Source organism: Buteo buteo, chromosome 9 (genome assembly GCF_964188355.1).
Source record: "Buteo buteo chromosome 9, bButBut1.hap1.1, whole genome shotgun sequence".
NCBI lineage: Eukaryota > Metazoa > Chordata > Aves > Accipitriformes > Accipitridae > Buteo > Buteo buteo.
In genome coordinates this window covers 10,169,907-10,314,085 of record NC_134179.1, presented here as the reverse complement: position 1 = coordinate 10,314,085, position 144,179 = coordinate 10,169,907, and the positions used below count along the sequence as shown (strand labels likewise).

The window sequence follows — 144,179 nt, the reverse complement described above, 5'->3', positions numbered from 1 at the left end:
TCTGCAAACTGTCTCCTTTAGACCACTTGAAAACCTTACCCTACAGGCTTGCTACAGAGCAAAACAATGTATCCAGGCTTTTCCCCAGGACCAAACATGAGTTGGATTTCTAGGCTATTTGCTTCAAGGCAAGTGTGTATTAAGCATATCAAACCATGTTAATTAACACAGCCATGTCATATCCACTACAGCTTTTAGTGTCTCCATTCCCCCCGAGACAGTTTTTTAAAAATGCAAAATAAGTCCTGGCCATGGCTTTTAGAAAAAAGGAAAGAGGACATTAAACAAGTACCTCAGCTTTCCCATGTGATTTCATTCCCTACACATCATGAATACTAAACTAAAAAGTTAAAAAAGCAACCAGTGAGTGAAGAGTGCTACCCGGAGGTAAACAGCTGCTGGTCAGCAGAGCTGCCAGATAGGAAGCTGATTTGCTACTGGGCTTTATGTTTTCCCCTTCTCACTAATTTCTTGCTAAGAGGGTAAAAAAAGGATAGTATGTGCATGACTCAGAGGAAACTGGCTGGGCCTGGCGGGGAGGGAAAGTACATCACCTAGAAACAGAAGGTGAAATTTTGCACCACTGACGTAAGAGGAGTTCATTAGGTGTACAATAGAATTCTTGCCATTCTCTTTAACCCAACACTATATTTGAAGATGCAGTACTAAAGTGATTAACTAGCCTTTGTATCAGACACTAAAATAGCTCCTACCATTCAGTTGTATCACAAGCCATCTGAAAGGTTAAAAGCAGTCACTGCAACCCATCCTGCATGTGTACATAAAACACTCTGCTGACTTACTTCAATATTAGATAGTGTAAGAAGCAAAATAAGCACTGCAGGCCTTATTCATTAGGATCTGTCCTTTTTGCCTCGCTGAAAACCTGTAAGCATGTCCCATAAGCAGAACTGCCATCTCAGTATTTTCAGAACAATTAAGTTACTTCATTCAGAACATGTGTGCACTTTGAACATATCTTGACTAAGCCAAAAATTTCAGAAGTTGTGGCTATTTCTGTTCCTTCTTTTTCTTTTCTTCTCAAAATATTACAGAATTTCCACTGAAGAAAAGGGCAGCTCAGGAGTGCAAGGTTTCCTACCACCTAACGAGTAAGTTCTATGGCTAAGTCAGAACAAAATTGTTATTTCATAAGTGATAATTTCTACAAATAACTGTGTGCAGAGCTGTAACAGTCTGATGACAAGAATCTCAGCAGTGAGTATTAACACCATAAAAATGAACTACTGTTTATTCCATAGGACAAAGGCTGGTCACATAAATACAAGCTAGAAGTGCACCCATGCGCTGCCAGCTATTTAAACAGAGATGATGCAAGCATCTCCAACATGTCTTACATGTACACATTGACATACCTCTGTATCCATTAAGTACAAATATGGTTTGCTCAAGTTCCTGCATGTGAAGGTACTATGCTCTATTCCTAACCTGCACCTTGGTGCTGAGTGAGCTTTACAATCCCAAAGTGTGAGAGTTCCAAAGGTGTAAATATCCCTTTTTACAGCTGAAATTACTATCTAAACCAGAAAAACTTTTAACCTTTCTGTGCCTTAGTTTCCAAATGTCTGGCAAATCACACTTCCTACCTTTGATAAAGTAGTTGTGTGACTGGAAGTTGAAAGGCACTAAGTATTCTTATTCATCTGGCGGTTCTAGGCAGGAAAGCTTCGGGAAGGCATTTATCACAAAACACTGCATGCTTATCTGAATCCAGCAAACTTGGAGAGCTAAGAGTCTAGAGGAATCAAAAAATGCATTTCTCAGTTTGAGAAACATCAGCTTCAGACTAGGTTAAATGTCATGATATTACTGAAAGACCAAAGGTAGAAAATGGGTCCTTCATCAGCAGTGGTGAATTTCACAGTTGTGAATACTTTAAACAGTAGAATGTAAGAATTCAGTGGGTTTAATGGACTTTGTTTCAGATCAAAGTGTTGTTGCGAATGTTAGTACCGTATCTTAGAAATAAGAGAAAGCCCAATCTTGTCAATCACTGTGTGCCTACAATTCAGTTTAAAATGACAGAAATAGTATCTTCCTTCTCGCAGGCACATTACTGACTGCTAGATTATACTGTCTGCATAATGAATTTAAGTAATCAGCATTATGGTATTCAGGCTATGGCTTAACTGTGATAAATAGTGCCTAAATCCTATTCATCTTGGTATATCACTCATTCTTTGGAGTACACATTACTATTTAGTCATCATTTTGTTTTGAAAGTGTCAGCAAACTTAGAAAACTGAACAGGTTTTTTTTCTCCCTGAGTTATATAGTGGGTCATTGATTAGTTTTAACTTGGTCTGCAAATTTTTTGTCTGCCTATTTCCTGACTGCAGACATGGTTATTTCTGATACGAGATGTTACTATTATAACCTCTCCCTTATCTGGAGATACACATCAATTCACACGTATTGTCCTAGCTGGTGCTAAGATTTCTCCTCCCAAGTCAACTAAGCTGCTCAGCAGTACTCTAGTCATATAGTTCAGTAGTAGTATATGTCATAGGAATATTATGAGGGTAGTTGTTTTTAAACAGGGAAAAAATACAAAACATCAGCAACAGTTGTAGAAGACTCACAGTAAGTCTCAAATGTCCCCAACTGTGTAATCTGCCTGGAGCACCAAGATGCTGCCATGTCAACAGATGATTCTCTTAGCAGTTGATATATTATTTTGACCTTGCTTTTCATGCTCCAAACATATCTCCTGAGCTTTTGCTCCTGAATGCCTTCTCAAGCTCAAGAATTCCTTCCAAGATAGAACCTCTTCTGCTGAGACCCTCTTCCCCACCTAGCCATTTTCTGTTTATGCTGCTCACCAAGAACTAAATCTCCAGTGATGCCATTGACTGCAGCTCCAAATAAACAACTTCAGGTAAATTTCTCCACATAGAGCTTTTTAAAAGTCCAGTTCCCACACCCTTCCTGCTCTATTTACCATCCCTATGCCTCAGCTGAAATTTTAGTTATTACTATTAATGCTTCTCAGGGTTGTATGTATCCACTTATCTCTGCTCCTGCTCTTTGCAGAACTTCTTAACTACAAATTAGTAATTGCTTGTTTGCTTGGGATAGCACAGCATCTGGCATGTTTTCAAGTGGTGAACTTCATGCAAGAAAGTTCAGGCTTTTATAGTGTTCCTGAAGCCACAGTGATGGTTCTTTAAGTAGGAGAAAACCAAAGCCAGCACCAAGAAAGTGACTTAGTATCTTTATCTTATCTACCACTTCTCAAACACTGTCCCATTAACAATGCGTTTCCTTGCTTGGTAGTGTTCCTCCAGTTGCATGACCAATTATTGTTCTCACTGAAGGCCATGGCAGCATTCCAATAGAACATAACTTACTGCCTCCGAGGTCAGAGCCTGTGTCTCTCCATTGTTCATTTTGTTATCTCCCTGCCAAATACAACTGAATGCCAGGTTACCTTTCAGCTAACGGAGAAACCTAAGGATTCTGGGTATACCTCCAATTCAGCCTGGTTTTAGTGTGCTACGTATAGCAGATCTGGAAAAGAATTGGTCTCAAAGAGCCTAAAGGGTATTGTTCCTTTTTCTGGAGTAGACACTAGTGCATGGTTATGCTGGACAAAATTTACTTCTTGATGCTGATCAAATGTCTGTGAACCAAAAACATGGCTTAAAATCTATTGTCCACATTCAGGAACAACTCAAATGCAGAAAGAAATGTTACAAAACTATCCTATTTCTAAAATAGAGGAATCATGGGCATTAGTTAACACCAAGAAGTTATTTGCACAGCTACAAGAGAACCCACACTGACTTTTCAAACAGCAGATCTCCCCTCTGATGATATTGGGCCAAACTTCTCATACTCCTCCATTAATGCTTGTTTAGAGTGTAATTCTTCATGCTGCTACCTTCTCATATAAAGGTGATTACATCTGACAACTGATTTAAGTGATTCATCAGAAAAGATTTTTATATATTTATATTTGTATTTATGTAAATTAACTATTATAATAAGATCACCTAATTGTGAAAGACAACTAATAACCTCATCATTACTTAAACCATTCTTGAATTTTGACTAGTAAAACCTTTCAATCCATTTCTGCAGCCCTTTTAATCAGAACTGAGGTTGCTCCTCCTTTGATCTTCCATTTCAGTATTTCTTGTTCAGTTATGTCAGTATTAATATCAAATGAACTGGGGCAAGAGTAGTTATTTTAAGTCTGTGCAATGTTTTTTGGGTTTGATGCAGAAATAACTTCTGACTCTTTAATACTAGTACTTATACCCACTACATAAGATACTGTGAGGAGCCTTGAAGAATGAACAATACTACAGAAATTCCAATTTACAGTATTGCCACTGTATAAACAAACTTTTGAAAAACATTATAGCATACACCAATTTTTGCCCTCATCTTTCATTACAGTGTTCCCTTCAAATTAGAGTACTTTCAGTGGGTAGTAGGACGTAGCTATGCATTAATCAGTAAGCTCTCTTGACTAATCCAGTTCATTCTGTCTAGTAAGAGGATTCCAGCAGCAAACATACATTCAGTTTTCTAAGAAGAAAGCAAGCCAAGAAAGGCAGCTCCAGAGGATACCAAGAAAATAGGAAGTGACAGATTGGTGTCATGTAAGAGAAAGTATGGTAGGAGATACCATCATGCTTTTTTCTGTACGAAGGCTTAAGAATGAGTAGGTATAGCAGAACATTCCTATTCTGCGTTACAACATTATAAGTATTGAGAATAGATAGCATAATACATGATTCCGGCACTCCTGATGAGGCAGAATGCTCTCATTTCTGTACACTGCTTAGGGAAGATTATTTTTTTTATTCTTTAATCAAATATAAACCAACCCATAAATTTTTTAAATTGCCTGGCCATTTAGGAGTTAATCTCCAATTTTAATTAAAATGTCTGGTCTTAATGTTAAATTATGGTAGAATACAACTCAGACACAAAATTTTCCTTCAAGAAAGTCAGCATTGTCCAGAATTCACAAATAACCTGGAAATAATGGGAACAGACTTTCAGAAGTCTCAATCCTCTTTAGGTAGGTGGAAACTATTTCCACTTATAGCAAGAATGGAGCTGGCCTACACATAATTTGTTCTTCCTACATTGCATTTTTAAAGAATAAGTCAAAATAAAATTAAAGGATATCTACAGTTATAACTAAGTGATATTAGTATGTAGTACAAAAGGAAAAAGGTGTCAACTTAGTTTTGACATCTAATTAGCCAACTGTTCTTGCCTTTTTTTCTATCTTACCATTGGAATTCTTTGGCTCCTCAAAATCAATGCTGTTTTCATTAAATCTAGAGATACTGCTCTGATGTTCTGCACACACTGTATTTCCACAAATTGGATGACTTTGGACTCATGATACTTTAACAGAATCTGAGGATTAAATAAAATGAGAAGATTAATGCATGAAGTGCAAGGCAACACTTCATTAGTTGCAGTAACACAGCAACATGTGACTTGCAGCATGGAAAAATACTTCCAAGTAACCAAGTTCTACAGATGGCTCAGGTCTCCCCAAATGCAAAGGTGTCTTGCCCAGACTCATCCAATCCCTCTGATGAGCTCTTCATCCAACTTCAGAACCCCTGAATTCACTAGCACATAGGCCAGCCTCACTAGCCTACCCAGGAAGCTGACAAATGGAAGTTACCACTATCTCCTGCCACACCACAGGCTCACCATTAAGCCTTGACCTGCTTGGACTGCAGGAACTGCATCCTGCCTCCATCTGAGGGATCTTTCAGACAGAGAACAGAAGTTACTTTGAACAGTCTTTGAATATCTGTCTTGGAAAAAGTCACCCAAGTTATAAAAAACAAACTGGTATCTGTTCACTTATAATAGCCTTTTCAGGAGAGCAACAATGACACACTGTCTTCTAGACTACTTCGTTTCAACATGCTTTTGACAACACCATCTCAAGTAAGCTACTTAGAAACTTCAATCTATTCTCTTTCTCGCAGTCAGTACAAGCCTCCATTTTGTGCGCAGCATATCCCCAAGGAGATGCAGGATCATTTGCTTATTGCTGATGATCACCTGGGCAAAAGTCCTACAAGTTTGATATCTACCCGTAAGTAAGGCAGGTGCCACTTTGTGCAAAGCAAACATTGCCCTGTGCGTAAAGCAAGTTACTTCTCAAGCTGGCTATATGCCTTGACAAATACAGGATCCTAACTGTACTGCAGGCATTTGCATGAATAAAACATGGCTGTGCAACAACAGTTAAGAACAGGTATGATGCATTAAATTTTGATTTCAATGCAATGTAAAAAGAGCCTAAAATGTCTGTGAAGGCATTTCCCCATGGCCATGCATCAGGATGCCAGCAGCACTCTGTAAGTCAAGTATTAATTCCTCAGCTTGATAACAGATGGGCTTTGGCCTCAGTAATGCCTAAATTCACAGGGACATACGTTTTTTCTATGTTATATATTATTATTACCCTTACCACCACCTTGGGCCACCATCTTCAACTAGAATGAGGAAGCATAATGGAAGAGATCCCTTTGTCCCCGGTACTTCAGAAAACTCTACATGAGTATATTCCAGAAGTACAACTGGCTATAAGACTTCCCACAACTTTGAAGGTATGGAATGTGATATTTATTCCCTTTTTCTCTTCCTCTGAAAACCCTGCCCAGGGTTTCTGGGAAACAGACACACCTGTAATGCTTATTTGCTCAGCAAAATCTTAACCTCTCTAAGAATGAAACACATACTATGTGCTATTTATTTAGCACTGTTAGAAAACTGTTAAATATATTATGGCACAACACAAAGTACATCTATTTTAGTTTTGAATAATGTCAGAAACTAAGAGCTAAACTCACTAAAGAACTTGCATGTATTTTTTGCTTCTTGTCATATCACTGAGGTGAGGGAAGTGGATGCTGAAAATAGAAAACATCAGTATTGCTGACTCGCAAACAAAGAGGAAGGTTATAGATGGATTCCAGAATCAACCTTTTCTCATATAGGCTCAAAACGAGCGCAAAAGCAGAGGCTGAGTGTTGTCACACAGATAGAGAAAAACACCCTTGTAACAGGCTTAACAAGAGACCTGACCTACAGTATATAGGCCACAGATTACAGGAATTATATTTGCTTAATACCATATTAGAAATAACTTCTGCTGAAAAACTTCTTGGTGAGGAAAAGAAAAGCACCCTAAAATTCTTGGTGTAGTGCTCTTATCAAGACTTCAAGTATTTTTTTGGTTTTGAATATGTGAGAAAGTTACATACAGATTTCTTCATCTTTCAACTTTGAGAAAATTCTCTACCTGCACATTTTCTCCCCCCAAAAGTGAGCACGTTAAACAGCTGCTTCCCCCTCCTCAAGCCTTGAATTTCTAGTGGAGTCAGGTTAAAATAACTGAGTCCTTATGAGCATCCAGCTCCAGCCATACCAACACATCAAAACAACAATTTCATCTTTGACTCCTCTTCCTGTGTATCTGATGTCCCATTTGTTTCCTGCCTTCCTCTATCATTGTTGCTCAAAATATAAGCAAAGCAACTTGGCTGGAAATGCCTTTGAGGGGGTATTTTTTGCCAGGTAGCTTCAAGGAAAATGTAAACTACTTCTGTTCTGCAGGACACAATTTTCAGAGAGGATGTAACAGCTATTGAGCTACCACTACACGTGAACTTTGCCATTTACCATTTGAGTTGAACAAGAGTTATTGACAATGACTTCAACAAAGGATGCTTGTGTATAATCATAGAAGACAAGTGCAGTTTGAACTATAACAATTTATAAATAACTCCTCCAAATTCTAGAAAGGAGATTTTACTGCTTAATGCACAAAGGCCCAGTGAAAATAAATCTAGTAGTCAGTAGAAATACCTTTCTATGCACACCTTGCTCTGCACAGATGAAAAAGCACAATGCTTAAGTTATGAAATGTCCTCTCCTGAAATAAAAAAAAAAATAAACCGCAAATTTGATGATTAGCCTAAATTGACACTACCTACCCTTAGAAGAGATACAGACCAGGCAGTGGAAATACCAGCTTAATTATCCCCATGAAGGGCATCTTAGATAGACCGCAGACAGACAACAGCAGGCTCTGCCCATGCTCGGAGCCAAGTCGAGGCTGCATGATCACGTTACTGCAGTATTACTGCACTTTATGTACTACACACTTCTCACAGGGACTTACAGCCTGAGCCTCCAGCATAGCATGATCACACCAATCTTGATTAACTGAGAATACTGCCGATCATGCAGGTCCCTGCTTGGATATATGAGAGATCTAACCAAAGTCTTCCAGTATGTACTAATCCTGACACAGAAGTCCTTGAGAAGTGAGGATATAGGTCTGCTCCAGCCCTGATAGACTCCTTGGTGCCTGTGAAAAAAAGCACTACATATGAGAATTAGATCCAATACTGCAAAGACTTATCCAGTATTTATTGCAAGCACATAACTCAAGTTTCTCAGGACCTTTCATGTACTTGATATGATGTGTGTGGATGCATCATGTTAAATCAGGTTCCAACATACATTGTTAACTAAGGAGCAAATACACATCAATAAATTGAAGATTTCAGTTATTTTCCTTTAGTAAGAACATCAAAAAAGCAAAAAGATCAAAACATCCTTAATAGTCAGTATGGATGTAAGCTGTAGGTAGACAAGGAAAAAGGGATGAGAGGCCACACATTTCATCATCTTGTTCCAAGACTTATCTGCATAATTACAGAGAATTTTAAACCAGAGCTGGTTAGATAAACTTAGTTTGAGGCAACATACATTTAATTTAAAGTACCGCTATATCTTAACTAATTATCACAAATAACATGATCTATAATACAGAGCTGTTACAATAGAACTCTTAGTGTTCCAGCTCTATAGTTAAGTATTTTTGGTGAGATTACGAACAGTAGAACATACATTAATTATTTTGCATGTAAAACATGAATCACAGTGTAAAGATTACGTGCCATATGGTTATATATAACAAGTCTCATTGTGCACAAATGATCACTGGCACTTTTAACTATTTATCCAGCTTTCAAGATGCAATAAATTAGATATTAGCATTTTAGATATTAGATATTGACAGTCATGGTGTAAAATGTCTAATACAGCAACTAAGAATTCTTACTTCATCTGAACAGGGACCATTTATGTTTATCTCTAGTACAGAAATCATCCAAATACTCTTGTGACATTTTATGGAGGCACAAAAAATATCATGCAGCCGAAATGTCATGGTTTTGTGCTTAGTGATGTTTTCTTCTATTAGTATCTAGTGCTAAATCCTGAGAAGTCAAGCTTGGAAATCTCCTTTTCATTGGAAAAATTTGTTCTATCTATGCGAGAACTTGGGCTTCCAACTTTACTCAGCCAGGATTTCCTGCAAGAAAAGTGAGAAGGTTAGCATATAAAAAAGTAAGAAGGTTAGCATATAAAGAATATGTTTAGTTCTTCTCTGTTTTCTCTCCTTTTCTCATTTAAAAGGAAAAAACCTATTTAAGTTGTGTCAATATGTCAAGAAGTTATTACAGAATATTACATAAAAACACATATGACTAAAGGCTAAAGCAGATTTACTTCAATAATCCTTTTTAAGTGCTTATTAATAGCATTAAAATAGATATGTATTAGCTTTACAGATTCAAGACTATACTTTTAGCAAGCACCTAAAAACCCTTCTAATTGAAAAATATTATGAAGAAAGAATTCTAATAGCCAGTTTACCCTTTTCTGACAACTAAAAGAAATGGAAACTGAAACAAAAACGAGTAAGTTCAAAACCAGCAAAAAGACATAAAGCAAACAAAATCAAAATGATGTCACAAAGCAATACTACATTGTAATAATACTGAATTTTATGCAGGCATTCTTCATTCTTATGTGGTGATTTTGCAGGTATTTGCATTACAATCCAATCTTTAATTATGCTGGTGCTTGCCTTCTTCCACAGCACACTAGAAAACAGTACTGAACACAGATTACCATAAGGTAATCAAGGCTGGAAGCTGACAGCGCAATGGCTGCTCCTACACACACACCCACTATATTTGTATCCTGCAGTAATTTGTGAATTCACAGTAGTGAAAACTATTGTATGATAAAAGGAGGTGCACAAACACTTGAAGTGCAGCAGACGACACCGCTTCCAGAGAGGTTTATTTACAGAAAATACTTTTATCAGTATCTTCTGTTGTACTAAAGTCTCAGAACTAGGAAAGAGAATGTATTTTAGTGTACCATATTTAAGGAGAAATATTTCCACACAATTACTTTTTATAATTTTAATGATGCATAAACTGGTATAGATACCTAACTGTGATTAGTATTAAAAAATATATCATTATTCATTTAAATTTCAATTTGAAGACCATAAAAGTTATGTCTTAACAGCTATGTTAATTAATCCATTGAAAAAAATCACACCGAGCATTGTAAAATGCAATGTTCTTGCAGCGAGACTTAATTTTGATGACTTTATAATGAAAATTGTGCCTAGAGATTGCTTGTTGTAAGCCAGTAAATAAAACACACCCGAGATACAGAGATGTATCTTGTTAGAGACCTTATGCGGCAAGAGGGTTTTTTTGGTTGGTTGGGGTTTTTTTGTTGTTGTGTTGGGTTTTTTTAAGCCAATTTCTGACACAATGTACCACTGCAAAACATTTCAAATGTCTTTAGCTGGTTATCAGAGACAAGTAATTTTCTCCAAACTGTGCTAGTCCTTCATAAGATTGGTCTCATCACTAGCACGGACAGTTCCAAACCTGTATTCAGGACCTATGCAACTAACCTTGGTCTTGAAACTCCACGCACAGTCTCTTGATTATGAAGAAGTATATATCCTTAATACTTTTTTAAGAAAGCAGGTATGTCCTAGTACTCATGTATTTTGAAATATAACCCTAGGAGTATGCTTGGTGGATTATAGACTTGCAGTGCCAAAGAGCTATGGGAGCCCCTTCCTACTTGATTGCTAAAATAGAGGCTCTGTATTGAAAGACTGCCTAGCAAACACAAACCAGGTATGGGTATCTCATGTTCAAAGTGTGACAAGCCTTAATTTAGTATACAGCAATTAAAATAATAAATATTTGTCAGACGTTTACACATCTTCACACCTCTTGTTCTTTGCTTCAGGTTGTGAACAACCTCCCTTCTCGCCTGTTTTAGGAGATGAAGCCTTTCCAGTAAGGAGTATAACACAGGAATAGGAGTACATGAGTGAAACAGGAGAACCCAACTTTCCACTCTGCACTGGAACCTTAAAGGCAGACCAGATATTTCAACAGAAGGAAAGAAGCCTAGTAATAGACCAGTCCATTTTGCTCCATATTATGAAAAATCTGAAAAGCCCCTTGTTTATTTAGCAGAAAAGTACTTAAGTGAGAAAAAAGAACATGTATTTGAAATACTGAATTACTTAAAACAAATCTGTATTATTTTTAGAAGACTAATATGATATCCACAAGTGAACAGATTTTGCTTCTTCTCATTTTAAAGGTGAGCTTGTCCTAGACAAAACCAAGAGACATATATTCCTTGCCCAGCCTTCACAACTGTACATAAGACCAAAATTCATCCATGGCTGCTTCCAATTCCCAAGTTCCACTGCATGAAGAAAGTAACTCTGCAAACTTTGCACAGAGCAAACTTTATTTGTTGTCAGCCCTGTATACTCACATGAATAAGGATAAAGCACAAATTATGAAAATCCAATTAAACAATCCAGCTCCATAGAAACTCTTTATAGGATACATGCATTTTACTCCTTATTTAATGCAGGAGGTAGGGAAGGAAGTGTTACAGAACTGCTCCCTACCTGTGATTTATATGACTACAGGGGCTCAGTTCTTCACTAAGATGCTAATACTTTGCAATAGGACTTCATTGATCTTCCCTCACTTTGCTCAAGTGACAGACCATTCACTGAACACTATGAAGCAACATGTTTTTTGCAAGCTAAGAAAGCAGGAAATCAGTATTTGCTAAAAGCAGTAGACAGTTAATAGTTGTTTCCTCATTTATCTACAGAGCAGAAAATGTAATCTCTAATATCTTTGGTAAGGGTAATATTTTTAAAATGGTTTTAACTTTCACTAGTATTCAGATCAATAGACCTGAGTTAAGAAAAGGTTCTGTATGCTTCTCTTGCTTCACTCAGCCTTCTTCATTTTCTTTCACATGCCATGAATTTCAGATAACCCAATGTGTGCAAGAGATTAGCTGCAATTACTAGCACTTGGAGTTTTAGCTTGCCATTTATAGCATCCATTTTAAAATTCACTGCTGCTACCCACTTCTCTTCAGAAGTGAGAAAGCCTCCACCTCGCTTGTCACATGGGGTATGTCTGAATCAAACAAGGACATTCCTTTAGTTTGTGACAGGACAGTATATAGCTTACTCTTCAATTTTAAAGGATGTATTTCTAAAGCTACACTGCTTCAATGAGTCTGGAACAAGAGCTAATCTCCAAACAGCCATTTCCTACCATGTTTTATTTCTCCAGTACTGCATGGCCATGCAACCGCTCTTGGCCATGCTCCAATCGCACTGTTCTAAACCAAACTGGCAGTGTGGGGACTAGATCGACTCAGACACACTTTAATCACAGATTTACAAGTTATACAACCTCCCTGTCCAGGGGAGAACCCAGGCAGGCCAGCGCCCTAGGGTCTCTCCTCGGGGTGTGCAGCACTCCTAACACACTCCTCCCACCCTCTGCTACAGGGCTAAGAACACCCAGCTGATTGGTTCATTCAGACAGGTGGCACCTGACAATTGGCTGTTGCTGGTGTGTGCTGCCCACCTCCTTCTGGAAGCTTCTCCACAGCCTCACAGCCAGTAACCACCCCTCACCCCTCAGATGTCCCCCACAACTAGGCCCCATCCTCCCCAACTGCCACATCTGGGCAGGGCTGCTCACAAAAATACCCCAAAACAAACCTAAACAGCATTCCCAAGCACATCTGACACTCCAGGCATTGTCAGTGGAGCCACTCAGAGCACACTGATTTTCTCACCGTTCTGGGTTTTACTTCCTCGGCCCAGTTAGGACAGCCTGCCTGAAACAGCTTCCCTGCTGACCTTAAACACACACTTTTTTCTCTATCCCCATATTCATGGTAGCAGTTTAGAACAACTGGATCCATCATTCTTTTCCTTTTATCATTTCATTAACTAAAATGAACCTTGCTCAGTGACTCTGGCTTGTTACCTAGGCAACTGGGCTCTTTCTGTTCAACATATTATTGGAAAACAACATCTAAAGAGCTGGGTTTGCACCATCCTGATTTAGATCCTCACAGAAATTGCCTGGCTGTGTACAGTATTCCAAGCAGGCATCTGTCTTGCAAAATGAGGCACACATGCCTACCTGTTAACTAATCGGAATGAAACCCCGACCAGGTCAAATCTGAAGAGTTCTCTGGAAATGTTATTTAAGGAGCCTTGCCTCCTCTGTAATACAAGATAACACTAGCACAGCCCTAAAAAGCACCACACTTTGAATACTACAGGCAGAACAGTAACTTTGATTTCCCTGAATAACTTTTTTTTTTTTTTTTTTTTTAACTGAAGCCTATGTTATAAAACAGATTTCTCTAAAATAAATGGCTCGGTTGGCACTATTCTCTGACTGAAATATCTTCGTACTTTGATAAGGAAAAAGTAACTCTGATACAGGAAGAAACAGGCCTTTCTGCACCTTTACACAGCAGGCATGCCAAACAACCATATAAACGAACAATGCATTTTTCCTGTGCTAGACTCTGTATTGAATCATTGATACACATGGGATGCTTCCGCAATAGTTCATTTACTGTATACAAAAAGCCGAAATATTTTATCCTGAGATTGGAGTAATTTACAGTTTATAGTGCTAGAAATGGACCTGAAAATTACCTACAGCATTAATACTTGGTGAGCTAGGCACAGTTTAGGCATGTGTTTGTTTCTCCTCACCTTAACCACAGCGTCACTTACAGTGGAACAAAAGAAATGTGTGCTTTTATTCAGAGGGAGAGAAAATAAAGGCACTGGCTTATTTACACTTTATTTCCCTTTGTTTAAGATAAAATACTGAAGAGAATGTTGCTTTTTGAAGATTGTATTTACATCTGTGACAGCATATAGACTAGAATTGCAAATATTTATAAAACACCTCCAAAATGTTGCTGTATTTTGAAACAATACTGTCAAGTTTTCATAAATCCTGATATTTAAATGTTTGCAGAAGAAATGTGGAATTCTTTTTCATTGGTGTCTGGCTTCTGAGCTTTTGGGAAGAACTTTAGCCATGGTTTTCAAGCTTTTCTCTAGAATCATAAGGGCTAGCAATATTTTACCTAAAACCTTTGTTTTTATAAACCTGAAATTCATATCTAGGTAAAGTGTCTAGTAGCCCGTATAGTAAAAACATCTCTCAGCTTACTGTAGAGCCATTCTGTTGCCCCTACAGCTCTGCTCCTGCTGCAGAAGCCTAATAGTAAAATAGGAAACTGGAAATAAAACATATAAGGTTCCATGTTGTGAAAAAACTAGCAGGAAGGATAAAAAACTTAGTAACAGAAGTGTTCGAAAATACTTTTGTTTGACATGATTTGAATCATAGTGTGGCCTGAAAAAAACACATTTAGCATTTTAACTTTAGCAAAAGCAATCAACGCCTTAGTAAGGTGGAGAAAACAGGTTCTGAAGACAATACATGAGGGATCCTGGGGACAATCCTGGGAAGAATAACTAATATTTTCGTGCAGGATAAGGTCAAGAGGACTCAAGCAATATGTACAGTCAACTTGCTCCTACTGGCCTTCATCCTCTCTTCATTGTAATTTTTTAGCTCTCAAAACTAGTCTGTAGCTTGGAGTAAAAACCTGAAGCCACCTGACCCAAAAAGCTGCTGCCTGTAGAGAGCTCTGTGCTCAAGGGGCTTCCAAGCTTCCACGGAAACTGTTGCAATTGCCCCTGGCAAAGGGTGGTTTTTAGACTGTTGTGCCTGCTGCCTGATAAACCACCAAAATCACTGCTGGCAGCAGTCCACACTAGGTCAGGATCAAACGTCTGCACTTAATTACATGTCCATGCCATCTGCATATACAAACCTGCAAAAGGAAGGAGGGAAGCAGTAGAGGGAAAACAATGCAAAGTGCAAGGGAGGGGAATTTTAGCACATTTATTAGGATGACCCCACCACAGTCCACCAAATCAAAGCCAAGTGACAGGCTACTTCAGAGGATTAAAGCAAAAAAAAAAAAAAAAAAAAAAAAAGAGAAAGCCACCAGTAGTCTAAGGATACAGGCCAACAAGTGGGTGGGCTAGAAATGAAGCAACCTGCTCAGGCGTAGGCACAGTGCCCCAGAATAGAGCTGGAGCCTGGAGGTGCAGGGAGGACTGCACCACGACAACAGGAATTTCTTGGCCTATTGGATATTTAGCAGAAGTTCTGTAACTGTTTTAGAAAGGAAGAAAGATATTTAAGCAAAACTAGTGTTTGGCTTTGTATTTTTAAACACAGCTGTCAGACAAATGTTGTTAATTTGTTTATATTTCTTCCTTTTCTGTCAAACCCTGCTGCACTCAAGGCCAGCGTTTCTCTAGAGAATACATGATGAGCTTTTCTTTGAGGTACTATTTGAAAGTAACATCAACAGCAAGGGCACATTAGCAGAATCTGATACATTAAAGGTATTGTGTGACACAAGACGGAATAAGCTTCAAATACGTATTTTGGTGTCACATTTCTATTTATAAACCTGAGAAAAATTACTTGTATGTTAATCTTCATGACATTGTGTATGTTATCAGCAAGATTTTTTATTGTAAAAATGATCATTAGTAGTTTGTATTAGCACAGAATTTGACTCTATGTACCTCAAATTTATTTTGTTATTCATATCTGATCTATGTTAAATGCCTTCACACCTTAAAGAGGAGGAATTATCCCAGAATGAATGAAACCAAGTATGAAATTGTTTTGTTCTTGTATACAATGCAAAGATCTGTTGTGCATTTTCCTATTAATTTTGGTCAACTTCAAGTAGAATTTAATAATTTACTTAAACATGGGATCATAAGAAGTATATTTTTATTAAAAAGTTATCAGAATATGTCTCTTTAAACCATGTTAGGCAAGTCACATTTGGCTTCTTTCATAGATCTTATCAGAAAAAACTAAGCAATGTTGCAGAAATTTGTTCCAACAGAGTAAAGAAGTAAATCAAAAGTAAAACCAAATTCAGCCATTTCAGTAACTCAAAACAGCTTTTATGTCCACACTGACCTACAGAAAGTACAAGACAAAAGAGAATTTCCTATTAAGCTTGTGTCCTATCTTCTCAAAGCAATAAACATACCAGAGAGCCAGAAGCAGCAAAAGGCCTATTGTATTTTTTCCTCGTAATACATCTGCCTCTACAGGGTACAATTTGGCTCACAAGGCAGACTAGGAATTTTGGCTATCCCTACTCCACTGCACAGAATGCAATTGAAAGTTATTTCTCATTCCACATCTATTAAATCTAAGGAAACAGGAAGCTTAGATGAGGAGGAACTGTTGCTGTTAGTGTAACAACTCAGGCTTCTGGAAAAGAAAAGCTAGTTCTAATGCTTAGAAACTGGTTAGCACCCATCACCCACATAAACTATATTTAAAACAAATGGCTGTATTAGAGTTGAACAAAGAGAAAAATACTATTGCCTCTGACCATCAATTTTGTACCTGAGAATATTAATTAAACCCTTAACCTTGGCTATTTCAAAGCAACCCTATTGGAAGACCATAATGAATCATGACACTTTGGCCAATTCAGTTTTACTTAAAGTCCATTTCATTATAGAGCCTCGTAAAACAGCCACTACAGTAAAGGGACCCGAGTTACAGCCATCCAGTTGGAGAATTCATATCAAACCAACATGCATCCACAGTCCAAGAAAGCATTCAAATAAGATAGAAAACCGTATATGACAAATGCAGTCAAGAATTTGAAAGACAACACTTTTCTGTTCTCTGGTAATGAGGCTCAGCAAGGGAGAAAGACATAAAACCATATGAGGACCAATCCCCATAACTACCATGCTTCCTGTATCCTCTATGTGATTCTCAGAAGACAGATTTACACAAAAAAATACCGATTAATTTATTATGCAATAACTAAAAACAATGCCACACCAAAACACAGTGAATTCCTTCAAGCATCACTGGGATTCTTACTATTTTCCTCAAAAGTGTCCTTTACTTTGCAAGTACTTGGGATAGCTAAAAGACTGAAAACCAGGAAGACTCACTGAGAAGTTGCAAACTGGCCCTTTCCAATTTAAAAAAAGAAAGAGATCTTAAAAGGGAAGCATCGCCATTTTTAAAGCATTATGTTATAGAGCACTGTGCAAGTCTGAGTGAGAATATTTAATATTTCCAGCATTGCAGTGACTGTACATGAATTTACCTTTTCCTAGAATACCATTGTTTGAATACTGCAGGTTGGCTCACTTCAAAACGTGCATGAGTGACTTGCTTCTATCAAAGTACCTTATATAAGCATCCACATGTGAGCACAGATTAGGTAGTTAGTCATCCAGCTGTTCCTCATGCTGAAGTGCATGTACAATTGCTTTTGTACGCACAGAATATCTGCCTGCCCATTTTTATAGTGAAAACAAAACCCACTTCTCAGAGTATCACAAAAATCTCAGCCAAAACAATTTTAAGCTGAAATACTTACTTCGATATGTTGGCATTTCACATATATTTTCTTCTTGCTATTAGGCCAACTGATTAATATATGTTGGGACTTAAAAAATTACCTTTAAAGAAAGGATAACAGCAACACATATGGTGTCTAGCCTCTATAGAAGTAGATGCTGTTGACAGAAAAATATGCAACAACAGAGAATTTTATTTTTATCAATAGCTTGCAAAAGTGTTTTTAAATTTTCTTATTAAGCATTCAGCTAGTGGAGCTCCATTTTTTCAACTGACTTTACACTACATGATTTAATATGGTAATTTAAATTGCACACTTTCAAAGGAAGCAGCTACACCCATCTTTTTAACCTGCAATCTCAAGGAGGTTTTTTTAAAGCAACTGTGATATGAAATAGTAGACGTTTTAGTATATGAATTAAAAGATCAGGAAAATGTTTTAATAATGTTATACTAGAGAGCACAACTGTTCAGAAAAACACTAAGTAGATGATACTAGCTAATAGTCTACTTAAATTTTACACAATGAGAAAATTTGGACTTTGTCAAGACTTACTGTCATAATGCTGTATTTTTTTTTCCATTATAAATATAGCTACAATAAGGAGGAAGCAAAAGATTAACATAAGGATATGTTACAACTATTACATTCTTTATTCAACAAGAGCTATTTATGGTTTCCAGCACACCAGAACACGCTTGAGGTGAACCCAGCATGGTATGTTTACAAGGAAGGTAACATTGTACCCATGGTACACAAGATGTATATACAATATTCCCCAGAAATAAAATCCCTTTTGCAATTGATTAGATTTGTTACCAAGAACTAGGATTTGTTGTTACATATTTATTGTTTCCATAAACAACAGAAACAGATCTTGTATTTAAAAGCAGTCATATACTTCCCAAAGTCTAGCCTGTCTCATCTGCCTTGAGGCAAGTCTCCAGACACAGCAAACAGCCTCAGGCAGCAGAGGCACAAAAGTGAGATGTGCGAAGCTTCTGGCATGCTGTCCCTTACAGAAGGGCAGGCAGACTTTATGGAATTGACGTCTTCCATATTGCCACATACCAAAGAGTTGTATTTCACTGAAAGTAAGAAAATTATTTTCATTCTTTTTAACATATTACTTCTTTATGATGTTTTTCTTACAACTTCATATATTCTTCAAAGACCTAATATAAAGATTGTTTTTCTCTACTGGCTTTATAAGTTCCATAAATTTATCATTTCACTTGTGGGCACTTTGGTTTTAAGTCCATAAATGCCACAGGCCATCTTTGCAGGTGGGTATTAAATATATCATCTAAAGAAGCCTTTCAAGTCATGATCCCAAACTACTCCCATAGGAGGTGTCTTAGATATATCAGCTGAGATCTTGAATAAGAGAACCAAAAATAATTCTCAGCCATAGGCTACTTGATTTCCTATATGTCTACATTATTCAAATCAGCTTTGTAACATCTCTAATTGTTAGGATTTATACTTTCTATTAATATCACGAAAAGCTCGATAGGAAAAAAAAAAGACCAATTCATGTGAGCTGCAACAGTGCTGTAAGCACACCTATGGTAAAGTCCATTTCTGTGGTGTATAAGCTGTCACGAATATACTCACTTAGTAGAAATAAACACACTTAACATCAAAGCTCCAAGCTACTTAAGGAAGCTATCAGAGCATGAACATGTATTTTGGTTCAATGCTTCTTTGTATAAAAAAATTTGTTCTTTTAAACAAGGCTTTTAATATTTATTGAAATAAGATCTGATACATGTTGTTTGCTATTCAGTGGTTCCTGTGCTGTACATATTTTTACTAAACCTGATTTTCAGACTATTTCTGTAAAAACTTTTTCCTGTTTATTTGCGTCAGTGATAAAATGAATCAAGAAATAGAGATTTCTTTCTGGAAAAAAACCCATCTTTTTCCTACAAAAATAAGCCCAGACTGGAAATCCTAAACTATTACCTTCTCTAGTCAACTATGGTACATCCTGCTTAAAATTACCACTTAGAGAAAGCAAACCAGCAGATTTACTGATTTTTTTTTTTTTTTAATTATTATTATGAGGATAATGGACTTGATCTTTCCTCCTAAACTTTCCATTAGTTTTGGACATCTTCCTGCTGACTCATTAGAATCTGCCCTTTAGCAGTACATTTTTTTGTTATTGAGAGCTTCAAACTTCAAAAACTAGAAAAAAAGCAGAATTCTACTGAAGACAGCATCTTATTTCTACTGAAGTCAACAGTAACACTTCTAATGAGCACAGTGAGAGACTTGACCTCTGATTTTATGAAATTTAAACAAAGATCTACGACTACTTACAAGAAACAAACACCTGAAAAAGGCCTAAACCAAGGAAACCATCTTTGGAAGATGATTGGCCCATACTATTTTCAAGTATTCCTTCCAAAGAGGCATTGTTAACTATTAATGAGCATCTTGTCTTGCACAATGGAAAATTTTTGTCACTTATGCTTCATGTGATATAAGCTGCCAGAGCAGAAATGTGCATCAGGAGGCAAGTCTGGAAAGAAGGTGTTTTGGGTCAACATGTTAACAGGCCCACTTCTCTAAATGTGCAGTGAGCTGGGCAGTATTCTCCACTGCAAAGAACTTCCATTTTAGAAAACATATTTATCTCTTTTTTAGGATAACTTCATATTCCTTTGACATGGGTAACACCTAGCTAAATCTGAGTTTCTCTTTAATATTTTCTAGTCCAAATAAACTTGTTTGGTTTTCACTTAATTGTTTAAAAACACATTTTCAGAAGGACTATGGGCAATGAGCTAAGAATGCATGCTTTAATAATGAAACACTAAGACATTTTAAAAATAAGCAGTAAGAGTTAGATGAAATCAGCTTTCTGCATTTTTTATGTATATAATTGAGCATATAAACTATTAGATTTTCAAAAGCATTGCTCAGGCAATGCCACCTAACTACTGTCTCTCACAAAGGTAGATTATAACAGCAGAGTAAGTGTAATATGTTGTAATTTCTTAATATACAAAGGGTTTTGATATTGTGTGAAATGCTTGGTAAGAAGAGGATTACTGGCAAAGTATAAATGTATTCCTAAACTCATAATTCTTCCCATTTTTTCATCTTTCCCTCAAGCTTCAGGCACTGTCAAAAAGTATCAAACATCTCATTTGTTTTCTGTAATTTATTCCATTTCTTTCTTTCCCTTCCCCCTTTTTGAAATTTTATTCTGCCTGGACAGTTAAAGCAGACAGATCTGTTTCTGATCACTTTCACGCTGTAGACTGCTGCTAGGGACTATGTAGGTTTTGTAATGTGAATTAAGAACTATAGAAAAATCCCAGAAACGCACTAATTTCACTAGCAGCTAATTTTACTGAAATTTGTTATGTACAAATACTTCATTAATATATGCTTGACAAACCTGGGTTTTATAGCTAATTACCAGTGCCTCATTATTGCACAAAAAGATAAGTAGTGAATGCTACCAGGCTAGTCATGACTCACCACTTTGAAACAAATTTTGTTTTCCACTACAAAGCTTGCATGCACCCCACAGAAAGGGCTTTCCAACAGAATTCATGGAAATGGGATAATTCACTGATATAGTCACAGATGCTCAGCTGCATTATGTCTTTCCTGACTCAGCATTTCCTGTGATGGTCATGGTGTGATGGTGATCACCTGTGGGCAGGTTTTGGCCCTTTCCTTGTTAACCGTAACATTCCTGACTCAACTGTGCTAAAATGCACTAAATTAAGAAGGGATTCAGGAATACAGTCCGAAGTTAATACTTTCTTAAAGTGAAGAAGTAACTAAAGTATTTAAAATAACTAATTTCAAAATAAACTTTGAGTTACTTGGTACTTCAAGTGACAAAGATTTCCAAGGGCAGAGAGCTGAAATGCTGGCATTAATGACTGGCAGGTTTCCTAGAATAAAACCTCTCAAAAAGCATGCACTGATGCTCTTTGAATTTGCTCACAAAGGTTTGTTTGGCGATTTACAAGTGCACAGAGAATAAAAGATGTTTTCCATTTTTGCAACACCACGACCTTAGAAGCAAAACAAAACTATTAATTTAGGACAAAGAGTTATGCAAGCTTACAAACATAAGCAGTATATGATTAGGGGGAGCTGTTCTAAAATAATAACTTTGCAGAATTGTCAGAACAGTTCATGTCATCATGCACTTTATAAAAAACAAGAGTATGCTCCAGCTTCCCTGTTGTCCAGAAAAAATACTCCAAACACTATATAAATCACATCAGTTAAATATGAACTTCACATTACAACAGCTGCAATGAAACTCAGGATGAAAAGGGTGGCTAGACCACAGATTTGGCTGCAGATAAAGACACTAAAAGCCTTCAGGAATTCGAATGCCCATTCTGAGATAAGCAAGGCCTGATTTTTAAGAATATTTATGATTATATGACAAATTTCATGACCAAACAAATATAACTGAGATCAGGAAGGAGTTCAGTGCACATCACTTCTGCAAGTTACATTCCAGGGTCTCAAACTGTGTACCAGTAAAAGGAGAAAAACAGAGAAACACTTAATTTCACCATTTCTCCTAACCCTACAGGTTGCATCCCCACTACCAATACCCCCCTTTCTTCCCTCAGTACATAACTTGGGAATAACTTCACCCCTGTAGAAGTCCTCTGCTACGCCACCTGTACTAGGTAAGATAATGCACTCTTATTTGTCTTTTTACTACTTGCCACTCCTTTGGGGAACAATGCTGCTTCCAGTGAAGGGAGATGACCATACCAGAGCACTCTCTGTAGGAAAAGAGCCCAGTTGTGTGAATTTCTCACCCTGCTGAAATCCCTGAAGTCTTTCCAATGGCACAGAATCAGAATTTCATCCTTTATACCTCTAACAAGCAGATGTGATCACCATTTCGTTCAACATATTATGGAAATACAAGAAATGCAAAGTAAAATTTTCATTTCTGACATCATACTGAATCATTCTCCTGTATTTGGAGAAATTATTAACTTAGTATTCTATGAGAATTTTCATTAAAAAACACACATGCAAATATGTCTGAGTAACACAACTGCTAGTACTCTGTAAATAGAGGTAGATACAGCCTACATGGGGCAAAACCTGCATTATACATAGTATAGACAAGAATATATAAAGAGCTAGATCCTTACTATAACACTTCTAGATAGAACATATTCTCAGATATATGTAGGTTTCCAATTCAAAAGACCTGCATTTTCAAAGATTATGGTCAGTCAAAACATACTTCAAACTCTTGAATACCAATGCTATCTTAACCACCAGAGGACATTTTGCTTTTGGACACACATACCAAACTACACACTAAAGTATTTAGGAGCACCAAACAACTCCAGGAGACTGGAAATCCTGGTACTCGGACGTCAATAGATGTCAAAACCCAGTAATCAAGGACTTCTGCTAGAAATTCATTAGACAGTGAATACTTGTAATGCTGATTCTAAGAATTAAACATATATAATGTCATAAACAATCCAGTACACAGTTGTCGACTCAGGGAATTTAGCCACAGAACTTTCATTAAAGTAAAACATATGTCTAACTCTCCTGCACTTCTATGAAATTCTCAGTGTATATTGTGTAGCATCAATAAAGCAACAACACTGTGTTGCAAGTTAAAAGTTCCCACATTTAACTCGACTCTCCTGTTCCTTCATTACAGGACACAAATATAGCATTTCAAGTAGAAAAGCTGTAAGAGTTATTATGAAGGTGCCTGCAAGTAGAAAATGTATCTCTACTCTTATTAGAGAACAACTTTGTTGTTACAATATAAAGCAGCAAAAAGGATTTTTATTGAATTAAACCAGTACATCCGTTTTGGCTTTAAACTTAATACAGGATGTTACAGTCTTGCCTACATATTTTTTGGTTTACTTAAACAATGGAAACAAGAGTACATAATGTTCATAATTCAAGTATTGACAGATTTTTTTACTGCTATGGTAGAAATAATTCTATTCTTTCATTCTCCTTTGCTTTAATGACAGAAACCACCTTTATTCCTTCTTGCAAGTTTGCTTATTTATCCATATATTCTGATACAGTATGTAGAAAAATACTACCACATTTTCTTAATTTTTTATCCCCCAAAATAGATAACACTCCACATTTCAGCTTTAAAGTAATTATTTCCACCCCATTTTTGTCTGAATTGTTGGACCTTTTTCATGACTCAGCTTTCCAAAACTGGAAGGCAAAGCCCCAAAATTCATAAAGAGTGAAGGGTCCGTTTCTTATATCAGCTGTCAACAGTGTTTCATTTCCAAGACATGTTAAAAATCAGTTCAGTGAAGGTCTATAAAAGCTAACCACCCACTTAAATAGCTTCCTATTCAGGATATTCACTTATAAGAATTTAACCCCAAAGCCCGATCCATTACAAATATACCCAAACAACTGGTAAGCATATCTCAATATAACTAACTCAAGTATTAAATATAATAGCTTATGAAATCTGGATTTAGCTTCTCGGGCAAAGGAATCCAGTATGAACTTGAAGAGGCAACACCCTTCTTAATCCAGACAAAAAGCAACATGATTACGGTTGATATTCAGGATATTTAATTAAATATTACTATCTACTGCTTTGCCTTGCTCTTACAGCAGCAGTAAAATGATAAAAACAAAGCCAGAAAAACCCTGCCCAACTAATCAAATTGTAATTAGTGGTAGAGAAAAAAACCCTAAGACGCCTCTCCATACATTCAAACCTGAGCTACAGTGCTGGGCCTATCTGCTGCTCCTTCACTGTGTCTGGAGACAGAGAAAGTTCACTCCAAATTGCTAGAGCAGATTCTCTCCAAAACCACAGCACTGATGTATCCAAAAGGCTGGACGGCATCCAAGAACTGGATGAAGGGATGACAGTTTCTTACCTTTCACAAAATGCAAAACAGTGATTTTATTAGGATAAAAAGTAATGCGGTTTTCCCAGATATACAATTGATACACCACTGGTATGACCAGCAAATACCAACTAGGAAGCAGAGAAAACCCTGAAGCAACCGGACACTTGGTGGAAAATAGTAACTTTTTCTTTTCCTTAAACATGTACACAACACTTACCAAGAAGATTAAGAAAAAACACAGTGGAAAAAAAAAACGTAACAGGGAGAATGCTAAGAAGAACAAATTATCGGAACAGAAAACTATGCATAAACAATTCAGGCCTTGATCTCTATGTATAGTTTTAATACAATTACATTTACTATGAGCATATGGGACAAAAATGGTTACATGACTGTAGTTTTAACAAAACATAAACAGTTCAAAGTTGCTACGTTTAAACAGAACAGCCACACAATTCTGATAGAAACCTGGCTGGGCACCAGCCCCAAACATAGACATAGATGCTAAAGGGGATGCAAAAAGCACTTAATTCAGAATAATGGGTAGCTTTCCAATTCATTTATATGTGGAAAAATCTTTTTGTCCCTCCAGTTCTTCCTGCATCTCTATTACTGTTACTCTCACAAATCAAGGCTACCTTGCCACATATACACTTCATCATGCAGCTTGAGCACTGTGAACACAGCTTTTAACTTATGTTGCTTGCCATTAGCTCCACAAGAAAGTTCTGACAGTCAAAAATCCCAGGTCCTTGCTAGTGCATCAAAGATGCAGCTGGCACAATGTTTCCTTATGAACTATTGGTACTTCGGACAGAATAGAGAACTACTTATCAACAAAAAGCACAGAGGAAAAAAAAGAAGTTGTTTTAAGCAGAATTAAATGCGGCAAAGATAGAGCAAGTTAAGTATGAACAATAATTGTGTGCCTAAATATGCACAATTAAAGACAGAACATCAGCATTCATATCCTCTGATCTTCACCATTATGCTCAAAAGGACCACAGTCTGCATGAACATTGGCAGAAAAGTCTATGGAGAATGAGGACACCACTTTAAACCTCCTGATGAGGTTACTCAGTTGCTGGGTACTTTGTAGATGGCAGGAATAAAGGGTGCGCAGTCAAGTCTCACATCAGCGTAAAACCTGACACAGAACATCTCCAGTGTATGATGGAAGATCAAGTGACAGGTGAAGATGAACAAGCCTTCACTTTGATCCATACGCTCACAGGTGGAAGTAAGAGAAACAAAGAACTATGTACACTTCCAAATGACACAAACAGAATCACTCATGTGCTTCTACAGAAATCACTTTGAAGGTTGCTCCAAAGTAACATGCTCTAAAACCTGAGGATTTTTGTATAAAATGTGATAAAGAACACCTAAATCTCTGTTTTATGTTACTACGTAACATTCAAATTGCACTCTTTCCTGATACTTTTTTAAAGTAAAATCAGTTTTAAAGACAATTCCAAGACCCAAGCAATTACTTATTATTTACTGCTCTTCAGCACACCTCAGTGAATTCTGGAAGAGACTGTGTTTGCTAAGGCATGCAAAACATTTCCCTTACAGCTAAATTCTTTCAGATAATGAAACTGTTCCATGATAGATGCTGGCTAAAGGATACAAATCATTCCACCTGATCAAAAGAATTTTTTTCAAAGCAAATTATTTTTCATTAATTATTACTTTATGTACATTCACCACTTTTAATAGGTATTTGAGACAAATTTATGTTAAAATAATATACATTCAATAACTATTTTAGCAGCAGAATCCAGGCAATATGGTCCATGTGACTCTACACTCACCCCATAGGTTAGAAAGAGCTCTCAGACCAGCGGTGGTTAGCAAAGTTTTTAAATAGGGTTGGTATCGGTCAGCTACAAAGTAAGAGTAATGGCCCTGTTCAGTTCATTGCCTGGGAGTGGTACTCAGTGTGTAAAGTTGTCTCTTCAACTGATATTAAGCCCTATGAAATAACAACACAAAATAAATGAAGCATAACTATGAAGACTACATTCTACCACACACCTTCCAGGAATCTCTAGTCAAAAAAAGAGGACTTAAGTAAACCACCAAAAAATCCCAAAGCAAGCCTATTTTATAGAAGTTCAAAAGTATTTTCAGCTACTAAGTGGAATTAGGCACCAAAAAGGCCTTTTAATATTTTAGAACAGAAATGCTAAAATACTTCCTTTTAAAGAAAATATTTCTGCGCGATAATTCCAATCAGAGTTTCAGTTGTACCTGGAAGTACCAGGTATTGCTAGAAATACCTTCTTTAGCTTAAAATTGCCATGATGAAGTTCTCGCTTCTCTTCCCAGCTAGCCTGCATTCGCATCTAGTTTCAATTACGTCCTCGTATGGTTGGTTCAGGGCACCTGTAATGATGTCAGACTGGTACTTCAGGAGTATTTTAAGTATTTAGCTTCATAATTCTAAATTGTAAAGCAGTCAAGGCAACATCAGTTGGACAGCATTAATGGTCCCTGAAATTACCCCAGCAAGATACACAGATATTTAAGGATGCAGCCAGAGACCTGTGTCACCTATTGTTACATAAACGCCTCTGCCTTTCCCCATCTTTTCACTTACTCTATTCTATTCATGTCATACATTGCAGTTTGTTCTTTGCAATATGGATCCAATTTGACTTTCTGGATAAGGATATATTTGGTGAAATTCCAATGTTCTTCATTATAACATAAGATAATGAAAGATGCTGCCACTCAATTGAGACTGCATTCCACTCTAAACTCAAAAGTCAATGAATCTTTTTATTCACAAAGTCATACATCCTCCCTAACCTTACAGCTCTTCCGCTGTGAGCTGAAAAGATTTTCTGACCTTGTAGGAAAACACATTAATTAACAAGTTAAAGTTAATTGAGTTCTTTAAGAAATTCAGGTCCATCTCACTCTTCATCTGCAATTAACTTCATAATGAAGAAGTACGATTTCTTCAAGCCTCTGCATATTTAAAGTTCTTAAACAATTTTCATATAGGCAACATGAAGAAATTACATTATAAATTGCTAGTGAGGTTTATTATATAATTATGTGAAGCAGTGTGGCCTGTCTCTTGGCACTAGGCCCTATCTTGCCTTCACACTCATTCTTCTCCAATTCTGCCTCTAAGGCTTCTCCGTGTCAGCATACGTAGGCAGCGATCACCCAGACACAACTCACTACAATGATAAACCCAGTGCAAACACAAAGTCAGGTGCAACTACACATTTTGGTTGCTCACACCAGAGGTGATGCATGAATGAAATGCATCAATGAATGAAATGCACTAAATGAAAGTCCAGTTTAACTAGCCATGATGCTCTGTATGGCTTTTCTGTTTTACTGCAATGTTGAATGTATTCTTTCACTTTTTAAACTGATGTCTAAACAATATATATCAGATCTCCAAATCACTAGAAAAATTGGCCAGCTTAGTTCTTCAATGATTTTTGGAATTTTTAATCTCATCAATTTTTTAAAGAAATAGGAAAATGTTGAAAAATAGTTATATTAATGATACAGTACCGATCTGTATTACAAAATTAAAAAAACATTGGGTAATTTATTTTGCCCCAAACAAAGCACTGAAAGCTTTGAAGAATTCAATAGTTAATGCAATTAGTTTAATATGCTTTATAATTGCATTTGAACTTAAAAGTATGTGAACTTGCATTCATTTATTCAGACATACAAAAATATTAACTCCAATCCAAACAGGTAGGGGCATGCAAAAAACAATACAATGTTTCTTTAAGAAGAATTTTACCTACATTGGTATACCACTACTAATACACCTGAATTATAACAAGACTCCTGCATATTAAGGGCAGTATTACTGTTATTTGAATGTTTTAATCTGACAGAATTAGAGTATAATGCAAGACACCTTCACAGTGGAAATAATTTGGTTGAATATTTCCAACTAGGGTCAAGTTCATCTTACACAGACACTAATTAAAACATGTTTAAAACACTGCTTGACTAGAAGAAAAAATAAGTTTTCAGACTCTGGGGTTTAAGCTGGGACATGCTGCAATCAGTAGAGGCAGTTCAGGTGGAGGGCAATAATATGCAATATCTTCGAGATGCCAGAGTGCTCCAGTCCATCGGACAGGCCCTCCTGCCCATGGAAAACCTCCACAGCCATTTACAAGAGGTAACTCTAGTTTTGGAAGCCAGCCAGGATCGGGATGGCTGAGATGACAAAGCATACCAGCAACAGTATCATACTGAATCACATTTACCTTTGCCAAAAATTTTACACAAGTTGTTAGACCAATTAGCTATTTTAGGGGTATCTAAAAATGTACCGAGCTTCTTTCAGAAGAGGCAGAGAAGGTCTGCCACTAAAACTGGAGCTGTAACACAATGAAAGAGGTTAACATAATGAGAAAGGGAGTTACATTGTTACAACCACTGCTACTTTCTCTGTGACTAGAAACTTCAGTGTAACTCACTGAATCCTGCCAATAGCATTCAAAGCAGCAATTATTTCCACTTCTAAACAGTTAGAGTAAAACACTACTTAAGGTATATAGAAAAAACAGTGGGAGGCAGAGGCTTCTACCTGTACTGCTGCCAGTCTCAAAGGTTTTCCAATCCTCTTAATGGCTCTGCAATGACACAATGGGAGATGCTTTTGTAAATGGTACTTAAGTACTAAAAAAACCAGGCTAACTAGAAACAGGGTGGTTACACCTACATTAGCCAGGAGCAGGGACCAGCAAGAGCAGGTTTGTAGAGTACAACGGTTGGTGCTGAGGACCTGACTTCCATACAGTATTATACCTTTCAGACAGCGTCTTCTCCCCATCCCCCCATGATTTCTTAAATGAAAACAGAAGAAAAAAAGAAGAGATACAGCAGAAGCAGGATATAGTATCAGAAAAATTATTAAAACTGATTTTGTAAGTGTTTCTGTTCTTCCTAATACTCCTACCTCTTCAAAAGTAGTACTACTAAATCACTGAAAAATTTCAGGATTCCTCTGGAGTTAAGTATCTCAGTCAGCCACAGACACCTCCATCCAGAATATTCATCTTTAAATAAGTACAGATGTGAGCTAAGACTTGTGTCTCCTGGCTTGTAGGTGAACACCATGTTAAATGGACTTTAAATGCCTCTTGTCATGTTTGCTTCTGTAAGCCTGTGTAGCTCTGTGCTTCACCTAACCTGACCTGTATTTCCCATAACCCCACTCAAGTGATAACCACCATTTGTAATGGATGTGTCTGGTCATGATGGCTGCATCTGTCTCAAAGTGGATTTGGGGGAGACAGATAACAACACAATAGCCAAGGACCAATTTGAACAATTCATCCACCTAACCACAGTGCTGGTCAATGTCCGACTCAAGCCAAATTTGGAAGAACCTAACACCTGTAGTCAGTATACAAATATGAGTCAATTATCTTACTCCATAAATAGTGGATAGCCCAGGGCCCGTTGAGCTCTCCTGCACACCAGGATCTCCCCTTGAGTAGTGACGCCTCTCAAGGTTACTCCTCAAGGTTGAGAGATTCCTTGCCTCAACAGATTCTCAGTAAGTGATCAATAACATGCTAAACTTTGAAATCTTAGCGAAGTCATATAAAGGATTGATTGTGCACATATAATCCTTTAGACATAAACTGTTGACCAAGTCTGGGACTAAATCTGGATCCAGCTGGCCCTAAACTGCCCTCTCAGAAAGGGTTTAGAACACAATGGGGTCCTTTCTGAACCTCGTGACTCAATGGGAGGGTCTCCCTGACAGTTTTGTCTGACCCTGTCCTCTCTGCAGTAAGCATCAAGTAAACCTTGCAATCGAACCTTGTTAAACCACTGTCACACTTACTATTAAACTTTGTTAAATTGCTCTTTTATATCAATAAACATATTGCTACTTCTCTCTTATGAGTGAAGTGCATCGCTCCATCCGTGACAGCCTGAAATTGTATTGTGTTTTGCAAGCACACCACAATATATCACACTGTTCCTCCTTTAATTTAAAGATCTTCATTTCAATAAGAGCTTGCAAGAATGGTATTTGAAAAGAGGCAAAGAGATTAAAAAATAAGCACTGAAACAAGTTTCTCTACATTTTTATGAATTATACATTTTTCTATACAAGACAGTAAACAAGATTAATTGTATGTATGTTTGTAATCAATGTTTTCAGACTTCCAAATGTTTCATACTCAAGCTTCCCTCTCAACTCACTGTTATGATGGCAGTGTTCCTGCTAAGTTTAACTTGGCTCATCTTCTATCCCTCACCACGCTGCCTGCTACAGGAATAGAACAAGCAGAACAGAGATGGGGTGACACAAGCACACATCTATGATTCCCTCTAGCTTAGAATTCATATTTTTGCAGCCTCCGTTTTCTAGGAACTAAGAATTTGTTCTTGCAAACAAGTTTTATGCAGCCAACAAGAGATTAGTCATGCAAATATTCAGCCATTTTACTAAACTCAGTACCTACAATGTTGAAATAGCAAGACACAGCTATCAACAACAAATATTAATATGTATATTTAAATTACTGTTCAGCAATTCGAAAAAATATTTCTACCTAAGCCTTTCCAACTTCTGCTTCCATGTTGTTGAAATTTCATTTTCAATTAAAGCTGTCAACCAGCTTTAGTGAAATCAAAGATTTTAATTACACTTGGCAATCCCGAAATTGCTGTCTTATTTGGAAGAAGTGTTCTTCAATATTAGCCACCAAAAGAAAATTGATATTTAAATTCATCCCTTCTCTCGTGGCATTGACTCCCCTGCAAAGTAGATGGAAAATAGGATTCTTCCAGTGCAGTTGGTGAAAGAAATATCTAGAAGGCAAAAAATACATAGCAACTTCTACATACGCAAGTAGATTGACATCTAGTGTGAAAACACTGAACTACAAAGCCTATACTGCATATCAACAAGGATGAATTTAAAATAAGTAAAAAAAATATATATTTATTTAAATGACAAGAGAACCAAATGCTCCAAGCACCTTTAAATGTTTTTTTCAAATTGCTACACAAAAACATTTTACTAGTGACTGAGGAAGTGTAGCTTCTAGAAGAGAAGAAATGATACGTTAGCAGTGAATCATAAAAGCCAATGAAAGAATCAGGAAAGAAACTCAAGACAAGACCAAGAAGGAGAGGAGCACAGGCTAGCTGGTCAAGCAGAAGTTCTTTTTCTAACCTTAGATAAGGTGAAGTATAAAAGTTAGAGACAAAGGCAGAATGATTGCATGATTTGGTTTAGAGTTTACAACTGAAAAATATCTTGAATACCTTCATTTCTGTGATGTAGGCACAAAGACTGATTAATTCTTTATGAGTAAATATGATTCCTTAGCTTGACATGGACTCAATATGTTAATCATTAAACAACTAACAGTTTCCAACATTGCAGATATGACCAAAGGATTGTTTTCACTCAGGAAAACTTAGGACTTGAGGGAACCTTTGCGCAATGAGTTCAGGATAAGCTCTGGAAATAGTAAATATATCTGGAATAACAAAACAAAACAAATAGCTGTTCACTGTGCCATTTTTGCAAGGGCACGGAACAGAAAACTGTAAGCCTACACACTGAAGTAAAACTTTCCTGACAGTAACTACACTATACACATCAAGTCAACCAGAAAATAGTTTCTTGGCACCATTTAAACCCTACAGAGTTCTAAAGAGAAAGCTAAAAAGAATTTGCTCAATACCAAAGACCTTGCCAATCTCAAATATATCCAGTTTTGCTCCTCAAGCTAAGGATTTTCAGAAACTGCAAACAAGGAGGAAAAGCTGAGGAAAAAAATCCATATCTTGTCGATTTTTGTTTTGTGCTAGCAACCCAACAATATGAAACTAACTGGAGAAATGCCCAGTAAAGATCCATGACTGCACCCAAGACAACTACTCCAGAAACATACTGAAAACAAATGAAAGTTACATATTTTTGGAACAAACAGCTTAAGTTTTGTTTTCCTTGAATATCTGAGAGATCTAGGGAGTAAGTTGCTTTATGCTTACTTGACTCCATTCACCACATCTTACACATTAGACATGTAACTTATAGTTTACCATGTTACTTTTAAAGTTTATTCCTACCAGACAGTTTGTGTCTCATCTCCTCTTCACATGCTAATCCTGACAGTCAGAAGTCCTTCTCTAGCAGCCCTAGTCAGTACATGTTTTTCACTGAACATGAGCAGTTTAAAAGACCACCATAATTTAAGTGCAATAAATCGGGAGAGATCTTGTATGCAACTACAGGAAGAGAAACACAACACAAACCACAAATTAAATATTCTTCCCTACATCCTAAGATACAAAACCTCCACAATTCAAAGAAAAAATTCAGCAGGTGAAGAGAGGAATACTGAATGGATGAAAGAAGTGAACACATCCAGAAGCAACACATGAGATTCCCACTGTGAAGAATCTCTAATTATGAAGCAGTTGATATTTCATACCATACTTCATTGGTTCAGGACCTACACACACTGCATTACATTTTAACTTTGTTGTGAGGCTGAGAAATTTAGGACACCTTCCCTAGATTCAGATATAGCTCTGGCTGAACATTTCCCAGAAAAACAGTTCAGAATTCAGTTGAACCAGCTACCAAACGGATTCATGATCTGCTTTCTCATCTGTCATTAGTATTACACTGGGTCTGATTGAAAAAATAGAAGATTTAAACATACCATGGCATTACTTGAACATAATTATTTTCTTTGTTTTTATCATCCTTTTTTCTTTGAGGAACTAGACATCAGAACAAAATGTGCAATGAACCTGAACAGATACGGCATAGAAAAAGAAATACCTGAAAACTATTCATAATACTCTTAGTATCTCATTTTCACTAAAGATTATTACTAATCCCACTGTTCAGATTTATTAATCAAGTGCCAGAAAATCATGAGACCAGCTGAAATCTTATGAGATCTTTAAAATAAAATTCAGAGGTTTTGCTTGCCTTTGGGTTTTGGCACTATCTTAACAGTGCCAACTTTTTCTCTGCAATGTGCAAGGCTGAAAACCATTCTTTAAAGCAGAACTTTAATTCCTACATAATAGTTTTGTATCAAGCATTAAGGCTTTGAGAAAAAACATCAAGTATTGTCATAAAAATCTTTAGTTAGCAATGCAGTCAACCCAGGTGTGATCACCGAGTCATTAGTGAATTAAATATTATCAGTGTGCCTAAACACAGGCTTCACAAAACAGACTGTTGCTGTTCTCTGTAGAGTTAACTAAAAACTAACCTACCTTTCTAGACATTTTATTTTATTCACCAACTAAAAACACACCAGCAGTTACTTGCGAGAGCAATAGCCCTCTTTGCACAATTTGTTAAGTTATAGCCCTTTCTCCCAAAGGAATTTAATTTTTCTCCTTTCCTGAAAGAAATCTTTCCATCAGCTTTGTGAGGCTGGCTTGCTTTATTTTTAATATATCACTAGATTGCTTAAATTTAATCAAGGCAGAATTTCTCCATCATCCAGTCACTTTTTCCCACTATAGTGGTATAAACATAGCCAAAATTTCAACTTAATGCCACAAGAGGAACTTGTTTGCTGTCAAGCTGTAGTAGAGCCAGAACAACTGGGAGGGCAAAAGTGTTCATGGATTTCAATGTCTGCTGGCCTCAAGACAGCTGCTTTTCTTTCTATTGGAGAGTGACAGAATCAAGGGGGGAAAAAAAATCATTTAGAAGTACTTGATTCGCCTGCCCATCTTACTCCTTCCTCTTTGAGCTGGTTACAGAACCAGAACTAACATTTTCTTTTATGTCAGCATTTAGAGTACTTCATCTTGTGCTTTCCTCAAAATGAACTCCATCTCATTGCCCCCAACAACTCCAAAGCTAAGAAAAAGGTCTTTTTGCTCACCTTATCAACAATCCTGTACCTTGAGCAGAGGACAGGCTCACAAGGTGCTGTTTGAAATACTGTCTACAATGGCAATAATGCACAAGTTAATGTAATTGTGGTAATTTTTTCTTATATACTAATTATTCAAGGATAAATGCTTGTTTTAAACAAAGGTAAAAGACTTAGGTTACACTGCCATGGGCTACAATTTTCTTTTCTTTAAATATGTAGCAACTTTAAAAAAATGCTAAGTTAACTAAATCCAGGATGACTGTACAATAATGATACAGAGTATACATTATGCTTGCTCACAGCAGACTGGGGCAGGGTGGGGAACGTAGAACAGGCCTTTCGTTTTGTTCCCCTGTATTTAGATAGAACCTTGAGATTAATTCCAAAAGCCACTGGCATGTTACACTGCTGATCCACTTTAAGAGCAGGGAGGCAGTTTGAGAGGAGAAAAGAGTTACCAACCACAATGCTCTAAACAAGTGGCATCAAAATTAACTTGAAATGGACCACGTATTCCACCCTCAGGCAAGCCCATGTCACCTCTGTTCATTTCACCACCACTAACTTTCACTTGTGGATTTGCCTAATCTTGTGACCAGCTGAACATGACAATTCTGGATTGTATTTTAAGAGGTGTAGATCAGAGAACTTATTTCTACCTAAAGACAGCTGTTTAAAATTAACACTTGCTACATACCAGATACACTTTGACATCAGCACATTATTGAAACTACTATAAATTCTCTGTCCCTTCCCACTGTCCTTTGAGGTTTTCTCTTAACAGCAGCATCAATAAGCAACCACCTACCAGGGAAACCACTGCTGCAAACAAACACTTTGCTGCCCTGGAACAGTGACTCACATTAACCAAAGGGACTACATATTTACTGCCTTTAGTGCCCTGGCATTTCTGTTGCTTTTCCTCACTAAAAAATATTGGGTTAGGCAGTACGTACCACCTGGCAAAGAGTAAGAAAATATGCTATTTCTCTTGAGTCCCCCTGTATCTCAAAGCACATGCTGTGATTTCAAACAGGCAATGAAGTGGATGGAGTAAGGCAAATGTTTCCCATAACAAATGCCATGATGTAGTCAGGGAGACATGGACAGACCCTTGCACCAGTAGAGTCCCACTAAAGACACCTGGGCTCCATATTCATACAAAAGCTATCCATTTCGAGATTAATGTCATAACTTTTGACAGACACATTAGCACATTTAGAGCATTTTAGTAAGTTCTATTTTCAAACCACATGGTAACACAGACCTCTTTCTACAGGGAATCACATTCCCAGTGACACAATCCCCTCAGGAGAAGACAGGTTTCCATGCAAGACTCCAATTAAAGACATTAACTTCATTTTTTACCTCCCTTTGGGAGGATAGTTAAAGTGCAGTCAGGAAGAGGAGAGCCAATAGCATAGCATGGCTTCCTTAGGGGCACTGTTGTCAGGGTAAAGGCATCAGGCAGGTCTCTCATGGGAAGGAATCTTCAGCAATCCCTACACAGCTCACACTGCTGTCCCACAAGCTCTAGCATCCTCTCCCACATCAATCCCACACAGCAATGTGACATTTTAACTCACTGGGCAAGGCAAACACTGGCACCTATCCCTTCAACACGCTGCTTCATGCCCAGGTCCCATATATGCTCCACACTTCACAATTTCCATTTGTCTCCAAGAGGCATACCTTACATGCCTAACAACTAGAAAACTTGAGATGATTTTTAAGTCTACTAGATCACTCCCAAAACAATCAAGCAAAATATTTAGCATTTCTCAGAATGTGTGGTGCTCAATATTTAGGTTGTCAGCCTTCTACATGTTTCTGGTTGGGAATAACTGGAACATCTCTTTTAATGTTAGCTAAAATAGTAAACCAGACACTAAGTTGAATAGATTTTTGTTAGCCTAAATTCACTGAATAACTGTGACTAAGCTCAGGCAAAAGAACAGCTTTCAGAAGGTGAGAATAACATACAGTTTTAATACAAGATTACAGGTCTGGTTTTTTAAATGTTTATCTACAGGTCTGCAAGTCCTGAGAAATCTCCTGTATGTACTCAAACAGCATGGCAGAGAAAAATCCTGCCTGCTGTTCTAGTCCTACACCAAAACCCTTTAAAAGGATAATGAAGACAGCATCACATTTCATAAGAGATTTCCTGAATGCCTGCTGAGCTGACCTTGTTTACAAGTACTCACTGAAACGATTAATTGCTCATACATTCCACTCCGCACTGCTATGGCTCAGAATTTTCTGCCTATACTATCCATATGGATGTAAGCCAGAAAGAAAATTTCATGTAATTATCCAATTAATTATTAATAATGTTAGCATTTAACAAAAAAATGCCAGCTGGCATACATAACCATCACTTCACTTCTATTGTGCAAGAACTACAGAAGGCATTTGTTTTCTTATTAATAGCTATGAAAGACAAAGTTGGACAGTTTTGTTTTAAACTACAGGATCAGAAAGGCAAAGAGAACAGAGTGGTGAAGGACTGGACTGGGAGTCAGGAAACAACCTGAGTTCTGAGTCTGCAACAAAATTCCTGTGCAACTGAGCCAACCAGTTCATCTCTGTGCTACAGGTTTCCATTTGTAAATTAATACTTTCTCACTCTCTGGCTTTATTGCTTAATTTTACTATCTGTTCTTTGGTAGTAAGAATCTCTTACAACATGTTAATAAAGCAGAATGGGGCCCTGACTGACTACAGCCTACAAATTTTTTTTCTTTGTACTGTTTAACATCAGGGCGATTTTGAGATTAGAAAGATACAATTTCTTCTAAACCTACCAGAAACTGACTGCTCCAGCTGGCCCAGAGAAATCAGCTGATACAATAATGTATGACTGTAGTTTGAAACAATCCAAATGCAGTTACTGGAAACTAGATAAAAGCATACTATACCCTGAAATTTAGAGCAAGATGTTATTCTTCAGGGCTTTGTTGACATTAGCTAACCAATGCACAGAACCCCAACAATTTAAAGGGAGAAACTTTGTGCTGATGATTAGTGTAGGACAGGGTATCAACAGTCCCACACCTCCCTCAACTCCATCACAGATTTGCCGTATGAGACTGTACTGATGCTGCTCTGTGCCTCAGTTCCTCTATGTACAGCATGGAAATAATCCCTATGTAGCTATTCAACAGAATTTATTTCAATTTTAAATCACATTTGTGCTAAGAATTTACGAAAATTTGCCTCAGCCATCATTCCAAATATACGTAGCACTGTCATGGCTATCAGTTTCAGCTCCATTACAACAGCAAAAAGTAATTATGAACTCTATCTGGTTTTTGAAGTTGTACTATATTGCGACTGATGTATTTATGACATCACTTACTGCAATAGCAGCAAACACCCCCTCGGCTTGGTAACAGTAGGTCCTGACAGCCACACTTCACACAAAACCATTAAAGTGTTGTGTAAACTGGACAATACAGAAATCCATTAGATCTTGATCTTCAGGGGGCGTCCCAATAGATATCCTGACATCCCTGGCACACTTTGCATACAAAGCGCTTCAATCTTCAAACCAAGTAGAGATGTATCTCATTTCACTCATACTAATATTCAGCGTTTTTCCCCTAATTGAGAGGATACAGCAGTTAGAGGAAAGCTGAAAACATGAATACAACTATTAGCAGGGTTCATCACTAGGACAGCCAGCATTCAATCAGCTTTGCTCTCCCTAGCAGGTCTCGCACAACACATTGTGGGGATTACCACCGAGTGTTCATGAGGGCAGCAGGATAATATAATATAGCAATTCATGCTCTAACAAAAAAGATCTGGAAAAGCAGCCAAACAGACAGCAGTCATTTTGCAAGGCATCACGGGAGCCCTATTTGCCTGAACTTTTGCAAAGCTGACCACATCCTAGCTATGACTTTTTTAAAACATAAGTAGATATCACATGAGTGATGTTTGTGACGAAAAGCAGGGAAGAGCAAATGTGTTTTCCTATTGCTGAAGGTGAAAAATACTGCTCAAGCACAGTTTCCCAGCCAAGTAGGGCATAACACATGCAACAGTAAATTGCAGCAGCACAAATAAAAATTCTATCTGTGTATAAACTCCCAAGCACAGATAGGTTACAGGTGTGATTCACTGGAAAACAGGCAGTTGACCTAAGAGTTTGAACAGATTCATCTCCAAAAGGAACTGAATTTGCACTCCAACAAAGTGGTTTTCATCAGAATATGCTGCCAGTTTGTCTATGAGGCTGCTGGGGAGCCTGAGCTTTCAAAGCTCACAGCCCCAGGATAGTTGTGCTATTTAGACTTGCTCAAGACCAATCCTTCCAACACTCCTGGCTCTGCAACAGCCTCTGCAGAGCTCTCTTAGGGCCAGAGTCCTTACAGCCCCATGACTGACAAAGATCTCAGTTTCCAGGCTCCAGTTCCTGGATCCACAGTCTGTAAAGGCAGGCACGTCAGGGAGGCCTCAGACTGGCAGCAGCAGCCAGCTGCTCTTTTTCACCCCTCCTAGAATACAAAGCCAAACCACCTCATTTTCCTAAACTTGAAAAATCTCCTCTGCAAAAAAAACCTGAGCCATTAAATTTAAAGAATATTTTAAACCTATACAGACTGACAGCGGGTATAGCTGTGTTGAAAAGTTTCCTAGTACTGACCTTGAAATCTAATTTCAAGGAATGGCTTATATTATACAATGAGCGAGGCCAGAGGCTCAGGATTAGCATTTGTAGAGCGTAACAGGATTTCAGGTGAGTTCCTATATGGTAGGCCAAACCTCTTCAGATCCAAAAACATGATGACTGAAATCTCATTAAATGATTGCTAAGAGATTTGTGAGATTGGGTTTGTGGCTCCAGATAGTTCGTTTACTAGTATGTAGTAAAATTCTATGGCTTATAGAGTCAAAAAGGGAAGGAAAACTATTTGTCCAGGACCCTCTCCCATCAGAATGGTCACTGGGAGTTCAAGGAATCTTTTTCCAAACATAGTATCAGCTGCCCATTTTAAAGCCTGCTTTTCTTTCATTAAGTTCTGAATACTTTCCAGATTTTTTCCTGGCTGATTTTCTTTCTTCCTTTAGCAGCAGGGAAACAAGCAGGAAGAGCCCACAGCATCACAACATAGGAGCACAAGTCTGAACACCAGTGGAAAGCATGTGAGGTACACAAGCAGAGTATTCACTATAGATTAAAACAGCCTGTTGCACCCCAGCTAGGGAAAAAACATCACAAAGAATACCAGCTTTGAAAAGAAAGCTTCTAATCCAGTAGCAGAGTGACTATAGTAAATCAACTCAAGAGCAAAAGGATGTCAGACCAAACCCAGTTTCTTCTCCAAGTTTATCCAAGTGATTCTCTGTAAAGAGACTTCAGTATCCCCTTCAGAGGGGCCACATAAAACAGAAAGGCAAAGATGCAAAAAGTAATGTTAACTCTGCAGGATAGTTGGTAGCATCCAGCATAGTTCAAGGGGAAAAATCTCAGGGCACCACATTATGCAAATAAACACTGTATTTGCCTGGAGCATAAGACAAGGGAGTGGAGGGAGGAGTTGGGGAAAAGAGAAGAAGGTAAAATTGAGTTATATATTATATAATGAAGTTACCTAGCAATACCTTTTTTTCTACTGCTGCAATGCACTAATAGTGGCAGAGAGAAGAGCAGCATCAGAAGAAATTTTGATTTTTTTCCCCCCCCTGTTGGCAAAGGGCAAAAGGGCATATCTTAAGTACATAAGTGTGAAAAATAATCATCTTCTATAAAAATATGGTAAATAAACTGAACACAGCTTGCCCATGAATCAAATCAGTACTACAGTAATTCATGGAATAAAACAAACAGGTATCTGTCAGCAAGATAAAAAGGCTTCAGAGTTCTTTGCCCATAAAACAAGCTCTAACTAGCTTCCTCCTCCTTTCTCGCTATCTGTGCAGCATGGCATAAGTAATAAAGATTTCACTTAAAGTCCCAGATTCACCTAGCTAATCAAGTGCTTAAATCCTAGAGAGATTATGCTTTTCCAAGTCAGCATTTTTACCACCAGAATGTTGATAAGATCAGTAGTAGCAAGATTCATAGGATATGTGCATCATTACACTAGTGAATTCGTAACTAAATCAAATCTACCCACTCAACGTAGGATGCATGGTTAACTATCTGCACCCCCCCGCTTTGTATGCTGTCCTTTTTGACTACCAAATATTTGCATTCCTATGGAAGAGCTCTTGCATCTGGTACTATACGCATGATGTAATACATCTGAAAAATATTCCCTCCCAATTTCTTACCAGAAGTGAGAGCTACTACTAGCTTAATCCTGAATCTGTTTGCCTAGTTCATAACAGTTGTTCTGGGGAGAGCGGCAGCATTCTTGTAGAGGTCTTTTCATCCTTATATTATGCAACCTTAATATTAGTTTAATGTTGCTTTCTCCTGTGGATTATAGACACAAATCTCTAGACCCAGAATAACACCCTTCATCCCTCTTATGATACAAAAGTGGTCACAACAGGCTTGTTCCCTACTTACTGGACTATTAATCTTCAAATAAAATCAGCATGCACAAAATGAAAACAAATGCCTTCAGCCATCAAGTGTGAAGATCAGAGAACAAAACAGATATTATAGTGCACTGTAGCACAACGTATTTCTAGTCTACCCTGACTTTTGAATGCTTGGCTTTACAAATTCAGTAATGATCTTTTAACATTGCTCTGCACATTTAATCTCCATTTTTAGACTAGTTAGCTGAATTCTTTTCCTTCTCAGTAAGCTTCTACAGGTTAGAACATTGAGTAGACACCCTTATCAAATTATAAGTTTGTATAAAGAGTGTTAGTTACCATTTCAGTATACAGAAGATTTGTTAATTCTTATGCCTTGCACTTTTCAGAAGGCAAATATGCACTATGATATCCAGCTACCATGTAGGTATCCCAGGCTATTTCTTGGTTCATGCTAATGTCAATTAGTACCTACCTAGGGAGAAAGATCAGAATTTACATGAAGCCAAACCAAAAATTTTCATACCAGAATTTACATCATACTTTTGGCATGGCTTCCTGGACAACATTGAAAAAAGTCACAACCATCCTACACAATCTTTGTGCCTAATCTGCTGAAACACATTAGCCTTAAGCGATGCTGTTTAAAAAAACATTTTAAAGTGCCCCGATTTATTTCAGTACAAAACACACTTCGGAATTTGAGGTCAAAGAAAACGTGTTTGAATAAAAAAAGCAAAACAAAAAATTAAATTTCTGAAGTTGTTCTTTAAGAACCACATTAGCTGTTTTTTATTTTCAGAACTTGTTTGAAACATCACATGCAAGCTGTGGCCAAGATGCGTGTACATAAGCTCACTGAAGTTTATATACAATTTCATGTGTGTAATCCATGCACACGAATAAACTCAGTCTCACCAGCATCTGAGTCTTTTCTACACAGGAAGTAAAAAGTTTCTCAATTTCCTTCCCATTATGTTTATGCAATTTGATACAGGCAAATACAAGTAAGCTCTAGAGTGTGGTAAGATGACTGGAAGCTACAGAGTATGACTGGTGAAGCACTAAGCTCAAAAGCAAAGTACAGCAGCTTAGGTTCACTGCTGTGAAAATAGTCCCACAGCTTTTGGCTCTTTCAACAGAGGTAAAGGAAGACTGCGCCTTCAGAAGGCAACACTGACATTGTCTCAGCAGTCTTAACCGAGTAAGCCATATTCTACAGGACAAACATTTAGAACCTTACACTACTCAAGTACCAGTTTTATTTCATACTGCAAAAACCCAGGCAGCTTTGTCAAATACACCATCTATAGTAGGTTTAAAAAAACCCCTATCAATAAAAGCATGTACTTCATGTAATTACCAGTTTGTTAAAAAGATCTGTTTTTAACTGTGTGCACACAGTTATTCCCCTTGATAAGCTGGAGTACAAATGCTTCCTTTAAAAACACTAGTTGAAACTGAACTTTTACTCATTAGTGTTTCTGTAAATGTTGTGTTGGAGCACTAAAGACATCTAGAACACTCTTTCTTCAGCACAAAAAAGCCAGAATAATGGCATTGAACTGTACCACATCCTACTGTATCAGTAATAAGAGAATACCTTCACTCTGAAAATATCAAAGCATTGCACGTGGGCCCAATAATATAAACTACAAAGAATGCAAAAATGCTTTAAATGCTCAAGTGAATAAAAAGCTTCCAGTAGAAAACACACATAATAGTGGAATCTGCATTTTGAAAACAGTCTCCCAGAAAGCTCAACCAATCCTGCATAAAGTTGCTATAGAACAGTTACTGTGGTTTAATTAAGAAGATTTATTTAGAGTCAAAATAAGTTCTGAATTTTCAGTGTGGATGAAAGGCATCTCACTTCTAATTATGCAAGGAAATGCTTAAATTGAGTGTTCAGACAACAGTTTCACTTGCCTGTGTTTATAGTACAATCCAATACAACCCTGCAATCCTACTTGCTTTCAATTATACAATAGAAATTTGAGAATTGAATGTTATCACAGATAGTCATCAGCTAAGCAAATGAAAGCCTGGAATTCTGTAGCAAATTAGGACTTCACATACTAACACCGCTAAAGGACTTTGAAGCATTAATGCAACATCCCTGTGGAACCATCATTTCCAAAGTGGCAAGCCACTAGAGAGACATACTAAGAAAACAAGTTAAGCACCTGGCCCAAGATCACATACTGAGTTTTCCAAGACACCGTACAGAGTAACACTTCTTATTGCAGAGGCACAATTCCAGAAACTCAGTCCTGTTTCAATGCAGGAATAACATCTGGTAGATGCTCTATAAACATAAAAGGAAAGCAGCTTTGTGTCTTCTCTGTATCTAACAGTTAAACAAATATTAATATGCCCACTAGTAATAAGAACAAGAGACCAGGTACGCATGAGAGGCCTGCAGCAACTTCTTTTCTCCCCTCATTTACACAGACTTACAAACATGCAAGTGTGGAATACCTTAAAGTTTTAATGAACAAAAGGAGTCATATGGCTCCCAGTAAAGCAAACAGACATTTCTGGCAGCTTGAGAGGGAGGTGGAAGGAAGAAACATTCTTCACTGAATCAATTCAAGCATCAAATACCATAAGCTGTTGAGAGGTGGCCCCCTCCCTCCAACAAATGAGGTAATAACTCAATAGACTTGTGTTTAAGACTAAACTATAACATATATTTCAGACTAATAGCTGTGAGAATTAAAACACTGCACTACCTTATTAACCTTAAGTGTCAATGAGAACGTAATCTTCAAGAACTTTTCAAGAACTTTTTATTCTCAAACCTGACTAAAGTGCTTAGCTTGCACTCCTTCAAAAAAATCCAATACTCAAAAGGTAAAGAAAACATGAGTATTAAGCTCTAATAAGACAGTATTTAGTAAATCCTAATTAACTATCTGTATTATAAGCCTACATTTAGGATAATTTGTTAAACTATATTTCTATCAAAATATATTACTGCAAACACTTCAGTGATCAGAAAAGGAAACAGACACTTTATAAAGAATTCCAGTTCCTTTGAGCTACTGCAAATTCAGAGTGACTGTAAAAATTTCTAGATTAAAAAAATCTACAGGGCCATACCATGCAGCTATCTTTATACTCCAGCAGAAAAATCAGGGGTGTGGAAAACATTTTTTGCACTATTCCATATCAAGAAAGACATAACCATGGTTAAAAGCTTTAGTGGTTTATGGCATTTCAAAGTAACCAACAGTGACAATCCAGCAGTCTAAAGGACAGGACCTGTGCCAGGAGTCCACTTCTATTTCTGCCTCTGTCACTGGTGGGCTGTGTGACCTTAGTGGAGAGCTACACCTCTCTTCCTTTGACCGCTCCTGGTCCTCAGGGAGAGAATTGCCTTCTGCTATGCCCTCAAGTGACTAACAAGAGCAGACTTCACTTAGGGGCAGTTGGCACTACTGCAAGATATAAAATGGCAAGGGCAGAACAAGGGTAAGCCACCAGGCCTCCAGTTTTATGTTGGAAGCACACAGCGCTCTCCTTCAGCTAAGTATCATGAATATCTTACTGGTTTTATTCTCAGAAGCCAGTAACAAAAAACTACATCTCCTGACTTACCTGACCCATTACTTGTCTTTTAACCAGAGTACAGTTGCTATAATAAACCATAATTAGTTCCTTCATTTATCTAGTTTTGAACTGCTAAGATCCCAAAGAACAGGGTTTAATTCCATTCTTCCCAGGTCATCATCAGTAACATCTAGTAAATTTTTTTTACAGGACCAAGCTCTGAGCCTGCATAACTTAAATAGTTCACAATTTAGCCTATCACTTTTAAGCAATAAACTAATAATCATAGACAAGAAGTTAACACCTCAAGTATTCAGTATGAAGAGAGATGGTCACATTTACCATTACACTAGCCACAAAGATTATGGTTTAACACAATTTAATTTTCCAGTATAGGTTAGTTTAACCTTTAAACAAATAAAAATAAAACCAAACAAAAAAAACTGAGCTTGTTATACTTGGACCCACATTGAACTATAAAAGCCCCCATCATATTTCTTGTCCTCTGACTGCTATTGAGTCACTGAAACACTGTAAATCACCTTCAGTGGTGATTAATGGAAGAACTCTACTTCATTACAATCATATATGAGAACACATCCTAACCCTTTTTCACTATTTCACATTTTAGCAAAGTAAAAAAGAAAGCTTAAAGAATGTGATTTTAATTTCCCTCTCCCCTTTCCTTCAAAATATATCACTGTCAGCTTCCCAAGAACAGCACATTCAGGAAATACTTCAGCCATATTATTATGGCACATAGCTACCTCATTGACAAGACACAAGGTAAACATTAAGTGTTCTGCATCAGAGCAGGTGTATTTTTATAGAGTATTATAAAAAATAAGCATGGCAAAAAGTATTAGGCCTCACAATTTTAGAAATGTTTTCTGTAACAGCAAAGCCTATAACAACCAGTGTTCTTTGCACGATCAACTTCAAAACTAGCAGTTGCAATTTCGTTTCTATACGCTTTTCCAGACATGTGGGATGCTAATGTTCACCTTGGTTGATCAGATAAAAGATACAATGGAATTTCAGCCAGTGTGTTCATTAAACATGGCTAGCAATTAAATCATTCCAGTAATAATTTTTTACAGCCTTTCAATAAGTACAAACCTGAAAATGTATACCTATGAATTTGGAGCCTACTTTGAGAACTACATTCATCTTTGAATAATGGTAAGAGTTTCTCACAGCCTACTTCATTTGTTTTAGAAGTAATTGTATTAAGATTGTCTAAATATCTCTTTCTTGCTATATCCTCTCTACCACATTTGATCATAAACTTGGTAGAGCTTATCAACCTCCCCTCCATATTTCACTTCCACCACTGATATTCTCCTCTCCCACACTAACAGATTTCAGAATTTTCCTTCTATCTCTCCAACCAATCTCCCATAATGATTTTTTTCTATTACAGCACACCTTTGGTTACTGTATCATGCTGCCTCTCTGCCCCCCAGATATAAAAGTATCTCTGGAAGTTTTGTACCTTTTCTGCTAGTCTAATGTTACTCACCATTTCTTGAATCTACTAGTTCCCAGTCTGCAATCACATTATTTTACAGATCAGCTGTTGCCAAACACAAATTGACTTCCATATTCTCTCCCTAATCCATCAACATTTCCAACCTCTCTGAACTTTTCACTCAACTGCCTTTGTCTTCTTTTCAATAGCAGGCTTCTGGGTATACCACAGAAGTCTTGAATGTATCTAAAAACCTAAACCACTTCCTTGTCTGTACAAGTGTCCCCTGCAGATTCATTTCTACTTTTATGCCTAGGTTCATGTGCAAAGAAGCATTACAGTTTATTCCCTTAAACAACATTTAGACTGAGCTGAAAATTTTAAAAAAAATCCTTTTAAAATGGACAAAAATCTCAAAATCTGTTCATTTTATATCTCAACATAAATTGGGTTTTAAGATCCAGGATTTTGCTCAAGGAACCCAGCCATAGTCTAAATATGGAGGGGGTTTTTTACTAGCATTTAGTTCCGTTTCATGCCATCAGGGCTATTCTCTGCAAACAATTAAAAATTATATTGAGGAAAAAAAGTATTTATTCAATGCCAGTTGGTACAGACAGGAATCTTGGATACACCCAACTAATGAAGCAGGAACAGAAGGACAGATGCAAGATTAACTAATACAGAGTTTTGTTCTCCCCTCTTACATGGTAGAAAAATCTAGATTTTTCTATGCAGATACACACTGAAGTAATTTTCAAGTCTTGTGCCATTTATATATTTAATATTAATTCTTCTTAACTGATGTTGATATTAAAAGGTAAAACATTCAAATTAAATTAGCATTAATTTACTAATTAAGAACAATTTCCAAGACAAGCAATCTATATTTAATATCATGCCTTTCTACAAAGACAGGAAGAATACTTACTATGCTGTTATATACTACTTGTGTCTAAAAAATGTTGTAAGTTTCACATTTTAAAGTGTCAACCTGATTTGAAATCTTTGATTTTTGGAATAAATTCTGAACTTGGCAATCTGCAAGAGTCTTCTCTTCCTTTTTTAATGGCTAACTAATATGTCATCATTCAAAGTTCAAAAAATTCTCATAGGAAAGTGATTTCTAGCCCGTCAATGCAAGTTGCTATGGCAACAACCACAATGACTACAACAGCTCTAACGTTATTTAATGAATAAAATGGAAAAAATATCACAAGATACTATAATGAAAACCCTGTACTATAAGTCTTCCTGACAAAAAGAAACCAAAGGGCTACCTCCTCTACCCCATTTCACAATACCTGGGCTGGCAAAAAAGCCTTCAGTTTACCATAAAACCTTATGTCATTATGTTTTAGAAATGCTGCAACTCAGCTTTTCTTGTGACTTCAGTATTCTTTGGCTTACAAACAGGCAAAAGACTGAATATGAGCTTTCAGTATCTAAGGATAATGGGTGTTATCTATGTGGCACAGTAGCAGCAAACAGAACAGGACTCTAAAATACAGTAGGGAAAGAGGTAGTGAAGAAAAAGATGGATTCTACCGTAACAGTCTAAAAATAGATACACTTCAAATGAAGCACGTATAGTTGAAAGTATCTACAGACCAAACAGCTCCATCTAGAGGTTAAAAAGCAAAGGCTATTAAAGCAAGCTTCCAGGTAAAAGGTTCTCAAGTCTTCTTAAAAATACCCTCTAAAATGGTCTGCAAGATCTCCCAATTAAAATGAAAAACTGACTTCAAAACACACTTTTAAGTAAAAGTCACCTGATCTTTGAGAATCTCAAAGTTTTTCATTAAAACAAATTGAAGACAAATCTTGAAATGAAAATATCTAAAAATCAAAACCTTCTCATTCATACCTCAAGCTTCTTGAATTTCAGTGAAATTCACGCTGAAATCCTAGCCTCAGGGAACTCAGTAGATTTTGCCAGTTTTCAGTGTGGTCAAGATTTCACCACCACAGAACGTAAATCAAAAACTTACACCCATATTCAACACAAAGTGAATGGTCCAGTAAGGAACTAAACTTCCTCTACATACAACACTTTTCAGGCCCCAATCCTTCATACTTACCTACCAATTTCCACTCATTTCTGCAAAAGTCAGAATGCCCCTGCTAAGTTGTTACATGCTCCAGAGGAAACTCCATTTTGCATTTCATCTTTCAAAGTAATTCATCATAACCATATTTTATGTCTGCAGAGAAACAATTACTTCCACACTTTAGGACAAAATCCAGGCTTCAGCATTCTGCTTAAGAAACTACACCAGGCTCAGGTAAAAAAGGCCAGTTCTTTTCACTGGCAAGATGGGCAGGAACAAAAGCCGCAGACCACTGCCTGCATTAGCAAACGCTCCTCTGTGCTGCATCTGCAGCAGTAGACACATAGCCTCTGGCTGCCTTCCCACATCTAAACCCTCAATTCTAATGCAATAAAGTTGTATTTGACTACCTAAGACTCTCCAAAGATCATTGATTGCCTGGCCTACTGATTTTCAAAAGCCATCTTCTCTAACATGCTCTCACTTCACTAGAGAGTTTTAAGTATGGGTGGATAGTCATACCTCAAACTCTCCTGCTTTAAAGCTTATGTTCTCCACTTTATACTGGTTCTGGTCGCTCTCCATCTAAACTCCATGCATGCATTACAATAATGCTTAAAATAGATCACCAGGACCATCTTCATAATTCCTCCCAGATTGTATTTTACCTTGCAGCCTGCATTAAAAAAAAAAAATCATATAAAGGCATTGTTTCTTGAGCCTGTACTGGATGCTTCCTAGCTGTGCCTCACAATACAAGCAGTGATACAAAATAGAATAAAAAGGGTCAGAAAATCAGGAGCAAAAGACTGGTGCTGGAAAACCGTTGGGCTAGAGGTCTGCCGCTTTACTGCTCCAGAACAAAGGCATGCTTTGTTATTCACTCCATGCTTCTGGTAACATTGAATTGCCTCATGGTGTTTTTCCCACATTTTCTATACTTTCCCTGTCTTTATCCTCCTCTCGAACCCTTATTCCTCTTTTCCTCCCCCCCATATTGCTTTTTCTGTTTACCTGTTCTAGAACTGTACTTTCTCATGGCATCCCTACTCTCTTTTTAGTCTATGTTCATGATTCTGTTTAGCATCATGAAAAAACAAACAATAGTTCATGATAAACCAAAACACCCCTTCCATCTCCCCCTAAAAAAATACTAACATTAAGAAGCCAGAACCAGTAAAACAACTGACAAATCATTTTATTACCATTAATATATGATTTTTAAAAGTCCAGGTGCTGCACCTCTGAAAATCAGGCTATTTTGTGCCTGAAGTTTAATTTGGAAACTTAACGCAAGTATGAAAATACCTGTCCAAAAGACACTGAACAAACTATTCTTGAAGATTTCTATAAGGTAACAGATTGTCCCAATATTTGAAATAGCACTCAACAGGAACCTTTCTTGAAATATCTTACAATATTGATTCATGTACTGTATTTCTCTGAAAAGTGTTCAATTTCTTTGAACACACGAGATCTCCAAATTTTTAAGTGTGATACACATACAGTCTCTTAAGTTCTGAATATCTAGCAAATACAAACAAGAGCCTGCATAGGAAGCTGGTGCCAGAATTTTCTCCTGATTATTTATCACAGTTTGATTACAAATGTATGTTTAGGATTACTGGTTAATACTAATTTGCCATAGCAGAAGCAAGCCTCAGATTTTTATTTAATATAGTATTTTAAATAACCCTTCAACCTAGAACACAGTATTATGAATTCCTAGGAAGCATGACTGAGCATTACAAAAAATGCTATAAGCTCTGCAAAAAACTTCAAAAACGCAAACCTATTTTGATCTCCTATTAACATGTACTAGCAGAGAGAAATAAGGGCCTGTAGCTGTTCATATACAAGAGCTCCCTTTCCATGTGCAAGTTCACCGACTGAATGCCAAAAATAAACTCATTATCTTTTCACTATATCAGAGGGCACACAGGGAGCAAGGAAAAGTGAACCGTTTCTCCTTCAGCATTCTACTCTAGGATCTCCAATTTAGTAATCAGATGTCAATGCATACTTCAAAATCATACTTCAGCATTGCAACATTATTCCCACATCAGAGTGGGATTGATTTCCAGCATGAAATGAAGCAGTGGCAACACAATGTACATCAAAAGCTTCAACTTTTTTTTTTTTGGTCACAATCCAGCTTGCTGACCCTACTTAAAATTGTGTAACAATGAAAAATTAAAACTTTTACTTCCTTTTGGAATAGTCTGCACGTATCTTTGAGAAAAAAACTAGTTTTGTTAGTCTAATTTTGCAGCTGTACTGCCAGATCCCCTATTACACACAAACTTTCTGGCATTGGGGTAAGCACTGTTTCCTTTGAAACCTACTGACACAGATAATGGGGAAAGGGAAAAGGATAGAAGAAAACACTGCATTCTGCAGCAATCCTAGTTCATGCAAATACAAGAAATATCAGGAACTAAGCTGTGCTTTCACTTAAACCTGCTTCATGAGAATAAATCAATGGACTAGAAATTTTTAAATGAAAAAGTACTCCAACAAATAGAAACCAAATCCCAATTTCTCACACATTCATTTTAGGTGTTCTAAATTAACTAGAGAGGTGGCACCAAGTTACTAAATTTACAAAATACTTAGATAGGGCAAAAGTCTTCCAGAACACAAGTATAAACTTGACCTATGAAACAAACAACTGATGTTTCTCTGGCTTTGTAAATGTTTTGCAGCCCAAGATAAGCAACCGAATGTTAAGCTCAAGACCAAAGAAAATTACTACAAATACTTCTGTCACATTCAATAATCATATATAAATCTCTTTACCAGAGAGTGTAACACTACTTTCTCTGCAAAAAAGCCAACTTCACTTTATCTAAGTTCAGTTTTGAAGCAATTCCTATATTGGAAAGTGCTGGCAGAATTTGCACTAATAATTGCCCATCCATATTAAAGGAAAGTTTTACCATCACTCATTCTTTGTTGAGAGAACAAACCACTGAAGGATTTTTAAAAACTCCCAACAATCTCCCTATATACACTTGCAAAAAATGATAGTTGGAAGCAACTGAATTGGGCTTTGTGCTTTTCCAGGCATCATTTCCTCAGAGCGATAGCTGTAAGCATTTGGAAATTGGCAGTTTAATAAAGAAAATAATACCCATTCCTTTAAAGACACCAAAATATTTCAAAATTTATTTACAGATGGTAGAGACTACAGGCCTTTACTGAAATGTGTATTTTATTTTTTTTAATCGGGGGAAAAAAAGTCATACTTAAACTCAGTTTCCATTAAATTAAGCACAGGCTGAACAAGCATTTCAAGAAATTTTTCAGTGTGTTTCTTTACAGAGATGTTTTGAAGAATTAACCAGATCCGTGCTCACATGTATGAATAAAGGCTGCTTCTTCATTTCACAAGATAAGAGTATGTTAGGGAAATACACTGACAAACTGTGTGACATTAGAAATTAAAACTGGCTAATGCCACACACTATTTTTAAACCTTAAAGACTTTTCTACAGCTTAAAAGAATGTATCTCCTCAAAACCAAAACTGATTACTGAAAGTACTGTTACATTACTGACATATGAATGTACTTGTCACTTTGGATGAAAAATGTTTCTGTAAATTACTTTAATAAGACTAAAAAAACCCCACAAAAATACTTACATTGCATTTACTTTATCTTCTGGGCCCTGAACTTGGCCCGTTACAGTTCCTTGACTGGTATTTTTAACCCAGCCAACCACTCCTAATTTCCTAGCTTCCTCTTCTGTGTACTGATTTGAAAAAATAATGAATAAGGACAATCAGTGTCAGCACATACACCACATGTATACCACTTAAAAACTTACTTTCATTTTCATAGCTTTAATACCTACACTTAAGAAAAAAATCCATGGATGATACTTATACTCAGGCATTAAGATACTCCTGTCAGCTCTGAAGTTGCAGCAGAAGCAGCTAGCTTTTGAACAAGAATGAGATTTTACATATAGGTAATAAACGCATGAGTTAATTCCCACTTCCATCTTCACAGCTTTTAATACTTTTCTTCAAAAAAAACCCTATAGATATGATGGCTCCCACTGAGACACTACACTGCTCGTAATAAAAGTCATCTTCCTCTTTGCTTTATCACACGTACATACATAGAAACCTTCTGATGGTGTGATGACTTTTTTCAGACAGGGAGGCCAAAGACTTGCTCCCCCTATTTCAGGAACTTAACACGGTTTTGATCACAAAGGACTCTACTAATCCCACACCACTCCCTTGTACCTACTCTATTCCTTTCTATAGCTCCTATCACTGCTCATTTGCCTCTTCAATCACATGTTCAAAATCATTAAATTTGCTAAATGTACAAGCTTCATAGTTCCTTTTCTCCAGTTTCATTTTAAATCCTTGCCACCTGACTTTCACTCCTTAAATTCTACCCCTAGCTGCTGCATTACTACTAACAAATTGCTGCAAGGGTCATAACATAATTATACTGGTTTTCTAGTATTTTTGCAATACTACAACAAATTGTGGTTTCCCAGTTATTCACTTCTACTGAGTACCCTGTTTTCTGAGATTGTTTTTTTTGGTTTGGGGTTTTTGTTTTGTTTTTTAAACTTTCTCGTTTGGGGTTTTCGTTTTTTTAAACTTTCTCATTTTCTGTCTTTCATGTACATATGAACCATGCATGGTTTTCATATTTTGTCTCTGAACACTGAAATGGTAGGGAACGGAACGCCTATTTTGCAGAAATCCATTAAATTTTTGTTCCATATAGGACAATAAAAACACTATTAGCCAATACACAGTACTTCGTTTCATCAATAGCAAATTTATTTATATTAAAGGTACATCCTCTGTTTTGCTTCTTGCACATCTAGTAAAGAGGTATAAGACTACGTGGCCCATGTTTTTATTTTGTATTACAGAACATCAACAGACTGATGGCTCCAACAATAAGATCTGAGAGTTTTCAATACATTTTGATGGGAAATAGCCAAACATTTTAGAGTATGTGCAGTAATATCCAAAAAGTACACAGATACTAAATGTGTGCACTGCATTATCAGCCTCTTTACACACTTACTCTAACGTCAACAGCCAAACTGCAGGTCAATATGACTACACTCCAAAAGATGAAACAAATTTTGGGGTAATCTAGGCAATAAAAAGGTGTTGCTAACCACAAAGAGTATTTTTCAAGTTGATTATGAATAGCTTCTCCATAGGAACTTGTCCAAAAGCATGGGAATGCAGCTGACAACCTGTTTCTCAATACTGCTTATTAGCTCAGTACTGGCACTGTGGTGTGTGTGCGCACAGCTCCAGGTCAGCTCAAAACAAGGCAGAGCAAGCTTGCACCCGCCCACCACATAATGTGTGGGCATACCTTTTCCACTTGATAGAAGAATTAAATTCAAGGCATACTATATCATAATTCTCTATCCATTTCAATTTTTCACTATTTCACAATACATATAAACTACACGTAAAAACTTTCAGGTCTAACATTAAGCATGGTCCACTATTTTCAGGCAAAGAACTGTTCTTATTTGAAATGTGTCCTCTTGCTTCTTGGGTTTCTGTGAAATGCAAAATTACCTGCTGCATGTTCAGAGCTGGGGAGACATTTGGCTGGAATATGAGCCATAGACTGTGTGTCTGTAGCATATTGTTACAAGGAAACACAATAAGCTTCCTTAAATATGGGTACAATTGCCATTAAAAAAAAAAATTAAACTGGAACACACTGTTTCAGAAGCCATTATCAAGAATCTAGAGATTAACATGTTATAATGCTCTTGTGGCTGTTTTATCACAAGTAATCCAAACACAACTTTTAGATAGTATGCAAACAAGCAACACATTAGTGAGCTTTTAAAAATCCATTTTAATATAACAGTAATATAAAACAAATATTTTTTTCTTTTAAATCCACTTGCAATACTTCACCATCTAACCTAGAACTCAAAGTTCAGGTTGGATATGTTTATACTCTACAGACCTGCTGCCGTATTTTTAGCACTGGAAATACTATCCTGTAAAGTAGAACTGGTAAATTAGACATTGCCTTACCATCCTGAAACAAACACCTAGAAAAGAAAGAAAAAGACATTAAAATAAACTTCTAGGAATTTCACTTCATATAAAGTTACAGTAAACTGCATACAAGTCATCTGGGGTCTTTTCTTACAGAAATTTTGGACAGCAGTTATGAATTTTAACGTTGGGCAAACTCTACAGAATTCGGGTATAAGCTGGCCTTGAGTCTTCCCTTCGACAACCGATTATTTTCATTAACGCAGTTAGCTCATGTAGCTTTCTTTAATGAAGACGCTGCTGTATGCGGATTGCATTTGACTTAATTTTCACATCAGAGGCTTGCTGCCAACCCGGCGGGGGCGGGGGAGCATTCCCACACAACCGCGCTGACAGAAGACGCGAGCATAAACGCGGCTAACGGCAAGTGCTTTTGACAGCACAGCCTGTGCTCTCCAGAGAACCGGGCGAGCCTTACAGCGGGGGCATATTTACAACCTTCTTTTCCCCCACTTCCCGTTGGGGGCGAAGAGGCGGCGGCGGCTCCCGCCCCTGCGCCGCTCCCCCACACGACGCCATCGCCTCACCCCCTCCCGCCTCACTTGCCCCCGCGCGCATGCGCGGCCCGCCGCAATGCCGCGCCCTTGGGGCCACCGCAGCCGCAGCGGCGCCCCTCCCCACGCGCCCCCAGCCCAGCGCCCGCCTTTACCTTGCACTCGTCCGAACACTTCGTAATCCACCGATTTGAGCGCGCCGGAGGCCTTCGCTAGGGCAGACATGGCGGCCGCGTGGGCGAAGGAAGACCCGCTGTCGCGTAGTACGCTGCTCTCCGGGCCGCGGCCGAAGGGGGCCGCCGCCTTCCCCCGGCCGGCGCCGTCCGGACGGGAGCGCGCGAGGCTCAAGCTTCCTGTGTAAGCGGCCGCCTCACACAGAGGCGGGCGGGCGGGCGGGGCACGACACCCCAAACGACCCCCCTGACTGGGGGCGGGAGGAACCGCCACTCGGGGAGCACCTCGCCTTGGAGGGCCGGCGTGGCCCTTCGCCGCCTCAGCCGGGCTACGAACGCTCTGCGGCAGCTGCCGCCAGCGGCGTGTGGTGAGGGACTTGCTGAGGCCTCGTAAAGGCGTTATTCCTTCTCGTGTTTGAGAATAGAAGTACGTTGAGAGACCAAAGTCTCTGAACGAGACTCTCCTCTTTCAGGGCTCGTGCAGTAGGTGTATACGCCCAGCTGGGTTTCCCACCTCGAGCATCCAGCACACAGGTAACCAGCATTAGCCTCTCTCAGGGAGTTGCAGGAATCATTGAAACAAAAAAAAGTATTTTCCACGCACGGCTGAACTGAGGCAATTTTGACTGATAAGGTGGAAAGTTAAGTAGTTGAAAGCTACAACATACAACACTCCCCCACCCCCAGTTTATCTTGGGCATCCCTCCCTGGCAAGGCTGCATGACTGACTTTTCTCACATCTCCACATGACTTCAGCTTTCACCCGGAGTTTTAAAAGCTCTTTTCCCTGTTCAACCACTGTGCTGAGGCAAATACCAAAGCCAGCAAGGGGCTGGACTCCTCAGCTGGAGCAGTGGGCCTTGGAGATAGAAAGCTCACCTCACACAAACTATTACTTACCAGACCCTCACACTGGTATCTGTTAGTGCTCATGTTCTCATTAGCAACCCTTTTCAGAAGTGTTGGCGTGTTATTTCTTTTATGTAGGTGCTACATGCGCAAAACCACAGGCCAGGAATCGGTTGTTTAGTGGAGTGAACCTCCAACCAAACACCATGAAAATTTTTCTCTGGAGCGTTCTATGTCTGCTGGCAGTTTAACTCTCCCCCCTCCTGTATTTGCTTTTTCCAAAAAAATCTTCAGTGTCTTCAGGTAGAATTCTCCACTAGAAGCAACATTAACCAACCTTGGAAGATGAACTCAGCCTTCCCTTACTCACCGACAGATAAATGCAGGTTAACTGTGACTTTACAATAAACACAAAAGTAATAATTTTATTTGCTCTCTCCATTAGGCAATTCCCTCCCACACACCACTTCATGTCCTAAGAGTAACACAGCATAACCTGAGTTCTTTACATGTTTGAATCTCAAGACTAGAGGGAGGTTAAAAGTAGATCAAGACCTAAAAAAAAAAATTGCTTTTCTGAGATACATGAATTAACTAGAGAAACAACCATTCAATTCAGTGCAGAACAAAAATGTTCAGATAGGATCAGAAAACTTCCAGTATTACAGGGAATAGGAACACAATGGACAAATTTTCATCATTCACTTTAACTGTATAACATGTTAAATCATACCGTTTTTACAGAGGTCATACATTTTGCTAGTGTGGAATCAGCACCATTTTGTTTTTAAAGAGGAGGATTCTACAGAAAGAGGAACAGAATGCAGTATAGACTGAAAATCTTTTGTCATTTGCTGCCATCTATCAGCAGTGAAGAGCAAGACAGATAAAAAAAATAAAGGTACAATAGCAACCTATTTACAGTATAAAGCATTGTAATGCATGCCTTGAAACCAGAGCTTATTCTGGTACTGATTACCCTTTGCTATCTGCAGATTCCAGTACTGGCAACGGCAACCTTTGTTTTATCAAGAGAATCTTTTGACTTTTCAAGTGAGTTTTCTCAGTGTCACTCAGCTAGGTCTCCTCATATCTGTACTGGCTTGTTCTCAGGATGGGAATCCATTCGTGTCACTGTTCTTGAGAGCTTCCTGGCTCAAAGATAATCTGATCTGTCTTCCTACTGCTATTGTCTTTTTACAGAAAAGTCAGCTTAATGGTTTTTTTTTTTATTTGCCATAAGAACATCTTGCCACTCTTTCCCTAGACAAGTCTAAATTTCTCATTATTTCATGAGAAGTAACAGAGATACTATGCAGAACCTGAAGAACTCCAGAAAGTGATACCATGAAACACCCAATATTTTACAGTCCAAGTAATCAGTAAACAAACAGTATTTAAATACTCTAATTAACAAGAGAGCTTTAGCATACACTATCAAGAATGTAGACAGTCTGTATGAATTCAGTGAAATTCTGAATTTTCCCCCCCCCTTATCTCTTTACTCTAGGGCAGTGATGTTGGCCTAAGAAGAATCAGCTGGTTGCAATTCGTAAAGATACAGCCAATTGTAAAAAATGCTAAATGCCTACACCTGTTAAGGCATGAGATACATTCCTTGATTATACTGCAGAGAATGCAAAGGATTATGAACATTTCCTGCAACAAACAAATTGCTGTACCTTTAGGATGAACAGAAAAATGTAATGCCATAACATCTGTAGATCATCTGGAGATAAAATACAGAGTCTTTCATTCTGCTGGCAGCTTAGCTATTACCAAATGTTGGATTCAGTTTGCTACTTGGTAAATAAGGGTGACCTTTTGTATTATTAAAGCAAAGCAACAACAGTCACAATTAATATCTGAGTGAGAAATTCCAGGCTGCAGTGAATTCCAGTGATAACCATTATGGTGCCAGTTTGCCCAGGCCTTTGCTATACTCACAGCAGTTGCTTTTTTAAGATTTATCTACGATTTCACCATATTAAGTTCAGTTTTCCTTTTCTGATCACTACATATCCTTTTATTCCTCTGTCTCTTTCAGAAGACATTGTTTTGTGTTCTCACTTCTGATACACAGATTGACTTTCATTACCAGCATAGCGTCATCTAGGAACAGCTATTATTGCAACTTAAGCTTGTACAGAAGGGCTTCTTTATTCTGAAAGGTGCTTTAATTAACAAGCTTTTTGCAATTAGTGAAAACTCTGTTGCAGATAGGTCTCATTTTACCCCTAGGTCATCTGCCTCTACACTGAACATTAAACCTTTAAAAATTCCTCCCAGTATTTACTTTAAGTGCAGTAAAAATTTCCCACTGTGCTGTTTTTAGTCATAGTATAAAGAAATACAGTAAAACATATAATTATTGGAAAACCGAAACCCCACAATGGGGCCATTGTGGCCAAACATCAGAGAAGAGCACAAACATGGCTGTACAAGGAGCTGAGGGTGATCCTAGCATTTAACTGACACAGCCATACAGTACCTGAGCAGGGCAGGCAGAGCCTGGGGGTAGCAACAGGGTTCATCCAGGAGCAGTAGAAGACTGGACTAGAAGTAAGCTACAACACAGAAGCAAAGTGTATCCAAGAGATAAGGCTAAAAACAGGGCTAAAGACTAGTCTACCCATACCTTAGGAGAAACAGATGTGCTCAGTGCTGAGCTTAAATGGAGCTCCTGGACCAAGGAGCAGAGAGGTGTGGTTGGATCCCAGGTGAGACTGGTCAGGACAATTAGACCTATTGATGCCCTTGACACTGACCACTATCAATAAAAAAAATTCTTATTTATTAAGCTTTTGTTTTGGTTAAAGTTATTTTGAAAGTTGTAGCTTTATTACTTATGCTGTTTGTTCACCTCTGGCACAGAATAGTTGAAAAACTGTTAAAACCTTTTTTTTCTTTCAATACCCACTACTCCTGCTTTCTCTCTATGTGGCTGTCACCCCACACCACCGTATCTACTTGATGTGTTCCACTCCTAAAATTACTGTCTTTGGCGTTCACGCAGATGTCCCATCAGGCACATAACCTCCCACCTTGCTTGTCTTAATTCATCCTTCAACTTGTAACTATGCTGCTGTTTTTCTGCACCATTTTAATTTAACATGGCACCTCCTCAGAACTGTCCATGATTGCATTTCTGCTCTCCTGCTGCTTTTTTGTAGAGTTTCTTGCACTGTCTACAACTATTAACATTCCTGACTTTTCTTTGAAGTTCACCCCTCTCTCAGCCCTCAACTTGCTAGCTGATATCTTTAGCTATAAATTTTCTTTAGAATTTGTAGTATTTGTGCAACTGTTTCATCACTGTTTATCTGAACCAAACTCTAAACCTGATCCACTTGCAAATGGTCCCCTGCTGATTTTGATGAGTGGTTTCCCAAAGGATACCGAAGCCTCTAGATAAAAGAAGCTACTGCTGCTGTTGCCTGGTTATTGCTGTTACCTAGAGTGGAGTGAATACCCAGGAAAAAGGTTAGAAGTTCTATGAGTTTAGTTTGTCCTTTCTAGTGTCTTTTGTTTGTTTGTTTTCTGTCAAATGTGATGTGTATCAGTCTCTCTCTTCTATCCTTTAAAATAATGTTCTATTCTTCCTTTGTGTTTACTTCTTCAAGCAAAATTATAAACTTTCTCTCTTCTTCAGTAGTTTTCTGCTTTTCTTTGTTCCCTTATTGTGTTTTCTTCTCCTAAATTGTATTCACTTTCACTACTTCATTTCTGAATAAAAATTAATAGGATTTCCAACTTTACAGATTTTACTGCAAAGTTGTACAAGCTTTTTCAGGGTCTGTATTTTGCAGTCCTTTTTTTACATCGTATCTAAATAGACTGAAAACTTTCTGAAGGCATAATCTTGATCAATTGTGAAATAAGAGATGGCCTCACTTCACCTAATTTTTTCCTCTTTCTGCAAATTGCTGGCTAACAGTAGCTGTTGTCTTCTCTTTAGCACTAAAGGTTAGATTTAGAAGCCTGCAAGACAAGACAGGCACACAGTGGGATTCTTGAAGAGCAGTAGTCTGCCTTCTTCAGCATAAGATATAAAACAATGGTTTGTTGCAGAACTACTGAATAGAAATGTTGTAATTGTGCAGAAATAAACACAAAATAACTTTTATTCTATAAGCTTTAGTACCAGATAATGAACTGTTTGTAGCCTGTAAGGGTTTTGCCAGTACTATTACCAACAGCCATGAGTCAGCTTATTTAGAGGAAATAAAAAATCAAGTGGAACGGATGTAAAAGTGTCAACTGAAGTAAATTTTTAAGCTTATATACCTGTCATATGGTTTCTTCATACCATAGAGAGTCTAAGCACTCTGTAGAAAAGTGTAGCAAAGGGTGTCTGATAAGAGAGCATCTAGATATAAACCAACAAGCCAAAAAACAAAGTAGTGTTCAGCAAAAATGAAGTCACATGTTAAAATAAAACAACATAGAAGGAAACAGTTTTCTTTAGCTTCATCATAAACTAAAAATTAGTTTGTGCTGTAGAACTGCAAAACTTGAAATTCAACCATATACATTTTATAAAATCTTTGAGAATGATCTACCTGGTTACTTATATTGTAATTATTACTGTGTAACCTAGAGAAAAAATTTAACAGAATGGTTGAAAGAAGTACTGCATTCAGTTCAGTTTTGAAAGAGGATTTGATTACCCTTCTAGAAAAATGAAAATGAAAGGTTCTTGAAGTAATAATGCGTGGACAAAAATAACAGTTGCTAAAATATTTGCTTGGCAGTTGACTGATTAAACATATTATAGATGAATCTACAGTATACCCATAGCACAGGCAGGTGACCTGGTTACAACATTTGTCTCCTGATCCATTTATAACGCAAGATCCAAATCCAGCAATCTGATCTGTGTGGGAGGACTCACACACCTGTGCGGAGGCCCACTTAAGCAAGTGGAGTGCTGTGCAGAGGAAGGGTCATGCGTACACAGATCACATTACAGGACTGCAGCCAAACTTTGTGTGGATGGGACCTAAATTTGTCCCTCTCATGCTCTAAAATCATGGACTGCTTACATTAAGTAACACAAGTTATATGGTGACGGATATGAAATTGTGAACCTATTATTTTACTGTGGCTAGACTATATTGTGTAGATTTTGTGTTACTTTGTGCTTTTAAAAACAGTTATTCTGAGAGCCTATGTGTAGAACAACTGTGTTCTCATACAGCAAATTGCAAGGAAGACTTCGTTTTATCAAAGCACTAATTCACTACATCCTGATTCTCTCTAGGGCATGAAGATGTATTAACTGTATTTTTCTCTGAAATGAGCTTTTTTTTTTTTTTTTTTAAGATAAAGCAGTGTTGTGGTTTAACCCCAGGCAGCAACTAAGTACCACACAGCCGCTCACTTACTTCCCCCCCACCCAGTGGGATGGGGGAGAAAATCAGGAAAAGAAGTAAAACTCGTGGGTTGAGATAAGAATGGTTTAATAGAACAGAAAAGAAGAAACTAATAATGATAACACTAATAAAATGACAACAGTAATAATAAAAGGATTGGAATATACAAATGACACACAGTGCAATTGCTCATCACCTGCTAATTGATGCCCAGTTAATCCCCGAGTGGCGATCCCACTGCCCCCACTCCCCCCAGTTTATATACTAGATGTTACATCACATGGTATGGAATACCCTGTTGGCCGGTTTGGGTCAGCTGCCCTGGTTGTGTCCTGTGCCAGCTTCTTGTGCCCATCCAGCTTTCTGGCTGGGCTTGAGAAGCTGAAAAATCCTTGACTTTAGACTAAACACTACTTAGCAACAGCTGAAAACATCAGTGTTACCAACATTCTTTGCATACTGAACTCAAAACATAGCACTGTACCTGCTACTAGGAAGACAGTTAACACTATTCCAGCTGAAACCAGGATAAGCAGTAATCCCCAAAGTTCTTTTGCTTGTGATCCTATTCACAGCTCAAGAATTTTGTTTGACATCATATGTAGATATGAATATTTGATGAAACTAAACTTCTGTCTACTTTTCAACATTTTTTTTATCATTGCCATGTCAAAGTTCTTAGTTTGCTTAACACTCTTCCACATAAATGTCTAAGGCAATAAACCACCAAGTCTCCACCAAAACAACCATGTGAAAATAAAGTTCAGATTTTTCAGTCTAAGCTTTAATAAGTATTTTCACTGGTAAATAAAAAGAAAGAATCTTCAGGTAAATCAGTTCTAGTTAGTAGTAAAATTTTTTATCTGAAAACATAATAAGGAACTAAACCACTGGGTAAAAATAAATACTTAGTGTGAGGAAATCAGCCTTGAAGACTTGCATGATCATTGCAATGTTCTCTTAAATCATAAAGTGTTGTTAAATAAAACATGAGAATATGAACTGATGTATCCTATATCAAAAAAATCCATCTAAAACAAAAATATAACTGATAAAGTTATACTATTGAGTTCTAAAGTGTAAGAATCAGAGGGTGCAATTTGGGGTTAAGTCTGTCAGTCCTGTGCTGGCATGATGGATCAAGTCAGTCTTGGCTTGATGATTAAATCTAAACACAAACCCACCTACTATAATGCCTGCAAGTATTTAAATTCACTGTGTATAATTTCATTACAGAAGTTAAGTATAAGTTGACTTTATAAGCAGTTTGGGAACAAAGGAACAATTTAACCATAATATTTTAATTTTGTGAATCCAAGTCCTAGGAGTTTTATGCAAATTAGATTAGATCCTAAACTAACAAACATGTAAAAGGAATGTTATTCAGGAAAAAGCTTATTCTGCATGCAAGTGGAATGTTAAAATTCTTCAACTTAGCAAGCTGCTCTTTTGGTGTTGTCTTTGTGATCTCTGTTTTACTTGGATTATTATTTAATGATTTGAAATGTCATGCTTCCTGAGGTTTTACTGGAAACATTGGTGAGCTCCAAAGGCAAAGAGAGAAAGTGTGGAAGGATTGGGGCTCAGTGAAGAAGGGGAGCCCAGGCCATCTTCTTATATTTAGAAGGAGCACTTTAGAAGTCTTAGTCACATAGTTTGATAGGAAAGCAGAAGGAGATTTACCTGATGTTTCACTTATGAAATATCCATTCACAGGAAACGCATTAAAATTTGGGGAAAACATTGATGCAGCTGAGATGCTGCTGATGGCTATATTTTCTCTTATGCAATATGCTGAGGAGGAGGAGATATGGTCATTTAAGGCAGTTAGTTCTTTATTCCCATTGAAATATGGGAAATTTAAACATCAGCCTTCCCACCGCTACTAGAACAATGATGCCAGGTTTTGTGGAGGATTTAGGGCTCTATAAAAGATCTAAGAAAGCACAAAAGAGCGTGGGTTGGTAAAGGAATGGTTTATAATAGAGGTGGGTTGACAGCTATTAAATTTTGCAGTTCTGTGAAACTACTTGATTCATTCTCATTAACTGCATTAGCCCACTATTTCTTCTCAAAAGCAACAAAGAGAACCCCTAATTAATATTTCGGAATCTTGAAATGTATTAGTGCAGCCTGTGTCATCAAGTATTTCAGTCAAGTCTCACTGAATTGGTTACTGCTTCAATTCTTGGAACTGGATAACTTCAAAAGCTTAAGTTACAATTTGTTTTGAAATAGATAAAATGAGCTATCTGTTATTATTACAGGGATACCTGAGAACAAGTGATGGCCAAGCAGCTGGCATTGACGGAGTGGGGGGTCAGAATAGCTTTTTAGATTTAGCAATAAATACTGTCATACTGTTATTTTAATTCAGACATTTTCTGGGAAAGTGAATAGTCTGTTCTAAACATTTACTTTAAGTTCCCATATTACCTTCTTAAACTGGTACATTGAGTTATTATTTCTGCTAGAAGATTAAATGGTAAATTAGTCATAACAATAAAAGCATGTTGATATGCTCATCTTGCTAAGATAAAAAGAGAGAAAGTGTGAAAGGCAGTAAGTCCCTAGATACTGTCTATATTGTAACACATGAAAACTGTCAGATGGTTTCAGATGGTCCTTCTATTCTCTATTCATAGTTGCCTGGTACAGCACCTTGTACCGGTAAGAGTAAGCTGATAAGAATAACAATTCTTTGCTGAAGAAGCAATGTTTATGCACTGATTGTATCCACCTGTCTGTCAACCTCCCGTATCTTCAAGTTTGAATCTGCTGGCCGACTCCAATCAAATGAGGGGAGTATGTTTCAAAAGCATTAACTTGTGACAAAATCGGTGAAAATCAGAATCTGCATGAAGGAAGATGCTCTCTTGCTTCTGAAAGGTGGGATGAAGCTCTAGAAACATATATCATGTTATCTAGACGCAGCAGGCAAGACTTAGTGCATGCCAAAGGTAATGAAACAGACCCCTACAGTGAGGTCTTGTGTGCCCTTTCTTTTGTCCTACCTAGACAGGGTTTATGCTTAGATAAAAAGGTTGCTGCTGTCAGACCCAGACTTCCCTCCATTCTTATACTACCTTGATGCCATCTTCCCCATCCAACCTGGTAAGAACATGAGTAGTTCTGACAAAATGGGAGTAATCAGCATGATTTTTGTAGCAAGAAATCATGTTTTGAATCAACTTGAATGCTTTTGAGATATGAGTGATTGTGTGGAAAAGGGTGATCTGGTTGATCAAGTGTTTCTGGATTTTTAAAAAGCTTTTGACAAAATCCTGTACTAGATTACTCTGGGCAGTAAAAGCAAGTGCCACTGCAAAGAACTATTGCAGTATCTCATTACACTGAATGACTGGCTATTAAAAAGTCAGACTAAATTCAATGTTATTAAACACTATGCACAGAGCAAAACCACACCAAACTGTACAAACACAGTGGTGGTTTCTGGATGAGCCATTTATCATTCAAGGAAGAGGTTCTGGAGTTACTGTGAACAGTTTATGAGAAGATCAGCGTAATTGTTCAGTAGCTGTCAAGAAAAGCTCTTAGGAAAAGAACGTTAACAAAGTAACAGAGTAAAACAGAAAATACCCTCAGGTCACCCTGCAAACCCTGGCAGTACCAAATACCCTGTTCTAGCCATTCCTCACCACAAAAACAGAAAATGCAATAAACAAAATCAGTAAGGATGATCTGAAGCCTGGAACAACTTCATATAAATAGACTAATATTCTTCTGTGTCTTCTTGAGGCAGAAGAATATCAGTCTGTCCGGGGAATACCACATAGATCTGTATAATCATAAATGGTGAATAGGCCTCATTATTTCTCACATATGAGAATTTGTGGGCATCAAACAAAATTACTGGGTAACAAGTTTATGACAAACAAAAGGGAACAACTTTTCACACTGTGCATGAATCGGAAATTGCGGCTGCGGAACGTTGATGCCAAAACATAATGTGCTTAAAAAGCAGATGAATGAGGGGATGAAAAACGAATTTAGCGCTATTGAACACAATGAAATAGCCTGTGACTCAGGATGTCTGTCTGTGAACTGAAGAAAATGGAGAGTATACAAAGGGGAAGTAAAATTGTATGCATGCCCAGTTCTTGGTCTTAAGTACTTAGTTTTAGTCTTGTCACAGGAAACTGTTCTTGCATGTTTCCGCAGCAAAGACTGAGATCAGTCTTAAAGAAACTGCAAGCTTTCCTGGAAAAAAGAAATGTTTGCATGGGCTGGAGAGACAAAAAGGCACAGAGCCCAGGAATCTAATGAGAAAAGAGGTGAATATCTAAGGTTAAAACATTAAAATGAGGGAACCAGAAGGAGATACTGAATGAAGCAACCCTGAAGGTATCAACTGCTCCCTGAAAATCCCCCAGAGAGCTAGGGGATGCTATCCCACATTTTGAGCAGAGGCATGATAGCATTAGGTACACAGGGCTGATGGTCTTGGCTGGTATGGCCATTCTCTCTGTTCTCTGGTAAGCGCTGCAGCTGATGTGACACAGAGGAGTTGTGCTTGGCAGCTAAAGCACATCAAGCCATTGTGTGGTCTGTTGGGATCTGAAAGTGATCCCTGCTTGGTACCCCTGACACCACCCCAAATTCCCTTTCCTCCCAACCTCCCGTTTCAAAACGCCCTGCTTTTCAGAGGTGTTCATTTGCTGGGGATAACCAGAGTGACCCTGACCCAGTTTCTTCTAATTTCAGAGCCTGTCAGGCCTCTTGCTGATACCATTCCAGATGCTGATGACCAATCCCTTACTACATCTGACTCAGGCAAAGAGGGCTGGAATCTCCAAGGACAACCATTTTTCCAACCATGTCTCATCAGACAGATTAATTCATAGCATGGCTATAGGATTTGAGCACGCATTTGGCAAAGCCAGGAAAGCATGAATCAGATTCTGTATTCATCCATTGCAATGTTACTGAAAAAGAAAACACACGGGGGTTGTAGATAGTGGTATCACTATCTGTCTGAGGAAATAACAGTTAACGCCTACTGTATTGTCCTGCAGAGCTCTCTTTTGAGATTACAAGCTATCTTTTCTGCTCTTTTTGTTCAAGACAGATTCTCAAGTTTTTTAAGCTTCCTTAGTTCTTTCACCCAGTTCTTGGTACTTTGCCCAGCAGAAGGGCAGCTTCTGGCTTTATACTAAATATGGCTCAGTTTTCCACTGGGCTTAGCCTTTAAGTTACAATACATAAATGTGGCAAAAGTGACTTTTCCCTCTCCCTGGGGTTTCTCTGAATTTACAGTCCTGTTGTGTTCCTTAATTAGAACACTCCTTCTATCCTAAATGGCCTTTTTGACAGTTACATTTCCAAGGTTGTTACAAAGTGTTGATTTACAGTCCTTGTTTCACCTTGAACTCTTCTTAACGGGACACCTGACACAAAAATAAAACCCACCAATTTACAGTTCCTTGAATCCCAATTTTAGTCAGGGGGACCTGCATTGCCATAATCATGCCCCTGACACAATTATACTTATTATTCCCATGTTACTAGGACATAAGCATAAACAACTTTCCACGTTAGACCAAATGAATGCTAGATAGCTCTGAGCTTGTTTCATGTGATCCTCTCAAAGGTTTGTTAATCTGCTGGATGTCTCCATAATACCCTGTGAGAGAAGCTGCTGCTGCTTTAGAAATGTGCCAAAATGTCTACCATGCAGATTCGATGCATAAAACCATGCAGCCAGAAGCAAAGTATAAATAATTCTTTAGCAGGACAGAAAGGATTGGTTGCTTAAGGGAATATTTAAGTGAGCTTGCTTCTCTTCCAGAATTCATAAATATTTAAATATTTCTGATCCACATGTTGAAACAGTGAACACACAATCTACTCAAAGAGTTAAAGTCCGAACAACCACTTGAGCTACGGCTGTGATAAACACAACAATTATTTGTGCTGAATGCTACTTGAAACAAGGTTGAAACCCTGAGGCAAGATTTTTGGCTGTTGCTTGATTTATCCTGGGTTAGGAAAACAAACCTTATACTTCTTTCTTTTTTTTAAATAGACATTGCCGATTTATTCTCCTAACTGGAACAACATGGAAGACCTTACATTTTCAGCTAATGCCTAATTCAAAAGAGGCAAGACTGCAGATATTTTAGGATGAAGAGTACCTGTTCACAGGTTCCATCCATCAGTGATATCCAAATGGGCTTTGAAGGCTTTTCTAAAAGAAAGTATTTATAATCTAATGCAAAGAAGCACACTGCTGTGCATGATACCCCACTGAAGTCAATGGGACTATTAATGAAACAGGATACTGTCACACAAGTCGGTATTTCACAATTTGTTCCTATTTTGAAAGATAAATCCTGCCCAGAAAAGTTATATGTAGTTGCCATTTTGCTAACCTAAGAATTGGAAAGAGACTGAAATGAGAGAAATGAATAGACAAACCAGAGAACTGAGAACTCCAGGTGAAGATGCAACAGATGCATTTACCACTGAAAAAAAATACCATCAGCTACTCAAGCACTTGGGGTAAGGTCTGCCACAATTCTGTTTTGGCAAACACAGAGGAGTGGTATGAAACTGCAAAGTCCATAATGAGCAGTTTCTATGCTCAGGCTGCCAAGGAACTGTGTTTCCTTGATTTCCTAGAATTGACCTCTGTGAGTTCACTGTCATCACATGCTCCTCTGCAGCTGGTTTCTGTTTGGCAAGACAGAAAAATCCATCTCAGTGCCTCAAGAGGAAAACAACAACAAAAGTAATGTCTCCTTCCCCAAAGTTGGCTGCATTTATTTCATATCCAAGGAATTATTATTTATTTCAAATAGCTATGAGTAATTTGGAAAGAAATCAGCAGTAAGCTTCTATTATGAGGCTCAAGTCTATTACTTTTTCACCCTGCAGGCACAATAGTTTCCAGGGATATCTTCAGGAGTTTCGGATATGTAGAGGAAACAGACTCAAAGCCAGATTCTCTTGTGTGGATTTGAGACAATTTTGCATTCCAAATCTTAGGCAATAAGACACCTAAAGAGAACAAATCCAGGGAGTGGAGAGGGAAAACCCATTTTGCTGTAAATTAATTTATTTTACCAAGGAGGATTTTGGTCCTGTTTTTGTACAAACAGTGACTGTCGATCCTTGTAAGAACAGTAACCCACTAACTTTAGCTGGGAAAGAGAGGAGGCCAAATAATATCTTGTGAATTGGTATAATTGAGGATGGATTTAACCACCTGAACTCTCATAAACAGAATCACCAAGAATGTAAAGTGAAGTATAGCAATGTTGCACATATTTGGTCAGCCTGGTCTATGTAGTAAAGCTTTACAAGTTGTACAGGTGTCCATATTAATACTTTAACCCTTTATTACAAGTGCCTTTTATTTCTGTTCAGTATAGGCTAAACTGAGAAAGGTTCCACTTACATTAGAACATGTGTATCTAAACAGGCATTATAGAAACAGAACAGTATCGGTGTTCAGTGTATGTGCTTTAGGTGATACTGAACCCACCTCCCCATCCAACTTGAAACATGTAGAGTATTTAGACAGCCTTACTTTAGGGACCTAAAATTAGTTACTCTGAATCATGCTTTAGAAGAACCTATTTTTGTCCCATACTATGCAGGAAGCCTAAGCTCCTTGGCACCTCATTCAGATGCTCTAATCACTCTTGCCGCCATCCTTCAAATAAATTCTCTGTAAAATAGAAGTTTATGCAATAGATATGTTTCTAAGTTGTTGTCCTCTGGCTCTTGAAAATTTTCTCTATCTTTAGGCAGAGCAGTGTTTCTCATACTTTTTTTAAAATAAGGCAAAGGAGGTCATGCCTTCAGATGAGATTTTTCTAGTTACAAACCAGCATAGATAAGTTGGTTTTAAAATCAGTGTTTCTGTTTCTTTGACTTATAACTAGTGATTTAAAATGCATTCACACACTTCAAACGATTGGTTAGACTGACTAATCCTACTGCCATCTTGCTTGTTTCTCAAGAAAGTAATAACTGCAGTTGAGTTCCTAGGGGCAGGAGGGGAGGCGAGCAGCTGTAATTACTGCTCTTTGCTGTTTATACCAAAGAACTGCTACTACCCAAAATCTTTGGAGCAACTCAGTTTCCCAGGGGCAGGGGAGTAAACGCTTTCACAGCAGGCTGTAATTACAGGCTCTTCTCATGTCCCCATCCTGAAGGGATGGAGCAGCTCCTTGCAGTGAAAATGCCCTTGTAGTATAAAGACTTGCAGCTAGTAATCACAGATGCTTCTTCTTGAAGAAAGTAAGTTACTGCTGTTTTGTGTGAAAGTTAGTGAGCAGGATGGCAGCAGCTTCTTGACTCTCTTTGGCATCTTTCAGTGCCTGCTTTGGATGACTGACCAATTTAGAAACAAGAGTGAGAGAAAGTCTGAGGATCCTCATCACTGACAACATCAAAAAGCAAACTATTCCTCTTTATTTTTGTAATGGGGCTCTTTGAGTTATGGGGCAGTCACAGACCAGGACGGGTGTGATCGGGTAATATGAAGATCCTGTTGGGTTGGGTGCTCTTTTCCAAATTGTAAAATATATAGGAGTTTGTCACTCAAAAAATTATTCGACTTAGGTCGGAAAGGACAGATGGGTCACTAAGCCAAATGTCTATATAAGAAAAGTAGTTGCTTGAGAGCCAAGATAGTAGAAGCCACAGTTAAGGTTGAGTGGCAAGTTTCCTAAATACTGATGACAGTGCTGGTGTTAGTTGACCTAAGGCAGCAAGCCGTCCAACAAGGGAATGTGTGAACAATGTGCAGCGTGGCTTAAGCCACTGTTAACCATTGAAATTTCTCATGAATGGAAAGATTGTATTTTTTTCACAACTACAACACTTGGATTCATCAATTCTCAAGATTTAATGCCAAAAACAACAGGTGGCAGCCATATTTGGGTTGCTCTCAATTCATATTCCTCCTACTTAATAAAAGAGGAAAAAGCTGTTGATGCAAGTAGCACAGACGGGTTCCTTGTTATGAAAGCTAGTCCTTCATCATATGACTTGGGAACCAAATGTGCTTTTACACACTGCTGCAGCCAAAACATATTGCAAACTTGAAGAACAAATTTATTTTTGACTCACTGGGCAAAATGCATCATTTTTTTCCTTTTAAATAGCAGAATGCCAGCATACTGGGGGGAAAGGATTAGTTTTTTAATAATTAGTAAATTTTTAATAATTAGTAAATTATTATTTTAGTAATTAGTAAATTATTCAATGTGCAGAAATTACTTTGAAAATGCAAGTGCTATATATATGCTTACTGTTGTAATTGCGAATGGACTCAGAATCTCCTTTTTCCTTGTTTCAGATTCTGAAAACAGGAGTCATATTTCTGTGAACGACGAGGTCACATTAGTACGATGACTATCCAAGGGGCTGACGGCATACTTGGCACGTTTTTCCCTGAAAGGTAAGTGTTTAATTCTGGTGGAAGGCATTGGTGTGTCTGAGGTACAACGGTCACAGATGAGGAGGCTTGCTGGTTCAGATAAAATGGGCTCCCTGAGGTCAGAGGTGTTTATATGAATAAACATTGCAAAATACTTAGAAACGTGTGAAAAAACAAGCTTCAGTTTTAAGTCAGGTTGGAAAGGGCAGAAACTGCAGGAGTATTTTTTTGATAATGTAGCTGTGAAGCAACAGAATGCAGCTTTGAAGATCCTTATGTATCTGCCAACTTCAATTTCAGAAAATTGGACTATAATTTGGATTTTTTTTTTTCTCCAAGTCCAAACAAACTCTGCATGCTTCACATTTAATAAACACTTCCCTACACTGGAAACGGCTGTTTGGACCAACCACTATTGCAATTAAGTAGGAAAGAAGAATTGACCATAAATGATAGAAAATAAGTAATTTTATACTTTTCAGTTTCAAGGCACATATATTTTCACTTCATCCTTAAACATGGGTTTGGGGTTTTTTTTACAGCTTCTGGGCCAGTTACCCAATTTATCCTTATCTGAAACTATTCATTTCATAGGGTTTAGCTACACCTTTTGCTTGTTCCTGTTTTCACCCACAAAACACTTAAACAAGATGTACTTTGTCCTCATAGAAATTTGACCGTAATCAAGTTTTGTTTTTAATTCAGGCCAGAAAGGACAGAAATTCATGTATAAATTGTTTTGCATAATGTAGATATGAGGCAATAGAATGTAATTGTAAAGCCACTGTGAAAGATGTCAACAAATACCCTCCAAATCACAGTAAAAGTTATAGTGAAGTCCAGCTATTTTGTAATAACGTAAAAGGTGATACATATAATCTACAACATTATGTGATACAAAATCTTCTAGGAATGGAAGGGTATTTCAAAGGTATTGAACACTAAACAAAATCATTATACTTCCTTTCTTAAAAGTATAGGTCTAGGAAGGTGAGAAAATATAGAACTATGTTTTTTGGATACCTGCTTGAAAAGGCTCGGCCTTTGTAGCACTTCAATCAAGGCAAATTAGCAAAGTATCTGTTTTGTCCTAATCTCATCCTATAACACAGAACAATTACTGTCACTGAAGCTTTAGGAAAAGGAGCTATTTGGTGCACTTAATGTGATGATAGACTTGAACTTTCCCAAGATACTGAAAAAATACAAGAAAAAGCAGCATCAGGCCTCCTTTGGGCACCTGGAGAAACTTTATTTATAAAATGCTGATTTATTAGTACTCTTTGTCAGAAGAAACCTACAGCATTTGTGCTGATTATTTTTTTGGTGACTGTAAATCAAAGTAGCGTGACTGTGCTCACGCAGGTGTAGGTGAATGTAACACTCAGGATTGTTTCCTGTTGCAGTGGACTGGAAATAAAAATAATACCTGATACAAAAGGCATATAACGAGATGGTATAAATGTGCTTTTCAGGAAAATGCCAATATCTGAGCATTACAGCCTTTGCTTATCATACTTAGGCTTTCTGTGGCATTTCTCCTTTTCGTAATGTGTTTCAGCATTTAGTTAGCCATCTTTTTTTTTTTTAATTTTAAGCAGAGCTAGTTTGAGCATAAAGATGAGAAAACAGGATTTGCCCTTGTGGATAGCTTTAAATCTAATCAGTTTGCAGCTGTTGTATGGTCAGGATGTGATTCTTGAGGGGAAATTCAATTAACAATTATATTTAGGAGACAGCTGGAGATAACAGCTATCAGTACTGCTAGTGCTGTTATCACATATCCATCACAAGCTTTATCCTACGCCCGCAGGCCAATGGCAGGACCAGGCACCACTGAGCTCTGCTTTACTGACTAGCGTTATTATTTCAAATAAGCCTCTTAAACAGCCAACACAATCTGCTGTCACACTGCGTGGCCAGTTATCTCCCTCATGAACTCCATCCCCGCTTCACATTACAGTAAATTTTGGGGGTGAAGACCAACGTTCGAGTCTCTTCCGAAGCGAAGAACAGCTGGAAGGTGAACGTTTTTATGCCGAGTTATGCGTTCGGCCGGCGGCAGCGGTACGAAAAGGGCTTTTTAATAAACCGCAAAGCCGCAGAAAGCGAACTCTGAACTCGAGCAGGCGTTACGGCCTTGCCGCCACATCGCTCTCCTCACCCAGGTGTCCAAACCCACCCGCCCTCTCCCCGAGTCTGCCAGGGGCTGCCCCGGCTCCCCTCCGCCGCAGAACCGGGGGGCACCGGGAGCGAGCCCCCCTCACGCACCCGCCTCCCCTGAGCCCGGCCCCGCGGGCCTTCTCCTCGGGAAAACGCCTCGTTTGTGTGGAGATGGGGGGGGGGGGGGACCGGAGGACTGCCGCCCCTGCGCGCTGCCCTCAGCCCCCGCCTTCCGCCGCCGCGCCGGAAGTGAGCGGGGCGGGGCGGGGCGGGCGGTCGTTCCCTCGCTCCCCGGCCGTTCCCCGGTGTGTCGTCACGGCGCGCCGCTGGGTGAGCGCCGGGGGCCGGGCGCGCAGCTGAGGGCGGCGGCGGGGCGCGAAGCAGCCCAGCGCCGGCCATGGCGCCGCCGCCGCCGCAGAAGGAGATCGTCTACAACAAGCTGCTGCCCTACGGGGAGCGCCTGGAGGCCGAGGCCGCCCGCTTCCTCGCGCAGATCAAAGACAACCTGGCCCGGGCCGTGCAGCTCCAGGAGCTGTGGCCCGGCGGGCTCTTCTGGACCAGGAAGCTCTCGACGTGAGTGCCCGGCGGGGGTCTTCCCCCCTGCCCCGGGGCCGCTGCGGCTCCGTCCGCGCCGGGGCGGGCCGGGGCGGCGGCGGCAGCGCGCCCGGGGTTAAGGCGCCTCGGAGCGGGGCCTGCGGGCTATAGGGCTGTAGAGGGTGCGGAGCCGGGGCGCCGGGCTCGTCCCTTCCTCGCGGGGCCGCCCCGGGGCCGGTGGGGCTGTCGGGGAAGCGCAGCGGAAGGCAGGCTCGCTGCATAACGGTTCCTCCCCGCGACGCTTCGTCAGAGGCGAGCGGGTGCCGACTGCCCCGTGCCCGCCTTCTCCCCCCCCCCCCGCCCCCCCCCGCCTCTCCCCGGCTCGCCTGAGGCCCGGGCGGCGCAGCCAAGGCGGGACTGCGGGCCGGCGGCGGGGGCCGGCCTCCGCCGGCGGAGCCCGGGCAGTAGCGAGGCCTTAGCGCGGGTCTTACACAAGGCCCGTGGGTGCTTCGACGTAGGAAACGGGGACAAAGGTGGCTTCGTCTCCGAGAGCGTGCCTGTGGTCTCTGAAACTTCCAGACTTTTACGAGTCAAGCTCTTGTGGGGTTGATCGCTGCTTGGTTTGTTTGATTTTTTTCTTTTTTTTTTTTTTTCAAATGCGTACTTGGCGACCTGTTTCACCTCTTACCTTTTTAAGCAAGTTGTGTGAGACGCCGTCTCCACGTAACTTCTGCTGTAGGAACATGAAGTCTTTCCCAAGACGGGCTGGTTGTTAGTTTAGCGCTAGCAGGATTACATTCTGGCTTAATGCTGTGTAAACACCGTTGGTGGCCTTGATAGCCTGCCCATACTGTGGCACGGTGTAGTTTACGCTGATGTTGGCTCTGCTGTGTGTGCTGGCAAGGCGCTTTTAATACAGATGAACACGGTCATTTCACAGATAGCACTGAGTAGAATGTAGGTTTCTCTTTGTGAATTTTACAAAGCGTACTTAACCCTCTTTTCTTTTGGACACTCTGACACTGGAAATGGCATCATATGACAATGACTCCTGTAGCTTCAGTCAGTAAATCTTACCTCTGTGGATATTTATAATGGTTTTTTTTTCTGAATGCTACATGTGCCTTCATAAATGGTGTTTCCTATGTGCTAGAAATGATGAAATTATGTGCATTTTGTACAATTTTGAGATCTTCACTTGCAATCTTCCTCCCTACCTAAGTAATTTTTTTAATATTAATTGGGAATCTAATATATGTGGCAGTCAAATCCCTTTGATAGTGTGTATTGAAATCTGTCTTTATATTTGCCAAGAGATGTTCTTAGATAGAATTACACTGATGGTTGCAAAATGACTCACATGGTTGTGTTTTGTGACAGTTTGAACCTGTTTGGAACCAGTTCAATACTATTTCCCTTCCTGCCCCCCCCCCCCCCCCAGTCATCTCCTAGCTCATACTGGTTTCAGTGGTACCTGTTGCCTTTGTACCGGTGGTAGAACTTCCTATACTAATCAAGTTGAAAGAAAACGTAGCAGTTCTTACTACAAGAAAGATCGGCATTGGGTAAATAGGCTGAATGTGGCACATGAGTCCTTTGAAAACGTGCAGCGTTTTATCAGAATCACCCTGTTACTCACTCTGTAAATTACAATTACTGTTACCAGTTTAGGCTTCAGGGCAGTGAATTTAGCTTGTTGAGAACTGTTGCTATGCTACTTTATGAATCACAGAAAGGTCAGGAGGCTCTAATTTGTGGTTTTCCACCTACTCTTTGAAGTTTGAATTTAGTGTGTGTGTTTGTAACTTGTCTCTGATGCCTGTTAGTCCCAAGATTTCTTTGTAGCATCTTTTATGCAGTAAGACTCTGCATATGTTTGGATGTAGGCAGGGAAGGAAGCAGTGGGCTTGGTTTAAAAATAAGCCAGTGTACTGAACACAAGAGATGTTTTGCTTCTTAGTGTAACTTGACAAATTACTTCTGCGGGATGAAATACATTAATAAAAGTTTAGGCCTAGATGAAACACTTCCAACCATATGGTGTTCTGATGTCGTATCTAAGTCAAATTATAGGATAATGACAATAAAATAAAAATTTTGCTGTCTTTCCGTAGTGGGTGATTCATCTCCAAATCAACTTACTACCTTTTTCCCTACTGGCCAGCTATAATAAACAGCACATTTGTTTGATGAAAAAAAATGCCCAGAATCTTCATAATGGTATGATCACTGCTTAGCTTTGTTGCAAATGTCTGAATCGTAAAAGCCAGTATTGTCACAGTATTCTGTGAAATCATGTGTAATTCAGAACTGTGGCTGACATGTCTTTAATCTGTTTCTTGTACAGATACAAATGTTCATTCAAACATTGTAATACGTACATACATATAAATGAGTAAAGGGAAAAAATTGCATGCAGATTATATACTTGTATGGTTACACCTCCTCAGGTACTTGCAACTTTATACAACATGTATAAACCCTGCAGAGTGTGAAGAATGAAAGTGAAACTCAAATCTTTTTGTGAATTAAAAATTTGAGTATCAGTTGCTATTTCATGATGACAGCTGAACCTGAGATCTTGTATTTCTTACACTCCCAACAGCTGAAAACGTGACTTGCACAGTTACCTTAAGAGTAGCTGTTTCAGCTGTCTGATGTCATGAACTGAGGTAGGGGGCAAAAAAGAGCAAAATTGGAGTTTATCAGATATAACGTCTGTAAGCTGATTTGCATAATTGTTTTATGCATAATTTTCAGTGATGCGAACTAGTTCTTTGGTTGGGATGCATGTGTGGAGTGTGGCGAGAGAACTTTCTCTCTTGTGAAGACAGAAATAGTGCAGTTACTGATGTAACTTACGGCTTACTGGGACTTCTTAGGCAAGTAAAACTGCTTGCCTCAAAGATTGGCATTTAAATCTGTGATCATTACCGCAAGATTCCTCCAACTTTGGCTAGTAAAATCTGTATCTTATAAAATGCTAATCCGGTTGTGAAAGCAGAAGACTGAATCTCAGTTGTGTAACTTGCTACAGTGTGTGTGTGGTGGTGGGGAGGAGGGGAAAGCATGTTGCATCAAAGTAATTTGCTTAAATGGACTTGCGTCATACTCCCGTATGGTCTTTAGGTCAAAAATAGGCTGCTGTTTCAATTTTTCCATCTTTCATGTGTTGCATATAGACTTTGTGTATGGATTTTTTTTTTTTTTTTAAAGAACATAGCCTGTAAATGAGCATACTGGTATAACGTGAACATTTAGTAGTTACTGTACATGTGGTTGGCTCTGCAGCCTGGAAAACCCACAAATGTCTGTCTGTGCTTTCTACTTCAGTAGGCAAGGGTAGAGTTTTTGGAGCTGAGGGACACAGTTTCTCTTCCTGACAATGCTATTTTATGTGTTTGTCAGGTATAGGCTTATTACAAAATGACATTTAACTGTCTTGCTGTAAGGTGTGGCAAAAGCGCAGCTCAACTGTTTTGAATTAGAATGACAGGACACAAAGTTACGGGGGGGGGGAGGGGGGGATGAAAATATCTTAGTGGGACTTTTCTGAAGTATTGTAATCCCTATTGTATGTAAATCTTGTTTTATGTCTATTTCCCTCTCATCTTTATCAGGTATAAGCTTTCTATCTAGATGCATAATGGATGTGTGTGTATACTGTATACATGTACATGTTATTCAAATAGTCTTGTTGAGCATGATTAATTGCTTTTCATATCGTCAAAAACTGAGTTTTAGACCAATCATAACCCTGTTCTGTGTGTTAGAAAATGAAAATAGATAGCTAGGAATTTAGGAGACTGCTCTATTCAGCTTCAGAAGTGAAGGCAATTTTTAACTGTAGCAGAGCAGCCAACTTTCTAGGGCAATTTAGGAAGTCCACTTGATATGATAGTGCATTTCCTAAAAATAGGTCTATTGTAATTGTGGAGTGAGGGGTTGGATACCTAATTTAGAATAGGGAATCGGCTTTTTGGTTCTAATTTTTTTTTTGTAATCTCCAGAGACCCTGTACACTGTACAGAAAGGATGGCGCCGTGAACAGAATTTTCACTTCCTAATTGTGTTTTTTGGGGTGGGTGGGTTGGTTTTGTTGCCTTTTTTTTTTTTTCTCTCCATGTAGCTGAACTCCAAATCAGGACCCAGTGGACCAGCACAATGAAGGACAATTTATTTATCCTTTTTGTAGTTGACTGGTAGAGGCTGAGAGCTCACAAAACCTTTGATGGTTTTCTTAAAGGAGGCATCAAAAGGGCAGCAGCATTAAGATTTCAAGAAACATCTCAATGTAGCATTACCTGCCTTCATACAAGAAGTCTTATTTTTTGTTTTGCAGTAATTTAGTTCTGGAATTATTCCCCCCCCCCCAATAACCCAATTAATATTTTTTTTTTTAATCCTGATGAGCCACCATTTATGTGATGAACGTGTATCTGTGTGATTAACCCCTAGGCATCCTTCAGGATTCATGAAGTTCTGCCTATATTCTTTTATTTAGTAATGACGATACTTCATCGTTTGTGAGGGGATATTCTGAAAATCAATATTGCAGTTCCCTTCTGTTAGATGTTGCTCATTTTAATCTTGAAGAAAAGGTGATTAGCCCCTTTCTAGAAGTAATTATTTTCTGTCATTGTCTTAATGCACAGCTGGATTAAGGCAAATAATTGATGGTTTTAAAATCTACCTCCCCACCTACATAAAGAAGCTGTAAATATGGGAGCAATTTGGCATCTAGTTCTGCTTCTTGGGCATAGTGACATCTTTGTGTTCAGTATGTTTCTGTATACTTTACTCCTTCTGTTTCTTTCTTAATTAAATGGCATTTTGTATAATAGAACTGCTGTTAGCAAATGTCAAGAAAGGTAACCAGCCAAACATTTTATTTTCAGTTATATATAGCGACACTGACAGATTAACTGAATCTCTTGTGAATCTAGAGTTTCTTTGTAGTTAAAATGTATTTTTCAGGCTTCTGCAATTTCTTTTTTTTTTAATCATACATGAAGAAATTCACATTGGGTTATTCCCATGCAGTATGTGAGCAATGTATGCTTTTAGAAGGTGAAATACTGCAATTAAAATAAGTATGATTAAGTTATATATTTCTGTTAGCCCTTACAAAATCAAGTGTCACTTTTTTTTTTTCTGAGGATTCTTTCTTCATGTCCATTTTATGCATGTGAAAAGTGTAGGTGTTCAGCTGTCGATGGTGTAATTCTATAGGTAGATGGTGTTTCTGGCCAATCCAGATCATTTAGGTTCCTGTGATAGAGTGGGTTATCCTGTATTTTGTTTGTTCCCTTCTGTCTTTGAAATAAGTAAAACATGTTGAAATAAGCATTAGTGAAAATACTGCCCATCAAATGTTAAAATCTCCCCTTGAAATCAATGGCAGAAGGAAAAGGGAAGTGCAAAGAAGTGCTGTAGTGTTGGTTGTTTTTTTTCTTTTTTTTTTTCTAAAACCTGCTGATGATCAGTTTGCCGGAGTCCTGCAGTTGTTCCACTGTGTCTTCAAAGGAAACTGGAGGAAGAAGGTTGGGAAAAAGTCTTGTGAGGGAAGAGCAAGGGGTCTTGGTATATGTATATTTAAGGAAACTAACTCCTTCTGGTAAGATTACTAGCTATGAGTGATCCTGAAAGAGATAATTTTGTTTTAAATTGAGGAACAGGGATGTAGAGAAGTAGGAAAAAAAGTACTCAAGCAGTTGAGTCCAAATCCCGTGCTCTGTGTCACTGTGTGAAGTGTGCTTTGTGTAAGCTTGCTTTATTAAGGGATCTGAATTTTAGTTCTCAAGGAGTCAGTTCTCCCACTGGCAGTTCTGCAAGGAATAAAAGCTTGCAGAGGAGCATGAAACATTTGAAACTAAACCAGATATAATATTAAACTAAACTCCTCAATGTTGCAGAATTTCAGAAACCAAATTCAGGAATTAGGACAGTTTGTTTTGATTGTTAGATCAGTAGCTGCTAATGTTTGCCCCTTTAAAATTACCTAGCCTCTATTTCTTTCAAGTAGGAGTTCTTCAGAGATGTTTCCTTCCTAATCTTTTCACGTGGCGGTTCCAGTGTAAGATTCTGCAATGTGTGCTGCCCTGCATACCAGATAAGCAGTGCAAGATCTGACATTTGTCTCATTACCAGAAAAAGCCTTGATGCTCCGCTGGTTTATATTTAGCAACAAATCAATCCAACCTCTACTAAATCTTAAACAAAAACAACAAATAGGCTTTTCAAAAAATTGTTTTATAGGGTTTCATATCTTGTATGCTTTGTCTGCTACTTGGAGGAGAGCATGTTAGTAAGGTTTTTTTATGAATCTTTAAGAATAGTTGGAGCAGTAATAACAAGGAAAGTGTACTTCCCAGGTGAGCAGTAATTTATAGTTGTGCGACATGTAAAATGCTGCACTAGAACCTTATATAGTTTTTGCTGGTGCAAATTACCGTTTGAAACTTTAAATGTATTCCTGTATTCGATCTAAACTTGGAAATAGCAAGCACTTCTTCCAGAGTTAGTCCTAATGGATCTATACTTTCTTAAGATTGTAAATAAAAGGGATAGAAGTGGGACACACCACCAGCAAAGCTCAGTGGCTAAATCAGTTGTTCAGCCTTACGGAAGCTATCAGATTTGGACTTTAATGATACTTGGTTTGGTTTGGGTTTTGGGTTTTTTTTTTGGGGGGGGGGGGGGGGGGGGGCGTTGGCTTCTGAATTGTGTCCTGGTTCCTTCTTAAAGTGTCCTAGCTGCAAAGGATAGAGTATAATAAGGCTGCTTGTGACAGTTGTGGTTTTGGATATTTTTGAGAGAGATAAATACATGGGGATATGGAAATACTAAATTTTATAGCTAGTACATTTTAAGTTGAGGTGAAAGAATATGATCCCTGGTTTTGTGGTATCTGGTGTGAGCATGAAGTTACGGTATTTGTAGAATCTTAGAAGACTGTAAATTTTATTCGGTCATTCTTTTTCTTTCTGTAGTTAGTTTCAGTTGTCAGTCTTCCTTTGCTATATGTCTTCAGGTTCTTATTTGTTGGACTTGTGAACCAGGTTTTAGTTTTGTTTCATTAAACAGCAAGCCAGAGTCTGGCTTGGGTCTCAGACAAAATGGAAATGTGTTAAAAATTTTGCTGATTCATCCTGTGTTTTGTTTGTAGATACATCCGATTATATGGGAGAAAATTTAGCAGAGAAGATCATGTGCTTTTTATCAAATTGTTGTATGAGCTGGTAACAATTCCAAAACTGGAGATCAGCATGATGCAAGGATTTGCACGCCTGTTGATAAACCTGTTAAAGTACGTACAGATTTCTGCTGACTACTGAAACTTTCATCTCTAAGTAGTTGATCACTTCACTTGCTTAATGTTGTTAGATACTTTAATGTAATAATATGTCCTATTACATGTTAGTTCACTTAATCTCCCCTCTACAGTTGATGTTGGTTAAAGAGTTCTCGTTACGCAAACACCTTGCCCCTTCCAGAGCTTTAGAATTGGTATTGAAAGTGAAAGAACGTCAGGGTTTTTCCTCCTATTAGGAAAAGAAAACATCTCAGAGAGCCAAGTGTTAAGCTTGAATCTCCGACAGGGAGAAGATGAAGACTGTCTCATAATTTGATAATGTTTATTTCACTTAGGCTTTTCCTGAAGATCTTGACAGCTTCTGTTTGTGCAGAACTGCTGCAAGCAGCTAGCTTTTTTCTTGCCTGACCTTCCTGCGGTTTGTGCCAAATGCTGATGATAAGCATAATTCAGAGCAGTGATCTGGGGTATTCTGGTGTGCTGTGTGTCAATGTGAATGTTTAATCTTAATGTGCTCATTGTTTTTTTTTGGTTTTTATTTCTTTTCTATTAGGAAAAAAGAACTGCTTTCCAGGGATGATTTAGAGTTACCATGGAGACCACTTTATGAAATGCTGGAAAGGATATTATACTCCAAAACAGAACATCTTGGATTAAATTGGTTTCCCAAGTAAGTTTGCATTTTCAAACATTTGATAGACTATAAGTACGTGTAATGCTGGCAAGTACTTTGTAATTTGCTTTAATATCTGGAATTTGATACACAGTAAATATTTTGCTTATATTTTCATGAATTATATTTCAGTAATTGCATGCAAGACTGTACTAAGTCATGTATACCCTTCTGTCAATGAATTGTGTTTGTTATGGTGTTCCTCTCTTTATGAATGTGATTGAGTTCATTTCCAAATATGCAGGAACAGGGGTCTTCATCAACTTATTTTAGGATGATAGCCCACAGGTTAGCAGATATAATGTTAAATTTTAAACGATATTCAGGTCAAATGTCTGCTGTTCAGTTATATAACCCAATAAGGGTTTGGGAAAATAAAAATGGTACTGTTCTAAAATTTATGTACTGTAAGCATTCTCAGTATCTGTAATGTAGGTGCAGATCTGTATGCATACAACGAAAAGTGACATGCCCTCTACAGGAAATACATATATGTGTCTGTATATATATTTTCTAAGTGATGATATGATATGGGCAAATCAATTTTTTTCCCAGTTAAGAATTTTAGAAATGTTCTACTGATTTTAAAAATGAAAACTTGTTTTCTTTGCTTTCTCTGCGCTGCCAATCCCTCCCCATCTGTCAAATTCGCAAAATTCCCATTTTCCTGGTAATTCCAATTAGAGAAGGTCCTGCTTTATAAATTACAGATTATGAAAGGTATTACATGGATAACACATTATGTTTATGTGAAGTTTCAATTGAAACAAACATAAAGAATTGCAGGTGAAAATACTTAATTGGCTTTATTAAAAAACAAAAAAATTCTGTCCAGGGATACTGAAGTACTACCACTGATTCCTTTTACTGAGTGGAAGATCCTATTGCTGATAAGTGTCATGAACAGAAAACATATGTAGCCTTGTAACTTGTTACACAGTGTTTCCTGCTGAATTTCTGTCATGGCTATGTAGGTGGAAAAATAATTTTGCTAAATTGCATTATTTTGCTAATTGTAGATAATACTTGTGAGTGAAAATCCAAAAGAGCGGAGCCTTTTTTACTTGGTTTATGCATATGCCAGCACCTGCTGCAACTGTATACTTTGCTCTGTGGGGCTGTTGTCTAGTCACTTTTCATTTATTGTGTGAGAAACTTGTGTAGTGGGGAGGGACTTTTCCAAGAGGGAAGAGGAGGTTAAGCTGGGAGGAAGATATCGATTGTGATGGTCTGTCTGAAGTGTTTAGCTTTTATTAACTGTATTAGATATCAGATGCTCCATCTTAATATGCAGTGCGATTTGTTCTCATACGGTGTTTTTTCTTTTTTTTTTTAACAGCAATTTTGAGGGGTGTCTTTTTGGTGGAAGTCGAGATATTTTTAAAAGCTGAGTTGATTTATAGCTGTTAATTTAACTACTGTTTTAATTTTTTTTTTTTTTTTTTTTTTACATTCAGTTCATATCGACCAGGCTTGTCTTCACCTAAAACATTTGTGCTTAATGTATTACATAGGTGGTAAGAATGACTTTTTGTTTTGTTCAGCTCTGGCCGATGTGTAATCTTCTGCATGTTCTGTTAGATTGTAGCACTTGTCACACAGGTGTAATTTTCTGCATAAATAATTGTATTGGAAAACCAGTGTTAACATTACACCACTGTTTGAGAATGTCGCACTGTATGTAAACCTTTCTAATTGGGGAACAAGATAGCGTGTGTGAAGTGGCTGATAAAGTGGCTACATGCTAACTAATTTAACCAGAATATATATATTTAAAGGGTTAAATGAAAGGTAGATTTTACATTTGAATAATTGCTGTGTCTTAGTATGGGCAAAATCAGTATTGGTGTAGGAGTGCATGTTACCAAGTGAGTGTACCTTACTATTAAAAACAATGAAATCATGGAAAGTGCTTTAGCAGTGAGGTAATAGGTTCTGGAAAATACACCCAGCAACAACCTTGTAGCTGTGAAGTGTGAAACAAAGTTTCTGTATTGGAACAGTTTATTGTGAATTTTTGCAGTGAAAAATGTATCAGGAGTTTTGGTGTATATATAAATTCAGAAAACTGGTATAAGTAGAAGTGGAATTGCAGTGGTTTTTGCTTTGTTTGGGTTTTTTTAGGAGGAAATTTTTAATTGTACTAATCCAATGAGAGATCAATATTTGGCTCACCAAAGTTAGAAATTCAGTAAAATAATTTGTGAAACTGTAGCTGGTTGCTCTTTTCATTGTCTTATTTTAAGCTCTTGTAATCTAGTGTCTACTGCAGGGCTAGAATTTCACTTAAGGCCTGAATCTGTCCTGTAAAACTGAAAATTGTGATTTCACTGCTTTTTGATAATGTAAGAGTCAACAGTGTCAGTTTATAAGTTTGTTGTTTTAACTGAAACATGTTTCTCTTTGAAAACGCAGGCGAAAAAAACCTGATTAACAAATTAATATGGTCATGTCCTTTCCAAAAGAAGAAAATAATCACGTAGTGCCAAAATGATGACTAGTGATAGGGGTTAATAATGTTGTTGGGTGTTTTTTAATATATTCATGTGACAAGACATAATAATAAGCTAATAATGCCTCAGGTAATAAGGAGGAACTAAAAGCAAAGAAAACTGAATGGGATGAGAAATTTTCCTCATCTCCTTAAATACACTGTTGTTTCAGTAATTAATAGGAGATACCTTCCAGTGTAAGTGGCTTCATTATCTCTCTGTGACAAAGGTTTTAAAAACCTTATCCGGATGGTCAGCATTAAATACCTGAGCAAGGACAGGAGTACAAACTGCAGTAGGCTAATCCAGTCTGGCGTGGTTTATGTATATAGTTGTTTGCTGTTGTGCTCTATTAATCCATGGCTAGGTTTAGTGATAGAGTAGCATATGAAAATTTGCGAGTGTGATAGCTGTAGATATTTTTCAGCAATTCCGCAGTAACAGGTATGCAGAAAGTCTAACCAAAAGTGGAACAGAAGCCACTGCTAAGAAGTTTGAGTTGGTTCAAAGTGACAATGAAAACAGTAACCAGCAGTCTCTTGTTCTCCCCAGGTGTGTTGTCCTGTCCTTTTCTAACTAGTAGTCATCAAATGGGAATCTTACAAGATGTCTTCTGTAATTAGTCTGTAGTTTTAACTGTGTCTTAGATGGAAGTTTCTGTATGTACAAAATTGTCTGCTGCTGTTTTTTTGTTTCTAGCTTCCATTCTAAGATTGTGATCAGAAGGGGACATCCCTTCCAGTCTTTCTGCTTTGCTCTTTTCTACTAACAAACGCTGAGATCTGACTGAAAACTTGTGAATTTGAAAGACTTGTTGATATCTGGCATCTGTGTTTCTTAAAATTCCTCTGTCCTTCAGGTTCTCTTTAGCAATAGCTCACTTTAGCGGAGTGTGATAGTATGGGGGTAGCTTTTTTTTTGTCACACAAACATTTTTCATGTTAATCTTTAATGCTCTTAAGGAAAGTTGCTGGTTCATGCTTTATTTATCTACTCTTGGAAAAACTGTTATCTACTTGTTAACTCTTTCAAGAACAGTATTCACTTTAATCCAGAATCTTTTAGAGCTTCTTGCAGAGTTTGGTATTGGTTTTGTTTAATGAATGGTTGGCCATTCGTCTTCAAATTTTAGAAGCTGTCAGTGAGGTCAAAATTTTCATTCTGGGAGAGGTCATGGATTCACTTTGTCACTGTGGCATAAAGTGCACAGAATTTTGCATCTTCTAGAGTGCTGCTTGAACTGAAATACTGTTATGAGGGCTGGGTGGGCTTTTGTTGGCTTGTGGTGAATGTTGAGGTGTTGAAGGGAAGTAGTGGTTTATCCGTTTTATATTTCTCCTGGCTTGTATGGGATCAGTTTATTTTGTGTAGGACTAGAGAGAGTGTATGTGCATGCTCAGTATTTGTGTGTCTCAATTGACCTAAACTGATCTTTGGTAAAATTCTAAAGGTGATACATTTGTGTCATCTTTTTCTGATGAAAATAGCATTTCTGTATGTTAGATTTTGATGATGAACTAAAGGATGCAATTTTTCTATTAAGAGTACAGAAAGTATGTCTAAAAGCTGTAGGAAGTTCTTGTGCCAGAACTTTTTTTTTTTTCATTCAGGGAATGTTTTTTTGGTAGAAGTGCAATTTAGTCTTGAGCTCGTCTTGTAATAAACAGAAGATTTGAAAACATGACAGTTTACTACCTTTATGGTTCCATTGATCGATATCTTTCTCTCCTCCCCCTTCCTTTTATTCTTTGAGTTTATTCTGAGGTTTAGTTGTTTTTAGGTGATTTGATGGCATCCTGTGACAATTCGTGTTAAAATGATTTCTCAAATAAGTTTTCTTGCTATGGATAAAAACACTTTTAAAATCAGCTGTTAATTGTGAGGGAAGCTAATGAAATAACCATTGATTTGCAGATAGGTCACTTCTCTTTCTTAGAACCACTGGACAAAAACCAAAACCAGATCGAAAAGGACAGATATGGTATTTGGAGTCTAATAATAACAACTTTCTGAAGCCTGTTGCCTTTATGTGTCTTACAAATATTTATGAAGTCCATAAAACCATTTTTTCTGTTTGTGTTTTCAACTTCCCCAAGAAGTTACCTTGCTTTGCTGGTTGTTCATGGATAAAATGCAGGGTATTACTTACAAGAAATAATAATAATTCTACTCTTCACTTAAATGCAGTAAATGCTAGAGTAGTGTATGAAAAGTAGAACCAGGAGTTCAGCAGAGCAATTTTAATCGTTATGATTAGGTCTGTGTAGAAGGCAATTAGCAACTGCATGTTCACAGAAGACATCTAATTGCATCAACATTATCTTAAGCTCTTCAGGGAAGAATCAGCAAACGGCTGTTTATTTTATGCTGTCATTGAAATTTGGTAATATACTATCCATAATTTTTCCTTTCTTGTTTCAGTTCTGTAGAAAGTGTTCTGAAAACACTTGTGAAGAGCTGCAGACCGTAAGTGTTTGTTGTTTTGTTTTGGGTTTTTTAAGCCTGTATCTTTAATATTACTTTAAGAGGGGGAAGAAAAGTGTTTAAAACAAACAAACAAACAAAAAAACCCCAACAAAACCCACCCTACTAGTCATTCCTTGGCTGATGTTGTCCCAACTCATTTAAGGAGTTTGGGGTGGAGGGTAGAGACTTTTCTCTTTTACTGCGTTATGAATGATCAATACCTCAGGTTCATAGGTTGCTTAAAATGAAAACAATGACAGGCATATTCTCTGTTATAATATTTAAACTAAGTGTAAGGTTGTTTGGTGTGGGTTTTTTTTTGTTTTTGGGGGGGGGGGTGTGTGTTGTTTTTTTTAACAGCCTTGGTTGAAAATCTGTTAATAGTTAAGCCAGGGTATCATTAGATAAGGCCACCATTGCTTTTGCTCGTTTGTGCTGTTATGTTCACTGGGAATGTGTGTGCCTGAACCAGTTTTGCTCTCTGCATTAATTGACTTTTTTAGCAGCTTAGATACTGCAAGGATGCAGAGAAGAGACTTGTTCTCTTTTTTTTACCGTTCATATGGCCATTTGTAGTTATCTGCTTTCATGGGAGCAGCTGTTTCACGTACTGATGTTACTCCATTGAGCGTTCCTATAGGAGATGCTGTTCTAAACACATATATTTAGTATGAGGAACATAAGGATAAAACAACCTTACAACCTATATTCTCCCAAATATATATGGGTTTGTGGCTAAATAAACCCCCTTAGTTTTCAGTGTTGATTTTTCTGGTATCTGTTCTGAATACAAAAGTCACTGAAGCAGAGTGTTTTAAAAATGAAAATGTGATATTTGTCTCTTGAAAATTCTGACTTAAGGTTGGGACACTACTTACAATTGGCCCCATATCAACTGCAATAATTATGTTGTATAAACAGTTGTATCTGGTATGCATTTTAAATATTGCATTGCATGGATATTTAGTTTCTTTTAAAAGAAATTAAATAACCAGCATTCTTGTAATGCTCCAATAAATGTTCCTTATGCCTTAAGTAATCTTTTTTTACATTGCATTGAATGTGAACAGTAGATGTTTGATTTTGACCAACCTTTACATTGAAATGGTTTTGCGTTGTACAGAATCTTTTGTGGTTCAACAAGACAAGAATCTTCTTACATTTGTGGTCTTAAAATGAGGCACCATGATGTCCTTGATCTTAACTCTGTTTTGTGAAGGTTAAGTGGAGTTGAGGACTACCTGTCTATTGCTCCTGTACATGGTCTTACTGTAAAACTAAGATTTATGACAAATTAGTAGTTTTAAATATGTTTAAAAGAGACACAGAATTTAAAGCCAAGTCTGTATATGTTCAATCGTTTCCTTCTTTTCAGATATTTTCCAGAAGATGCCACTGCGGAGATGCTAGATGAATGGAGGCCTTTAATGTGTCCATTTGATGTTACCATGCAGAAGGCTATTACCTACTTTGAACTATTTCTACCTACTACCCTTCCTCCTGAACTTCACCAGAAAGGTTTCAAGTAAGTGTAATTCAATGTCTGTTGCTATAGTGTTCTGTTGCAAATGCAGGTGATTCTCTTACAGGATGACTTGAAGTCAACCAGCAAAATGAGTGGTAGCTCTTAATGGCATTTTTGAAAGGAGTTCAAGACAAGAATTCTGTCAACATTCTTCTTTTGTAAAAGTAACCTGGGGGAATCTTAGTACCTATTCTCTAATGAGTTCTCCCTTCTCTAGAGTGAAGCACATGATATACAACAAAGCAAACTAATTGTATTACATGCACTTTAATTCTGAAGGAATGGTCTGGCAAGTGAAAATCATTAACCATAGCCCAGCTTTAAGTCCTACCTTCTATTTAATTTGGGGTAGCTTCTGGTAATTCCTTCATGTAGGCTATAGTACAGCTGTTACTACAAGTATGGGATTGTGAGAGGTAGAGGTCTTCAATTCACTGTCAGGATGTGGAAATATGAGATGGTCTGAAGACTGCTGTAGGAAATGAGTTTGAGAATTAAAGGAGAAACATTTGCAGGATAGGACAGTATCTGGATCATCTTTAAGGTAGAACTATTGAACTTTGAAACATAAGCCAGTGATGTTTAGCGCATGTAGAGATTACTTAGGCTAGTTAGGTTAAAAGTGTATTTGTGCTATAGGATTAGTGAAAACTTCAAGGAAGGGAGTGAATATTGTTTATGAAGGTGAATTTAAGTAAGGGACTGGTATGGAGGGTTTGCATATTTGGCTTCAGATGAATTCAGAATAAATGCTAATGATGCTTGTAACAATCGGTCAGTAGGGACAAATTTTAGATTTTAAGGTAGATAGAAATGAAGTAATGATTTATTGTCATCTGGTTTACCTGTGTTGGGATGGCAATATGTAATGAAATAGCAAAGCTGAAGTAGATAAGGAAACTCCTGGTGAAACACTTGTGTGAAAGGGGGGTGGTGTCAGAAAAGAGTAAGAGGAGGAGAGGTAAAAGAAGCAAAGACTGAAACTTGGGATCAGAGTTGGGGGTGGGGGTGATGCTGTGGCAGGGACAGTGATACAAGCATGTCCATGTTGATGATCCCTGTTCTTGTTGAGGGGCAGGCGAGTTCTTGTGACCACCTGGTGAAATGAGGGATAAATATCCAATGAGAGAGCTGCTTTCACAACATTAAAATTATTTTGATTCTGTTCTCTTGCAGGCTTTGGTTTGATGAATTTATAGGCCTTTGGGTGTCAGTTCAAAATCTTCCCCAGTGGGAAGGGGTAAGTATTTACTTTTCACCTACACTAGAATAAGTCCATTTAAATATTCCTACAATGTGCTTGCAAGGCATCAAAGTCAAACAGTGATACAATGGATTTTTTTCATTCTGCTTTAACTAGTACAAGAAAGCAGAGACAATAATTTCATGATTGTTAGCAAGCAATTACTGGCTGAATAAATGAGACTGCACTTGTGCTTGGTGAACATTGTTTAATGGCTAGCTCAGGCAGCTTTTCTTTCCAGCCTTGGGAAAGCTGGCATTTTCCAGACTGCCTGCTAATCCTTACAATGATGGAAAGTGCTATTGTGATTTCTATAAATTATAATTCTGTAAAGTCCCATCTCTTATATCTTAACACATTTCTCATGGTCCCTAATTTTGAGTAGTAATGCTTTGCCTTGACTTCAGTGAGTTGTCATCTTTGTTTTAGATACAGTAAAGAATCTGAACTCCTCTTGGCCAAAAATACCATTGGGCTGTATCTTTTAAGGAAAATAGTCTACCATGTACCTGTCTGCCTTTTTTGTGTGTCTCATATGACTAGATCCAAACTTGGGAAATAAAATCTCATCCTTGAGACAACACCACCAGCAGAGTAGGTACTATTGTTGTCAGCTGACCTGTGCCTTGGCTTTACTGCAGTGAAACTTGGCATATTACCAGATTTTTTCCATACTCAGTATGAAGATAAGCTCATTGACCATCTGGCTCCTTTCACTAATCTCCTGCCTATATATACAAGGAAGACTTCTCAGTGTCTTTGGAGAAAGCTGATTTCCAAAACACCGCTGAATGCTACCTTTGTAGCACATTCTGTTTCTGGCAATTTCTTTGTTAAAAGGCTTGTGTGTAGGTTTTTCTGGTTTGAGTTACATTTCGTCACAAATAAAGGAAGGCAGTCTTTGTTCCAACAGTTGTCAATTGTCCAGATTTGAACAGGGGTGACTGCCAAAGTTTTATTTGAGATTGTCTATAGACACTTCTGCATCTTTCTGATGGCTATCCAAAAAATGACAATTCTGTTTACTCTTTCTGACAGAAAGATGAGAGCCTGTACTTTAGTATCATGGCTTGGTTTGTTTCTGTCAAATGGTCTAACAGATAATCATGAACACTGTTTCATAAGTTATCTCTGGTATTTTTTCCCTCTTCCACTGCATTTTGATGGTTTGCTCGGAAGGCCCAAACAATTTTATTTTTTCCCCAAAGGTTTCACTTCTTGTTTTCTTTGCTGTCTTGTCCACTTCTTAAGGGCAGGCTTGTTCACTTCATCAGGCTTGGATGCAGATGATTAGACATATGGGTTCTGACTATGCAATCCGGTTTAAGCCTCTGTATGCTGCAAGCTTTTTCTCAGCTTGCTTTGCCAGGAATTAGACTTGCTGTGTGAAGGGGAGCTATAGATACAGAATCAATTGCATTTGTGCATGTTAAGGGTTTTTTCAGTGGGTTTTTCCTGGTATCAAACAAAAAAGCTAGATCATTTAAGAAAATGTAACACTTGTCTTCAGGCTGTGTCAGCTGTGACTGTCCTGAATTGAATTTGTGTTTTTTTTCAAAGCTATTGTGTCTTTGAGTGAGAGGTGAACTGTTCTTCTGTGAACACCTGTCTCTGAATTAGACAGGATTATTTAAGGCCCTTCCTTTTGGCTTTGCCATAGCTTCAAGGTACTGACAGAAGCATCAAGGCTCTTGGAGACCTGATAGGTATTTCCCTATTTGGGCAAGCTCATAAAAGCAGTGTTGGTGGATTATGTACTTTCTCTCAATCAGGATATGAGAGTGAGACTTCATCTCCTTTTTTGTTTAGTCCTGATAACTCTCTTTCCTGAGGACATCTTTCCGTTCCCTTTTGGACTCATGACACTGTCTTCTGGCGATGGAGTGTCTTAATTCGTCATAGATAGTCACATACTGTCATCCCATCTGACAGCTAATGGCTGTGACCTTCACAAGCCACAGATGTGTATAAACCAAAGCTTATGAATGTGACAGCCATCAGCACAGGCAAGCGTGCTTTAAGTAGGATGGATCCTGCAGAAGCTGAATAGTCCTTCAAGATGTGTTGGTTGAATTTTCTTCAGTGTCTATATATAGATGCTATTTTGGGCCAATATCCACATTCAGCTCACATGAGAGTGCTCTACTGGTGAGGAAGGAAGCACCATGAGATAAATTGACAGTCATAAGCACTTGTTAAGCTGCTCCAGCTTGGAGTTATGGTGGAATGTGTATCTGGCATGTCACTTTCTGGTCAAAGTTATCAAGAACCAGGATGATGCATTGACAGCCGAAGTGGACAGAGCAGGGCCCTTTCCTTTGCCAGAAATTGGTTTGGTTTTGGATACCTGTTTATTCTCCTCCCAAACCTCCTATCTTCTATAGAGCCTATCTCTCATTCTTGCATAGAAGAGGATTCTGAATATGTGTGTTGGTTGGGTCTCATTCTTCAGAATGTTCCTTAGGACATTTGCCAGTAACCAGTCCAAATAGTCCTCTATGCAAAGGCTATGAAAGTAGATAGCAGGTTTCTGTTAGAGAAGTCGATGAAATCACCAGACTAGAGCCTGTTCTGTTATGAGATTTTTTGCTTTGCCTAAGCTGTGTTGTGGAAAATCTCTCTTCTGTCACCTGGAGTTTGTTCCAAACCTTCGCTGCAGAGATGAATAGTCTGCTATGCCCAGTTGATAAAATGGTGGTAGCGTTTGAAGAATTCTGAAGCTTAGTACAGGTGTCTTTCTGTAAGCGACTACCAGGAATCTTCTGGTCTCTGGAAGCTGTTCAAAAAGGGGAAAAAGCTCAAAGCTGCTCAAAAGGGGAAAAGATATTTCTTAGCAAAAGCTAAAGTCTTTGATGACATATAGCTCAAGTATAAGTTTGTTTGTTGTTCATCAACTGTTCTTCAGAGTTGTTATAACAATAAATGCTTGAGAATTAAAATGATAGTGAATGCATTCTGCCTTTCGTTTTAATTCACAGAGCATGGGGAAAGGGAGAGTGTAACTTGTAAAAGTACTACTAGTATGTCTTTATATTTTAAAGAAAATTTGAAGAGATAGGGGTGTATATTCTGACAGGCTGCCTCTCCTAGAACTTGGATCACAATTACCTGCTTTGTAAGTGCTCAGATGAGTAACGAGTTGGACTCCTGAAGGTAGGAATTCAGATGCATTAGGCAATATGGTATTGGTAGCTTCTGGTAGAGTGAAATCTCCCTTTACAAGTGTTTTAGTGCCATGGGTAGCTTTTATCTTGCATCGGTAAAGTAGATTGAGAGGTTTGTGCATCTTTATAATAAATACATTCTAATGAATATTTCCTTCTTTTATGGTTGTTTTCAGCATCTAGTAAATCTTTTTGCTCGCTTGGCCACTGACAACATCGGGTACATAGACTGGGATCCATATGTACCAAAGGTAATATTTGTCATTTTATGAAATTATTTTGTTTACTTTGAGGTAAGTCTTCAGTGTTACTATGCTAAGAATAATTCATATTCCCTGTATGGGTCTTATACTGCAGTGGCCCAGTTTTTCAAATTAGGTGCATTCATTTGAAGACATAAGGTTAGCTTTGAAAATTTGAGCCATCCTTTTGTAACAGACAGATTTGGAAGTTGTTACTGTTATCACCTGACTCAAAACGAAACCAAAGCAACAACATACCTTACTACATAAGTATTGTCTGATTGTATAACTAATCCCATGTTCTTGTGGAAATAGCCCTTAATGATATTCTTTTGATAAATAGTATATATGACCTTTGAATCTTTCAGTCTATGGATTTTTTAAAAGATGTTCATGACAGTTACGTTGTTCAAAAAAAATGAAACCACCAAATACCTTTTGATTAGAAAATTAATTTATTTTAAAATAAATAAATTTAATTAATAAATTAATTTATTAATTTATGTCAATGCTTTTATCTTTTTTCAGATTTTTACCAGAATTTTGAGGAGTTTAAACCTTCCGGTGGGAAGCAATCAAGTGGTTGTTCCAAGATTCTTAACAAATGCTTATGATGTAGGACATGCAGTAATGTGGATCACAGCCATGATGGTTAGTAACTTTTTCATAAAATGAAACAAAAACCAATGCAGAGCTTTTAAGCAAGTATGTATTTAAAATTAATGTTTGTTCTGTTTAGCTCACTGCAGAAGCATGTTTTTAGGCTATCTTTTGCCCAAGGTTTATTTTAAAGTACGTTGTTTCACTGTCAGTTTAGAATGTGGATGGCAAGGTTTACTTCACAACTGCTGTCTGTGGTGTTCTGGAAATGAACAGCCAGCTCTAAGTGCCTCTGTGGATACGCACTTGGGACCTGCTTAACATTGAATCACTCTTTTAGGGTGAACCTCATCAGGTCAGATGGAGAGAACTTGCTGCTTAGTGCTGAGCTGAGGGTGGGGAAGGGAAGGAATTTGCAGATGTGATTTGATGCTTTGAGGTATTGCTGTGGTAAGGGAGAGCACTCTCTTCTACCTTGTACTACTGTGTTACCTGTTCATTTTAACTTTCTCAGCGTAATAAACTGTCGTTTATTTTTTACAGGGTGGACCAAGTAAACTAGTGCAGAAGCACTTGTCTGGATTGTTCAATAGCATTGCCTCTTTTTACCATCCTTCAAATAATGGGCGGTGGCTGGTGAGTTTTTTGCATGTCAAGACAATAACTTTGGCTGTAATTTCAACAGCCAAACCTGTCAAATCAAACATAGATAGATAGATACACTTATGCGCTCCGACAGCCAGATTGTTGGTGGTATAATATTTTGAGGCTTTAATCTTCAAGATACATGATTGTACTGTCATTCAAATCATACTTTTATTCTGATGTCAGGACCACAGCTAATGGGAGTATTCTTCAAACATCTAACCCAAGTGCAGTTTATAAGTCCAAAACTAGACATCCAATTCATATATAGCTAGGAAAAAGAAGTTGGCACTTTAAAGGAGGGTGATACACAGCATCAGTGTTACTTGTGTGACATAGTTTTTGTATTACTGACCTACTGTCTCCAAGTTAGCAAAATCTAGTTTTGATTAACCAAAGCAAAAGAAGATTTTTAATGCATATCTAGTTTGATGAAGCATAACTTTTTGATGGTGTAGCTAGTGGAGTCTTCTGCTAGAGAATGTAAGAATCTCCCTGTGATAACTGGTAGCAAGTACAGATTAAAAGAGCAAGGCTGGTCGAAGCAATGCCAAATGAGCTGACCTGTTCTAGAATAGGATATTTGCTTACACATGAATGTGCAGAGAATGGTCTTAAAGATTGCCTAATTACTGGTAGATAATCTTTGTTCTTGACTATATCCTTTGTATGTATTTTTCATTATTTTTTTAAATCATAAGGTGTAGTGCTGGCAGCATAATTGCTAATATTTTGGGAACTGAAGTTTAATGACAAATTGTGAACATTGTATTTTAGAACTCTTCTGAGTTTTCTTTTATTGCAGTTGTGTAATTTCAAGATACTGGCTTGCTGATTGTCTATTGTACACTTAGCAGCTCAGATTCTGCTACTGCCCAGTAATTGAATAGCATTTCTTGTATGTTCAACAGAACAAACTGATGAAACTACTTCAAAGGTTACCCAGTGGTGTTGTCAGAAGACTGCATCGTGAGCGCTACAAGAAAATGACTTGGTTAACTCCTGTGCCTGATAGTCATAAACTTACTGATCAGGACGTTACAGACTTTGTAGAATGCATTATTCAACCTGTTCTTCTGGCTATGTTCAGTAAAACTGGAAGCCTGGAGGCTGCCCAAGCCCTGCAGAACCTTGCACTGATGCGTCCTGAATTAGTAATTCCACCTGTGCTTGAGAAGTAAGTTCTGCAGAATCACTGCAACTTCCCTGCTCCTGTTCCCAACAAATAAAAATGCAAAGCAGTCATATTAAGTGATAAGCAATTTCCTTGTTGCAAATGAATGCTTGCAGTGAGAGAAACTGCTAATACACACCCCTGAGCAATCACCTGAATCAGGACAGGGAGTGAGGGAGGACTTTGCTTTTTATTTTATTAGTTTTGTTTTAAACACCTGGCAAATGGAATAGTTCTGGGAGCTGTTCATAGCTTGTGCAATATAGGGTAGTCCTCAGGTGGTTTGCCTTTCTGTTAGCATTTTGTATCAGATAGTGGCTGGATCAGTTGACAAAGCAACTTTGTACCCTTCATTCATGAGCCACCCTATGCCTTCTCACTAGCTTTCCATTGGGCGAAATATAAATGATGCTATTGCATGTTTATGTAGTAATAAGCATAAGTTTTATATTTCTGTTTTGTGTCAGAGTATGTTACAACTACTGATTGTTTAAAATTACTGTCATTGCTTCTGACTTCATAAGCAAATTCCTAAAGCACGTGCCCATGTAAAATACTCAGTTTGTACTATTACTAATCCCTTGGTGCCTGAAATTCCAAAAGAAAAATGTAACTCCTTCCTGCCCCAATGAAAGGCTTTCTTTCTAGTCCCTATCCGTGTTCCCCCTCCTATGCAGTCTTTTGTACTTTAACAACTTGTATTGTAAAAACAGTGGAGAAATAAGTTTGCCTTGAAGAGCCCTTCCTGACTTCCATACCTTAGTGACTCAACTGTTTGTAAAAACTTGATAAATCTGCTCTTACATGAAAACATTTCAAGTATAACAGTTCTAAGAAGGACAGCAATGGACGCCCGTATTGGGTATGACTACTTTTTCTGTTTTGAGAGCAGACTGAACGTCTCCTCAGTAGTTCAAACTATCACTGGTATGTTTTCCTTGGCTGCAGTTCTGAATTCATGTTGTTGAGTAGATGTAGGTCCTTTGTGCTTCAAATGACATAGGACGGGGTAGCACTATGACTCTCATTTGAACTGTAGGTTGTTGATAACAGTAGGAAGTGTTACGCAGTTTGCTAAAAAGTACTTAGTGTAAAAAAAGGTTTAAAAGTCACAGTAATGTAACAGGTTTTTATAAAAAAATGTATGGACTTTAATGTAACATTAAGTAATATATCCCTTATCTTTTTTAGAGGCAGTCAAGGTAAGATTTCACACTTGTCACAAGAGCCTTACACTTCTAAGTTCACAGCTTGCATTAGCTTAAAGTTCAAACATGAAAATCATCATAGCTTTGAATCTAGGAGGCCATGCAGTTATTAATTGCTATCCTGCAACTGCTAACATTCTTTAGTCCTGAATTTGTTGTGAATAGGACTGATCAAATGAAAGGAACATTTTCTAATAGAGCAACGTTAAGTCCATTGCAAAAATATTAGGAAAAAGATTTTGGAACCATTGATGAGCTTGAATTTTTCTTGCAGAAATTTTCTACCCATTCTGTAGAAAATAACATGTGCAATCCACTTTTATTTTCTTTGAAGACTTTAGAAACATTCTTGTTCCTAATATGACTGCTCTTAAACTTTATAGAACATATCCTGCACTTGAGACATTGACAGAACCTCATCAGCTCACAGCTACTTTAAGCTGTGTAATTGGAGTAGCTCGTAGTCTGGTGTCTGGGGGGAAGTGGTTTCCTGAAGGTCCAACACACATGCTACCTCTACTGATGAGAGCATTGCCTGGGGTGGATCCAAATGACTTCAGCAAATGTATGGTGAGTGTATAAATCTTACCTTTTTTTTTTAGAAGATAGTTAGCCAACTAGTTCACTCTGAAAGCTTTTTTTTTTTTATATTTGTATGAAAGCAAGTAACTCATGTTTCCAGAAGTTCTTAGCCTGATTTTGTTCCTGGACAATTTTATTTGTAAAAAGTTAGTATTACAAGCCTCTAACTTAGGATAATGTTTTTAGCTTGTTGGACGGTGTGAAGTGAATCTTTAACTCCATGTTGTTGTAAGCATTGTACTGACTTCTTGGGCAGCTCTAAAAAAACAAGATAAAAGATGTTCCAAAGCTCCTAGGAAATATTCCTCGTCTTTTAAGATCAACAGGAAGACCCTTATCACTAGGTTTTCATTACATTATGTCCTAAAAGCCCACATCTTCTCAGGAATTCCTATTAATTGACTATTCAAGCAATGTAAACATTATAGGGATTTTGTAACTTTAAAGTTCAGTATAAAATAAGTGTTACTTTACTCAGAAAATTGAGGGGATTTTGCACAGTGCTGACTGGTAAGTTTTATATATGAAATCAGGAATAACTATTGAAGTTTTGGGATGGAAGAATTAGGATTTGATATTTTTTTTAATGTAATGATTTGTTTTAGCTTCCATACCTTAATTGCAAAAGCTTTTTAATGTGTAGAATACAATAACACTAAAGAGCTGTTCGCAACTCTCAACAGATTACATTCCAGTTCATTGCAACATTTTCTACTTTGGTGCCTTTAGTAGATTGTTCATCTGTATTGCAAGAAAGAGATGATCTTTCAGAGGTAAGAGTGCTGTGCGGTTATAAAAACAAAACTATAACCTAGTTTTCAATTTAATTTCTAGCAATGTAATAATCTCTTCAGAACTCTAACAGCTTTGCTACTCTTGTATACATAAAGCGAGGTTAAGCAAAAATGCAACAAAGAAATGAAGATGTGGATCAGGTTAGCTTCTGGTCAGTGTGGTAGAGCTGACATCAGTGTGCAAATTTGCCATATGTTCTTAGCATTGCTGCTTAGTGATAAGTTGTTGTAGAGATAATGTTAAATTCAAACAGTTTAATGTTTTTTTTGTCAAAACTTAGCTGCACAAGACCCTGTGTGGTGTAATTTGACTCTAAGCTTGCCCTGCTGTGCGTAGGAGGTTGGACTACATGGTCTCCAGAGGTCCCTTGCCATCTAAATTTTTCTGAGTCCAATAAAACAGCAGCTTCATTACTGTTAAATTTTTTTAAACTTCTTGTCGCCGTAAAACATTATAGTGGCAATAAAAAACTCCCAAACCAATAAAAGCTACAGTGTTGTTGTAAGATATGTATACATCATTTCTAGTTTAAAACTAGTCCAGATTAGAGTGAGGTAAAGGGATAACTATTGATTGTCTGGGAGACTGTGGAAGGAATTTGGTCTCCTGTTGTTGAAAACTTTGTATGTGTTAAAAAAACAAAACAAAAACCAACCAACCAACAACAACAAAACCACCACCCCAAAACCAAATCTGTTTGTATTTATTTTTCAAAAACCTAATGCACTCTTTAACTTTCCAGGGCTTTTTTCCTCCTACAGGAAATAATTTGAAAACACTCGCTCCTCTTTAAAGTGTTTCTGCAGTTACGATTCTCTTTTTTTCTGATTGAGATTCTGTTGCTTTCTCTTCAGATGGCTGTTAATCTTTTCCAGTCAAGAGATAGTAACATGATTAGACAGTGAGCCTCATCTCCCTCTTCTGTGTTTTATCCTTTGCTGCCCTTTTGTTATTAGATATGGTCACCCCACCTGTTTGCTGCTTTGGAGTGCTGTTCGTATACATCTCTAGTTTTAGAGTTCCTTGCACTCCATTTCTCCAGCATTGTTCTAATACTTTGTCCTTTTCTTTTTCATGTAGCAGAAAAATACAGGAGAGAATGGGAAATAGTTTTTGTTTCTTTATGTACCACTACACTTTTGATTCTGCTTTTGATACGGCAGTTCAAGCACAGAGAGTGAAGCTATATCTGGCATACTACAAATGAGGCAGCAGCAGCAGTATCCGCTATGGTAGTTGCAACTGCCGTGTAAAATCTTGTCCACTGCTAGAAGACTCTTCTTGTAGCTCAGAGAACAGCTTGTAGCTACAGATTGCACAGATTCTGAACGCTTAGCTACTGGAAGAAGGTTAATTTCATTGCCCCAGAGCTGCAGCAGTCAAAAATTAAGAGGAGTTTGTACGCTGAATATTTAATGAAATATGTCAGCAGAGCCAAGTCTGCCACCACAGTTGGCACTTGCTGACCTCCTGCTGGAAAGGAGGATCAGTAGTAAGGCCAAAGGTTGTATCCATGGAGGCAGACCTGATTTCATCCTCAGAGGTTATTTGGCTAGACATCAAGGCCAGGAAATCAGACAGGACAGTGTAAAGGAAATGTAATAATTGTTTCAGGTAGTGTACTCAAGACTGTACGAACTTCAGTGGGAAATGCACTGTGGTCTATATCACTTAAAAATTGGAAGTGTTTTTGAAACAGTTAATACAGGAAATAAACTTAATATTTCCTTAAGAAAAGCCAACCTTTTGTGCTTCTTTTGTGTTGGAAAACTGTAGGTGGAAAGAGAATTGTGCTCTGCAACTGCTGAGTTTGAGGATTTTGTACTGCAGTTTATGGATAGGTAAGTAAGCGAAGGACAAGTGAAAGCCTGGCATGAAGAGCTTAATAAAACTTTCAAGTTCTGCTTACTAACATTGTACTTATTGTATTCATATAGATGTTTTGGACTTATAGAGAGCAGCACACTAGAACAAACCAGAGAGGAGACTGAAACTGAGAAAATGACTCATCTAGAGAGTCTAGTGGAATTAGGTCTCTCTTCTACTTTCAGTACAATCCTTACCCAGTGTTCAAAGGATATCTTTAAGGTATGTAGAACATGGGCTTTCCATCTAACTTTAAGAGGCTTAATTTTCTGTTGTGAATGACTGGTGCATTCAGATTCTTCCTTCTGTCATTGTCCTGTTGTGACCTTTCACATTTAACCAAGGAAAGGGCTGGGGGTGCAGGGGAAGTATAGGACTTGATGTCAATTTGTTTTATGATTTTACATACATCAGTACAGAGCTCTTAGGTTCTTGATGCTGTCTTGCCAACTGATGATAAACCTTAGGAGAAATCATTCTAACGGCTTATTTTATCACTTTAGGCTGTGATTTTTGATGTCTTTTCATGGTAATGCTAACCTGCCCATCCCCTGTTTTTCTTTTCTCTCCCTCTCCCTACCACTAATTCAGCTGGGCAAAAGAAGCTGTTCAAGGAGCCATGTGGCTAATGGGATCAGAAAAATTATCTGGATTAAACTAACTCTGAGGGAGGGGGGTGGAGAATCCATGTTGTTACATGGACAGATTCCTTCATTGCAGGTTGGGTTAACGCATTTTAATCTGTTTATATTACATTATGTATATATTTGGAGATGCTAGGTTTTGTACATTTTGAACCATTGCATTGGATGCTTTGGTATGATTTTGTCTGGGAGCTCTTGGTTAATGTAAGTCTTAAGTTAATTCTTTGTTGTCATTAAGTATTTGATTTGTATTTTTCCTGATTGTTCAGTATTAATCATCTGTGATCTACACTATACAGTTCCGTTTGGCTTGCAAGGTATTGGATGGTAATAAGCTGCTTTAAAGCATGCTGGCCACTTAAATAGTTGATAGTTGAATTCCCTACTTATTTGTTAACTAAGGGTCTTGGCTTTACTGCACTTTGACATGCGAAATAGCATAGTTTTCCTTTCAGCGGATTGTGACTTATTCAGGGAAAACTGTTTTTCTGTGTAGTTTCTCAGAAGCACCCCAAGCTTACATTAGGCAACAAAATTTATCTGACCTTCTTTCTTCCCAAAGTGAACATTTGAGAAGTGTCTCCAGTCTTCAGCTGAAGGCAGTGTCCCATTATGTCACCAGTTAAAACACTTAGTGTGTTTTGTTCATAATTCTTGGGGGGAGGAGGGGAATATAGACCTTCCTGTAATTGAATTATTTTAATGATAGTGGACACTGTCATGTATTTTCCTGTTACAGTGTGTTACTGTAACTGAGTGTTGCAATAAATAACAAGAAAAAAAAAACCTGAAAATCCTGCCAACTGAAACTATTTTGACAAACCTTTTGTCATTGCTACTTCTGCAGCAGGCTTTATTCTTCTGCTCAAGGCAGTAGTTGTACAATTAGACATGTGTCGCATAGAGTGCAAGTCGTGTACTGATAACATTTAGGATTTTTTTTTCCTTAGCAGTTACTATTCACATAAGGTTTTAATCTTTTTATTCCATGGTATTGTCAGCTTTAATTGTGATGGTAGTTGCATTTTACTCCGCTTTAGACATTCTACAGAACTGCTTTCTCTGTCTCTATTGTGATTTTTTTAAATGTGAATCGTAGTTGCAGTCTTCTGGTTTGAAAGAATACAGTATTATGTACAGATGCTGCTTTCTGTGTAACATCAAACATTTTATGATACCTAGTTTTCTGTTTTAAAAAAAAGTAACATCTGTCTTTTTGTACTCATTTTTAGGTTGCCTTGGAGAAGGTTTTTAACTTTGCTGTTTCAAATATATTTGAGACGAGAGTTGCTGGTCGAATGGTTGCCGATATGTGCCGAGCTGCAGTAAAAGTGAGACAAAATGCTCCAACTTAACTTGACCTTTAGTTTAAAAAATTTTTAAAAAGCCAATACTACTACTTTTTCTTATGTAAGATCTTTAAATTTTCATGTAAATACAGGTGGTTCTTAGTATTATGTCTTCTAAAATTGGATGGTTGCATACAGGAATATTTCAGGAGGTTTATTCACAATTTTTTGGGGTTGCATTTATGTTAAAGCAGGTTTTATTGAGTGTTTCAAAGTTGCAAGGTCAGACTGACTCTAGATTGAATTGGAGTTGAGATACAATCTATTCTTCTCTCTTTTTCAATAATGTTGTTAGAAGTTGTTTATCAATGTGTGCGCTGAGTTCCATAAGACATCTTTTTTTAAAATGGGCTATTTGATGCCGTTTCCAGTGCCGCCCTGAGGAATCCTTGAAGCTGTTTGTACCACATTGCTGCGGTGTTATAACTCACCTCACAGTCAGTAAGTTTGTAAGATTTCTAGTGTGACTTACTTTGGTTTGGGGTGACTTTTGTTAAACATGAAAAAAATATTTAAAACTTCCGTGTGTTTTCAACAACTTCATTTCAATGATGGAAAATTAATTCTGTTCATTATTTTGCCTAAAAAAACCCAAACCAACAACTATTTATGTGTAATTTCAAGACAGAAATCTACCAAGCTACAGGAGTATGCTTCTTTAAAAATGTGGCACTTTACAATGTCTCCAGACATTTCTCAATTTCTCAAAAAGCATTCAAGATGTTAAATTGGCTAAAGTAACTTCCAGTTGGACACAGGTGCAATATGAATTGGAAGGTTGCAATAGAAGGGTTGGGAGTAAACTTTTGGGATGCAAGCGTTGGGTTTATGATTTAGCTTGTTTGGAAAACTTGACTTCAGTATCATTACAGCAGTGCTTGTCCCTTGTTCCTCTAGATGATGATGTATTACATGATGAAGAACTAGATAAGGAGCTACTTTGGAATCTTCAGCTTTTGTCAGAGGTATTGCAAAGAATGTTCTTCCCATGCATGTATATTACTGAATCCTGTTTAATGTCCCTGAAAGAAGAAAATAACCTTCTGCTATTAAAGTAAATGTTGTATGAATGACACTGCATAACTTCTTTTTCTTATCTAATTTTAAATGGGACATAAGTGGCTGCTGTTTGAGGGAAGTAAATGTACAATGTGTATGTAGAATAGGATTAAAGCATTTAATACAATTATTGAGGGATGGAGAGAGAAAATTTTTAACAGGGTCCAGAAGCGATGTATATCATAGTTCTTGTGTGTTACTTAAACTTTTCCAGCAGCAGTAGAAGTGGTAGTACATGTGCAAGTTCAGTATTTAATTTGAATTCACCGTGACATACAGAATGAAACTTGGTACAGGATGAGTTGAGCAGCATAATCCTCTCTTTAGTCCTCTAGAACAAAATCAGTTATGTTTACCTTTGAAATCTTTGTCTTTGCTATTAGATCACTCGAGTGGATGGAAAGAAGTTGCTACCGTACAGGGAGCAGCTTGGGAAGATACTGCAGCGAACCCTACATTTAACCTGTAAGCAGGGTTACATTCTGTCTTGTAACCTACTGCACCATCTTCTTCGTTCTGCTACACTTATCTACCCCACAGAATACTGCAGTGTGCCAGGTGGCTTTGACAAGCCTCTTTCTGAATACTTTCCTATCAAGGCAAGGATTTTAATTTATTTAGGATTAGAGGATTTGACTTTCTTTTTTAAAAAACAATCATACACTATATTATTTGGTTTTATTTGCAGATTTCTGAACATAGGTAGCAGCAATGGAAAGTGTAATTGAAAGATGCTTTGGGCTTTGAAACATAGGGCAAATTACAAGTTACTTAAAATTATATCGATAGCAAAAAATGAATACTGACTTGTTTTGAGTAGTTTTATAGCATGACATATTAGTGTTTTATGACATATGTTTTACAATGATTGCATGACTACAGTAAGATAATACAAAGCAAGAATGCCTGCTCATGTTTCTTAATCTTGTAACATACGATGCATTTAGTTGAGACCCAGCTGTCATGAAGTGCAGTGGTATAAACAGTTAAGTTTGGAGTTTAGCAGGAGAATTTTGCTGTTCACATTAACTTAAATATCCAGTCATAGGAAGCATTGTTGCACTGGGACAAGCTTAGTCTTTCATCTGCTTTTGTGGATGAGAACTGCAGCCTTTCCTTGTTCCTCTTCATATAAATGTGTTTATCAGATCCAACAAGTAATGGTGAGTGCATGGAAAACTGAGTACATCAGTGCAAAGCAATTACAAGAAAGGAGATAATGGTATTCTACAGGTAGGCAGAATAACAAATGAACAATGATTCTACACTGAGCTTGAGATAAAATGAAAGTAGAAGTGACAATATAAAAAATTACTGAAACTGTCAAAAGTAATATGGTAGTTTGCTGTTAAGACTTTTAAGGTCAGTTCATCAGTATTACAGATGAACAGTGCAGCAGTTTTCATTTTGAAATGGCTTATATGAATATAAAACTGCATTTTGCTGAAAAGTGTTGTTTTACATAACTTTACAACTGCAGGTAATTGAATGCTTGTTACTGAAAGCTGGTACAGTTTTATAAACTGATGAGGACATCCAGTTGGGCCAGATATTCATTTAAAAACAAATGAACAAATCTTAATTAAATGCCCCAACACAAAAAATTTTTCTTAAATTCCTCTTCTGAAATTGAAAAATTCCCCAGTGGCTACTTTAGGAAATGTATATATCAAATGTATTATATCAACTCTTAATTGCCATTAACAGCTTGAGTTTGTCACTTACATGCTTCCTACCCTGCCCCAGTGTAAAACTGCAGTTCTGTCACTTTTTCAAGTAACACTCATGGAGGACTAGCCTGCTCTTCCAGGGAAGAGACGTAATAGTAGGCTACATTGAGTAAGTGCATTGCTGCAGTTCTTCGTACTTTTTGTCCAGTCAGATCAGTCAGGCATTTTAAGAACAGATGGTGAAGTTTCAAAATATAAAATTACCATGTAAAACTGGACAAAGACAGGAAATGGAAAGTGAAGACAGCAAAGGCCTATCTATTAATACAGTCCTAAGCATGGATTTCATGTTTGAATATGAATTAGTAATAAATATTGAGTTTTCTCTTCAAAATACTCAAGTGGCATTGATTCTATAGCAAGTCTGAGCTCTTTGTAAGTCAAAATATAAAAAGTTGTCTTTGTTATGGGATGACCTAGCATTGTATGGAAAGTCCAACTTAAAATTTAGCTTTCTTTTTTTATTTTTAAAATGAAAGTACAAAGTTTCCTGATTGTGGTTCAAAACTGAAAAGAAGTATTATTAAATGGGCTAGCTTCTTTATGTTCTCTATAGGACTGTCAAAAGTCGCAGTTGTACTTAAGAATATTCCTGAATTTGTGTTCAGCCAAAGGAATAATAAAGTTATATCTCAGTTAGATGAGTACAGTCCTTTTCCTTTTAGGCCTTTCAGGTATGTGTTATTTTCCAGGTACATGTAGACTTTATAGTAGCTGTGGGATTTCTATTTGGTTTTATTGTGGTTTTGTTTTTTTTTTTTCCTGGAATTATCAGGATAACCGCTTTACAGCAGTAACTAGTTCATGTGTTTGGGATTTTTTAGTAATATTAAATGCTAATTTTTTTAAAAGACAATTTGCTACATAGTTTGATTAATAAGAAATGTCTTTATTTACTATAGGACTGGGGTAAACCAGGTGACCTGTGGAACTTGGATATCCAGTGGCATGTTCCTTCACCTGAGGAAATAAACTTTGCTTTTTATTTGCTGGATACTTTTCTTCAGCCTGAGCTCACCAAACTAGAGCACTATGCAACTGGAAAACTAGAAATGTCCAGGTTAGTGGTGATATGTAATATGGAGAAGGTGCATTTATCCACTCACATCTGTTTTAAGTAGTTATTGCCAATTGTACTGGCACTACAAAAATTGAGGAGTAAAATACTATGTTACACTGTCTTCGATATTATTCCAAGATTTCCAAGATTTTAAACCTTAAGAGTACATGTAGCTTGGAAGTGCATTTCATAAAATGGATAACATTATTTTGAACAGAAAAGCTCTTAAAAAAAAAAAAAAATCATAAAACACTTTATGTTGCTATAAGGATTTCTCTGTTCCAGAATATTTTAAATACGTACTACAAATTACATTTCCATTTAACTGTAGTCAGCAATAAAAAAGCTCTTCCTCTAGACTCTTACCTTGTTGTTTTGGCACAACCATTTGTATTACTAAGCTATGAAGTGGAACACAGAACTGATTTGGCTTGGAAATCTGCCTCTCTCTGCTTCCTTCCTACGACTAAATGGATTCAGTACATAGTGTGTCCCTGAAAAAAGTGGCAGTGTTGAAACTGAGGAGGTAATGCAGAGTCAGTGGCATAACAAAGGAATGGAGGCAAGAATACTGTTGCCCAATCTTGTTAAACTCTGTTAGCGTGAAACAGTGGCTTCATAAGGATAGTTTCCTAAGCACAAGATAATAATGAGTTTAGTATGTACTAAAGCATTTATAAGTATCAAATAGCTAAAGCTGTTCACAAGCATTAAATCTCGAACATTCTTTATTTCTCATGTTAAACCTTTGTGTCCTTGAACCTATATATACTTCAGTTGATGTTCATAGCACGTGATGTCATACCTCGTGCTGTAAAGCGCAGCCCTATGTGAAACAGGGCATGGTGTATCGGACTTCTAAATATTTTTCTGTCTGACCAAGTTCCCACATTTTTTTATCTGAAAAAGACAATATATGCTTGACAAGTCAATGCCACCAAACTGCAATCAGAAAGTATACTTGGACTAAAAGAAGAAAGGATATGCTTCCTATTTAAGTCTGGTTTATTTGTATGTTTATTTCTTTTGTGGTTTTCTTTCCTCTTTGACAGCTTGTATGTAAAGCTGTTAATTTGTAAAGGAATTCGACTTTGATTTGGTCAAGGCTTCCCTGTGCTACCTAACAGAAATAAATGGTGGTGATTTGGGAGAATATGGCCAAGTGCATGAATTGCAAATTAAATTGGATGGCAAGATAGCAAAGTGGCAAGAGTAGAGAATACCATTAGTTGCTGAGGGAGTAACAGGTGTGAATAAATGGGATAGTAGATGAGCCTGCAAGTGGTTTGAATTGCAGTATTCTTAGAGCTTGAATTCTTGTCAAATTTTTTTTCCAGTATTCCACTAAGTAATAATTGGAAATCAAATTTTTTTTATACATTTAGGAGTTTCAGAGTAACATTTTCTATTACAAAAGATAAAATGAAAAATTCTAACAGCCTTTGTTGAACACATGCATTTAGAGAGTTGATAAGTAATGCATGAGTACTAAGCTATTGGGTTAAGGAACCTCTTAAGAGGGTTGAAAGGAATTTTTTTACAAATCAGAGCTGCGTTCCACAAAGACAAGAACAAAGGGCAAAATTTGTAACTATACTAAAGGCTACTGCTTTAGATGAGATAGCTTTAAAAACAATTCCTTCTCTAAAGAAACACAGAAAAAAATTGTTCACATTGTTGCATTATAATTTATCTTCAGACTGTAAAAAAAGTAACTTATAAAGAAAGTATTCCCTCATCCTGTTCATGGTGGAAAGGACTCTTCTTGGCCTTGGGGTGAGGAGTTATTTCATGGGTTTTATCTGAGATTAGATAAAATTCTTCAGAACAATTTTTGGGGGTAAAGCTGTCTGTTTTGAGGTTAGTTTATCTCATTATACTGAAGTTATTTTCACAGTTTCAGAATATAAAATCTCCAAAGCAAGTTTTTCAGAAAATAAAGTTGGATGTTGAAGTTCTGTAACAGAATTAGGTTGGATCAAAAAAGCACAGCTTGATTTCTGTAGTGCTCCCTCTCTTGTTTAGAACTGATATAGCTAAAGAAAAAAGCTTTTATAAAACTTCACAAAAAGAGATATGTTTTATCATTTCTGTATTTTCAAGCATTTAACAGATAAGTAATCAGGTTTTTTTCTTTGTTTAAGAGATGATGTGCAGCAGTGTCTTGCTATAGTGCATAACTGCTTGATTGGTTCTGGGAACGTTCTGCCTCCTCTAAAAGGAGAAAGGGTGGCTCATCTGTAAGTAGAATTTATTTTAATATCACAAATTTTCTTAGCAATTATATTACTTCATACTGGTTTTTAGTGCTTTCTTATTGCTATTGTCACAGGACTGTTTCTAGTGGCTATTTTTAAGGAACTCTTATACTAGTATAAAGATACAGAAATTTGAAATAGTGACTTATATAAACATTAGAGTACTTAAAGCATGAAAGAATTTTAAGTCCTTTTTTCCGTGCAAGACACTGAAAATGTTTAAAAAAGGTAGGTGATGGCACTGCGTTGCTGATGCTACTTCATGTAAAGGAAATGGAAGCTAGACATTTACTCATGTGTTTCCCCTCCTCTTAAAGAAGCTTTCAAACCATAGTGCACTGCCACCTTACTAATGTTCCTGTCACCCTGAATGAGTAAAGTCATAAACATTCTGAACTTAACTTCTTGCAGGCTGTCTTCTCATATTAAAATAGGAAGTAAGTCCCATTTGAATGCTCAGACCCCTGTGAATAATGTCAGAGCAGAACCTGGCTGCTGATGCCAGCATACAGTAGAACTCTAGCAACAACGCTTGAGTAAACTTTCATTTTGGAAGTAATAGGAACTTTCTGTTCCGTTACAGTAGTTCAGGCTTTAAAACGGACTATTTCTTAATAGATGGGATTGCTGCTTTAGGTTTGATTTCTTTGAGAAAGTATGTTGAAATATTAATGTTAGAGTCAATTATGAGCTTGATCTCAGTATTCCTGTTGTTATAGATCACCTTTAAAATATGGAGGCTTTCAGTTAAGCTTATGGCTGCAGTCTGTATTTGGTGACTATATGGTCATTAGAGATTTTTTTGCCAAAGTACCAGCTACTAAAAGTGCCAAGGAGCATTGATGCAGTCTCAAACACCTTACTTCAGGTGCCTAACTTTTGTGAGCAGCTTGTACAGTGGGAGAGGCTCCTCTTGAGAACATCTGTTAAGCCGGGGAGCTTTGCAGAAGCCATCTTTTGCCATTGACTATGGAAGAAATTCAAGGAACTAATCTTTTAGTTAAAGAGGCAGTGCAGGATATTCAGGCTGATTATCTGTAAGGACTCCAGCACCTTTCAGGAGGCATTGACTGTTCCTGTACCATCAATGTGCTGCTGGTCCATATTGGGAAAATGTGGGAGCGTGTTAGCATTACTGCTTGATTCAGTCTGAATCCTGCCCTGGTGTCTGTTAGGCAGCAAGCACTAGACGCTTGCAATTCACGTGACTCATGGGTTCAAGGACAGTTTCTGGTGTTGGTCCTTCAAAAGAGAAGGATTTGTTGTTCTTGAACTTCAAAATACAAGGCTGTCTTGGCCCAAAAAGTCTTTAATGCCACCACCAAAAAAAAAAAAAAAATTGTAGCTGTAGTAATCTATTAATCAAGGAAGAAACACCTGTGTAAGAGTAAGCAGTTTTGTACCCTTGTCTAGGCTATCTGATTGTCAATAACTGAAGCTTCATTTGGTTGAAGAACCTCACCACCTGTGAAGAAGAGTGAATTGCAGCTGTTGTTAGAATGTGTTCGTGTAGACTCTCTCTGGTTTTGTTTTGGTGTGGGGTGTTTAGAATCATCTTTTTATATTGTTGGGCAAGGTCTGTGAATTCTTAATGTACAGATTAAGACATTAGCCTATAATCAACTTCTAAATTACTTGTATACTTTATGGCAGATTTGCTTCATTCTATTAGTTATCTGTGCTGCCTTATTAAATATAGCCAATTTACATGAGAACATGCTGAAATCAATTTGTTACTAAAGAAATCACATCAGACTTGTCTTGCATAATCTGAATTTCGGAACTCAATAGTTCATTCTACTAAATGTCTGCAGAGCTTCAGAATCCATCATTATCTAGTTTTGGACAGACTTTATGCATATTGATGAAACATCTTCTGCCCACTGTGAGCAGGTCTTACATCCAAACTTTGTTTACATTGCTTTTTAAAAACATAATTAAAGCAATTTATCTTTTCAGTGACTTTACACAGGACTCTGGAATTTGCCCACTGAAGTTGAATGAATTTGGTTTAAGTAAGCTTTAGTTCTTATTCTTTGTATGATTTGGGTTATCACAAACGGAACACAGATTTTTAACGAAGGAGACAATTTGAGGGAAGTAGAGTGCATTTGTGCACAGTGGATTGTACTTTGGCCTAGTAAGGTGGACTAAATGCTTAAGGAGATCCTGTTGCACTTGATATCAGATAAATGTTAGATCCCTGTCAGTTTATTCAACTTACTTAGCAAGAAGAGTTATAAAGGACAATATCAATTTAGCATCTTGAGATGAGGCTGAGTTCATCCATCCAGGACAGATGGTGTTTGTTCTAGTGATGCTTCTTACAAAATGCATATTCTGTTTTAATGGGTTACTGTATGTAAGCAAGGATCGCAGAAGGGATTTACACCAAGAAGGAAGATGTTCTCTCCTCTGCCTTAACTCCCTCAGCTTCCTTCCCAAAGAAATAACTGGAATATTTGTAATGAGGGAGATATCTTTTGATTTAAGCAGTATGAAACAGCTTCCTGTGAATACTACTTTCTATCCTGTATGTCCATAAAATTACATCCAGTTTGAATGTAGGAGGTGTCTCCTGATGAGCTTGCTATTAAAACAGAAAAAAAATTTGATTTTAATTGTTATTGTATTGTGAGTTTCTGGGGTTTTTTTTATAAGATAGCAGTTTACATTCCCAAGCCTGTTCCCGTTATATATAGTGGGAAGGCCCATAAAGCACTCGGATTTGAAACTGAAGGGCTTTTATTGAAAGTGACTAAGTCAGTTACCCAGAACACCCTTATTTTACATACTGAGTATTCACAGTTAGTACTTGCCACTAGTGGTGATCATATTCACTGTCCTAAAGTGGTAGTATAGGAATGTTTTTGAATGCAGGTATTGGTAAATGGCTTGATGCATTTCAGTTAAAAGAATTCTACATGTATACCTCTAAAACAAACTGGCACATGCGATTTTTTTGTCACATACCTCCTATGCCACTTAACTCGAATGAACCATAGCTGATCACACACTGTGTAGTACAGCATTGTTATTTGTGCTGGCTGTAAAGTAGAGCTGACTAGGTGTAACTGCTAGATTTTCTTTCATCTTGATGGTTAAGGATACCTGAAGAGTCTTGCCAAGACAGACAGATGATGAGTATTTGTTCCTTTGTAATCCTCTAGGCTGCTCACTTATTGAAAGGAAAGTGACATAGATGGGGGAGAGCTTGGAGCTATGTAAATTGAACCTCAGCAGAAGAAATATGTGCCTAGAATGAACTTTAAAACTTTGTGTGTTGCGGGATGATGAACTAGATGTGATGGTTCAGTTCATACTGTGAACTCTACCTGCCTGCAGGCTGCTCCTGCCACCAATAGGGAAGACTAATTACGAAAATTATATATTGACCGTATGTCACAGATATCACAAGCTGGCCAAATGCTTATTTCATTATTCGTTGTCATAATTGACCTGTGTTGTTGCATAAAATTCCTATGCATGAGATGTGAGGTTTGGGGGGTTTTTTGGATGGTTGGATTTTAAATCACAGTATTAAATAAATGTGGCAGTCTTCTAGAGGAATGAGAATATGACAAGAGATATGAGCACTGTTTTGGGAGAAGAAAATGAGTGAATCTGGATTGAAGTTCTAAACCTTTCTGCTTTATAATAAATTGCAGAGATGAATGCATGAGACTGCTTCCACTAACATGGTAACTATTTGCTGTTTGGTGTTTTGTTGTTACTGTAATTCTTTTGAAGTTACTTCTACAGTAGGAGAATAGAGCTGTTGCAAATATAAGGCCTCTCCACTGGTGTGGAGACTACTACATTTTACTGTAGTAGTACTTTGAACCGAGGATTCTGGTTTTTTTGTTTATAGATGGTGTATTACAATTCATCAACATTGATGATACATTCCATTGATAATACATTCCATTATTTATGGAAATAATGTTTAAAAGTCTGTTGCACTGTTCACTTACAGAAACTTTTCATCTTGAAAAGTTTTGTGGGAAGTCACTTGGTACATTTCTTTGGACTTTTACAGGTTTTTTTTGTTCCTCAGTGTCAAACATCTGAGAGTACCCAATAATTTCAAAATGTCTTTCTTAATTTCTTCTTGTTAACATTAGTCTGTTCTGTGTCTCAGCAGTTTGTGTTTATTTTATTTATTAACTATTGAAAATAGATTTGCTTCTTGAATAGTCAATATATAAAGTTTTTCTGTTGTGTGTTGGTTTTTTAAATTTTTATTTGTTGTTTGATAAAGCTGAAACTGAATAAGATTCCCCAGCATTGGTCTTGTATGTTCTCCTTGTTAGACAAAATCAAGTTGTGCCCTTATTTTCATGGCTTAATAAATACTGGTTAGAGTAAAGGTTTCAGACTTCTGTTAATGTAGAAGTGTCTATATTGGCCTAAGCCTTCTTGAATCTCCTGTCAATCTAGGTTAATGTTTTCATGTTGATTCATTAGTTTCTCTTATTCCCTTTTTTTAATTGTTTGATGACTGGTAGTCTTCAAACTGAAAAGTGATATATTTAGTACAGAAAACACACTGTTAAATTGACCAACACTTGATTTGGGTATGCTCAGTATACCCAAAAGTATACACTTTGTGTTCGTGTGTGTGTGCATCCACACACTCGGTATACACGTCAGCATAGCTGTTGTGAAGTGCTTGAAGAGTGATTTCCTTGTTTAGTGAAGCTGAGCATAAATGGTTTAGGTTTCATAATGCTCCAACTTCTTTGGAGACCAAGCAGTTCTTATGTGTACTTTGTGATATTTTTTTTTTCTTCCCAATTTTGGGAGCAAAATTCTCATTTGTGTTTTACATGAATGACAAATAATTTATATCCTTCTGAAAAACCCATCATAGCTTATGCTATTTTAAATGCTTAGTGTTACTGTGAATGTTTCATACATGAGCAGGTGTTTAGGGAGGAGACAGACAATTCAGTAGAAAAATTATGCACATTCTGTGCACAAATAAACTGTGTAGTTGAAACTTGTCAGAACTGAAAAGAATAGTTAAATTTCAGTAGGAAATAGAACTTTACTAAGTGGCACTTGGTGTTGACCTTTTATTTTTTAGTCTGTAAGTAGCAAGGAATTTAAACTTCATATGTTCTGGAGATTGAATGAATATTCTTCTCAAGTGCCATGCGTAACAAATTAATAGAAAACTATTTCATGACTCAATAGTGTGTATTTATATTATTATTCCACATAGTGTTCTTCATCTGTAGTAGAGATGCCATTAATTTCAGATGTGTTCTGTGAATTACTTTTTTAATGCAAAATGGATAGTTACAAGGGGAAGGGGAAAAAAGGAGTTGAGGCTGCCAGAGGTTGTGAGGACTTATCCTTTATAATGGCAGTAGTTTTTTGTGGCTGAATTACGGTGTTCAAAGCCATAGTCAGAGTTGTGATGAATTATCCTGATATAGTTGGGGAAAAATGAATACAGAATTTTTTCAGTGCCTGCAGAAATACAATATAATGGTTGCTCTGCCACACGAGGTGTGTGCAGGTATACATAATGTTTCTGTTCATGCAGCCTACCCTTTTTCTTGAGGGGCCACTGTAATTGTAAGTGATATCAATGTCCTTTTGTTATAATGACTCTAATGGTCTGCAAATAAAGATTATTTCAAATGCAGACAGTGTAAAGCTCTCTAAGGTTGAAAAATCTTTCACTGGTGTTCAGCTGAGTTCTCTTTCGCTTCGCTTCCCTTCCTTGCAGCCTACTTATTAACGAGGTAACACTAAGCAGTTGATTTAGGGAAGTAAAACCAGGGTTACTCAGAGAACATCCAGTTTTTGTCTCCCTCTTAAATACAGCTTGGTTAGTTAGGATGCAGTATTGCTCTGCTCTTGCTACAGACATTGGTAGGAACTTTCTTAATGTCCTTTCACTGAAGGTGTTCAGACTGCAGGTCAAGGATAAGACCGCTTCTTTTAAATGTGTAAGGATGTGATACCGTATGCTGAGGGGCAGGGCTAGCTAACCTTTCTTGGCATCTCCAGGAAACTTCCCAGCTCTGCTGGGGGAGCTGCACACAGAAAAGGAAACAGTTACTCCTCCACGGTGAGTAACCCTGTTTTCTCCTTGTTCACCTTCCGACTGTTGTCTCTTAATCTCTTATGTCAAAATAGGTTGATGCAGCCCTTGATCTAGGCCTTAATGTGGCATGGGGTTTTTTTGCAATTAGAAAAACTTCCTCTGCAATTGGTTCAGTGGAGTGATGCTAGAAGTTATTTGTATCAGAAAAGCTGTATACAATTGCTGAACTGTATTTATATACTGAGGAGAATATTTACACAGAGACTTGAATAAAGTGCTCTGTAAAATGTCTGGAAGTTGAAAAACTTAGTGCATCAATTTTTCTCAAATAAATATGCTTTAGTTTTTGTACTGTGGCAAATAGGGGAGTGAATTCTTCAAAGTTCTTTTTAATTGGGATTTCTGTTCCAGCTGTGACTTTGGATACTCTTTGTTCATAAGTTTTCTTGGCAGTTTGTGTTGAAAACTGTTGATAGAGAAGGAAGCACAGTATTATTTATATATTGCATGAGACATTGTCATGAAAGTCTTGTATCAGTATTGACTGAAGTTAAGAAAAACACTTTATGCCTCTTCCTTTTGTGTGTTCAAAGTAAAACACAGTTTTCTCTGGCTCAGTGGCTGACACTTACAATGCTGAATATTACTAGCATGGATCTTAGTTTGTGGGCCAGCTATAAAACTTTGTTGGTTTTGAACATAAAGTAGCCTTGTTGAAATAAATGGTTCTGCCTGCGGAGTAATGTCATGGTGCGTGTAAGGACTATACCAGGCTAGTTCTTGATTACTGGATGCTATGTGTTGAGTTGTTACTCCTGGTTTGCTCAGGAACCTGAAGTGTAGAGAGAGCTTGGAATGTTTTTTTTCCTTTGTTTTAAATATTAGAGATTTGGTTCAGAACTTGCCTGGCTGGCAAAGAACAGTTGAATGCATTTTTCTGGGAGTGGGAAGGAAGCATGAAGATTTGTAATTTTTCTGTAGACTACCTGAGGGAAAACTGGGAAATTGCACTTTAATTTTCCTTGCCTTGTAGGTAGGAAAGCCTTATTTGAACTTAATTTGTGTTTAAGGGTAAAAATACATTAAATTACTGTAGAAAATATTACTATGAACTCATTTACCTATCAACATATCCAGCATCCTGTACAAAAAAAAAAAAAGTAATTGCTTAATGTCTAGCTGCCTGAGATTTGTTGGATTTATCTGTTACCTTCTTTTTTTAAGAAGTAATAGTATTTGGGGTGGGAAGGTTCACACACACACACCCCCACACCCACACCTCAAATGTTAATTGTAGAAATAACCCCTCTCTGTACTTTCCCACCTGGAAAGATCTGATCTTGGAGAAATACATAGCAAACACTTTCAAAGACAATCATGTAGATTATTCTAAAAGAGTAAGTGTGTGAGACCATAGAAACTTTATATTTATTTATTCAGGACCAAGGTACTGGATTGATGTTGGATATTTTGGAAATTGTATTAGTGGCCAAGTTGTACCTTAAGCACCTATGCCAGTGCTGAGTTTTTGGGGGGGGGAAAAAGTGGGAAGACTTTTGGAATGGCTTATTTTCCAGTTAACCTGGCACTACAAGAAATACAATGAGGAAAATGAAATTAAGACTTCACTTGATGTTCAAATCAATTAAGAAAAAACCATTTCAGTTTGACTTTTTTTGGTGTAGATGTGACTGTTACAAGGGTTGCAAAGTCAGTTTACCTAATTTTTGGTTGCAAGTTTTCTTCCTTCATCTAATCAGCACAATAATTGTAGCGCTCATGTTTTAATGTGTTCACTTATACAGGAGAAACATGACCCTTATTTCTGGTTCTGACAGATAGAAGTTTGCCATTGCTTGAAATCTGAAAATTTATTTTAGTATCTCATAGCACATGCTCAGATATTGAATCTAGAGTTTTCTGGTGTGTTATTTAGCATTTGTAATAGGAGTAGATTCACATTGCTTCAGTTAGCTTTGTTCTGATTATACTGTCAATGCAATTTTATGTGAAGATAATTTTTATACAGATTACTTGCTGATACTATTTGTTTAATATAATACACTGGTGCATTTTGTCCTTGAAAGCTTGAATTTGTCAATCTTAATGTTTTAGGGGATAAGACTGTAGGTTTTAAAAAAAAAAAAAAACAACAAACTAAAACCATATAACCAAAATACATCCCCGCCCTGCCAAAAGACCTGGGTGTATGTAGGGTATGTTCTTATGTCTTTTAAATTCATTGGCATGTGATAACTGAGTCTGTATTTTTTTTGCATGGTTGCATAAAAGCAAATCCACAAAGACTAAGAATTCACTTTTTTAAAAAATATTTTGGATGGATAAGTTTGACCCAAATCCTGGAAGAAGCATGGCTTTATTTTCTTGGTATGGTTATTAACAGTGAACTTCATGCAGCAAGAAGTAGGATTTCTGTAGATAATGGGTGCATTACTTTATAAAGATAGGACCAAGGTCAGAAAACCTTTATTGGCTTAACTTGTCAGGAAAGGATTCTGCCTCAGCAGTCAAATTCACCTGTCTTTCCTAGACTAAGGCGATGAGGAGCCATGCTTGTTTTGATGAGTGTGTTCATAGGTTTCACAATGAGACCAAATCTCTGGCTGTTTAACAGAACTGACGAGGTTCTGGTTCAAGGTGGTGTCTTTATGGTGTACTTGTCTCTAAAAAACAGTCTGGCCCATAGGTATGGTTGATTTATAAACGTTAGAACTGAGGCATACTATTAGTAAATCCAAACATCTTTGGCGCTACTGGCATGAAATTTAACTTGTTAAAATGAATTAAATGTCAATGAAATTCACATAGTCAATGATTTCCGTAATGCATAGTAATACTTGGTTTGTTTTCATGCAGGGTCCCAAGTCTGGTGTCTTTGGAAGAGACAAAACTGTACACTGGTGTTGAATATGGTAAGTAGGTCCTAATTCTGTTCAGACAGGTTGTAAGTGTTGTTTTCTTTTTTTTTTTTTACTGCTGTAAAAACAGTAGGTTCTTTTTGAGACCATAATTCTGATTCTTCTCATTAGATGGGCTTTTTTGGCCAACACAGGTGTTCTTGTGTACACACATTTTCATCTTCAGTGTTGGTATACAAGATACAAATCTGCTGCAGTAATATGGCTGGGAATGGGAGCTCAGGTCCAGCCCTCCGGTCAGAATGGTTTGGGTCCTTGTACTTCTGTGCAAATGAGGGGTGCAGAAAGCAACACCCGTCACCCAAGGACTGCACTTGAGAGACGGAACCAAGGCATAACCTGTTAAAGGCTGTGACAGCTCCATTAGAAGAAAATTGCGTTTTTCAGGCTTTGTGTGTATTCTTCACTATCTTCCAAATGAAGATAGGCTATTTAAATAGGGTAGTGAGACACACAGTGACTGCTATCAGACTATTAAATAGTTTTAGGTGCTTTAATGCCTCCTCTAAAATCTGGTCTGTTACTTTGCAAGTGGTGAGTTTGTAGCCATATAACACGTAACAGAGAATGGGCGTTTATTTAGTGGTCTTCTGCAGCAATTAAGATTTTTCTGCTTTAAAACTTTCCAAGGAGACTGCTTGTATCATTGACCCTTCTTTCTTCTGCATTTTTTGTTGTTTAAGTTGGGAATGTCTGTTCCCCAACTTGTATTGAAGGGGAGTAAGTCCCCAGTTTTTTGCTGGCTTTGTCACCTGATAGGTAAAATCTGTATTCTGTTGACTTTCTTCTTTACCCTGCTTACTCTGTTACTCATTTTTCATATGCTAAATAATCTGCCTCAGTCTGTGGTTAGAAATGAAGCCAACTGTCAAGGCAGATAAATAAGATTATATACCTATAGAAACCATACTGTTGACTTGATAAACCAAAGAAGGCCCTATGAGAGTGGTGTCCTTAGATATAACGAGGTGGTTATTTTTATAATAGGCCATACTGCCAATTCTGAATAGTCTGCTCTGGCTTTCCACTGTTTTACTTACCTATAAATTGCTTTTTATGGTACTGTATAATAAAGAAGAAATATTTCATTTTTTTGTAGATTTATCAAGAGAGAATTATCGAGAAACAATTGCAAGGGTTACAAGGAAATTGCTGCGTAAGTTTAACCACTCCTATCTAAAAAGTACTGTGTTGTGCTTTTAAGTATAATTTTATAGATGAGGAACTTGTTTTGTCTGCCTATAATTCTTAAATTCAAGCTTTATAGAAATAAAATTATTGTTTAATTTTTAAAGCTCTCTTCCTGTCTGATAATAAATTATTTTTCTTCCAATTGCAGGCTATATACTTGATAATTCGGAAGATGATACCAAGTCTTTATTTCTAATAATAAAGGTATACTTATAATTTGTACTACTTAAGATTACTTGTTTTGCAAAATAATCACTCTTTGTCATGTTTTTCTTTTTACAGATTATTAGTGATGTTTTACAGTTCCAAGGATCTCACAAGCATGAGTTTGATTCACGATGGAAAAGCTTTAATCTAGTGAAAAAGTCAATGGAGAACAGGGTCAGTGATTTTTCTTTGTAGAACTTAGGTGAGGGATGGAAATAGTTCCTAATTTTCAGAAGGACTTTTTTCATGTTTTTGTTATTGTCCTAATCAGTTTTCATAATTTTGAAATCTAATTCCTTTGTAAGAATATTGTTTTGCAGTGCTTTTGTACTTTTATTTGGAAATCTTATGAGCAAATAGCTTAGCATTTCTGAACTGTAGTAACCCTCAGTTTGCATATATTCTTGGACCAAAGTCTGAGATTTGGCATGATGCTCCATTCTGGTCCTTGTTAACTGAGAAATTTCTGTGACCAGAGCTTCATTTTGCTTACAGAGTAATAGGCAAATAAAAAAACTTTACCAGGGCAAAATAATCAAGGTTGTCTTTCAAGAAGAATTTCTACGTGAAATTTGCCTGTTTCTAGATGAAAAAGAGTACATGGGGAATTCAGTCAGTACAAATTGCTAATATGAATACTGAAATCTAAACCCAATTGTGCATTTGTTTACAGCTTCAAGGAAAGAAACAGCATATCAGAGCTTTGCTGATAGACAGAGTTATGTTGCAGCATGAGGTAATACTTTCACTTAAATCTTCACTAACCACTTTACCTGAAAAGCTGATCTGTTACATTGTCATTTAGCAAAAGGTGCAGTAATCCTGCACTAGTGTTTCTCTTACATGTGTGAAATGTAAAAACAATCTGTCCTTTATTTGTGTTTTCTATGCAATTTAGCTGAGAACACTGACGATGGAAGGCTGTGAATATAAAACTTCCCACCAGGAGATGATCAGAGATCTTTTGTGTTTGTCCACAAGTTCATATGGTCAGGTAAGGAACAACCCCTTTTAAACTGAAATATATGGAGTTTTTTGTTGATCTTTTCAAGTTATGTTTTCAGGGCCTTCGCTTTTCGATTTGTTTCCATGGCAACATGAAATATTTACTTATTTCATTTGCCTTAGTTGCCAGTTTTGAAATAGGTTTTGCTTTAAGCCCCTTCTTTGTCAAATAGAGGACTTAACTGAGTGGAGAGGCTGCCAACTTAGGGTACAAATTTTAAATTTTTTGAGGGACTTAATTCTAAGTTTCTAAAAACAATAATTCAATTAAAATTAATAAAAATATACCAGATCGAGGTTTTTAGATGTGATTATATGATTCATGATACTATTTGAAAAGCTAAGTCTACTTTTAGGTAGTAGCTATGATGGCATCCTAGTTCTTAAAAATACACAAAACAAGCGTGCTGATAGTTGGATTGTGAACTCTTTGCCCAGTGGGAACTCCATGTGTATATGTAAGTTCAGATCCATCCACATGTCTACAGGCTCTTTAGAGTAACACTAACTGCATCTGTTATTCTAGCTGTTTGCTTTTCAAATTGTCTTAAAAACACATTGACTGGTTTTGGCAGCATAAAGAATTTTCTTGGACTTTGTAGCTGTTCTCAAGTAAATGCTAGAAACAAAAAGTAACTTTTTATAAACAACTGTCAACAAGGGTGAGGGGAAGCATGCTATTTACAACCTTCTACAAATAGTTTTGTTTCTGTGCACAAATACCTCATGTAAACTCTGTGCATAAGTAACTGAAATGGGTAAGGGTGTTATTTTTGTATAGTATATTTTTGATTCAGAAGACTTTCTAATAATGTCTCTCTTCCCACAGGTCAGAAGTAAAGCTCAGCAAGCATTTTTCACAGCTTTGGGAACGTACAATTTTTGTTGCAGAGATATCATTCCCTTGGTTTTGGAGTTCTTGCGTCCAGACCGGCAAGATGTCACTCAGAAGCAATTTAAAGTACAGTCTCATTAACTTTTTCATGTCTGTCTTTTGAAAGTGTTTTTGTAGGAGAATTTTTAATGGTGAAAGCAGGATTTACTTGTTTATTGGTGTGACTCTTGATATTTTCACGGCATATAGTTTATGCATGACTAGTGTAAGTAATTATTTGGATTAGGATCAGATCAGTTGTCAAGAGAAATTTTGTGTTTATATATGTTCCTCATTTCATTGTGTATTTGGATATTACGAAAATGTTAACACTTAAATTATGAAATGGAAATTGAGAAGCTATAGTCCAAGGTGGTAAAACTCATTAAGCTGTTCTGTCAGCTGTAGCAGTACAAGAAAATAGCGTGAACTGGACAAAAAGTTGATCACCCAAAAAAGTTATACTAAATCAGGTGGGTTTTGTTATGAAGTGGTGGATAATTGCTGATGCTGTCAGGCCTAGAAATGGTGCTGACTCAGTGATGCCAGGATGCAACCTATTTGTCCAGGTGTTTGAATGCATCACACTCACCTCCTTCGTCTGCACCCCCCTCAGTCCTCCTGGCCACAGAGGCAAGTTGGACTCTTGTCCTATGGTCAGAATAACAGCTATGGTTTACTATCCTGCTCCAGCTCCCTGACAGGGGCTATCAGACAGCACATGATTACTTTGTTTGCATATCCTATTATCCCTTTTCTTGTTTCTTATTATTTTTTTCTGCCATCCTTGTACCTCCCTTTCTCTGTCCCTGTCTCTTTCCAGATACACAACCCACGCCTAGTTAATTTTTCCCAAATGGTCCCAGTTTTGCTACACTTAGAGCATTTGCTACCATACCTGAATTTGGTATTTCTGATATTGCTACCAGGCAGTCTTAGCCTATATGATATTACTGATGTGGTTACCTAGGCAGTGTTTTTCTTGTGAGACTCTGCTCTCCAAAAGGTCCCCAAGGTTTCCTTTCACATTTCCCCATAACTACCACTTAATCACCCGTGAAATCCAACCCCCCTTTGTTTCACTGTGTGTAACTCGTCAGCTTCTCACACAATCACCTGTCATGTTCACCAGTTTGTTGTGTCCTGTCCAGTAGTTACCCACATCCTGTTCAGTTGGTGTCATTTCAGATGCCTAGTTAACAGCATTATTATTTGCCTGCAGCCCAAACATGAATAAGTTCACAGAAAGGCCAGGTGTGGTACTTGATCACTGAATAATCTCCCTTATAATTTAATTCAGAAATCAGCCGTTCTGTGGATAAATTAATTGGCAGGACTTCCAATCTTATTAAAACGGCTCTTTAGCATGAAGAGGATTCTGTGAAAAATCTTCAGTATTTTGACAATGAGGCCACGTAGCTGAATGTTTATGGTACATTTTAATGATTTGGTAATGTGAAGATTAATTTTTATTCTGTGTGGGTGCATGCTTATGTAGATAGATATCACTTACGTGGATAGATAGCACTTATATATGAACAATGCTTTAGTTTTCTAAAATTAGATCTTTCATTTTACAGGGTGCCTTATATTGTCTACTTGGAAATCACAGTGGAGTATGTTTGGCAAATCTTCATGATTGGGATTGTATTGCACAGACGTGGCCAGCAATTGTTTCTTCTGGTCTTAGCAAAGCTATGTCCTTGGAAAAACCGTCCATAGTTAGACTCTTTGATGACCTAGCAGAAAAAATCCATAGGCAGTATGAAACAATTGGATTGGATTTTGCAGTAAGTGACAGATTGCTTGGTATTAATGTCTTGGATTCTGAGAGCATTTGATTACGTAAATGCTTGAGACTCATGTATATTGTTGGAGTTAGTGTTAGCATTCTGCTTTCTGTTATGGAGGAATGTAGACATGTATTCTTGAGACCAAAGTAACAGAGCTTCCTGTAATACTATTGGAATTTGTAACTTTTTGTTAACCTCTAAGGAAGCCTGTTACACAAGGGAAGTTTAAGTTGCCTCTCAGTGTTAATTAGCATGGGTCATGCTGATCAGGTATGAAGATGTGTGTTGGTAGGACAATGTCATCAAATTAACATTGTCAGTATTTGTAGTGTCATCCCACTGTGCTAACACACATCACTCATTACACAACTGCCTCTTGCCTAATTAGTGGGATAAATGGCATGGTACTTTAAAGAATGAGTGCTAATCAATAAAAATATTTTTTTAAACCATTTTCATGCTTAATGAAATACTAAAGTTTGTCTTTACCTTTATTTTAAAATAGAATAAAACATGTACTTCGAGAGATAATTCTGCTGTGTGAGCACAACAGCTGTCTTCCCTGCTTCTTCACAGACTTGTCTATGTAGACAGGAAATTCTGCACTCTGCTAATTTCAAAACAGAAACAAACATTGAAAGCTTCTAAGTTGCTGCTCAGTCCCAACTCTTTGCATTCTCTGTCAATAGGTTCCAGAGAAATGCATTGAGATAGCTGTTATGCTGCAAAAATCGGAACATCCAGGTTCAAACTTCACAGGTCTTCGTTCAGAAGAAATTCAGTTAGGAATTCAGCGACAGAAAGAGAAGAATGCTGAGGCTCTGCGGTAAGTTAAACTTCCCTGAACACCAGCTTATACTGTCTAATATTTACTGTACATTAAATGTAATAATCCAAAATTACTAAACTAAATCTTAAGTTCAACAAATTCAGAATGCCCAAGAATTGTTGTGGTGTGTCTTCTCTCTTGACTTGGCAGCCTCTCTCCTCTACACTCATATTTCCTTCTTTCCTCTTCCCTGCCCTGCCAGTTGGTGCTGTGTTTACTGCATTGCCTTAACCCACCTTTTGTTGAGGCACTGTTACAATTTTTTTAAATGGTTCTCTCAGTATTGTCTCGTTGATGATTTCCTCTTTTTCCCTCAGAAACTATGAAAATTTGGTCAACATGCTGCTGGACTGTGTGGAACAACGAAATCTGTAAGTCTCCCTTTCTGTGCATGAGAATTTTTTTGGGGGTGGATTGGAGGCGACTACATGAATAAATACCAATTGCATCAAGAAGTGCAGTTAGCATGACCAGAATTGAGTAATATTTTTCCACTCTCAAGGTGATTGTCTTAAAGCAGTATGTCAGTAGCAGTCTTGCATAAAATGTATTTTAGCTAGCTTCTTGGAGGGCTTTTGCAAAAGTATCTGCAGAAATTGAATTTCTGGACGTCCTCATGCTTTTGTTTATGGATTCGCCTTGCCCGAACAGGAAAATTAAGGCCAATATAGGGGAATCTTGCATTACTGTCTTCTAGGTAAAGAATTGAATGAGTCATGAATTTCTTTTCACTGGGAGCTTGATTTGTTAATATAAGGTGTTAAGCTTTCTCGTTAATTAGTTTGACCTGTTGTATTTTTTTAATATTTTTTTGTTCTGGGAAAAAAGCTCTGGTTCTGTCTGCATAATACTGGCGTCCAAATAGATTTTAATTGGTAGCATAATATTTCTGTTTAAAAACATTAAAAGAATATCCCTATAGGTCTGTGTTTTACATTGAAATGTCAAGATCAAAAAGGCACCGTTAATTGAATATGTTTGATTGCACTTGTGTGTTCCCAGAACACTGGAGGTTTCCCTAAATGACAGTTAAGCTTGTTGACTATAGCAGTGGCATAGAACATTACTTATGTTAGTGCAAACGTACTTACATAATCTTAATACGTATAATCATTTCTGTGCAAAAACAGTACATGCAACTATGCTCCTTACTGTCTGTTTTGAATATTTTGAGTGTTATGGTTGGTTTTTTTCTTTCTTTCTTTTTTTTTTTTTTTAGTCCCTGGAAGTTCGAGCACATAAGTATTGGTTTTCTGTCTCTGCTCCTGAGGGATGATAGGATACTGCCTGTTCGTGCCATAAAATTTTTTGTGCAGTGTCTCAACCATGATGCAATTGTAGTTCGTAAGGTAAAACCAACATAATTATATCTTTTTGTTTTGCTGCTCATTGGGGTTTAGGTCAGATGTTTGTGGTGTTTTGCTGTGATAAAACACAAAAGCTGAGGTGTACATTCCTTCTCGCCCTTCCAGCCATGTGTGTGTACAAAAGTTCCTAATCCAAGAAGATGACAGTCTTGGCAGTGCTGTAGCCGTGACATATGGTGTAAAGTCTGTAAACTGTGAAAACTTGGAATGTACCTATTAATTTTTATTCACTTCAGAATTCTTTTGCAGACTTATGTGTTTTATTTGTACCTTTCATTCTGCTTGTTGCCTCAGTGAGTAATGGCCACCTCCTTTTTTTCCTGAAAATGATTAGTGGGGAGGTTTTTCTGGGCTATAAAGGTCACACTTAAGTCATGTCCTGTATCCCCTGAAATGAGTGAGATTTACTTCTTTATGGGAAGTATCAGCCACTGGGGTGACAAAGTTCACTGTAATGTTCACTGGCTTTTTAGGGCACCGAGTAGCTGGCTTAAAATGTGTCTGTGACGAGATGATTAGACACATCCTTTTGGAGGTAAGTGTATGGAATGGGTACATTAATGCTGATTTTTTTTCTTTTAGGTGGCCATCTCAGCTGTGGCTGGTATTCTTAAGCAGCTTAAGAGAACACACAAGAAAGTGCCCATCTGCCCTTATGAAATAAGTAAGTTTTATTTAATGTGAGAAATGTCTTACATTCAGCCTAAATTTTTTTTAAAAGCATATATTTCTGGTTAAATTAAACATAGAATCATAAGCTTTTCACTTCTCTCTGGTTGTTAATGTCCAAAGCAAACAAAATAGGCAATACAGTCGGTCATTTTTCAGTTGTTTGGTTTTTTGGGTTTTTGTTTTGTTTTGTTTGGTTTTTTTGTTTTTAAACAGTGTTACATGTGCAACTGTGTATTAAGCTTTCACTTATTTCACTTATTTGAAGTGAGTTAGAACTTCAGAGAGATATGGTCATTCTCCTTTCAGAAAGCCTTATAATTTGTGAGAATAATATGTGTATTTCCTTTTTATTCTTTTTTTAATCATTTCAAATGGCACATTATATAAATTACTAAAGGAATCTCTTCTATTACTGTTAGTGTTACTTTTAATTTCCTAGGGCAAATCTCTGTACAGATTTGATTGGGCTGAGGGAGACAAAAGCTCTTTAGAATCTTTTGTTAAAAGTAAGTCATAACATTTGCTGGGACTGTTAATGAGCAAGCTTGATTGAGCAAGTATAAATTCCTCTTTAACCAGGTGGAAACCCTAAGCCTTCCAGCATTCAGGCTGGGGACAGACCGGATAACCAGTGGCTGCACTATGACAGTCAGAGTTTACCAAAGACTAAGGAAGCTTGGGAGTCATGTTGTTTTGTGGAGAAAACGCACTGGGGATATTATACCTGGCCTCAGTGAGTATCATTAAGCATTAAGATAGAATTGTGAGAGTCAGCAGAAAAAACCCTGTGGGAAACTTAAATAATGTTTGTTAGGTTTAATTTTTTTAATTTCATCCTTTGTGCCTCTTGCTTGTTGTACCACTTCTGGGCGGGTTTTGCGGGACGGGACGGGGCGTTGTCGGTTTGGTTTTTTTTTTAAGTATTTGTTTCCTACCTGTTTCTCTTTGGGTTTTGTGGGTACTATAGACACATATTTTATATAGCTATTTATCTGCTGGTTTTAAAATGAAGTATGCATGCTTGAAAATTATATTGTTGTGAAGTATGCAGAGTATTTGATCACTAATAATTCTGGATTGCTTGCTGTAGCAAAACCTTTGTAATAACAGACTTAATTTTTTTGCTTTAAATTTTAATTTTCGCTCCTTTGGAGTTGATGCTAAATCCTATTTAATATAGAGAATATAGAAAATAATCATAAGCTTTATTTTATTTTGAAACGTGTTACTGTATTTTTTTTTTTTTAATATTCAGAACTATGACAGTTTATGCTCCAGTTGAACATCAACCAAAGCTTGGGCGAAGGAGAGATGAGCTGACAGAGGTAAGGGTTTCAGTGTGTTTCAGTTGTGTGGGTTTTTTAATACTACTTTTCCTCCTTTCTTTTTTTTAATATTGTCCACAGATTACTGTGGAGATAATGTGCAGCTCAAATTCCCTTTTCTCTCTTACTTTAAGTATTGCTTGCCATTTAGAGAGTGCTTATATAAAATGTGTGTAAACAGATTTGTTTTACTTGATTGCAAACCAAGCTGGAGATTGAACTCAACTATGCAGTTTCATGGCTGTGTGGATATAATCATGTTTTTAACAAGCAATAAGTGATAACTATTCTGAAACCTAGATCCCCACAAGACATTTTTAGTCATATTTTTCTACTTTGTTTTCATACTTACTTTGTTAGCATACAAGAAGAAATTACTATTTTAATGTATTGCAGCTTCTTTGTTAGTGATCATGGAATAATTGTATTAATGAGCACTTTCTTGTTTCCTTTCAAATCTTTATCAGAGTTTAGAACAAGGTAATTAATGACAGTGGGAATGACTACTTTGTAGGGGTTGTGCTAGTGAAAGGAAAGACAATACAAGGTCATTAATGAAAAAAAAAATCAGGAGTCTGGCAAAACACTACCCAGTATGCCCTATAAAATGAAGGGGAAATAGATAACTAAAGCATGATTTTTGCCAAAAATAGAATTAAAATGAAAAATGGGACTTGGAAAGCTTCAGGTATCACTGTGACAATCAAGCACCTCAAAGCTAATTCTTAATTTTTTTTCCTCTTACAGGCAGAACAAATTATATATGATCACTTTTCTGATCCCAAGTTTGTTGAGCAGTTAATAAAATTTTTGTCTTTAGAAGACAGAAAAGGAAAAGACAAATTTAATCCTCGCAGATTTTGCCTCTTCAAGGTAACTAGAGTTCAATAACTAAATTGCTTCTATTTTGTAGGTAGTTATCAAAGTGTGGAAGAGCCACACACTATGTGGCTTATCTCCCACTGTTGCAAAATGTTGATTTTTTTAAAGGTATGCTGCTATGATTAATACTATTAATCCTATTTTCTGATTAACTACTAAGGGAAACACATTTAAAGTAATATAAAAGTACATAGGACACTTGTATATAATTCTGCTACGAAAGCAAAGTAATTTAACTTCCTGGATATTCAAATCTCAAGTGCTTCACAATCTTATGTTCTTCTGGTTTAGTTGGATAACTACTGAAGACACTTTCACATCTTGTTTTACAGGGCCTTTTCAGAAACTTTGATGATGCCTTCTTGCCAGTTCTTCAGCCCCATTTAGAACAACTTGTGGCAGACTCCCATGAAAGCACCCAGAGATGTGTAGCTGAAATTATAGCTGGCTTAATAAGAGGTTCTAAACACTGGACATTTGAGAAGGTGCTGAAGTAGTATTTTTGAGTGATTCAGGGAAGTTAAGGAATAAGTTTGAATTATTAAACAAATTAAATGCATGAAGTTGAAGGCTTTTAATGTGTCACCTATGTCCAAGAAAGGACTGGAAAATGTGCTTCATTGCCAGACTTTGAGCACAATTCATAGCTTGGTTTGGTGCCTATATAATACTAGGTGTTAGTAAAATGCTTCAAGATTAAAACTAAGAACAGTTTGCTGGTAAAGAGATAGCAAAGCTGACATGGTTTGTAATTTCCAGTTGGAATTAGTGCTTATGTCCACCTCGGACTACCACATCTTTAGTCTAGACCTAGCTGCCTAGATTGTCTTTAAATGAATTTCTGTGCTGAAAAATAATTCTGGGAGAATCAGTTCCTTAATGAAAAAAAAAAAGAAATTGTAAAATCGGGGGGGGGGGGGGAGTCCTTGGGGTATACAAAACTGCTATCCTACCAAAAGCAAAGTGTATGCAGTCTCTGATACAATTGTACTTAAATCACCATGAAAATGGTGCATATATAGTCCACAGTATTTCTAAACACCTTGTAAAAAAAATTAAAATGATTCCTGAAATCTTAACCTCTGATAGTATTTATTTCCTTTTTTAAGTAGCGTATTGTAGCTGCTTCCAGAATCAGTATTGTTCTTCCACGATTTGAAAAGTTTTAAGGATTTGGCTTCATAGAGGTTAGACAGCCATTTTGTTCTTGAATAGACAAATCTTGTCTTTTGTCTTTTTGCTGAGCAGGTGGAAAAACTTTGGAAGCTTCTCTGTCCATTGCTTCGAACAGCTTTATCCAACATTACAGTGGAAACGTATAATGACTGGGGCACATGCATAGCAACCTCCTGTGTAAGTACCCCATTTTTAGTCTTGTAAAGCTATATCCAGATGGTCAAGTTTTACAGATAATATGTAAATAAGAGCCTTATGAACAGAGGTATTTGGGTATATTTTATCAGCTAAAAATGAGAACTGTAAATACAGTATAAAAATAACTTCCATTTAACATCTCATAGCTTTTCTGGAAATTTTATTCCCTTCTGCCTTTTGCAGACAAATATAACATTTTAGAAAGGAAATAAAGCCTTAGTTTTCTTTTTAAATATTTTTAAAAAGCTGTATAAGGTTAGTGGGTGATGTTGTTGTGTATGCTTGCAATGTGTTCAATTTTCGTGGGAGTTTTTGCACTCAAATTACACATTTATTCTTGCTTTAAACGTGTGCAGCTTAGCATTATGCTGTGAAAATTAAGTCTCAGGTTATCTTCTAACATACAGTAAGATTTCTGTACACTGTGGTGGACTGGGGAGTTGTGGTGTCTGAGAAGCAGGGTAAAGGATAGGCCACAAATATCTTGGATCAGTAATTCTTTGAAATCACTCGGCAAAATTCAGCATAGTTTGTCAGTCAGAACCCTGGCAATTAATTAGCAAAATTCAGACATGATTTTTCATATATGTCAAAAATGAAGCTGAAATTCCTTCTATTCCTACCGTTGTATTTACCAAATAATTAAAAATGTGTGTAGTTTCATTGGCTTTTTCTCCTATTGAGGTTCATTGTGAAAAGATCTTTAACTTTGCACTTGCTTAATAGAATAAACCCGAGGGATGCAAAGAAATTCTGTCAAAACTGTCCTTGTTTATACATTATTTACTTTTAAAAAATGCCCTATTTGCTTATATATCTGATATCCCTTTATTTTCAGGAGAGCAGAGATCCTAGGAAACTGCACTGGTTATTTGAATTGCTGTTGGAATCTCCATTGAGTGGTGAAGGAGGATCATTTGTAGATGCATGGTAAAATTAATTTTAACTGTTTTATTGTGGCTGAATAAAGAAGGAAATAAAGCATGGATAAAATGTATTGAAAGCATATTGTGCCAGCTGGCTTGTAGAAGCAGGGAACAAAAGCGCTGCTTTCCAATTAGCTTTCCCCACACAGTGGCAGTTTCTTTGTTGTTATTTTTTTAATGTAATTAAATCTAGTTAACAGAATGTGAAAGTTTGGTACTGGCATAGCAGCAGTGCTGTTGTTTCATTCTGTAATTTTTACCCATCTTTGCATGCAACTCATGCAGACACTTTTATGCATTGACACACACAAAACATACCAAAACAAGGCTTGGGGGGGTGCTGGGGAAGGCAGGAACAATTTTGTATGACTAAAGTTAAGTTGTTCTGATTCCTAGTCGACTTTATGTACTGCAAGGTGGCCTTGCACAGCAAGAATGGAGAGTACCAGAGCTGTTGCACAGACTGCTGAAGTACTTGGAACCTAAGCTTACGCAAGTTTACAAAAATGTCCGAGAGAGAATAGGAAGGTCAGTGTTCTCCTCTGCAGTTCTTGGGGTTTTTTTTCCTCTTAATTTTGGGGGGGTAATTGAGTATCTAAATAATTACACTGAAGTGGTGACTGCTTGTTTCTGTGCGTTAATATTGGTTAATAGACATCAGATAAATTATTGTTAACAGACTTGCTTCAGAAACTTCAGATGACTTTTGTATTTTTGTCTTTTATTGTATATGGCCTGTTATGTTTATATATGATATGCCTAAAGCTCTTAAAACCCCCAACAAACAAACAACCTGCCCCCCTGCCTCAAACCCTCAAAAAAGCCCCCCCCCCCCAACATCAAAAACAACACTACAACCCAAACTTACTGTGTCTAAGCCCTAATAAGCCATAAATTTACAGGGAGTCCTTTAGAGAGCATTTTAGTGACTTAAAAACTAGTTGCAGATCTGTTTGGAGGAGAGGGGGGTTGTAGCTTAGTGATTGTCTAACTCTGCTTGATTCAAATGTCTACAAAGAGGATATTTGAAAAACATTTGGTTTTAAATAACTTTGAAGTGAAGATAAGAGGAAACTTTCTGTAAGTATTAAACTTCAAAGTTCAACAAATTGATCTCAGATCACTTTTAGCTATGTTCTGTAGATAGTAGTCATGCTGACTGTGTATTCTTGCTTGCTTTCTTTGCTTTTTTAGTGTTCTGACCTACATATTCATGATAGATGTTTCCTTGCCAAATACTGCTGCGACTAAATCTCCTCGTGTCCATGAATTTACTACCCGGATACTTGAAAATCTTAAACCCCTCATGGAAGTAGATGAAGAAATTCAGAATCATGTTATGGAGGAGAATGGAGTTGGTGAACAAGATGAGCGAACTCAGGGCATTAAACTCTTGAAAACTAGTGAGTTGCTTAATGAGGTTAAGAAATGGGGGGGATATTTTAGGACATGATGATTGAGGTCTGCAAATAATACAGTTGCAATGCAGCACAGATCTGAGAGGAGAAACCGTGTAGCAAGCTATCTGTTGTTTCAGGGTTGAGGTTTATAAAGTCACCTTTACAGGGTCAAACTTAACTACCAGTATAGGTCCACTCTGAAAATCTCACAAGTGATTCTTGGAATAAATTTAGTCTATAACTTGTTTTGGGATTATTGCTGGGTTTTTATCTTCTTAATCAGTGATCATTTCTCTTTATAAAAACAGTTCTGAAGTGGCTGATGGCAAGTGCAGGGCGGTCCTTCTCTACAGCTGTCACAGAGCAACTCCAGCTTTTACCCTTATTTTTCAAGGTATATGCTTTAATGCTCCTTTATTAGTTACGTTTGATTAAAAAGGGACTCTATATGTAAACAAAAGTTAGAAAGGACTTTATAAATAAAAACAAAACCTATAATGGTAATAAAAAACAGGCATACCGAAGAGGCCCAATTTTATTTTTGTGCTTATGTATGTTTACAGCTGGTAATCTAGCCTATTAAATGGTTTCCTGACAATAATGATTTCTAGGTGAATGCCCTGTACATGTGTAACTTGGGGGGCGAAAAGTGTTTAATTCATGAATGAGTGTGTTTTGTTTCTATTCTGATACTTATCTTTAGTTGTTTTCTTTTGTTCCATGATTATACAATTCTTCTTGAATTGTGGTGCTTCTCTTGTTTTTCCTGGCACCTCTAATCCTGGTATTCTTTTATGAAGCTGCATCATTCAGTGCTACTTGTCCGAAAAAATATATATTTGCAATCTCCAAAGCATATGTCTTACTTGATATGAACATCAGTCGATTAACCAACAATAATGTACATGACCACAAAATAAAGGTTTACTCAGGTGAAAGTGAACTTGAAATACTGATAAAGCTTTCTCTCCGTTTTGGACTTACATCTAAGATATTAAATTAATTGGGTTTGATACCAAAAAAATTGCAATGGGGAATCAAAGTCTTAATGGCACCGATTTAGTCCTCCTTAAGAGCTTTAGACTAGCCATACTGTTTAGGTAAGTAATATATGGTGCAAGGAATAAAGATCTCTTGATTTTACTCATTTTTTTCCACAGCTTATTGCTGAGAATATTTTAAGGTTATATTGATTGTTTTTCCTAGTTAACTTAATCTTTCAGCATTATATTGATTGTATTTCTCCTAGACAACTGTCCTTTCATGACACTAAACTTTCAGGATTTTGCTGTTAGCAATGCATATTTACTAACATTAGCCTTTTATTTTTTTTCCCTCTCTTACCTTGTTCTGTAGATTGCACCGGTAGAAAATGACAATAGCTATGATGAGCTCAAAAGAGATGCTAAGATGTGTTTGTCGTTAATGTCTCAGGGTTTGCTGTATCCTCAGCAAGTGCCTTTGGTACTTCAGGTGCTAAAACAAGTGCGTATAATGTAAATAGCTTAAAGCTTCTTGTTATCTGATGCACTCTGTGCTTTTTTTTTTTTAAAGATTACACAATAGTTGTGACTTGAAGAGAATCAAATACTGATTTTCTTAGAGGTGAAAGAAAAAAGTTTATTATAAGTGGTTTAAAAAATTCTTAGAAACAGTAAATGTATCTTGTTTCCTACTTCCAAACATTTAAACAACTTGTTCAATTTCTTATTAAAATACATTATTTTAATAAGTTAAAATTTGGTTCAGTAGTAGATCAATTTAAGCCAAATGTGTCTCCTCATGAGCATAACAATTCAAAATCCTGTTTCAAAATGACTCGTCATATAAAGAACTGCCCTTGAATCTCTGCCTTTTTATAGTTTTACAGTATACTTATCAACTGTACTACTGCTTTCTGAAAAACACCACAAATGAAAATGCACTCTTGAATTGAATAGTTCATTCTGTTGACAATTTGTCATGCAAAAAATGCCTTTTTTTTTCTCTCTAGTCATTCAAAACTGATTTACAATGGTAAAACTACCTATTGCTGGTGTAAGCCATATTGGCGTAAGCTGTACACACAGCCAAAATAGTATCTGCAGTGTTGCAAGCCAGGCTGCGCCCATGCCTGATGCTTTCAATAATTTGGACTTCCATAAGCACATGGAGGTCAAAGTAAAGGAACTCAAAAAAAGCCCCTTGGCTTTCCAAATCTGTTGTATAGAATATATATACTCAAGCAGAACAGAATTTCTGGTTTATTTTTATCTGCCTTATGATGGCTGTTGGGAATGAATTAAAGGGAGAAACTTGCCTACTTTGTCTTTTACAGTATTAGGTATTTGTTAAATAACAGTATGCTTTGGAACTTAAGCCTGTAATAATTTATTGTCTAAATAATAATTGCATGCTTTGGAAATTAAGAGTGTATGAAAAAAAAAAATCTGCATAAGGGAAGTTATTTGCAACTGTCCCCAAAAGCTTTTTCTTAAATATTGCTAGCTTTACATCAGGTAGCTGCTTTCTTTCACATTCTTGCTTTCACGTACTTATTTATACTTGTAGACAGCAAGAAGCAATTCCTGGCATGCTAGGTATACCATATTAACCTACCTCCAGACCATGGTGTTCTACAATCTCTTTATCTTTCTCAACAATGAAGAAGCAGTCAATGACATTAGATGGCTGGTTATAAAACTCCTGGAAGATGAACAGCTTGAGGCAAGTAATACCTTTCTTTTTCTGAAAAGCTTTGTTTCACATGACTGGTTTCTTGTCCTTGTCAAGTTTTATGAAAAAGCTACTGGTTGTAAATTAATACAGCACTTATTTCTAGCTTAGCATTCTTCTTATTTTGAAAATATAATCAGCTTTATAAGTTTTATTTCTTTCAGATTCCATTTTTTTCTTCTAATATTCCATTCCAGGAAAACAGCTGTTTTAAAAATCACTAATGAAGTATTTTCTGAAGTTCCATTGTTCCTACTTTTTCAACAGAATGGAATATTGTTTTGTTTCATTCTTGGTTTAAGTACAGCTGAAATAGGGATATTATCATTTTATTATAAATATTAGCATGGATGTTGGTAGCAAATTCAACTTCCAACAAGGTAAAATGCATTCCTGTGTGAAAACTATATAAAACCACTATTTATTATTCTATAGGTCTGATTCCCATTTAATTATATCAGCTTATTAATGACAAAAATAAGGGCTTTTTAATACATCCAGCTCACTAAGGAAGTATTTCTTTAGTTATAAGTAGCTTTTCCTAAGTTTTGTGAAAGATGCATGCATAATAGGACAGAATTTGTCTAGCAGATGCTGGTTTTACTGATGGTGTTACATATTTCAAAGAGATAATAGTTTGTAAGCTTACTCGTCAGTCTGACAAGTTTTTGTGCATCTCTTGAGCTAGCGATACTTCAGTATATACAAATGGCGGGAGATAAAATCCAAAATCTTGGCTGCGGTACATGCATACTGTTGAAGATCTGTGTATGAATGCACAGTTTTCTCTTAGAAGTGCTATTGGGATCATAAGCTTGTTCTCAGGGGGAAAAAAAAAAAGGTGCCCGATGTAAATCATTGAGTCTTGTTTGTCAGGCTTCCAAAAGCTGGGGAAAAATCACAGAAGTACTTTATTCTGTATCACTAATTCACAAAACTGGAGGCTTGTATTAAATGATGTGAATTTAAATATGTTTGATCATGTTCAAGCACAGTGAAGAATCTTTAGCGTTAACCTCTGGTCTGTTCCATTTCCCCTGTGCCAGCATTGTCACTGTTTTTTGTGCTGTTGACAAATATCAATTAAATCCTACTTTTGGGTGCCTGGATGTTTTTTTCTTTCTAGAAGAAAGAGAAGATTCTGAAGTGTGATACCCTTCTGCCAAAACAAAGATCCTGGTTTAGGTCTTCCTGAAGCTACATTTAAAACAGTAGTTATACCCAAGATGTGAAGCTTGCTTTTGTGAACAGTGAATTGGAAATAATTTGAATATACAAATTAAAGTTTCTGGCTTAAAAGTTTTGATATTACAGTTTCTAAAGAATGGCACTTAGACTACTCACCCAACCATGCCAATTTCAGTCTTGAGATGAGCTCTCTCCTGTCTTTCGTGTCACTATTTGTTATAGTGAACTGGAAAGCAACAGCTTGCAACTCTAGATGTCAGAGCACTTACCTCATAATCTCACATAATTTTGAAAAATGCCTTTTATTCACTTTAATACCATTTATCTAGTTATTTTAAATGTACAAAAGTATTCCTCTGCACTACAGAGATGCAAATCAAAAAAGCTTATCTATGTTAATAATCACTTATGATCATGTTGTTACCGTGGAAGCTTTCACTTTTCTTTGAAAAGTAGTCTTGTTCTTTCTTGATAATAATTGGCAAGATACAGTATCTTGCAGAGTAATTCCTATGTATTTTTTTTTAATGCTGGATTTTTAAGATGAGAATCCCTAGTTTTAACTAGTATTCGGTGTCTTTATGCTGTAGAGCTGAGATTTTGGTTCTTGGATTTAAAAATACTTTTTTTTTTTGCTTATCTTGATACAAAGGTGCCAGACCTAATGATCCAGCCCATCTTGTTCTTTGTTTTAATCTACAGTTTGCACTTCTAATAGGGCTAGAATTACCGTTCTCAAACTTCATGGTGACTTCATATTTTTTCATAAAATCATTGCAACAAACCTTGGCAAATGACAAAGTCAAATAACCACGCTGAATGTCAAATGGCAATATGACTGCAATACAAAGTGAACGCGGGTCATAGAACAGTCCAGCTTCTACTGAACGCAAGTTTCCTGCATCCAACTTTAAGCACAGATTTCTAGAATTGAAGAAGCCTGTACTTAAATGATATTGTGGGAAATTCTCCTTCTCAAAGTCAGAGTAGTCATGGAGCTGATGGAGTACTATGAATGTAACAGCTAATGTGACCCTGCAGCTGATAAAGGGAAAACATATAACAGTCCTGAAAAATAATGTCTCTGTGTACAGCAGTATAACCACCACTGAATATCTTGTCCAATTTTCATGTCATATAAGGCAGTTGGAGAGCGCTGCAGGAATGATTTGAGTTTGGGAAAGCATGTTTTGCACTAAATAGTTCTATTTACTCAGTCAGAAGTAGAGGAAAAGTGAATATGGCTGTATTCAGCCTGCAGTTATGGTTAAAGTGATAGCCTAGTTAATCTGAAAGCATCTTTTTCACAGTTTTCTCAGCCATAATTTGATCTAGAAAGCTATCTGGATAGATGCTTCATATGTTTATATTTTTACAGATCAGTGTACAGAATACATAGCACTCATGTCTTGATGAACATTTTTCATATTACACTGCAGTATTACAATAATGGGAATATATTCTCTTTGTATAGGTAGTCCCTTGTAAGTACGCAGTTAGCTTTTGCTTATGCTGTTGAGTGTTTTTGTTCTGATATTGTTACAGTTTTGTAGATCTTGGTCAGTCAATTCTGACCAAAAAAACCCAACCCAAACCACCAAACCCCATACTTGATTGGAAGAGTATTCCTCTGCTACTCCTCTGTAGTTTTTATGTTCTGTAAGTCATCATGTGAGTATGATGATCTGTAAATTATTTAGTGTCAGATGATTAGCTTGTTAATGTATGATTTTAAAAGCTTTGCTTCTAGGTGCTCCTTGCAGCAAAGTGTTCCTTTTAGTTAGATTATTAATTTAGAAATGAAAGTGGTTTTAATACAGTGAATAGTGATGTAAATGAGTACAGTTCACTTGGGAGCTTGCTCACTTTACAGCCAAGCTTCTTTCTATTCTGGGTCTTGCATTAGCACATCATGTTTCATTTAATAGCTTAGTTCTTAAGAGACTCACAAATTGCTAATAAACAATACTGGCAGACTTTCACTTCGTACTTCTTTATGCTATTAACAAAATAGATCACGTTTGAATAATATGTTGTAGAAATTTAAATAGAATTAAGTGAAGTCTCAGGAGCTTATTGTTAACTTACTACATTTAATTATTGCAGCACTTGCACCTATACTTATTGCTTTGTGGAGGTTCAGAACATTATGTTCAAGGATATAATTTATTATAATCTGCTGCACTGGATTCAGAGTGTTGGTAGGTGTTTGTACTCCAGATAGACAAATGTTCCATTTACAGTTATGTGTAACAGTATGTACTTACCAAAATCTGGTGACTGCTGTCAGCGTTTCATCAAGTCGATTTGGTTTTCAAGTTTGTAAATGTTGGGAGGTTTTTGTCAGCCTGTAATTATTGAAAGTGGAAGCGAGTTTTGGAGGGACTCCAGTTTAAATGTGGTCTTACAGTTCTATAACTTTATGGTTTTAGGAGTTTTGAGTAGATGAGATAAATGAGTAATACTGATGGGCTATACTTGCTTTTAAAAGCAAGTGACTGCGTTGTCTCTACTTGTAATCCACTAACAATGTGTTGTGGCTGTTTTAAAGGGAATGGAAGAGGAGGTCTATATTTTGAGTGGTTTGGCGAGTAGGTGAAAACTCCTTGTTCTTTGGGGTTTCTGTGTTACCGAAGAGAAGAATATTTTTCCAATCTGGAATCTTGTTTTTATTCATGTAGTGAAAAGAACTGGTACTCGTGACAAGAAAGTAAATAATGCTGGAGCATTATAGAACTGCATTGTTGACCATAAACCACTGAAGTTAGTTGTCATTGCTTATTAATCCAGCATCTGTTGTGTCTCTCAAAGAATTCTTGTGCTACGGGTAGAGCGGAATCAGCTTTGTCTCATGAACATACCTTCCACCTCTTCAGCTTTTGTCAATTCTAATGTCCCCACATTTGAGGGGGAAAACTAAATGCTTTTGAACGTACCTTTTTTTTTTTCTCTTGGTAAAACTGATGTTAATACAGAGACTATTACAAATTTTGTAATGCGGGTTGATTATTTGGGGTGGCACATCTTGTTCTCATTCAAAGTCTGTTTTTAAACTTTCTAAAGCTAATCTAGTCTGTGATATATATGTCTTGACGGTGGAGTTAAATTACAGTATTTGCTTGAGTAGTAGGTCACTTTATGACAAATTATGTGAACGTAGTTCTATATTACAATATTACTATGTTTATTAATTTGTGAAGAGCCATATATAGTAAACTAGTAGTAATTTATGATCTATGAGAAAACAGGATAATACTCTAAAGACTTTTCTTGGGCAGTTTGGTAACTTGGCCTAGCTAGATGTGCTTAAAAGGATAGGAATAGCATAAATACCTCTTTCTTGCAGTGCATGTGTGCTTAGTAATTGTGGTATGTACTATCTCTGCTTGTAGGTGAGAGAAATGGCTGCTACGACACTAAGTGGTCTGCTACAGTGCAATTTTCTCACTATGGATGGGCCCATGCAGACCCATTTTGAACAGCTGTGCAAGATGAGGTTACCGAAAAAACGAAAGCGAGACCTGGGTTCAGTGGTGGATACAATTCCTTCTGGTGGTAAGAAAATTGCTTCAGAGACTAAAACCATACATGTTGATAGCAGGTTAGGAAGAAATAAATATTTTTTTCTACACTGAAATGCTTGTTCTGCAAGCATTCCAGATGGAATAGGATTTGTCCTGTGGTGAAGCAATATTTAGAAAATTAACATATACCCAGAGAAACGTAAGGCCTGTTGCCCATGCGAATGTTTTTTGCTTCCTAAGCATTCATGAACCATAATGGCAAATCACTTGTCCTTATGTACCTTATTGTCTGTTTCTCTGTATGTAGTGCAGATCCTAATCCTTGTCAAGCGCTTCGAGAATTTGATTTACACCGTAAATGATGAATAAGAACACACTACTACCAAAAGAGCAAATAATGTTTTTTATGATGTATTCCTATGTTGAACTAATTTATTACTTTTCCAGAATTAACACTGAAGAGATTTCTCTATTTCCCATGTGCACAGTTCACATAGTTAAGAATGCAGATGATGAGGGATAGCTATTTCGTCAGCGAATAAACTTCCTTAGCTTCCACAACATGATTTTGCTCTTTACCTTCTATTTGTTAGCAGTGTGGGTTTTTATTCTAAAAAACCCCACTCCAACCCAACCCCCCCCACCCACCCCCACACAAAAACGGAACAAAAAACCCCCCTTAGTTAGGAGCTTTGACTTCTGACCAAACACTTAGTGCATCTGAGTCACATTCATTTGACCCAGAAGGACAGGGTTTCCATATTGTCTGAGGGCAGAAGTAGGGAACAGTGGAGATGTAGTTCATGAGCTATTTATTGAGTAGAGAGAAAGATTCTTTGAGAGAAGGAAGGTCATTTGAAATGTTTAAAAGTATACAGCAGTTGCAGATTAATGTTTTTTTACACACTCTTCCATTAGAAATGAAAGATAGAATCAGAGAATGAATCTATGATTCTGTGTAGGAAAGCAGAAGCAATTTGGAGATCCATAGACTTGTGTGAATTTATTTGACTATATAGTCTGTAGAACTATCTGGTTTTCTGTAGAAGCTAGAGATCTCTCTACTGTGGCAGGGGTTTGGTTTTGTGTGTTCAGTTTTTGGTTTTGTTTTGTTTTTTTGTTTATTCAGGGTCAAAACTCAATATTAGTTTAGTATGTTACTCTAATTAGATCATCTCTGGTTAATATAAAAACTCTCTTCAGTCATTCCCATCAGTTAAAAAAAGCCTTATTTTCACTAATAACCAGTTATAAGTTTGACTGTGTCATTGAGGAATGTTTTGGAGAAGACAGTTGCACCTTGCTAAATGTAAATTAATATCCTGCAATTGCAGACTTGGTTAAACGCCATGCTGGTGTCCTAGGACTTAGTGCATGTATTTTGTCAAGTCCGTATGACGTACCCACCTGGATGCCACAGCTCTTGATGGATCTCAGTGCCCATCTTAATGATCCTCAGCCTATTGAGGTAAAAATACTTAATGTTGTTTTTCTATTCAATATAGCACATCTAAAATATGCTTGACACATTCTTAGTTCCCCTTTCCTTGAAAAAAATAAGAACCTATTAAGAAACTTAGTTTCTGCTGCTTTTTATTAAATGGTTCCAAATAAGTTTTAAGTCATGGACTGCTTTTAAGTATTTCTTGTGGTAGTTCTGTTCTTGCTTTCAAATTTCAAGCATAAACTGAAAGCTGAAAGAACTCTATCTATAATGAGGAAATAATATTTTTTAATTAAAAATGTCACTTTTGTGCATGCCATTCTAGAAAATACCAACCTGAACCAAAAAATCGCTCTGAAATGTTTAAAACAAGGTTTTATAAGCAGTCCTAGAAACAAATTTTTAATGAAGTAGTTACCTTTAACTCTATTTTTTTTGCTCTATTTGGTTTTGTTGACCTTTGCTGTTTTAACCAGGGTAGTGAGCTTATGGCTGAAGAATTCCATAGATTTAAAAACTTTGCTGTGGTGTGCTGTACTGAATCAAGAAACTGAACTTTTCTTTGGTTAATTTAATGATAATTATTTTAATAACAGAAGGTAGTTTTCCTCTGATTTGTTTCTTCTATGCGCCTTATGTGATTCATTAACTCTTATGTTTTGAGACCCAAGTTATTGGTTTGAAATATCCAAGGAAAAGAAAAAGAGGAAAAGCATTCACTTATACTTTATAAGAATCTATTCATTTTTTCAAACTCAGAATTGTAGGTCAAAAAACCCTTTTTATAAGAATGTTGGAGTTGTGACACTGTTCAAAAGACTAACCAGAATTGTAAAAATTAAAATACTGGGGAACTGGGCTGAATTCCCCAGAGCCCTTCTAACTTTTGCAACTGCTCGAACACTTTGCTCTACTCAGCAGTTATTTTTGTTGTATTCAACGTTTGTTTTGTCATGGAGCTTAAATCCATAACTGATACAGAGCAATACTGATTGCCTGCTATGCAGATGACTGTGAAAAAAACGCTGTCAAATTTCCGGAGGACCCATCACGACAACTGGCAGGAGCATAAACAGCAGTTCACGGATGACCAGCTACTAGTGCTTACTGACCTCTTGGTTTCACCATGCTATTATGCATAGATAGGTAAGATTATTTGTTTTGAAATAAATTGACAGAAACGTCAGTCTTACAAAATCCACTCTAGCTCTCCAGTCTAGCATGGAGAGTAGGGAGGAATCCCTAACCACAGGGAAAATGCTACAGCCACATACAAGTCCCTTGCACCTCTAGTGGTCTGTCTAAGAACAGATTTATTTTGATTAAATATTGTCTATCTTTTTGTGTGTCCCTGTATTACATTAGTGTTTTGCTAAGACACTTAGACTTGTTTTCTTGAATATTGATGTTCCTTTCATCCATTTTCTGCCAGTTTAATGCCTGGCAGTTTGACTAAAGGCAAGGTACTTACTGCTTTTTGCCTCTGAGGACTTTAGCCTACCACCCAGTCCAGTAGATCATCTACATCTCATGATGGGGAGTGACTTCTCCCAAATTCTTCCCTATTCCACGTTATGGCTTTGCTACCAGGTCTCTTCACGCAGGCATGTCCCCAAAGAGTTAATCCATTCCTAGAGTTTCTCTGTTATGCTACAAGATTCTGATCTCTGTTGTATTGTGATGTTTTGTTGACAGTATTCCAAGAGAAGTTTTAGTTTATATTTTCATTTTGTTCTGTGGTAATAGCATGAAGCAATAATCCTGTTTTGAATTCTTTCTTCTTTGTTTTCAGGTTTTTCCTGGAGAAATGAGGATGTAGGAACCTTTCTGCAAAATAAAGGAAACTCAAAGAAATTTATCATGTAGAAAACTTTGTGTTGGAAGTCCTGATGCCTAATCAAAGTCACTTTTAAATACAAACATAAAGACCTGGTTCTATTCAAAAAGCATTTCACCTCCCCAGGGAGCAGCTGTGGGAACCCCACAGTCTCCTCCTAACTGTACTTGCAGAGCCTGATTGTGAGTTTACTGCAAGACCCTTCTCATTGGCCTGCGTTACACATCAGTCTTGTTTCTGCTTTCTTGCACACGGTGACTTACACTGCACGTTTCTTATCCTCTTTTTCTGACCCTTCTTCCCACCTGTTTCTGACATCAAAGATATGCAGAACCAGAGTGTGCTGCAAGCCTGAATATTCTCAGTGAAGCTCTCCAATTCTGTTGATGCAACTTGTTACCTAGTCAGCATACAATACCAGGAACCTATCTTTCTCAGAGTTTATTTTTCACTACTTGGATTTGAGTGCCCATCAGGTGACGGGCTCTGTATCATTCAGTCCACCTCAGGGCAGGATTGCCTTTTTGTACCTTCCTTGTCAAAATGTAAATAGCTGATTTTCTCTGTGCAGTATAGATGATGGCTGGACAAAACATGGGGAGTGAAAGCTCTTACTGCCTGGCCAGGTCTTCATAGATAGCTTGACCACGTGTGGAATAAAAATCTATGATTATCTGCATATTTTTAAGGGTGAAGGACTATGGGTGTTTCCACATAATTAGAGCCCACAGATATGAAATTATGGACTATCAAGTGATGGGTGAATTCACAGAATGAAATGTATGCACAGTGTGAAAAGGCACTGAATGGCTGACTATTTTTAACAGCGTATTCTCATAAAGATTGTCACTGTTTGAGCAAGCATATCTTGTTCGAAGATTGTGGAAGCTCTGTATTTTTTTGCCTGCAGCTTTGTTCAGAGACTGGTATCTATTGGCTATTTAACAACATGTTTAATATGTGTTACATAGTTGTAAAAGACTGTATAAATTGTAGAGGCATTGCGTTGACAAAACATTGTACAGTTTGCAACCTTTTACATAACACCATTGTGAGATTAATTTGTAAAGATTCATACTTAGATGTTAATACGGTAGTAGTTCTGGCTTTTGTATCAAATCAAATGCCATTATTAGTTTTTTAAATTATTTTCTTTAACAGAATATCTCTTCATGTCTGAGAAGCAGAGGTTTTGTTTTGGTTTTCTTGTATCATTATTACTATGTCTCATTCAGATTTTAATGCAACACTTGTGGCCATCTCTAAATGCTGACATCACATATTTTGGTGTGATAAGCTCATAGAATGTGAGGTACATTGAAATAATTCATAAACTGGTGTGTGTTTCCACTTTCATGCAACCCTACAGGAGCACTGATACATTTCAAGTGATCTACCTGCTGAGTGTGTGACTCATTCCAAACTTCAAAGCACAGCAGTGTTCCTGGTGCAGTATTTAATGAGTGTCAGCACACAGATGTAACCACTGTATAGCGTAGTGCCAAAATTATTATTTCAATTGTGTACGTAGTTTAAGACCCAATAAATGGACTGTTTGTAACATCTGCATTTTTTGTATTTCTAAAGCAGAAATTTCTTATATTGAGACTATAACTTCAGGTTATTTACTGTGCCTTTAAGCTTTTTGTATGAGGCATGTGTTTATTGTAGGATTTAGAGTGAGTTAAGGCAACATTTAAGGATAATTGAAGATCTAGTTCTAAGGGTTGGGAAACTAGCTCTTATATTTACGTAAAAGTATCTTGTACCTGGTGAGGCTTGCCAGAAAACTTACTAACTTCTGAGGAGTACACTTAAAAATTGGACAAACTAGTTTGAACTGGAGGACGTTTTGCTGATAGACTTAAAAAAATCTTTAAAAGTAACGGGAAGTATTTGCTGCAGAGGATCATCTTTAAAGTATGTGTGTGCTGATTAACTGATGGAGCAGATATTATGTGTGCCATTTTGCCTATGCTAAGGGCAGCTAACTATAGGATCCAGTTCTGCTGCTTTTTACTGTAGTGGGGAGTTTCTTTTCTTACATATCTATAGACAAAGTGTAGCTGGAATTGGTTGCAATGTTGAGGATCCAGTGCTCTGTAGAGAATCATTCTGTAGTGAGAGCTACAATGGCAAATAAGTAGGTGGTATTAATTCACAATAGCTTTTTATAAATCAGCAATAAATTACTTCATCTAAAAAGATCGCCCAGAAAATAGAGTAACTATTCAAAGTACAGTTCTATAGGATAAAACATATCTGTGGTAGTGTGAACAAACTTGTACTAATTGACTTTTTGTGGGTGAAAGATTGTTAGTCTCCTATTCTGAGAATGTAGGAATAATTTTGAGTTCTTCATCAAATACCGCAACTCCATTGCTACTTTTATTCCCTAACTTTCCCCAAGCAATGTACATAGGTAATGAGTTCTGAGCTTTCCATCACTTTGATGTCTTATGCTGTCTCTTCCCTAAAGCCTTAGAGATGAATCAACTGCAATACCTCAGTCTGGAGAGGGAGACATTTCTAGCATGAGAAGAGAGAATTTTTCCCCTTGAACAGTAAGGGAGATGGAAAACTATCTTGGAGATGTTTTGGTAGCCTTGATAGCCTTAGTGACCACATAGTCAGTCTGCACAACTAATCTCAGTGACCACCACTGTTTGAAGCACCAAAGAATGGCAGTGATGCAAGGCAGAAATCGTCTGTTGTTCTGGGTTTTGGGGTGGTTTTTTGGGTTTTTTTGTTTTGTTGTTGTTGTTGTTGTTGTTGTTTTGGTTTTTGTTTTTTTTTTTTTTTTTTCTCGAGTTGCAGTGACTTACTGTTTAATGACTATCTTGCTAGAGTATTAAGTGGAATGATCTCCCATATTTCCATAACCAAGTGGGTATATTTGTGCATGTGAAAACTTGCTGAAATCACAGCAGAGACATGATGCTTATTTTGATAAAAAAGTATAAGAAAATTATCAAGTGGGTGAATAAGACTAACTTGTGCTTTTGGGTGGCACCACAGACTGGACATTGATGGACTGTGTTATTAACAAGTTGAGCTAATCTGAATATGGATTTTTTTTTTCTTAAATGAAAGAGGAAAAGGTATGAAAGTCATTATTTCTGATGGGGTATATTATGATAATATTCCTTTTATGTCCAGGTATCTGCCCTCTCTTCCTTTTTACTTCTTTACCAGGCTGCTGGGAGTTCTGTGCTTGGTACACACGGATGATGTCTCCTGTCAGTTTTTCAGTTAGGCATCCCCAGCATCCCACACTCTGTTCAGTCTCGCACTTTCTTCCACAGCTTCAGGCTTCCTGGAATCCTGCAGCAGAGACTCCAGCTTCCTTTTCCCCTGTGCTGTGGAAAACACAATGATCTGGTAAGATATAAAAAGG

The 144,179-nt window shown here is 37.3% G+C and overlaps 2 protein-coding genes across 4 annotated transcripts; one reads left to right on the top strand and one right to left on the bottom strand.

Moving 5' to 3' along the window:
- Window positions 1-8,419: 8,419 nt before the first annotated feature.
- ACYP2 (acylphosphatase 2) lies at window positions 8,420-54,996 on the bottom strand. Its single transcript, XM_075035347.1, has 4 exons — window positions 54,789-54,996; window positions 54,116-54,132; window positions 51,707-51,816; window positions 8,420-9,397 (listed from the first exon to the last, which is right to left on the bottom strand). Exons 1-4 carry the CDS (start codon window positions 54,856-54,858, stop codon window positions 9,283-9,285), a joined length of 312 nt encoding a protein of 103 aa, XP_074891448.1. The 5' UTR covers window positions 54,859-54,996; the 3' UTR covers window positions 8,420-9,282.
- Window positions 54,997-70,347: 15,351 nt separating this feature from the next.
- Window positions 70,348-142,343, top strand: PSME4 (proteasome activator subunit 4). 3 transcript variants are annotated; one of them, XM_075035341.1, is made up of 48 exons: window positions 70,348-70,463; window positions 80,308-80,448; window positions 81,008-81,124; window positions 82,585-82,644; window positions 86,041-86,085; window positions 87,461-87,610; window positions 88,787-88,850; window positions 92,194-92,268; window positions 92,788-92,910; window positions 93,403-93,495; window positions 94,416-94,681; window positions 96,270-96,456; window positions 97,152-97,241; window positions 99,040-99,104; window positions 99,201-99,351; window positions 101,006-101,104; window positions 101,494-101,563; window positions 102,020-102,087; window positions 102,565-102,780; window positions 104,814-104,971; window positions 107,116-107,211; window positions 116,168-116,223; window positions 117,329-117,385; window positions 117,569-117,624; window positions 117,703-117,801; window positions 118,301-118,363; window positions 118,526-118,621; window positions 119,462-119,593; window positions 121,087-121,296; window positions 121,989-122,125; window positions 122,446-122,499; window positions 123,348-123,477; window positions 124,078-124,159; window positions 124,747-124,900; window positions 125,423-125,492; window positions 126,240-126,365; window positions 126,707-126,859; window positions 127,623-127,727; window positions 128,587-128,678; window positions 129,071-129,202; window positions 129,869-130,077; window positions 130,383-130,468; window positions 131,431-131,559; window positions 132,625-132,780; window positions 137,370-137,532; window positions 138,836-138,969; window positions 139,953-140,091; window positions 140,738-142,343. In XM_075035341.1, exons 1-47 carry the CDS (start codon window positions 70,414-70,416, stop codon window positions 140,085-140,087), a joined length of 5,400 nt encoding a protein of 1,799 aa, XP_074891442.1. In that variant the 5' UTR covers window positions 70,348-70,413; the 3' UTR covers window positions 140,088-140,091; window positions 140,738-142,343. The 3 variants fall into 3 exon arrangements, with proteins under 3 accessions (XP_074891442.1, XP_074891440.1, XP_074891441.1); XM_075035339.1 differs by lacking the exon at window positions 70,348-70,463 and adding an exon at window positions 72,894-73,178; XM_075035340.1 differs by lacking the exons at window positions 70,348-70,463; window positions 82,585-82,644 and adding an exon at window positions 72,895-73,178.
- Window positions 142,344-144,179: the final 1,836 nt, after the last annotated feature.

Bases quoted from the DNA above. Each gene is read 5' to 3' on its own strand.
- ACYP2 (XM_075035347.1), bottom strand. From the start codon at position 54,858: ATGTCTGCCCTAGCGAAGGCCTCCGGCGCGCTCAAATCGGTGGATTAC. The intron at 9,398-51,706 runs GTAAGTATTTTT...CTTTTCTTGCAG, and splicing joins GAAGATAAAGTAAATGCAAT to GAAATCCTGGCTGAGTAAAG.
- PSME4 (XM_075035339.1), top strand. From the start codon at position 73,003: ATGGCGCCGCCGCCGCCGCAGAAGGAGATCGTCTACAACAAGCTGCTG. The intron at 117,802-118,300 runs GTCAGTGATTTT...ATTTGTTTACAG, and splicing joins AAAAGTCAATGGAGAACAGG to CTTCAAGGAAAGAAACAGCA. The intron at 123,478-124,077 runs GTAAAACCAACA...TTTTTCTTTTAG, and splicing joins ATGCAATTGTAGTTCGTAAG to GTGGCCATCTCAGCTGTGGC.